Genomic DNA, 144,179 nt, shown 5'->3' on the forward strand with positions numbered 1-144,179 from the left:
TGTCCCGAAACGTGAAGCTTAGTACAGTTGGTTATGGAAGAGGGATTTTGGTCTGAAAGTGAAGCTGTGGAATAACCTGAAATCAGAGGTGATCATTTTTAGTTGCAAGGTTGAAGTCATTCTTTCGGACTGATTTATGTCTGAAGGTAGAAATTCCATGGCGTTATAGATATACAGAAGATATTTAGTAGAAGACTTTCATTGTACTGTGTACCCAATATTTTTTACCTGTGACAATAAAATTTGAAATCATGACAATGGGCCCTATATTTAAAGCACTATAAAAAAACGTGTGTAATGTCAGGGCAAGCATGGTGTAGATAAAGTGGCCACTTGTAATAGTTATCTGTATCTTAAAGAGGAGAAAATGCAAACCTGCTTTCTTTCGATATTATTTTTGTCAGCCAGAACACAAACCTTAATTATATATATATTTTTAATCTTGAAAATGGGAGGATGAAAATGGGAGGAGTTTTTTAGTGATAATTGACAGGTCTGGATTATGTAAACTCCCATAAATGCATTACACAAAGAAGCACAGACATCTTGCTTCAGTCCCAAAGCATCCCAGAATGTATCAGAGCAACCGAACACTGACTGTATACCAAATAGCATTAGTCCTGGAGATGGAGGTTTCATGCTGTTGGGAGCCTTTTCAAATGTGGGTGCTGGTGAGCTGCTTTGCTGCTAAAAGCCAATGAATGCTTTTATCAGACATGAAAAGACATGCTTGCTTCTCACAATTGAAAAGTTTTCTAAAGTGGACCAATCAGAAGTTATTTTTGTAGGATTCTGGTGACGCTGAAAATACACCAGAATTGGCATGAGTTCAAGTCCATTAGAGAACTTGGTGTTGGCTTGAAAGGTTTTTCAACTTTTTTGCAAGATCCACATAATCCACTTGAATAATTTAAGGTAATCAAATGTAACATTTAACTAGTTTTATCTATTTTTTTCATTTCATTCAACTGTCAGTGAGCGTCTTGATGCATATGCATAATTTCAGCTTGAATGACAGAAGAGTTACGTCTGTAGTTACATTTGTACTTCATTTCCTAGTTTGCGGGTTCTATCGGAAATAGAGGTATACTTCATTTTCTCGACACCCTTGTCCATTTTTGACCAGCTAGTTTAACAGTATGTGTCTACACCACAGGGTTAAAGTAATGCTGAAATCTTTCAGCTCATTTGGTGAATACTGCCCCCTGTTCTCTGCTGACTCTGTAGGCACCTGGTATTGACCCCTGGATCCTCAGTTTTTTTTGTCTACATCCAATCTGTTTTTGTGGCTCTGATACGAATGTTCTAATGATTGAAACCCAAGTTACTCTAGCAAATCTAACATGAATAGCAACGCCGTGTATTTTAGTTCTCTGAACCAGTCCAATAAAGTGGCTTTTTTGTCGTGCAGGACACTAGCGTGAGCTCTTCAGAAGGGACTGGGACACACGCACTAGTTTTTGGCTCATAAACTTGTCAACCTGGCCGCTTTTCCAGCTCCAGCTCACGTTTTGTATGCACAAGTTCTCTCTCCCGCCTGTGGGATGCCGCAGAGACCGGGGAGGGAAGGGGCTGCAGCGAGATGAAAGGTCTCCCAGGCTGTCACTCTGAACAAATCGCTTCCCTCAGCGTGATGGCTTTGGCCTGAGGTCAGAATGGAGGGACGGGCGGCGTAAGGAAACAGGGCGTGGATTCTGAGAGCGTGGGTGTGCGTGAGCGTTTTGACCGGCTTAGTCCTGGTCAGCTGACTGGGTAGGCGGGAGGGGATTGGAGGGCCCGACTGCACAGCTGCAGCGTAGGCAGGTCTGTGTGAGAAAGGACCGACAGTGTTGGGAGACGCAGCAGCCGGGACACCACATCTGTCTCCGGGAAATTCCTGAGGGCGACAGTTGTTCCAGGCGCTGGGAGAAGAGTTTTGCATGCGAGGAGCCCGGGGACGGAGGTGCAGATCTCCAGGCTCCCGGCCCGGGCATGGGCTGCAGCGGCAGCGTGCTGCTCCTGCAGGCGCTGCGCTCCGTGCTGAGGGGGAACTGCGGCCACATCTGCTCGCGTCAGCAGGAGCAGCGCTCCACGGAGGTCCTGCAGCTGGAAGAGGGGGACACGGACAGCCGACCTGGCACCATAGTCGTCATGGTAACCGTTGCTCCCCTCCTAAGTTAAACACTAGATTTTTTTACTTTTTTACGCTGTCTGTGGCTCGTTTTTAATTTATCGCTCCTTAATTTATATTCCGGTCTCCTTATATACGTCCAGGTTTCTTTTATCTCCTTTGTAAGCTTGAATCTGAGAGAGGGCCATACGTCTTTTAGGAGCTCACGTACGTCATCCAGCCAGCTGACAGAAGGAGCGAGGGAAAATAGGAAGACGTGGGGAGGGGGACGAGGAAGAGGGGAGGGGGAGACCAGGGGAATTTGGCCTTTGTGGGAAAAAACTCGGCTTTCGGGCCTCTCGGGCTCTGTTTCGAATCAGCCAGTTGACATTTTCATGAATGAACACTTGAGATCGCGATGCCATCTTAACAAAGTGAGCCACCTATCATCCCGCTTTCATGCCCTGGATCATGGAAAAATGATCCATCTGCACCCCATCTCCAGCTGGTGCATCCTTGTAGGTCCATGGGGTTTGAAAAGTGAAAAACAGTGAAAAACAGAAAAAAGTGACATGTCATTAAGACTGTGTGCGAGAATCTGACAATCTGACTCTGACTCAAATAGCAGGGGTTATAATATATACAAACGTATTATGATGTGTATTTTATTTATTTATTTTTGTTATACTTTATTTATCTCAAAGAAAATCGCTTCTCTGCTTTTAACCATCACCCTTTAATCACTCACCTTTGTAAGTGAGATTTGAACGTGGGACTTAATGGTCTTGTGGTCTTTATAAGCAAGTTTGTCAGGCTATAACTGCTCCCTTAGAGGTTCTAACTAAGCCAGTAAACTATTTAGTTAACTTGATATTTTTGTCATGATCCGGTCCGACAGGGGTTACTCCGGGTCCAGGGTTCGGACCGGAGTTTCATGTTGGTCATGTGTAATGTTTCCTAATCGTGTTCACCTGTATATGAGTGTATAAAGCCATCCTGTTTGTGTCTGTTTGCATTCGGGACATTGTTTGCTGATGTTCCCCTCGTCCTGTCCTCCATGAATTAAACCCATGTCTCGTGATGTGCGTATGCGTCCTTCTTCCTCGGCAATTTTCTTAAAAATTGATATTTTAAATTGATGTATTATATCTACAATGTTTTTGCCAAAGCTCTAGTTGTTAATAATGTAATAACAGATCTTCCTCTTGCCTTACAAAGAAAAAAAAACGGTCTTGGCAATGTACAGATGAGTCTGATGGGCCATCCGTTCTCTCTGCTACCCTCTGGAGGGATGGATTTGTGGTCATACTTTGCCTGCAGCGATGGCATTGCTGCCTTACCACTGGATGTTGAAAACTGCGTTGGACACGTGTCAACAGCGCTGTGTCCTGTTTACTTCCACCGGACGAGCCCCATGTCCACGGCTGTGTTATGTCTTATGCCTGTGTTATGTCTTTGAGCCTTTGTTTTTCGTACCACCTCTGTGTGTGTGTGTGTGTGTGTGTGTTTATGTGTGTGCACAAGCGTCCCGGATGTGTTAAGAGTGAACAGATTCCCGTGTTCAGCTATTTTCCGAGACACAACCGACGACGGCAGTGGAGGAGCCAAGCGGGAAAATGGAAGCCACAGTTTTTTGGCAGGATGCTCCGCTGTTGTGTGCGTTCTCTCTTTCCCCTGCGTTCCCGCCACCTCTTCCGTGTTCCCTCTTCTCTGGGCAGGAATTCTGAGTCTCACTTCAGCCTCCAGAAAGAAAACGGAATACATTTGAAGTGTTTTGATTATGTTGAAATCGGCCAGCATTTCTGTTCAGTGTACTGATGATGGCCGACCAACGTTGAAACGTGCTGCATGTTGATTGAATCCAGCAGTGGAGGGGTGTTCACAGGGGTTTGCTGCGACTCTTGTTGCTCTGGCATTTTTTTACTTGTGTCTGTCTTGTGCCCAAAAACAACATTTGTAAAAAGGGATGTGATTTATTCCATTCTGGCGCATGAATAAGGAGGTGGACAAAAGGCTCTCTGTTAGGATCAGAGCAGGCAAGTTTCTCACATCATTACTGAACCGAGGAGCAATCACATTAATTCACCTGTTACCTGCTATCAAAAGTTATTCATTTGGCAGTCAGGTCGCTGTTGGTACAGTAGGTACAGTGCATCTGGAAAGCAGGGATGAGCGGTGCCACTGATTCCCTTTTCGATGCGATACCAAGTAAGATTCAGGTTGGTGTCAACGATACTGATCCAAAAATTATACTTCATACAAGAACTAAATGCAGGATTTATGTGGGGGGAGAGTTGTCTTGGGTACTGACCGGCTGGGTGTGGTCTCGCCCAGGGCACCACCAGACTGGGACCGGCCCTTTCTGTGATGCCACCAAGTCATGTCGATGTGTGAGGAGCAGTATTTCTACCAGCATGTTTTCTATCCGTTGGAATGTGGCACTGAAAGTGGAAGAGCAAAAATATTGATACCATTGTGCAAGTATCCATCCGATAATGATACCAACTTTGTATTGATAGTATCAATATTTTGAATCGATCCGCATATCTCTACTGGAAAGTTTTCATGGCCGCATCACTTTTTCCACAGTTTGTTATGTTATAGCTTTATTCCAAAATGGATTAAATAATTGTGTTTCCCTCAGAATTCTACACACAGCACCCCATAATGACAATGTGAACAAAGTTTACTTTGTTAAAAATATTTGTTTAAAAAAAAAAAAAGAAAAATCACATACATAACTATTCAAAGCTTTTGCCATGAAGCTCAGGTATCTCCTGTTTGCCCTAATCACCCTTGAGAAGTTTCTGCAGCTTAATTGGAAAAACAGTTGTTTGGATGTGATTTGGAAAGACACACACCTGTCTATATAAGGTCCCACAGTTGACAGTTCATGTCAGAGCACAAACCAAGCAGGAAGTCAAAGGAATTGTCTGTAGATGTCCGAGACAAGATTGTCTCGAGGCACAAATCTAGGGAAGGTTAAAGGAGGTGTAGAAGTGAACGAATATTTAATTAAATCTAAAAACCCAGACGGACATGTTGAAGTGTTATTGTCATTGTGATAGACAGCACAGCACGCGATGACACAACAAAATGTGTCCTCTGCTTTTAACCATCACCCTTGGTGAGCAGTGGGCAGCCATGACAGGCGCCCGGGGAGCAGCGTGTGGGGACGGTGGGGACTTTGCTCAGTGGCACCTCAGAGGCACCTTGGCAGATCGGGATTCGAACTGGCAACCTTCTGATTATGGGGCCGCTTCCTTAACCGCTAAGCCACCACGGGGAAAAGTGGTGATCTGGTCACCCTAAATTTTCTGCGCTATGCTAGCTCTACTCCACGTATTTAAGTTCAAGTTCAAGTTCAAATTGTACTTGTCACATACACAGTCATGCTTGGTATGATATGCAGTGAAATGCTTTTAGCGACTGCTACAGTCCAGAAACAATGAACTAATATGCAAATATTGCAAACATAACCAAAAATTACACTTTTATGTCTTTAACCTAAAACATAAAATATGTGTAACAGGTAGGGTGAAGGTGAGCAAATAGGTGGTGGGCAGAAAGGTGCGCAAATAGGTGGATTCAAAGTCAAAGTATAAAGTGACAAAGTATAACAAGGTAAACGTGCAAGGATAAAAAGAGTTAAAAATTAAATTAAAAGTTTTTGCAAGGATTTCTAGGGGAATTCAGTCCAGAAGTGATTGAGAGTGAGAGTGAAAGTGAAAGTGCTGGAGTGTATTAGAGTTCTATTAAGTGTTGTGGTTGTTGAGAGCTCGTATGGCCTGCGGGAAGAAGTTCCTCCTCATTCTCTCTGTTCGCAGCAGAGAGAAGAGTCCATTGCTGGACTCTTATCACTTTAAAGTCAACACATGCAAATCATTAAACACTAACTATTGTAAATAACTATTTACTCACCTCAAGAGGCATCAGAATATCAAAGTACAATAAAAGCCATCCACCAATCGGGCCTATATCGTAGAGTGGCCAGACAGAGGCAACTTTTTAGTAAAAGGCACATGGCAGCCTGCCTGAAGTTTGCCAAAAGTCAATCTGGTCTAATGAGACAAAGATTTACAGAGAGTCTGAAAGCATCATGTTTGGAGGAAACCAGGCACCGCTCATCACCAGGCCAATACCATCCCTACAGTAAAGCATGGTGGTGGCAGCATCAGGCTGTGGGGAGGTTTTTCAATTGCAGGAACTGGGAGACTAGGTAGAAAACCGGCTCCAGAGCGCTCTTGAATTCAGACTGGGGAGCCGGTTCATCCTTCAGCAAGACAAAAACCCTAAACAAACAGTCGATATATCAAAGGAGTGTCTTAAGGACAACTGTGAATGACCTTGAGTGGCCCAGCCAGACTCCAGACTTGAGGCTGTGAATCCTTATGTAAATTTGATTTTATCAGTTTTTTTGTTTTTAATAAATTTGCTAAAACCTCAAGTAAACTTTTTTCATGTTGTCATTATGGGGTGTTGTGTGAGAAACTGAGAAAATAAAAGCATTTAATCCTTTTCGGAATAAGGCTGAAACATAACAAAATGTGGAAAAGGGACACTCTCTGGATGCACTGTGGACACTCTCTGGATGCACTGTATGTGGGGAAATTATTTATCAGGTTTTTAGTTTGTTCAAAGGTCTGAAAAAAGAAAACTGTAATAAAACAGTAATAACTGAGTAACTTGCCCAACACTGGACATTACCTGTAACACCTTGAGGGACGGTTACAGATGAGATTGAACTCGGAGATGAGATGATTAGAACTTAGGTCCAAAGCCACATTTTTTTTTTGTGAAAACAATATGGTCGTCACACCTCCAGGGTAACAACATTTTGTCATAATTGGAAGATATAAAACCTTTATGTTTTATGATCTCTCTCCTTTGCTTGCTGTGTCTATTTGTGGTGAGACATTGCATTCGTCTCGCTATCCCCATATCAGCGCTCTTCTCCCCATTTCCTCTTTTCTCCCCTTCTTTGTACTCCCACTTCTCTCTTTATCTCCTTGTTTGATAAGTGAAGCCGCTAATTATCCCCCCTTTTGTTCTATTTTGATCCAGCACAGCTGGAGTTTACACACACAGCCAGAGCGGATGCTCCCCTACTGAGTAGAAACGGGTAGGATGGAGAGAGGAGAACAGAAAGAAATGGAAGGAGCCAGTGGAAGTTACAAATGAGTGGCTGGTGATCTGCCAAGATGTAAAGGACAATGTTAAATATGAAGTACTTGAAATAATATTCCATTACTCCATAAGTAGTTGAAGTTCATGTGTCTTGGTTGGTCAGAAAACCGCTTTAGACTCATATCCATTGGGGCAGTGGTGGCCTAGCGGTTAAGGAAGCGTCCCTGTAATCAGAAGGTTGCCGGTTCGAATCCCGATCCGCCAAGGTGCCACTGAGGTGCCACTGAGCAAAGCACCGTCCCAACACACTGCTCCCCGGGCGCCTGTCATGGCTGCCCACTGGTCACTCAGCGTGATGGGTTAAATGCAGAGGGCAAATTTCACTGTGTGCATCGTGTGCTGTGCTGCTGTGTATCACATGTGACAATCACTTCACTAAAAAAATAAATAAAAAGGAACTGGCTGGTTAGTTTGAGTAAGCTCTCCATCTGTAGTGATTGCTGCCACCAGTCGGGTTTGCATATTGACGTGCACTCCCATTCCTTGGTGACACTCAATGAGTGACAAGGTAAATGTGAAGTATTGTTTGAGTAAATCCCAGTTTTGTGTTTTGTGGTATTGAGACCGTAGCCCATTAGAAGCAGGACTGGCAGAAAAAATTGCTGTGACCACAGCAGATCCATTCAGAGGATCATGTACCCTTAGAGCAACCCTTCGAATATGAAATCTGACAGTATATCCATATGCATACATGCATTTGTATGTCTTTGTAGGGAAATGGAATCCTTTGAAATTGAAATTTAATGTTTCCTGTGGTGGTGAGGAAATTTGGTTGTGCATAAGAAATAAATCCAAAGGCACACCCATGCAGGCGCACACATACTACAATACTGTAATTTGGTGAGGTCATGTCACTTATTTGACATCTCAGTTTGACAGTGGTTTCATTTATGCCTAGCTGGTAAGGAAATTGTTGCCGATTGCCAGTTCGGGTGCCACTGAGGTGCCACTGAGCAAAGTTTCATGGCTGCCCACTCCCCACCAAGGGTGATGGGTTAAATGCAGTGCTTCACCTTCAAAGATTTTAAGAAAATATCTAATTGTGATTTATCTGGCAGATTTGTGATTCTTGCAAAGTCTGTTCCGTATTCACTATACTTGAAATAGGATCTGCACTATACCAGACACATGCAAGGAGTTTAGTTGCGGTAGATGGTGTCTCTCGCGCACAACAGTATGAAAACAACAACAACAAAATACACACAATATAGTTAAAATCTTATATACAGAAAAATACAAAGATTGCAGATTACAGAAATACAACAAGTGTACACAATGTGCAGTTGCATTGCTGTAGGTGAATAGCAGGGTGACAATGTGACAGTTCAGGTGTTAAGGAGCGACAACAATCACTGACTCTCTCTAGCCAACCCAGCACGTCTGCGCATGCGTCTTCCTGCAGCAACCCCAATATTAATCAACGGGGTTTGCCAACATTATAACAGTTGTTGTTTTTTTTTTCAAATGGCATTTATTCAAATTCGGTTAAAATTCAATGAATCAATCAGCCCTAGTCATAAACACTATATTACATGAAAGGGACACTGTATGGAATATACGGCCCAGTGTTTTGGAACCAATAACTAAGAAAGCTGTAACATAATTCATCTTGCTTGATATTCACCTTAAAAGCTGTATTAGATGCAACAAAACCGCCGGTAAAAGTCCATGCAGCATATTTTGTGGTCTGGTGACCCTGAGCTCATCATGGCTCAGATTATTTTTATGTTAGGGTTTCCGCTGCGATGAAAATAGCGATGGGCAGATGTGTGCGGATCATAAACGTAACAAACTTCTTGTACTGTGAGCAAATGTCAGGGAAAGCAATTTTTCAGCTGAGGCTTTTACATGGTGTCTCATGAATTGGTTAATTGACACAAACAGGTACGTCCAGCTTATGTAGTCACTCTGTTCGTGTGTGTGTGTGTGTGTGTGTGTTGATGTTCCAGAAAGAGGAAGTGTACAGGTAAAGCCCTGCTAGATAAAGAGTTAACACCTCCCTGGATTTTTCTTTAGTAGGACAGTGCCTCTTTTACACTTTTCTGTCTCTGCTTCATATACAGACATAAAAAAAAAAAAAATGTCACGAAGGGCCCAAAATAAGTTTCGTTTGCTCACACGCCTCCCCCCGCCTCACAACCCCGCCCCCCCCCCCCATTGGTTTTGCGTCTACTTCCTCTCGGGCACACAACGTGACGGGTTTCACATGTTCTTTCCACTGTACGGAGCCTGTGCCGGGCTTTCTGCGTGAACGTCCACTCCGGAGGCCGCCGTAACTCCATGGTTGTTGGGCTTTGGTGGAATGAGCGATAGGATGAATCGCATCACGTTTCGCAAGAAAAAATTGAGGAGGGAGCGGGCGGATTTCAACCGGCTCAGCTGCGTATGTATGCCACGCCTGCCTTCGGGTATCTGTCCTCTCTGCGTCTTTGACCTCACCTTTGACTTCTCGCTTCCCCACCAATTCTTGTGACTTGCCTGAGTAGATGAGCGGCTAAGACCATTTTGTTTATTGCTGTTACAATGAAGGTATCCATCATGGTTTGAATATTTTTGCTCCTGGGGGATTGAACCTGTAATCGATGGATGTGGATCTCTCTGGAGTCACATAAGGGCATCGCTTTTATCAATGTCCTCTCACCTTGATGGTATCGGACCACAGATGCTATTTTTTCCTTTGTGTCGAGCTGCAAAACACGTTGCTTTGGTCTTCCTGGTGGGGGTTTGCCACCTGCACTGCATCACGTTTTGTGAGAAGTGCTCTTAATATTGAAGCAGATACTGAGCAATGCAAAGTTTCATTGTCACAAAGCACGAGGGTGTGTTGCCATAGTGACAATGTCGTACCTTGCCACGGAAGTGAAAGTCCAATACCGTCATGGCACGTAAGTGCTAGTACAAGTCTCTCTTTTGTTACCTGAGGAACTTCCAAATTACATAGAGGTCTCTGGAGGTTCCAGTGAGGCTGTAGGTGTGAAAAACCCGAGATGATATTTTCAGTGGTCTCTGTGCAGCTGGAATGATATAAGTTCATCATCATCATCATCTCGGAGGGGATTGTTGGGGGTCTTTCCCTGCTAAAGGCCCCTTTTTCCTCTGCTGACGTATACCAAACCTGGACAGCACCAGGCAGCCACTTATTCCAGCATAACAATGTTTAATTCTCGGCTGTTGAGCAGCTGTTTTTTGTTACAGTGTTACGTAAGTAATGATGGAAAATGGACTCGAAACAAAGCCCAGCCAGGACTTTTGAGCTGGATTTGCGAAAAGGCATGTTGCTGTTTGCAACAAAGACAATAAAGAAATACAAACCCAAACTGTGTTATCTGCTGAAGGCTAATTTAAATAACACTTTCATGCAGTTGGAAGATTTTCTAACCCATGAACTGCCATCACTGCCATCCTAGCTTGGCAGGGGTAGTTTAGGCTGTGTAGCAACATAATGGGAAGTACCATGGCAACAGCACAGTTTACCCTCTTATGGACTGCCTGCTATTGGTTCAGAGGCATCAACGTCTGGAAAGACAATAGATCATAGATGCAATATTTTAATATTTGTAACATTTTAGTCTTTAAAAATGTTGAATTAAGTATTCTGCTTTGATTTTAAACATAATTTACATTTACAACGCTTTTGCAAATACCAAAAAAAAAGCTCTTCATTTCACCCAGAGAATTTGACACCCCTCCCGTAAAAAAGCAACTCCATCAACCGTTATGGCTTGAAAATGTGCATTGCGTTGCAGATGCTTGGTGACTGGATTTAAAAATGAGCACAAATGTATTTTTTATTTCTGTGACGGAAAAACGCGGACACGACTTCTTTCTGCACCAAACATTGTGGTTGGTGAATGGTGTTCATTTCCACAAATGCCCCCTCACTTCTATAGGCCGCTCTCCTCCTCCTCCCGCCTCTCTCGTCCTCATTAGCATTTAAAGCTACAAACACCAAACAACGCACGTCCTGGGGAAATCTCATTGTGTGACTGTAATTCTGCACAATGGCTGAATCTCAGAACGAGACTTCAGATACATTATTAGGGGACAACTAAGACAGATATAAAAGCGGGAAAATAAACCTCCCTTTAACCTCCCATCTCTGTAATGCCCAGTTATGTGTCTGTACTGGTGTGTGGGTGTCTGAATAGCCGTTTCCTTTTATGAATTAGATTTTTTTTTTTTGTTACTAAGCTGTTGCTTTCTTGAATAAATTCTGTATTATAAAATATCTAAAGTGATTGGCCTGAAAGTTTGGGTGTGTGTTTCACTTAGTGCTCTTTTCCATCTTCCTGGTAAGATGGGGAGTTAGTAATGTGCATGGTCTTGTGGTTTGTGAGGGGGGAAAATCCCCCCCAATCCGGAAAAGCGGCTAAACGGTTTCATTCTCCCTTGCTCTCTGTACTGTTGTGGTCTCCATTTGAGTTGCCGTACAGTATCCGTGCAGCCAAAACTCTGCTGACAGATCTGTTACCTTTGCCTTGTTTGAGCTGCAAATGTATTATTGAATCTCTGATGGTCTTTAAAAATTCTTCATCAGCTGAAACATTTAACATTGTAGACATATTGAATGTCCATTGATAGCATGATAGGATTTTTGCAGTAGAGACTCTTTCCAGCTGCGCTAATTTTTTCTCTTTTGTTACTCGGACTAAGAAAAAAAAAAAAAAAAAAAAACACAGTAACCTCAGATTACGTCAAACTTTTTAAATAGCCTCTGATTCATGCTCTGGTAGTACGACGCTGCCTGGCACGTTACTTAGGAACAGACTGGATGTTTTGAAAATCACCATAAACGCTGATTCTGTGCCAGTCGCCCGAAACGCAAACATATGAATTGCATTGACAGATCATATTTCCTGCACCTTCAGCATTGTCCAGGGCCGCGAATGTAATACATTAAGAAAGCGAGGACGTGTGAGCGGGCATTGCTGCGGCCGTGTGTCTTATGCCAGTGTGTGTTTCTGTGTTTTGTAGCAGGAGAAGCCGAAGCTGATCGACCCGCTAGACTACGAAGCTGTGATCTCTGACGTGGAAGCTGAGCTGAGGGAAGACCCCTTGAAAGACCTGCTGCTCTTCCCGGACAACGATGTCACGGTGTGTGCACAGCTCTTGGTCTCCACCGGAGTTACGCAGTCTTGTCATGTCTCTCAGAGATGACTGTACTGATTTGCATCTTTCAGTTAGAGGCATGACTCAGGCTATGCCAGGCACCGGGATTTTCCTTTGGTTTCTATCCTGCCTGCATCTGTTTGAACTCCCCCAGCCTCCCCCGAGAGACCCCCTTGGTCTCTGAATCTTTTTTTCAGTCACTCACTCTTTTACTTTTCCAATTCTAACTTTACACAGCTTTAGACTGCATGTGTCAAATTACTGGCAGGCTTTGTGCTTTATGGCTTTAAGTGTTAGTGGATAACCTGGTTCAATGTGACACAGAGCACCACACATGATCAATATAATACAAAAACTCATAATTACAGTGGGGGAAATATATTTTTTTTGATTTTGTGAGTTTTGCCACTAACAAAGAAATGATCCGTCTTTAATTTCAATTAGCTTCATTTGGACAGGGAGAGACAGAACAAAAAAAGTAATACATTAATTTGCATTTTCATGAACATTGGGAGCTTTTGCCAAACATGCTTTACAACTTGGTGTTGTTCACATCACAGATGTCAGACATTTCTTGTATTTGGTCACAAGGTTTGCACATATCTCAGGGGGGATTTGGTAAAGGGCCCCATCCATCTTCCCTTTCTTTGAGGTGTTGTCATAATATATTATAATGTTTCAACCTTGATGTTTGACAATGGGGATGGTGTTCTTGGAGTCATAGGCAACATTCCTCCTCCAAACATGGCGAGTTGAGTTGATGCCAAACGGTTTGATTTTGGTCTCATCTGACCATAACACTTTCACTCAGTCCTCCCCGGAATCATTTAGGTGTTCAGTGGCAAACCTGTGTAGGTTCACAGTCTTCTCCATGACATCCTTGGAAAGCTGTGGTCCATGGTCCAGGGTTTGGAATTTGGATAGACTAATTGCTTCTATGGAATCAAAATGTCAGCCTGTATAAAATACAACTGGGAGACAGAAATCTTCCTAATTGATAGGGAATCAAATATTTATTTATATATATATTTTTAAATGCATCTTTTTTTTATTGGCCTGTCTCTCACTGTTCAAATAAACCTACCATTATTAAATAAGCAAACTAATGAATAGAAATTAGTGTCAGCTACAGACAATTAGACAGTTTCAGAAACTGCCATGCATCCTGGAACTAGAATAAATGGACACTGGGGACAATGCAACAGAAATCTAGTGGGGTCAACTGTAGGGCCTGTCAAAGCCCATTGAGACATACTGTATGTGATTTTGGGCTATATAAGAAATAAATGTTGTTGTTGTTGGAGCTTTGGGTGTTTGTGGCATATGGGACTGCTGAGGACCCCGGTGCCACAACCATGCCTCTGTCAGTACAGAGCTCTTGAATTTATTTGAGCGTGTCTGTACCTTGTTCCCGGATATGAGACTCCATTTGAAAGAGGATGTGGTTTCACAGGCCATCACTATTCGTCTGAGAGAGGAAACACGGTGCCTTTACTCAGTGCACACATGCATGGAGGCGCAGTTGCTAAAATGGACACATAGTAGGATCATTTTTCTACAATTTAATAAGACTTGAACTGCATGAGGAGTTTGAATGCTTAAATTAAAGTACAGGCACTGTATCAGCATGGTTGTCTGGATAGAAGGTCTGCACAATTAATCTAATTTTAATTACGATCACGATTTAATTAAGACAATCGTCTGCGATAATTATTTTTAAATAACCAACCACGTGGACCTGCAAGAAAGTGTCCCTCATTTGGGTATGAAAAAATTGGCACCCCTAATAGATATATACACCATAGATATATACACCTCTCAGCTTTCGTCAATACCAAGTTACGGGGTTTCAAACTCATTCATCATGCTTCTCTGACAGTACGAGCGAAAGATGTACAAGTGACCTCAGCTATAATACGGCTATAATATATAATGAACGAATAATCAATGCAGAACATAATTCTATAGTTTATTTTTTTCAATTGAGCAGGTAAATTGATGTTCATCTTTTATATTAAATATAAAAAATATTTTAATTATTTTCCTAATGATCTGCCTTCGGTCATCTCTTAAGCCAGAAAATGTTCTGGCTTATGTTCACATCTATAGCAGATCATGTCAGCACATTCAGACAAAATGGGCTGGGTGGGTAGTTAGTTCCTCCACTCCAAGATACAGATGTCTAGCAAGAAGACAAATTTGTGGATATGGCCCATTAGCTCCATGTTATATATCATTATGAAAATCTTGCAGATAAATGCAAAAGGACTTATAAAATGAAATGTCAGGGTAGCCAACTTTAAACAATTGGCCAGAGTGGGAAATCATAGTTTTGCACAATCAGAGAAAACCATGCTGATAACGTTGTGACGAACTAGGCAGATATTACCCGAGTCGGTGTAACCAACTGTAAGCCAGTACCTTTTCTTTAGGAATAATATCCTCTGGACTAATCTGGTGACTAACATCATATGTCAGTGGATGGATTGTAGCTGAAAAGGAATATCACAATGTTTAACAGCAGCACAAACACACTCACAAAATGACATTACATAAGATGCATTGCTGTTTTTGTTATACAGTAAATATTACTGTGCTAAAGCTTCCCAGTGCACAGTTCTGGTATCTCCTTGAGAGGCATTTATCTTTGTCAGAGCTCTGTAAGACAGTAGCTTTCGTACAGCAACAAAAAATGGACAGGTCGTAACTGGTGAAGAGGTGAGTTGTGCCATCATGCTGATCATCAGATTTGGCCTGAAGGTTCAATATATGTGCTCACCATTTGGCTGCTCACCATGGATGTCATTAGGTCTGTTTTGGGTGATCACAAGCCTTCCTAAAAAGATAGTAATTATCATACAATCATTAAATTATTTATTCATTCATTTTAATGAATTGCTGTACATGAGATAATAAAAATTACACACGGTACTTTAGGTTTGGTGAACATTTGTCAGCCTTCTACAGTATATGCGCTAATTCCTTCCTACAACCCGGGGGGCTAAGACCCCCTTGTCTTTCAATACTAGCGACGTCCCTGAAGGAGACAAATCTAATCTGCAAATCAGTACTGAGCCACTATATGAGATGATATGTTCTATTTTTAATAAATGCTTAATACGTATTATATAAAACCTGTAGATGTGCATTCTGACACTGACAAAATAGCGTATTGTTTTAGCATATTGTTAATTTTTTTCTAATCGTTATTTGTTTCTGCATAATATTTGTATCTCTCTTCCTCAGGTATCCACTCTTCCTCTGGAGACTCGGACAACGCAGTCAACGGTACCCCCAGAAGCCGAGGAACAGGCAGAATGTCTGCTGGTCAGACGGGTAGGGTTTCGTTGAACTTATCAAAAAGCAAAATGCAATTATAGGGGTGGTAGTAGCCTAGTAGGTAACACACTCGCCTATGAACCAGAAGACCCAAGTTCAAATCCCACTTACTGCCATTGTGTCAATGAGCAAGACCCTTAAACCTGAGAATCTCCAGGGGTACTCTGTCACTCTGGATAAGGGCGTCTGATTAAATGCTGTAAATGTATATTGTAATAACCAAAGATGAACTAAAAACATGCGGCAGAAGGACTCACCTCAGTCATTTTTACATTGACTGTGCAGTGGCATTTGGCGCTCAGTACTCTTTGTGGAGTGGCATTAGTGTGGACAGCTGTGCTTGATCTGTGGATATCCTTTGGGCTTTTGTGTCTGGCCAGAAGTCTTTTTTTCAGGGTTAGAATCTATCCACTTTGACTACCAGCTTTTGTTCATCATTTGGTTTGTTGTGTGGAGCATAAATCCCACCAAACTGTTTCCAATTAACTTTGGTGACAGATGGATGATTGTTATTGAATGTGACCAATCAGCATATGCCAAGAAAACTGTAAGCAAAAGATTAAAAATCCTGTTGCTGTGATGTAATGGTCAGTATGTAAGGGACAATGCCAGGCTGTATTGGTTTGTAGAAACCACAGAAACCCCAGCTTTCTCTGAGCCACTTGAGGCCAGCAGTGTCCCCATGTCCCGTCTACCTGCATTAGCCTGATGTTCTTGCGTGCATAAATGACTACAAGGCAGACACGTGCCTGGCAGAGATCAGCTAAAATCGTGATTGAGATCATTTAAAGGATCTGAGCCATTACAGATTAAAGAGACTATCTAGAAGGCCCTGTTAGCTAGTTTCCTGTTGTTCCTGTGTTGGTCCTGTGCATGATCAGAGTTGAATATGATATCCTTTCAGCTCCTTACAAAATGTCTCCAAATGACAGAATTATCATATGTTTCCTGTTTTATCTTTACATGTTTCACTTCGTGCCAAACTTGTTTGAACCAGAAATCAAAACCACATACCTACCTATATTTTGTAGAACATTGTTACACTTGAAGTGTGGGAGGAGCGGATGGAGGATGGAGAAACAATGAACAGTTTATTGTAGGGTTTACACAAAAAAGAGAAAAAGAGTAGAAATGAGCCACCACGCCTTGTGCTGAATATAGTCCTCACTGGTGCCGCACCGGGAGTTCTGCAGGGCTGCCAACATAGCTGCCTGCCAGTCTGCCTTCACAAGTCTTACGCCTTACGCCAAATGGCCCAGTTCACTGGTGAACACAAAGGATCCTCCCGTGGATAGTCACGATCGTGTGGCTGTATGATGAAAGACACACTCAGCAGTCAAAGCACAAACCAATCTGGGGAAACACAGGACGCGGGAAACACCTCAGGTTTTGTGTTGGAGATCAGCTCTGTAAACTCCAGGTCACTCTGGGCTTTTGCAGGGGAGCGAATGACACACAGCAAGCTGCACCTGACGCCTGTTACACCAGTGCTGATCCCTATGGGATTGGGACATTCTACGGCACACGTGGCTACAGGCAAAACAACACACAGACACAGACCCTAATACTCGGGAGAGGGAAAGCGTGACTTGCATTGCTACATCTCCGTTTGCTTTATAGTGTGTGTGTTGTGAGTATTTTTTGTGTGATGACTCCTATTTTGACGAAGGGTAGATCTCCAATTTTTGAGTGGTGTTTCATAATTGGACAGATTTTTTTATTTTAGTGAGTTTTTAGTGAAAGTTAAGTGATTGTCATAATGATACACAGCACAGCATACGGTGACACAACGAAATGAGTGTGCAGTGTGTGGGGACGGTGCTTTGCTCAGTGCCACCTTAGTGGCACCTTGGCAGATTGTGATTCTGATTACGGGGCCTCTTCCTTAACCGCTAGGCCACCACTGCCCCCTAAAAAAGTGTTATGCGCATTGTGTGTTTTGTGTGTTATCTGAATAAATGAACTTGAACAAACAAGCGTATCATCATATGACATATAAATGCATAATAATATACGCATCTGTACCTGTTGAATCTGACTGGGTCAGGTCTCATGTTGCCATGTGAGAACGTCCTTTGCAGAGACAGCATAATCTGTAAGCACATGTGTGTGTGTTATGACACTAGACGTGCAATAAATGCGTGCGTTGCGATCGCAGGCCCAAGTGGAACAGTGGTCCCTGCAGAAGGAAGTCTTCAAATCATTTCCAGTCATTCAATCAGCTGCCTTGACAGAGGGATGCAGTGCAGACGGGAGGGTTTCACCTCGCTGCTCTGTTCAGAGCATGCCTGAGCGACAGGGCAGGAGAGAGGGGAGATGAAGGCAAATGAAGAAGATAGTTATGTACTGTAGAGAAAAAGATGTTTATATCTGTGCATGTTTTATGATTACACTGCACAGTCGATTTTAAGCAGACTCAAATGCCTTTGTCTTTAGGAGGAAAATATGTTTAGAGCCATTGCAATTATAAAAAGATTACCTTAAACTGATATCATTATTTGTGAAGGAACTATGTGTTATATTCTTTTATTGCACATTTAGAACATCTATACTCTCACCAAAACCGTGTACAGAACACAATGTTGTCTGCCGTCATTTAAATGTAGAATGTAACTGCAAATCTAATAACCCCTATAGAGTGTAGGCACAGTGAATATTACCGTAGAGTTTTTGTCCTGAGGATTAGGTCTAAATATCAAAGCAACGTCTAAATAAGTGTGAGGGTATAACATCAGCCCCACGGAGATAATATTGACTCAGTTTCTTGACTTGATGAGGAATTCTAATCATGAAATAAGCCGATGAGTGTCTGTGGGGAATAAACCAGCGTCAGTGCGAGAGAGACCTGAAAAAGTTGCTTTATCTCCTGCTCTTTTTTTCTCATGGTGAGAAATCTCATGTGCTCATCTCCACCGTGAAGCCCAGGAGCTCAGCTTTTTGTGGGTGTGATGAGGTGTACGAGGAAGCTGTGAGGATTATTCTGTTTTTGGAACAGAGCTGAATGTGTGATGAAAGCAGTGACAGTGCAGAACATACAGGGAAGTGCATTGCTCAGTAAATTGCTCTTCTTTTACAGATCAATGCTGTAAGTAAAGGTTCAAAAGTTTAGGGTCATTGTTGAAATCATGAAATTAATGTGAATGGGATATATGACTAATTAAATGAAAAAGTCATTGGCAAAGTTAGAAAACAATTGTTTTGTCTAAACTACATTTGTTAATGAATGACAATGTTAATCAAGATATAAAAGTGGTTTATAATTACTTTATAATAAGGATTCACTGTATTAAAAACACACTCATCTAATGTTACCTGGCAAGACAGAGACAATAGATACATACAATGTAAATATGTACCAATGTTACAGAAAATCCCAAAATTAAAGAAAGAAGAAAGGGATAGTGTCATGATCTGGTCTGGAAGGGGTTACTCCGGGTCCGGAGTATCCTGTGTAATGTTTCCTGATCGTGTTCACCTGTGTAAGAGTGTATAAAACTGCCCTGATCGTGTCTGTTCACCGTTGGGTCATTGTTAAGTGTTACTTGTTACTGGATGTCTTACCTGTCCTGTTCATCACGTATTAAACCGCCTGTTTCGTGACATTGTGCGTATGCATCCTTCTTCATCGTCATGTTCAGCAATCATTCCAGATCACCTGCCTCGCCATGTCAAACCAGCATAACAGAAAGAGGAAGAGAGAGAAAAGCCAGGAACCAGCAATTATTTTGGATTCTCTTCAGTATTACGACCGTATTATTTCATTTAGAAAGACTGAACTCAACCTGATTAGGTGCACAAACGGAATCAAACCTTTGTAAATTTAAGTTTGCTGGTAGCTCCAAAACTAGGCCACACACCTCCTCGGACCAGAGTACCACGAACAGTGCAGGTGGTTCGATATGTACACCTTTGATCTGAAAGCTGAGATTCTTCTCTTGCTGAAAGCAAGCAAGAAAAATGTAGCTGAGAAATGCTCTTACAGATGACTTTGCCGTCCTTTAAAGTGAATTGCTGGAGGTAAAATCAGAAATTATTAACAGCACCACATTGCGCTAGGTGGAGATTGACCATGTTAAAGCTAATGTATGAGAGGTTGGTTGGAGTGGTTACATTTGCAAATTACAGTGAGCATGCTGAAAACAGAGGTAATGGAACTGTTACTTGTTCATTGTTACTGGATGTCTCCCCGGTCCTGTTCATCATGTATTAAAACCCTGTTTCCTGTCTTGAAAGGCAGAAAATCTGAACATGGGGGAAGCCAGACGTTGCTCACACACCAGTTACATAAAAGATTTCTCAGATAATCCAAGTGATTAATGATGAGCAAGGTACTAAATAATCAGATAATATTAACACCCATTTTGGTCAATTTTATTAGTCATTTGTAAAAAAGGATTTGTAAAAAATCATTACTCCTTTTTTAATATCAACTGTTTAATAACCTGGAAGGGCATTTTGGAGATGACAAAGTTTGCTCAATGCTGAAAAAGCATTTGACCACGTGAAATGGGGCTACCTCTTTACAAGCTGAATTTGACTTCTCTCTCTCTATATATGTGTGTGTGTGTGTGTATATATAGAAACGCTGGATATATATATGGTTGCAACGGGGGACAAGGCAGGGATGTCCTCTTTCTCTACTCTTTTTGTTTTAGCTATTGAACTACTTGCAATTGCCATAAGACGGAGCTCTGCTATTAAGTGGGTCCATCAGGCAAGTTCGGAACATAAAGTTTAACTTTTTGCAGATGACATATTGTTGCCTCTCTAGTATTCCTGCATTATTAACCTTCAAAAAAGTGAGCTGATGCCTATTAAATCTATGAAGGGGTGGACATTGGGTCAATCCCGTTCAAGGTCAGCCCCATATGGGTATACAGGGAGTGCAGAATTATTAGGCAAGTTGTATTTTTGAGGAATTATTTTATTATTGAACAACAACCATGTTCTCAATGAACCCAATAAACTCATTAATATCAAAGCTGAATATTTTTGGAAGTAGTTTTTAGTTTGTTTTTATTTTTAGCTATTTTAGGGGGATATCTGTGTGTGCAGGTGACTATTACTGTGCATAATTATTAGGCAACTTAACAAAAAACAAATATATACCCATTTCAATTATTTATTTTTACCAGTGAAACCAATATAACATCTCCACATTCACAAATATACATTTCTGACATTCAAAAACAAAACAAAAACAAATCAGCGACCAATATGGCCACCTTTCTTTGCAAGGACACTCAAAAGCCTGCCATCCATGGATTCTGTCAGTGTTTTGATCTGTTCACCATCAACATTGCGTGCAGCAGCAACCACAGCCTCCCAGACACTGTTCAGAGAGGTGTACTGTTTTCCCTCCTTGTAAATCTCACATTTGATGATGGACCACAGGTTCTCAATGGGGTTCAGATCAGGTGAACAAGGAGGCCATGTCATTAGTTTTTCTTCTTTTATATCCTTTCTTGCCAGCCACGCTGTGGAGTACTTGGACGCGTGTGATGGAGCATTGTCCTGCATGAAAATCATGTTTTTCTTGAAGGATGCAGACCACTGCTTGAAGGTGTCTTCCAGAAACTGGCAGTAGGACTGGGAGTTGAGCTTGACTCCATCCTCAACCCAAAAAGGCCCCACAAGCTCATCTTTGATGATGCCTTGCTGGTGTCTGAGTCGGACTGGAGCTCTCTGCCCTTTACCAATCCAGCCACGGGCCCATCCATCTGGCCCATCAAGACTCACTCTCATTTCATCAGTCCATAAAACCTTAGAAAAATCAGTCTTGAGATATTTCTTGGCCCAGTCTTGACGTTTCAGCTTGTGTGTCTTGTTCAGTGGTGGTCGTCTTTCAGCATTTCTTACCTTGGCCATGTCTCTGAGTATTGCACACCTTGTGCTTTTGGGCACTCCAGTGATGTTGCAGCTCTGAAATATGGCCAAACTGGTGGCAAGTGGCATCTTGGCAGCTGCACGCTTGACTTTTCTCAGTTCATGGGCAGTTATTTTGCGCCTTGGTTTTTCCACACGCTTCTTGCGACCCTGTTGACTATTTTGAATGAAACGCTTGATTGTTCGATGATCACGCTTCAGAAGCTTTGCAATTTTAAGAGTGCTGCATGCCTCTGCAAGATATCTCACTATTTTTGACTTTTCTGAGCCTGTCAAGTCCTTCTTTTGACCCATTTTGCCAAAGGAATGGAAGTTGCCTAATAATTATGCACACCTGATATAGGGTGTTGATGTCATTAGACCACACCCCTTCTCATTACAGAGATGCACATCACCTAATATGCTTAATTGGTAGTAGGCTTTCGAGCCTGTACAGCTTGGAGTAAGAAAACATGCATGAAGAGGATTATGTGGACAAAATACTAATTTGCCTAATAATTCTGCACTCCCTGTATGGGTTACACAACGCCTTTAAGGATCTGTATAAGGCAAATTATATACCATTATTAACCAACCTTAAAAATTACTTAGACTGTTGGGATGCTCTACCCCTAACTTTGGGGCAAAGAATTAATTCAATTAAGATGAATGTGATAAATAGTCAGGCATCCACTTTTATCTGGAATAACAGGCCACCAAGGGTGGGTAGGAGTGGATTGCACCTTATGCTCTACATCCTTGAATGATCCATCTCAACCTACTCTTCTAATCTAATAGTTGCACAATCTGTTAAAATCTGCATTCAGTTTAGGCGATCATTGAATCTTGTCGCAACAGTGACAAAAAAAAATGATAAACTTAATCCATCAGTGCTTGATGAAGCATTTGACATGTGGGCACATCTGGGAATAAGGTCTCTTCATGATTTGGTAATAAATGGTAATCAGAGTTATCACAAACTATTCCTGAATTTATTTGGGTGAAAATCATTCGGAAGGACAGGCTATGTACGTTTCGGGCAGATATGGATCCATCGTGTGATCAATGTAAACAAGCCCCAGCCACATTGCTGCATATGTTTTCGACATGTTTGGACAGATTTCGGCCATCAATTTTTGATACCTTCTGTAAAATATGTGGGAAAACTGCACATCCATCTCCTTTAATTTCAGTATTTGCGGTGGTTCCAACTGACATATTTCTGAGCAGACACCACTCAAATGATTGCTTTTTGTTCTCTGTTGGCTAGAAGGCTTATTCTTTATAGACGGAAGGACCATCGTCCTCCAGCATTTGGGCACTGGATTAGAGAGGTTATGTGTCATGTCCATTTAGAGAAAATAAGATATACCGTTATACTGTTGGAGGATCTGTTGGGACGTTTTATGCTCTCTGGCAGCCATTTTTGTCTTTTGTTGAAAATCTGGCAGTAACAAACATAACCACATAATAATAATGGCTGTGGTTTGTAGGTAGGGAATTTTTTTCTTCTCCAGCATTGTAGGAGTAGGGGGGCGGGAACAGTTTTGTTTTTCTTATTGTTTTCTCTTCACATTGTTCTGTTAAAAATTGTGAAAAAATAGTAATTAAAAGACTTTGATAAAAAAAAAAAACTTGCATATTTCAATAGGACGACTCATTTTTGCTTTCAACATGCTGTAATTTTTAACAAAAGCAGGACATTTCTACTAAATTACCCTGAATGGTAGGGTGCATGTTAAAGGTGTTCTGTCAGCTCAACAGTCAAAAGATGATTCTTGTCAAATGTAATTTGCATAATGAGCCTACAAATAATAGTTAACTATTTTGGTTAGATATTCTGTGGTATATTTTACCATAAGTTCATACTTTTTCATTATATATTTTCTTCCACAGGCCTGTCGGTACTACAACTCCCAGCTGCATGTGGTGGAGTACAAATACGAGCAATATGCCGGAGACCACCGCATGCTTCCCAGGTATTGTCTACGCACTGTAATCTATGCACTGGACACGGTATTAACATTATTAACACAGTGTAGGGATGAAGGCAAATATTTATAATATCAGCTGCTGACCTGGTATCATTATCATAGCAATTGCCACAGCTCTTGTGTGATCTGAAGCTCTTTCAATGCTGGGATGTCTTTACAGTGATCCACTTACTTTTACCCAACCCAAATTCTCATACAGCCTCTGGTTGTAAACCAGTGATTTGTAATTGTAAGAACGGTTGGTACAGGTATTTTACCATTGCAAGGGTCCGACTCTTCAAAGGAACACTGCGGGGTGGTGCATCTGATCATTGTTGAGCAAGATGGCATTTCTGTGGGATCATTTCTCATGACCATTGCCAACATGCAATGGATCCTGGCATTGGGAATGTTTGACATGTTTGAAGGCGCATTGGACGTGCAAGGCTTATCGTGGCAAATTTCTGCCTTCTGTGAAGTGAAGTGATGTTATGCCATTAAATATTATGGACGTGTGGATGTAAATGTAAATGGACGGGATTGGGTGTCTCTAAGATCGGTGTTTCTTAGTTTGCTTATAAAGACCCATTCTTCTTGGACCAGAATATAAATGAGAGTTCATCAAGCACCAGGGGCTGTCCGGTCCCATGAGGTGATAATGATGAGGACAGATGAATCAAGAAGAGGTTAATGGCAAGCAACTGGGTTCATTTGTGAAATGGTTCTATGAAATCAGCCACATTATTACTGGGTAAACAGTGTTGTCGGTCCTTGAGGTTTTTTGTGACGTTGTTTTCTCCGCTGAAGCGAAACATAATCCCAGTCCTGAGCCGCTGTGACTCCTCACCTTCCCAAGCCCACAGCTAGGAAGCAGGAATGTGTCTTTTCTCTCTCGGGGGCTGCTGTATCGGAGGTGGTTCAGTTCACATGCCCCTGAAATCTACATGTCTAGATGTTGACCCGTCACCATTCCCACATATTTTTAGCCGACAAAAATCTCAGTTCACTTGTACCCTATGACCATGTACAACACGATTCTAGGAAACCTGACACTTTGTTTTACAAGTATTCAAAGTGCAAACTTGCCTGCAGTTGTCCAAATTAAATAACAAGCTCAGTTCCCTCGAAGACAGCGATGTCCCTAGGGACTGCCTGGTCTTTAAAACAGGATGTAAGAGAGGCTTTTAATGGCCAGTGTGTCGTCAGCTGGATTCCTTGAGCATGCTGGCTCTGAGAGTAGCCATAGCACATCCACGCCACAGAACACAGACAAAGACAATTCCCTGATGTGGGCACCCAAGCAGGCAGTGGCAAAGGACAACTTTTTTTGTGCAGTCTTGTCCGAATGAGAGGCATGCTGCTGAGTTAGGACCTGGGATCTTGGTCACTCGTAAATCAAACCTTTGTTCCTTTGGAGAAGAATCAAGGTGGCCTCTCTAATTCATGTGTATTCCAGTGTCTGAGAGTCCAGGCCAACAGAAGAGCTGCTGTAACAGACATTGGTGTGAACATTATTGCTTCAAAGTATTGAAAGTATCAAATCCCATAATGCATCACAACTTAGTGCATTGGGCCTTTTTATCTGCTGACCTTGCTGACCCCTGTCCACCACCAAAAGCTCATATAATGGATCTATAATGGACTATTAGACTACTGGAAGAAAGTGACCTGGTCTGGTGAATCACATTGTCTTTTAGGTAATGTTAATGACTGGGAAATAGATGGCAGCAGAATGCATTATGATACGATGGAAAGTTCATCTAGGCCAGGTCAACACCATAAGTATAAAACGAGATCACTTGGACTTAAGAACTGTTTTAAATGAATAGGAACCACCTTCAGAACACCCATAGAACACCTCCAGACATCTTAGGGAGTCCAAAATAGTTTATAGCTTTAAGTATAATTTTTTTTTGTATATTTTTGCCTCAAAAAAAACATTTAAAAGTGCTTTCAGGAAAATAATACTCATACAAAAAATAATACCAGCAAGGGAAAGTGTCACCTACTGTCATTTGCGGGAAATGCACTTGTTTCAAGTGTTTGTAGGCTTAATGAAAGCCTGTGGCATTCATTGTAACCCAACCTCGCTCTGACCAGATGAAGTCAAACCAGGCTGCATCTCATCTAGGAACCTTCCAACCGTTTTCAAAATTGGAGAGAAAAGGAATGAAAGAGGAGGGAAATTTAATCAGCGGAATAGACGGGTAATGTAGCCGCCGCGATGCTCCATTTGAGTGAGGAGACCTGGGAGCGGCGTGGAGGATGTTAGATGGTTGGGGGAAATGGCGCATGGCAGCTAATGCAATGAACATCTTACTCCTCCTCTTCCTTTTCATTCGGCCCGAGCAGGCTAATGATGATGGATGTCATTAAGGCCGATTCACTTTTGTTCTGCCCTTTCTCTCGGCCTCTCTTGTACCCTCTCTGTAATTGTTGTTCTCTGTCTCCCCCATTTTCCTTTCTCTCTCCCACAGGAAGCTGTATAAGGCAGAGAAGTTGCCCTCCCACTCGTTCGAGATTGACCATGAGGATGTGGATAAGGATGAGGTCGGTCATTCCTTCATCACTGCTTCTGATTCAGCATTTTTGTTTTGTTCATTGTATTTTTGCGGACCTTTTGATAGCTATTAACAGCACAATTTTCACTCTTGATGAATAGGATGCAGCTATGTGTACAACATCTGATGAACTAACCCTTCATGACCGCTTGGTTTTCATGTCAGTGTTCTGAAACCAGTGTTCTAATCAATAATCTTATAGAAGACTAGATACAATGTTCTGTCGAAAGGACATTACCTTCAAAAAAAGTTTTTTATTCCATGGGCTAAAATATGTAAGCAACAATTAATATGCATATTAAAAAAAGTGGAAATGTAACATTTAGGGTAGTACAGAATTCACACCATGTAACCCCTCATCTGGAAGCATTTCCTCTCCGCATCACAAACAAATGAGGAGGAGCTGGAAATTGAAAATGAGAATTTATGCATAGAAACTACTTGAGCATGCAAGTACTCCAGCCGTCACTAATCTGTGTTTTGATGTGTGGATACACCCTACCATTTCCCTATGGAGTACAACTTTATATTCAAATATACACACACACACACACACACACACATACACTTTTTTTTTTTTTACAAATGGTTAATTTTTTGAAGCATACTGGCAGAGATATTTCAACCTTTTTAAAGCTTGATAAACTATAATTTATTTGAACCATTCAAATATGTGTTCATACATTTCTTTATATATGTACTACTGGTGTGGTTCCACTCTAGAGGTCACCTCAGGACACGTACAATTGACGTCTTTCTGAATCGGCTCCCTCCATTTTGGCTCTGAATGACAAAGAATCTAGTTTCCTTTCCAGGGACTCAGATGGAGCGCAACCAAGCTTACTGAATTTTCAACACTCTTTATTTTCCAGGACACAACGTCGTTGTCCTCGTCCAAAGGGGGTGGTGGAGGTGGAGGTGGAGGCGGCGGGGGAGGAGGAGGGGGTGTTGGTGTGTTCAAGTCCGGCTGGCTCTACAAAGGGAACTTTAACAGCAATGTCAACAACAGCATCACTGTTCGGGTGAGGAAGTGCCCTTACCGTCCTGGCAAGCTCCTGGCTTTCTTTCGTTTTTTCATTTCCTCTTGCGGGACTGCAGTTCCTTTTGACCTGTGAGCACTTGCATGCGCTGGAGCATAATGATTCTAATTTGGTGTCAAGTGGATTGGGTGGAATCAAGTTTGTCCTGGTCCTTAAAGAAACGTCGTCTAATGGAAATCCGGCACATCTCAGAACTGCTCTAAACTGGACACTGTGAATCAGCAGTAGAATTTTTTATTCAAATTAGGGGTGTGTATTGGCAAGGATCTCACGATACGATACGTATCAGAATACACCGGTCACGATACAATTATATCAGGATATATTGTGATACTCTGCATATTGCAATATTCTACAGTTCACTGAAAATGTAACAACAGAGCTGAAATACAAGATGCTGTGTACAATTTGTGTGGATCGCATTACATTATTAATTCAGCCAAAACAACATAACTTTTCATTTTAACTTTTCATAATATGATATTTAGAGCCAAGCAGTAATTCAAAGTACCCAGCTGCACAGCGCCATTTACAGGAGTGGAGGTTGTAGTCGCATGCTGATTCTCATTTCTGCTGACCTCACTAAAGCAGCACCACCCAGTGGACTAAATTAGTATGCAAAAATATTTATATTCGATGTGCCTGTATCGATACGATATCACCATGTAAAATATCGGGAACATTTTATACAGTGCAGGCCAAAAGTTTGGACATACCATCTCATTCAGTGTGTTTTCTTTATTTTCATGACCATTTACATTGGTAGATTCTCACTGAAGGCATCAAAACTATGAATGAACACATGTGGAGTTAATACTTAATAAAGTGCACTCTTCTTTTTCATCTCTTTCTCAAACAAATTACAGGGACAGTCCCTCGAGGTACATAAGCAGATGTGTTAGTACAAAGCCCTGTTGTTTTACTGCTTTGTTAATGGGGGTCCTCATATGCCTTTCTGCAGCACTTTTTTTTTTGAAGAAAACAGAATGATGGACAAGCGTTGCTAATCTACATGTTACTCGCTTCATTTTCCTTGCAGTCCTTCAAACGTAGATTCTTCCAGTTGACACAGTTGACGGACAATTCCTACATCATGAATTTCTACAAAGATGAAAAGATCTCCAAGGAGCCCAAAGGCTGCATTTTTTTGGACTCCTGTACGGGGGTTGTTCAGGTCGGTAATGGGGAAGAACATCCACATTCATCCTATGTCTTGTAAGCTAACCAAATCTGTTGGGACGTGTAATGAAGTTCAGGATTAGAATTATGTATATTTGTGTTGCATAATTGCATATAGGAGAATGTCCTTGTGCAATATTTTAAGCAGACCTATAAATGTCTCATATTAATTGCAAGGGTGGGTAGTTCTAGTCCTAGAGGATAAATTATTTGCCTTTCGTAAACCGTCGACTAAGTAATGAAGATAAGCAGAGAACCGGCCACCTTTTGCTGGTAATGGTGATTTAGGAGTGAATTTGTGAATGCATTTGTTGATGGGGCATCAGGTGTTAATAAATGAGTTTTACTCCACAATTTCTGTAATCCCTACAGAACAATCGTCTGAAGAAGCATGCTTTTGAGTTGAAGATGAATGAGGTGACCTACTTCGTTCTGGCTGCGGAGAGTGAACAGGACATGGAGGACTGGATCAACACCCTGACCCGAATTCTCCAGATCAGTCCACCCGAGGCTCCGGCCATTGACCGCAAAAGTCAGGACCTCACTGACACACGGCAAGGTGAGTCTATGGCATCCACAACAACTTCTTTTCGTCTGCCTTTCTTCATCTTGAGTAGAACTAACTGGAACTAACCAGTTCTTGCTCTGTTTTATAATTTAACACATTGACCCTAACAATCATGAGCACATTCTTGCTTTACATTCTTTCTTGTAAATGTTAATTTGGAATGACAATTTAAATCACAAATAGTCAGACTACAACATTTTTGTGCAAAGGTTTGCATTATGAACATTGTATTGTATTTCATGAAACGCATTCATTCTGTGGAGTCCAACTTTGCACACCTATCTTGCCTTTTTTAATGATCACAATAAAATTAGCTTCATTAATGACACTGTTAGTTTGAGGTATTTGAAAAGTACTGTTCAGTGGCGCTTTTAAAGCTAGTGCTAGGGATCCTGATCATGTTAAATTGGTATAATGAAACAATCTAAAACATTAGCAACATTTCAGGAAAATGTGAGAAAATAACGGGATCCACCAGCTTCAGTTTCTGCACTCCTCCTTACAATTCGAGCAGACACTGAGCATCAGGCTGAGCTTTGACTGCCGTGGACTTTCCCAAGGAGCTTTACAAGGGCTTTGGTGATGTGACCAAAAGCATCACGCTGTGAAGCATGTCAGACAGCTGACGTTGCAACCACTGGCTTGATGCCATTAGGCTTGGTGGATTTTGTATTAGCGCTAATTTGTTACCCGAGCTTCTGAGGGATTACTGCACCAGCCTTGAAATGTAAGGATTATCGGCGAGGGGCCGTGTGTTTTTTTTTTTTTTAATGATGGCCCTCCACCTTAAGTCAGCCTTTAAAAGTCTGGCATCGGCGGGATCGGCAGCAGCTGGGGCCTCGGCACAGAAGACCGGTCAGGTTTCCTGAGCTCTGGAAGCTGGAAAGGATGGCGCTTCAAAGCCTTGACAGTACACCCTTTCATTCTTGTGTTGTCTTGCACTTGCCTCTAAGGAATCAGAAAGACATTATCTGAGACACAAATGACTCAGTTTGGCATGAAGTGAGCATTTTACAGTAAGATTGTTAGGACTTGCATTACACACACAAAATTTATTAAAACATCCATTCCAGCCCAGACATAGCTGGAATGGGTTATTTGGATCCTTGGTTATATTCCTGGTGGTTTGCTTCTTTTCTGGGTTGTCATGACTGGAAAACTGGCTAAGAAAACACAGCAGAAAGAGCCACTGTAATGGAAAAGTTCATCTTTATGCTTACCATATCTCCACGAACCAGACCTTTAAATATATCATATTTGTCATATATCTTGTCACCCTTAGAATAGAAACTACGGATGTGTGAATGGAAGCATTTTTTAACCACAGATGATGCAATCGCTCGTTTTTAAATGGATTCAAATAGATTTATTGGACATAAACCAACCTGGTGTGGACCTGGGTGCAGACAGTGCCCAGGGGTGGAAGATGCTCACTGTCCAAAACAGAAGCCAAATTGTCCAGAGTGGTTTTAAAACAGCTCAGTGATCTTGGGTGTAGTGTTTCCTTTCAGAAAAAAATTGAAATGAAATAGGGTATTGATTTGATCTGGTGTTGGTCTCTTGCAGATGTCTTCGATCTCTCTCTGAATAATATTTCTGTCCCTGAAAATGAAGAAACGTCAGAAAATGGAATTCACCCTGAGCTGGCGAGAGTGAGTGGAGAAATCCATGTACACCCATCATGCATCACGTTATCAGTCACTGTATGGATGGCGCAATGTCCATACAATCAGGTCCATGGATATTGGAACATCGACACAAGTGTAGAGAATGCGATCATGAATCGATTTCTGGTCTGTTTAGTACATCGCAGAGACGGAGGAGATGGTGAAAGCAGCACGGAGAGAGGAGAGGCTGAACCTTTTCTCCCTGGACCCAGACACACCTGTACGTATCTTTCCTGGGGGGTCTGTCTGCTCCGTACTGATGCTGAATGTAGTCTTAGAGAGGATTTTTGTCGACTAATACAAATACTGACGTCATTCATGCCGTATTTCATGACATGATATTCCGATAAACCAACGTTCTGCTGCGTCTAATATTGCAGGTGCTCAGGACCCCACGGGGGGACTACCCCTCTTCAGAGTCTTCTTCTGTGCGTCCGTTTGAGGAGAAGCTGGGAAGGAGGCTTATGATCACTTGTCGATCCCTCAACCTCACGCTGCAGGGCTGCATCAATGAGACCGACACGGAGCCTGTGACCAATGTGAGTTATTACTTATTACTAAATTATTACTTATTTAATCACACACACACACCACACACATGACAGCCTGTGCATGAACCTTCTGACAAACATTGTGGTCACAATAACAGCCTGTGAATGTACGTGTACAACCTGAACCAGAATGTGGTGTTGAAATTAATCATATAATCGATGCATTGTGATGCAGACATGGATGATATTGCATCAATGCAGTGCAGAACATAATTGATTAAATTATAATAACATTGCTTGGTGATTTTCTCGCACCGCGGTCATTTGTTGAACTTTGTACTTTGACTGCTGTGCGCCGTGATATACTGTACAGGCCAAAAGTTTGGACACACCTTCTCATTCAATGTGTTTTCTTTATTTTCATGACCATTTACATTGGTAGATTCTCACTGAAGGCATCAAAACTATGAATGAACACATGTGGAGTTATGTACTTAACAAAAAGCGGAGACCTGGCTGTCACCAGACCTAGCATAGACCCTCTTCATCCCTGTACACTAGGGCTGCAACAACGATTTGATTAAATAGATAAAAATCGATTACTAAAAGATTTGGCAACGAATTTCACAATCGATTGGTTGTGTTGTGTGATGCGGACACATTTGATTATTAAAAAAAACACTTTAGTTAAGCGCAGAGCATGCACAGATGCTAGCAATGTTCGCCACCTCAAAAACAGGGCAGAGCAAAAAACAAACAAAAAAAGGTAAAGAAATGATACAAGGCAATATGGGCCATAATTTGCCTGCATTTCAATGTGTGGTTTTACACTAAAAACACACGTTTTTTATGAAAAAAGCGTTGCTTTGAGCGTGTGGTCATGAGGAAATGCAAAATTCTTCTTTTTCTGACTGCATTTAAATGGAAATTAGGCTACTTATATTCTGTCAATACATCATGTAAAACATCCATTAATCTCGCATAAGAAAGTGATGAAGATGCTGCTTATTAAAGACAGTTACATAAGAACTGTTGTGGTGTTGACAACTTTACATGCTGATGTCTTATGGTGGCCAGACATGTTGTTTTACTTTGACGAGGTGTCATTTTGCTGTGAATTGACAGTTTTCATGTTGTGCTACCTTGATGTGTCTAGTGCCAACACTGAAAATGTGTACAGTGTTTACACTTAATTTTGGTGGTGGCCTTTAGTGTTGATTTGCATGGAGTTGAGCTTGGATTCATTGCTGAACTGTAACGCTCTGTGGCTGTTGCAGAGTTGAACTCTTCTGCTGATGCCTGTTTTCGCTTTCCCAGATTGAGCCGCTCTTTGTGACTGTTGCCCTGTTTGACGTTCGGGAGGGGAGGAAGTTGTCTGCCGACTTCCACGTAGACTTAAACCACGACGCAGTGCGACAGATGCTGAATACGTCATACGTGCAGGAGAACGGGATGGGCTCCCCGGCCGAGAAGAAGCCTGGCGACTGCCAGCTCAGCCTGGACCTGGAAAACTGGCTCCGCTTTCCTAAACAGGTATTGCACACCTGCAAGCACGTACATGCACATGCCCACATTTATGCAAATTCATGGTTTCATCTTCTCATGAAAATAACTTGTAGGACCCTCATTGGTTAAACCAATTCATTTTAGGAATGACATTAATTACTCTGCCACTTATAACTATTAGTATCATTATAGGGTTTGGTAGGGTACAGATCACTGTTTTCATCTGGCTGCGCAGACATACTTGGTTTCATCTCTAAAATACGACCATAGACCAGTTTGCAGACTTTTAAACGTAAAAAAGGAGCGACTGCCTTTTGAAAAAATAGTGGAGTAAAAAGGAAGATTTTTGGATCAGCAGGTGGTTTTGTGGATTTGTTGCATGACAGATTTGACTGAAGTAGCTGAACATTTTAGCCTCTTCTTTTGCATTTGGCTTAAAACTAAATTGTGCCAAAATATGTCTTTGCAACTAATTCTGTATCCATGTTTCTCCACCAGCACAGTTAAACGGAACAAAAATACATTGAATGAGCAGCAGTCAATTTACAATTAAATAGCAATACATATATTGCATTTCTCTATAGAGAAGGATACAAAGTCAGCTCACATTATTGAGTCAGGGTCATGATGTAATGATTACAATAAAGCCTTTTTGTATGATAAAATGCAACTTATAATTTATGTTATGAGTCTGCACATGCATATTCCTGCCAATGCTCATATTATAAACGTCATGTTATATACATGTGTGTGTGTCTATTTATACACTAAGGCCATCTTCTCTGTAACCAACCCCCACACTGACATTGTTCTGGTGGCCCGAGTGGAAAAAGTGCTCATGGGAAATATTGCCAGTGGGGTGGAGCCCTATATCAAAAACACAGATTCTACCAAGGTAATGTATCTCCTCGACATGCAGTGTGTGTGCATTTCAAGAAAACTATTTTAAAAGTCAGGAAACAGTACCTGCTTTGTACTTTGGGACCTAAATTTGGATTGTTGGCCACGTTACCTTTCCCACGAGAGAACTCGGCACTAGTATCAATGTTTTTCCACGTGCAAATCAAGTACGTTCTCATTTAATGCAGAACAGATCCACTGTATTCCTTTCATGTTCGCTCTACTGCTCCAGTTTTATGATACATTACACAGGAAAGGAGTTAACCTAGAGAAATAAAAAAACAGACAGTAATGTCTTTTCCAACCTCCCGTCACTGAAAAAGCCCACTGGTACAGTTATACTTCTTTTTGGCATTCCAAAAGTATTTAATAAAAAATGATTTTAAGGGGGACAGATTTTTTCCCCTTTAAAAAAAAAAAAAATCCCCTTTTTGACCACATTTAACATCTTATCCTGGCTTTTGTTCCCATGAATAGTTTGGCAGCCTACACCAGTAACTTGTAACTTGTCTGTATTCAGGAAATGCTCGCTTTATTTTCAGCAAGTTTTTTTTTCACCAGACTGTTCAGAAGATCTTGAAATCCAACAAGCAGTTTTGCAGCAAGCTGGGGAAATACCGGATGCCATTCGCCTGGTCTGTAAGGTAAGTGCTCTGGGGGTAGACCTTCATCACCGTGAGCTTCCACATAATCCAGCTGCTTGTCTGTGGGAGCACAGAATCCAGAGTCACATCTGCAGAGCAGCGAGGGGTACATCCTGCCCCCGCCCTCCCCTCTTTCTCTTCATGTTAAATCTGTTTTATTACTCACAAATATTGCAACGCAAAGCAGTTACTGCTCCAGCGGGTGACTCCTTGTGTTTCCCTTTTCAGATCTGTATTCAAGGACAATCAGGGCACAGTGGACAGGGAATCTCGATTCTCACCACTCTTCAAGCAGGAGAGCAACAAGGTTTCCACGGATGACCTGATGAAGCTCATTTCTGAGTACAGGAGGTACTGTTGAGGTTGATATTGTCTCGTCATTGTTGAACCATTTAAAGGTTAAATCATTAAAAAAAATCCTGCTGTGAAATGTGACTGAGCAAATCTAGATTTATTTGTTCGTTTTTCTTTTACTCGTGCGTTGCAGTTTATCTGTTTTGCATCTTAAACTCTGAGAAAATTACTGTTGTGCACAGCTATGCATTGGAGTATTAGAACTTACTGTCATATATTTATGACAATCATGTTTTCACTACATGTGCACATAGGGCAGAGAAGACAAGCAAACTCCAGACAATTCCTGGGAATCTGGACATCAGTGTGGACTGCGTCCCAATGGAGCATCCAAGTATGAGATTTGATTGCCCTTTCAAATAAACAGACATTACTGGACAGTAGTTTGTTCTTGTTGTTCCTCAGACTGCATGACATCGTCATATGTCCCGGTGAAGCCGTTTGAGGATTGCAGTTTGCACCCGCCCTCTTTGGAGGTGGACGAGTTCCTGCAGGAGTCTGCCAAATTTGCCCAGCCGTACCGCATCTACAGAAACCACATATACATCTACCCCAAACACCTCAAGTATGACAGCCAGAAGAGCTTTGCCAAGGTAAAGGTTCATATAGCCTACATGGACCATTCTTATTTGCATTTACGTTATACCATTAGTCCGGAAATTCTGTGGCATTTGTTCTATAACGTAACTCACACTCTTTTTATAGGCAAGGAACATTTCAGTCTATGTTGAGTTTCGCAGCTCTGATGAAGAACATGCCAAACCACTCAAGGTAAAGTTTCTTTTGTCTAAATGATTCTGTGGTTTAGATTCTCCCAGTAAACCAGTAAACTCCCAGTAGAGTGCAATTCTGATTAAAATACCGCTAAGTACCAAATTATCATGTCTACGGAGAATAGCTGATTTTCATGGTGGTCCAAAATCTTTCAGCATTTGGTCATAAGGAAACATCTGAGTGGGGATGACCATGTTCCCTTAAGCAGGAGTGGGAAACACTGATTTATGTGTCTTAAGTGTACTGCCTTCTGTGCTTAGTGTATCTACGGAAAGCCTGGAGGTCCAGTTTTCACCACAGCTGCCTGTTCAACAGTTTTGCACCACTCTCAGAACCCCGACTTCTACGATGAGGTTAGCGCAACTGACACCTCCAGACCGGGAGACATTGTTCATTCTGTTCTTTTCGTGGAAAGTTCACTCATTCGGCCCTGTCTGTGTTCCAGGTAAAAATTGAGCTGCCCACCCATCTCCATGAGAAACACCACATCCTTTTTTCTTTTTACCACGTGACCTGCGACATTAATGCCAAGACCAACTCTAAGAAGAAGGAGGCTTTAGAAACTCCAGGTACTGGCTTGTCTATATGCAGGTGGTGAAGGATGATTGTTGCATGGAATCCCTTTCATCCCAAATCCCAGTCATTATAAACTGCATTAATAATGTTCTTTGTGTTGTCAGTGGGCTACGCCTGGCTCCCCCTTCTGAAGGAGGGCCGTCTGTCATCTCAGGAGTTCAGTGTTCCCGTCTCCTGCACTCTGCCCAGTGGATACCTTCTCATCAAAGAGCCTGGATCTGCCAAGGTGAGGTGGAATGGCAGCTCAGGATGTTTGCCAAGAAACAAAATTGCATAAAGGATTTAGTTATTGACCACTTTAGAACCACAACACTTTATTAAAAGTTGTCATTTAAAATTCCATAGCAAACATGTGCAAAAATGCAATCATCTAAATAAACCAAAATTTCAGAATGAAATAACATACACTGATGATTCATAAAGAGATGAAGAAAAGATAAAGATAAATTATTTTCATTGTCACTTTTTAAGAATGAAATTTAAGGTGCAGTTGACTCAAATAGGCATACAGCTTAGGACCGAAATATAATAATAGACAAATAATATATACAAATTACATTGGTATAAGTATGAAAAAAATACAAAAATACAAATGGCACTGGATTTAAAGTTATGAATATTACTGATTATCTTGTAGCATATTAGACAGCGAATGAACCTTCTGATGTGCTGGAAGCAGAAAAATATGGGTAAGGATCTGAGTTGTGTTGACATGTGGGATGTTCTTGGTCTGCATTGGACAGGACCTACCAAAAATGTTTCAAGGAAGGAAAACTGATGGCAGGATCATCACTGATAGATTTGGGGAGTGCAGGTCCAATAGATGAGAGCTAATTCTAAATGTATATCTTACAGAATGGGTCTGATGTGAAGTGGGTGGATGGAGGGAAGGCCATATTCAAGGTGTCCACACTGGTGCTCTCCACAGTCTATGCTCAGGTAAATGTGCAGAGCTTTTTTTGCATTCTCACATCTTGAGGCAGATGCTGAGGAAGTTTAATTTCCTTCTGACAGGACTTGCACCTGAACCGCTTCTTCCAGCAGTGCCAAAAACGAGAGGCAGAGCTCTCTCAGCCACCTACCTCAAACTTCCTCAACTGCCTGAAGGTGAGGAGACATTTGTGGCCATAGTAGTTAAGTCCATGCAACAATATATTTTTCTCTTTATGCTTTCATCCACCATTTGGGGTAGTGGTGGCCTTGTGGTTAAGGAAGCGACCCCATAATCAGAAGGTTGCTGGTTCGAATCCTGATCTGCCGAGGTGCCTCTGAGGTGCCACTGAGCAAAGCACCGTCCCCACACACTGCTCCCCGGGTGCCTGTCATGGCTGCCCACTGCTCACCAAGGGTGATGGTTAAAAGCAGTGGACACATTTTGTTTTGTGCTCTGATGCAGTGTATCACAATTTTAATCACTTCACTTTCTTTCATCCATCGTTTCGTGGAACTTGTCTGGGTGCCTAGTCACATTACAAAGCATTGTAAACAAAATCTATATTTTACAACATAGAGAGAAGTGTTAAAAGCAAAGAGGGAAATTATATGTTAAAGTCTCTTAGATTCTCTTAGATTAATTGCTGGCTATGACTCTTTTGCAGGGCCTTCTAAGTATGGAGAAGATCCATGTGATCATTCGGTTCCTACCAGTGCTTTTTAATCAGCTATTGACTGTTCTCACTCAGAATGACAATGATGAAGTTGCAGCCACCACCACCAGGTATCAACTCTTCAGTCATAAAATGATGTTTTATGGCTTCATTTCAGATCACACTGTTGACATGAATCTAATAAAGTAGGCTACAGTGATGACACCTATTAAATTGTAGGCTACAGCACAGGTTGGAAGCACTGCCATTTTTTTAGGGGAAATATTATTCCACTGACCCGACACCGTCTCCAAACATTTTTTACAGGGTTCTTGTTCACATCATTACTAAGTGCCATGAAGACAGCTTGGATCACTATCTGAACTCTTATGTGAAGGTGGGCAGACATTTCTCAGACATCTCTATGGATCATTACCTGTAACCCTGGATTAAGGTGTTTTGAATGGAGAACTTCACTGGAGTTCTCTTTTAGTCTACGACCAGTCTTAAATCCATAAATGAGAAAACTGACCCTATATGTAACCCTTATTTGTGCATTGTACTGTCACGGTGGACATTGGCTGCACCAAAATTACTAACCTTTGGCTGTGAGCGTCCATTTATAAATCAATGCTGCATTTTACATAACATGCCTCTCTCTCACTGTCTGTGTGTGTGTGTGTGTGTGAAACAGAGAAATATTTTATGCTGATAACAATAGATACTCCAGCTTGCCAAATCAGTGTCCACAGCACAATTTGGAATGTGTGTGTGTTTGTGTGTGTAATAGGATGGTGCCTGTTCCACGATAGTTTATCCCCAAATCTAAACTGCTAAATACATTCACATATATGTCTGTGCACACACATTTGTCTTTATGTCTTTGTGAAGACCCCAGGTGATAACTGTGATAACTAACATTACATATTATAAATGTGTAAATGTCTCTTAAACGTGACTAAAGCAGTTTATAAAATAAGATTTATTTATTGAGAGGACCAGCAAAAAATCACTTGGTCTTCAGATAAATACAACACACATGAACACACACGAAGGCACACAGATATTTGGATGGGACTATGCTGGAGAAGTGGGTGTGGCCTGTGCGTGTATGGAGCCCAACTGAGCTACTGATGTCTGAAAGGAAGGGTGATGGTGGGGAAACAAAAAAAAGGCAGGCGCTTCGAGGACAAATTTGTAGAGCTAGTGGTTGCCGTAGCAACTGATTAACCTCATGCTCATGGCTGTTGTCTGTGTGTGCGTGCGGCGAGCATGCACGCTTATATTTTGGTAGAGCAGCAGCAGATCATGAAAACCATAAAACCACAGACAGGAATAGTAACACCCTGCATCAGTTCATACTGGTGTCCGGATCTCTGCCTCTTTCCAGTTTGCCCATTCGTGAATATGAATATAAAAGAACACATGCGACACCTGTAGGCAAGCTTTACACGAAATTGGTGTCTTAAGTCTGGATTAACCCCAGTAATGTTCCAGCAGATAGCTTCAGTAGTATTATCATAATTTCCAGGATTGGAAAAGAAGAATAAGGAAATATACTGTACACTCCAGACAGTTGAGCCCACCTTCAGAATTAATGAAGTAAAAAAAAAACTATATGCTGTGCATCAAAACTGACAGTCTGTTTTACATTTGTATTTCTCATGTTTTCTTGTAACACATTAGCACCTTTCGTGCATTTTTTCGATTCTGCAGTAGTAAACTGTGAAGAGAAGCGTTTGAGTGCTGCTCCTTTCTTTCTTCGGCCTTCCAGTTTGTGTTCCGGACCGAGGCCCATGGATTCAGGACAGTCCATGAAGAGCTTGCCAAGGGAATGACCTCTGAACTAAAAAGCAATGAGCCGGTGATAAAGAATATTTTGAAGGTAAGTTGTGAAGTCGGTTTGTCATATTTAGGCATGTTAACTATGACTTGACAGATGTGTTCCCTGTCTTGTTTTAGTTCTCCTGGTTCTTCTTTGAGCTCATAGCCAAGTCCATGGCCCAGCATCTGGTTGACACAGAAAATCTCCAGGTAAACCAGAGAGGAAGATGGAGTTTTTTTTTTATTCTCAGCCATTTCTTAATGTACCGTGAAAGCAAATACATTCAATTTACTGAATCAGGTTATAGTTAACCTGAAGGCATACAAACACACACACACTTCACTGTTATGAGTGTAATAATTTTGGTTCCATTCAGGTCCCCCGACCTCAGCGCTTCCCAGCATCTTACCTGGGACATTTGGAAGCTCTTATCATGACTGTGTCTGACCATGTCTTCTGGAAGCACAAAGATCTGCCTGAGGAGACACGCAGTGCTAACCATGCCCTTGCTACCTTCATTAAGGTGCATTCAGAATGAAATGAGAGCCCTGCAAGATCATTTTATGTATTGTATTAATGTAATGTGTTAATTGTCCTGGATGAGACATTCCTGATCTGAAATTAATTGCATCATTGATGAAATGTGTTAATCTTTTTTTAAATCCAGCTTTAATGTTTCTCCATTTCCACAGCGCTGTTTCACCCTCATGGATCGCGGTTTCACCTTCAAACTCATTAGCAATTACATCTACATGATTACTACTGGGGATAATAAGGTAACTAGCACCAATTTAAAACAATCTAAACCCTTCCCCAGCTCTAGTGGAAGTAATAGTTTGTGTCAACGCGATACACTGCATAGCACAGCTCACATTGAAATATGATCTCTGCATTTAACCATCACCCTTAGTGAACCCGAAACACTTCGGTTACGATTCTGCCTCCTTACCTGCTAAGCCATCACTGCCCCTTTGTTTGTCCAGTTACTATTAAACAAATATTATTTCAGTGTGTATAAAGATATTATGGACCTCCTCCCTCAAGTCATTATTTTGTGACATTGTTCTGCAGACCTTGTCTGAGTTCAAGTTTGAGTTCCTGCGGGAAGTGTGCAACCACGAGCACTACATCCCCCTCAGCCTGCCAATACCATCCGCCCGCATCACAGGTCACGAGATTCTCCACCACTGTCCTGATTGGGACTCTGAGTGTCTTTCATTAATGTAGACACACCTGTCTACATTAGACAGGTGTGTTACCTGCAGTAACACCCTTTCTCTTTTCTGTTCCTCAGATAAGGCGTCTCCATTGGAAACACAAAGTACCCAGGGTAACTAATTGAACTTAAGGCATATGAAACAGTTTAAATTAGTCTGACTAAGACAAAAAAAATCCTTTATAACACATGAAAATAACCTTTATGAAACAAATATATACATTTTAAACTTTAGTGCTTTGCAACAATAACACAGCACTTGACAAAAATGTAATGCTTTGTCCCCTAGTGGACATTCCTGAGTACAGCTTGACGGGAGAATTCTGCAGGAAGCACTTCCTGACGGGCTTGCTGCTGCGGGAACTGGGCCTGGCGCTGCAGGATGAGCAGGACCTCCGCCACCTGGCTCTGGCTACCCTCAAGGGTCTGATGGCCAAACACTCACTGGACTCCCGCTATGCAAACCGGGTATGCAAACATCTTCCCTGAATGTGACAAATGTTTTTTTTTTTTTTTTTTGATTGCATTTAGTAATTGTCTGATATCACATATCAAATTCAACATTTATATAATAACTTTTATTTACGGCATTTTCCTCTCATGTTATAGGTAATTAATTTTTTGGAAGCCCCATTAAACAGTCACCTTCTCTCTTTTTCTAAAATTCTCTTTCGCCCATGCTGTGTGTAGGAAAAGCAGGCAAGAATAGCTTCTCTGTACCTCCCTCTCTATGGCCTGATCCTGGACAACATGCCTCGCTTCTTTCTCCGAGATCTCTTCCCCATCTATTTCAACCCCAGCAACCAAGTTAGTGTCCTGCTGCAGTGATTTATTTCATCTGAACATATGGACAACTGAACTAACCATAGAATTATTTCATCTGATAGTATTTAAACAGTCAATATCACAGGATACTCACTTCAAAAAGATGTAATTTGGGTTTTGATGTCAAAAACAAAAAAAAACATCTTCAGGGCTCACGGGACGACCTGAGTGTAGGTGGCGGCATGACAGTGCAGGCAGCTCAGACCAGCCGGCAGGGAAACTCCATCGACGCCTCCTTCTCCAAAGAGGTGCTCAATTCCATCACAGGTGGGCCACTTCCTGTCTTTCACCCCTTATAAGAATTTAGGGACGGCTATGATGAAATGTTGGGGGCCATAGCTGAGATTAAACGTTCTGAAAGAGTTTGACATTTCGCCCACGTCTTTTCAGCATTTTCGTCTCTCGCCATTGCCACAGCCAACCACACTGATTCCCGCGGCTCCCTGATAAGCATCGAGTCCAGCCCCAGCAACAGTGACCGCAACAGCGAGAAGCTGGATGGGTGTGAGAAGGTACAAGAGGGAAACGGCATGACCTAATGTTCAGCACTAATCATCTGTAATCTGTTCCTCAGAGCTGAAAATATTCCGAACTCCGCGTAGATTAACAGCCGCTTTTACTTTTTAATCCTGCGGCCATGTAGCTTTAAACATCTGTCTTCATTTCCTACACTTACTGTAAAAGCTAGTCGTAGCTCCAGAATTAGTACAGTAGATTAGGACAGTAACAGTGACCACGGAGTGTTATAGGTTGCGCTGCTGGGCTCTACAATGGCGTTAACCGCAACATGAAGTGTTGTGGGGTTGTGATCTTGACTTCATTGGTCCCTTTGTTCTCTGAACAGTTTGCCAGGCCGCAGTCTTTGATCGGCTTTGGCTCACGATTTGACAAGCTGGACCAGGCAGAGACCCGGAGCCTGCTCATGAGTTTCCTCCACATCATGAAGACCATATCAGAGGGTGGGTTTCCAAGGCTCGAAAAGCTGACAGTCCCCCACTCCACCCCATAGCAGTAAACGGTTTATAATACAAGAGATGAATTTAAGAGTTAAGACTGGGTCTTAACTTTTAAAAGAGACTTTTCCGCACAATCAGCTTTTTTTTAATTGTGTGTGTGTTTTGCAGAGGTCCTGGTTTCCTACTGGCACCGGGCAGTTCATCAGGAGATCTCAGACTTCTTTAACATTTTGGAGTGAGTTTGGCTTTTTTCAGTTAGCATTTATTTCATTGGTATAGGAAAACAAGACATGGTAGAGGACTGGCTATGGGAAATTGGATGAAAAGTGTAAAAACCTTCCATCATGTTTTACAGTGAATGGAAAATTGTAATGTAGCCACTACCCCTACTTCACCTGGCTTCACCAATAAACATCTAGCTCCCAATAAACATCTACATTTGGGGTAATTAGTCTCTTCTAACCAAGAGTGTTGAAATAGATTTTACTGGTATATCATATTCCACAGACTTGAGTCATAAACCTTATAGATTGAATAACCTAGACCTCCATGTTCTTGTTCACTCTCTTCTGCTTCAATGTTCCAACTGTGAGCTGGAATATTCTGTCAAAATGACTTTGGGTTTGGAAGATCTACATTGCATCTGGAAAGTATTCACAGAGCATCACTTTTTCCACATTTTGTTATGTTACAGCCTTATTAAAAAATTTTTTGATTCTTGAATTCTACACGCAACACCCCATTATTGGTGTAGCCATTATAAAATCATTCCAGAGATGTTCAATCAGATTCAATTGCCACAGTTGTCCTGACAACAACAAAATGTGGAAAAAGTGATGCGCTGTGAATACTTTCCGCACTGTATCTAACAATACTTCCAGCATCTTAACCAGCTCTGCAGTAGATGTTAATCTGGTCATTTTATCCCATCGATGGCCAATCTTGTACATCTATGGTGGACACCCTAAAACCATCCCTCTTTTAGTTTGGATTAGAAAAGCATCTCTGAGTCAGATGCACATCCACATGTGTTCCAACTGCAAGGCTTACAGTCACTGGCATTGTTAGAAGCAGGAACCACCACCCTAACACACCAGAAAATGGCAATTTTTTTGAGCAATCAGGTGCCTGTAACTTCTTCTTAATAGTATATTGCACCCAAACCGTAAAACATGTTATGCTGAGCGGTTATCAGCATCAATTTGCAGGCAGGGAGATTTGAGAACAATTGTTTTTTTCCTGCACCATAGTCATAGCTCTACTCTTATCACTACGGTAAATCACCGGAGATCTATCAAATTCATGTGACTAATTGCAAAACTTCTTCTTCTTCATGTAGTCTGTGTCTGCAGCACTTCAGGTTTCTGGGGAAACGACACATAGCCAGGTACGTTGCATGGCTGTTGCTCTGTGAGACTGTGGAGCAGGTTAGATGCCAAATGAGCAAGTTGGGTATTATTGACTCAAAATATGTACAATGGACATGTGTACATGGAACACACACATTAATGATATCTGTTACATTTTTATTTCTTTACACATCTTTTTATTAATTTCACACGTTTTCTATGTTTGTATTAGGAAAACCCCTAATGCCATTTTTTTTACTTGAATATGCATGCAATTCTTAATTCTTTGAGGCAAAATAAATTATCCCTTTTATCCTTGTGTGATTAAGAACCAACAAAATTATGTGATTTAGGAGTATGTTATACATAACTGAATAAAAACAGCTGGCTCTCAATGTTGAGCTGGATGTGACTGCTTAACATGCAACCCTTATAACAGCCTGAATGAGATTTGCATACTTGTAGCCTCGCTCCCTATGCTCTGTCTTTCCCTCTCTGAGGCAAAGAGTCTCAGCCTTTGATCCCAGAATGAACCCATGCGGGCTTTTGAAGTGAAGGCATGAGGTGCATTCATAGCGATACAGGCCGAGCATGTTCATTTTCTCAAATAGAGCATTTCAGCATGATTCACATTTACCATGCTTTCGAAAACAAAGTGAATTAAGGCAGCATTACTGTGCGTCCAGCCATTTGGTTAGGTTTGTGCATGCTCTGCGGCCAGTCTGCTTGGATGGGTGTATGTGTGCCTCCTATGTGCGCCATCACCAATGCATGTTCCACGTATTGATGTTTTAATGGCCCTTTCTCCCCAATGTGACATATTGACATTTAAACTGGCCTGTTTTGTGTGTGTGTGTGCGTGTGTGTGTGTGTGTGTGTGCCATCTAGGCTTTCCCTGACCCATATGATGTTAAAGTGTTGTGTGATGTATGTTTTGCATGTGTATATTTCTTCTAGATCTGTTTTTGTTAATCCTGTGTATCCTCATTTCATTTTTCCTTGTGTTAATATTTAGAAACTGCCATTTGTTTGCTGATAGGTTACACTTAAAAAAATAAGATGAGTTGCTAATTGCAGTATGCATATCAGAGCAATGGAAGGCACTGCTTCTGTATGCAGTTTTATTCTATTTACAGTATGCATTTCTGCATGTACCTACAGATGATAAACAGATATGAGCAGTATTTATGTCTATGTTCATGTAGGGACTTTGCATTCAGCGCAATAACTTTTTAACCCACTTTCATCACTAAGATTATAGAAGACAATAACAGCTTATTCTGCTTCTTTGCTGCTCCTGGACTTAACTCCTTAATGCCCTGAAGCTTTTTGTGCTTGTAAAATGTTATGATGGCAATAGTGGTCACCTTACAGTAACAGTAACGCCTGCTGTCATTGGCTCATTGAACAGGAAGCTAGCAGCTGCAGTTAAACTGGCCCAAGCCACACAGAGCAATGGGACCCTGAAGGGCTCTAACACTTCCAACCAGTCCTCAGGGCTCCTCCCTCAATGGTAAAGACCCCACCCCTAACTCAAGATTGGCTCATACAGGGATTATACAAAATCTCTGTGAGATCAATAGATAAGAATGCACTTTTTTAAAGAACGTAAGCATGATGTTATTGTGTAAATATTACAGAAATTACAGTGGAACAATATTTGAATAATCAAACACTCATTATGTATTGTAGTAATTTTCTGTGACACACTGTCATCAGTCATTTAAATGGTAGTCAGGTTTTATAGTCCGTAGTTTGTCTTAAACTGTATCGTGTAATTGTTTGGTGACTATGTTGTGTCCCAGCATGTTCCTCATCCTTACCTGGAATACACATATGTGTTCATAATTTGTCCCTGTGTGTATGAAACCCTACTCTAATAAGTGTAACTACCACCTCCCTTAATGCTGACTTGGGATAATTACAATGCATACTGAGATAATATATATATTTTTTTATTTACAGCTGAAAATAATGCACTTGTAAAAACAAGTTTTAGAATAGTAACAGAATTGAATAACCTAATGTCAGCATTTAATGTGATCAATACTCTCTACCAATTACCCAGGATGCAATCAAGTCAAGATGGGCACAGGCATGCCCGCTCTCAGACCATGCCCATCATCCGGGGCAAAAGTGCACTTACGCATCCTAAACTGCTACAGATGATGGAGACAGGTAATGGCCTCTGCAGGTCTGACCAGGGCTCAGTTGGTAGACGATTGTGGTTATATTAGAGTTCTTAAAGTTCTTGAAGATGGTTTCTTAACTATTCACTATTTTTGGTTTAGATAACGATATGCTGAGAATTCAGTGTGTAATATCATGCAATGTGATTTTGTGCTGTGTGTGTGTGTATAAGTGTGTATAAGTGTGTATATGTTCATATGCATGTGTCTTTGATGGACAGATGGCACCATTCCTGAAGGTGACACACTGAGCCCTACAGACATTGAGGCCAACCTGTCCACTGAAGTCGGCCTGACAGTATTGGATGTTTTAGGCCTGTTTGTCCAGCATCACAAGGTCAGCCCACATACAGATTTACTTTAATTTACAATGTTTAATTGTGCATTGAATGTCTGTGCCCTTCCCCTGATCTGAGTACATGTTACCGTTACATTCTCTATGAGTGTTGGGAATGCAGCAGGATCATGCCATTGTTGGCTTTAACCACAGTTGCAGGATACATGGAGTTCTGTTTCCCTCTAGTGGAAATCCTGTGAAATTACAGGCGACAAAACCTAACATTACCGTTACTATAGCTACTGATAAGAAGCATTCCATTAGAAAATAAGTTAGACAATTATTATGTCATATATTCACATTTAAACAGGTTTGTGATTATAAAATTAACAAATGAAAATAACTTCAAATAGAACTGAAGTAGAAAAATAAACATGTTTATTATTAATTGAAAACTTCAAATGAGCTATTGTCTATAATAGCTGTTGAATCCTGTTGCTAGTGAAGTGCACTTCACAACACAAGTGTTGGGATGTATATATGCATGTATATTGATAATTGTTGCATGAAAGTGACTTCTGTGTCCCTCCACAGAAACAGCTGCAGCAGGATGAAGGACAAAACCTGTTGATGAAGAAAGTGTTCGACACCTACCTCCTCTTCTTCCAGGTCAACCAGTCCACCACCACTCTCAGGCATGTGTTTGCTGCCCTACGGATCTTCATTCAGAAGGTAATTGTGCTTGAAACTGATTCAATTTGCAGTGTTCTTACAGTGATGAAAAACCTGGAAAAGTTATGGGATTTGAAAAGATCAATTTTCAGGTCTTGAAAAGTTTTGGAATAGGAAATAAATATATAAAGTTATGGAAAAGTCACATGGTAAACCACCTCACGTGCTGTGTGCATTGCTTCCATATTCCAGCACCTCCACAGTCGTGTGTCTCCTTTTAAAAGTCATGTCAATTTCAGCTGATGATCTACGCCCTGATAGAGCACATTTTACTAGGGCTTACACAAACTTGGAGGGAGAAACACTGTCATTTAATTTACGCTTTTCAGGGTTGTCACAAGATAAATTTAGTTTATGAATTCTCTGGTAAATTTGACTTTTTGTGAATTTTTTTTCACATTTCAGAGAACATATGGTCATGAAAATTTGTCTTAGAGTAATTGAAAAGTCATGAAAAAGTCACAGAAATTCTTTTGTAAAAATGTGTGAGAACCCCGAATATGCGATATATCTAATTTATTCATCTAAGTTATTTTCTTTTCTTTTCCCCAGTTCCCCTCTGCATTTTTCCAGGGAAAAGCAGACATGTGTGGAAGCTTGTGCCATGAAATTCTGAAATGCTGCAACCATCGCTCCAGCTGCACGCAGAATCAGGCATCTGCCCTGCTCTACTTTTTCATGAGGAAGAACTTTGAGTTCACCAAGGGCAAGTCCATTGTCCGCTCACATCTACAGGTGTGCCTATGTGCGGGTGTGGCATGAGTTTTAGCCAGTTTGTGTCTGCAGGGCAGCAGTAAGCCTCTTGTGTCTCGTCCTGTCTGTCAGGTCATTAAAGCAGTGAGTCAGCTGATCGCTGATGCAGGAATTGGAGGGTCTCGTTTCCAGCAGTCTCTTGCCATCATCAACAACTTTGCCAATGGAGATGCGCCTCTCAGAGTGAGCATCTTTCATTCAATTCTCATATATATGTACACAGTATAAACATTTTATACAATCAGAAATCAGTCTGCATGTGCTAATCGGATCTTCTCCCAATACAAATGTAAGGAAATCCTCGAGATTGTATGATGCATGAAAACAACTGAATGAGGCATTCAAATATTTTCCAAGAACACACCATTCCCTGCGGAGGTGAAGGACCTGACCAAGCGGATTCGCACAGTTCTGATGGCCACGTCACAGATGAAGGAGCACGAAAAGGACCCGGAGATGCTGGTGGACCTGCAGTACAGCCTGGCCAACTCGTACGCCAGCACTCCCGAACTGCGCCGCACCTGGCTGGAGAGCATGGCCAAAATCCACGTCCGCAATGGGGACCTGTCTGAGGTAAACCAGCCCACCCCGGGGCCTCGGCTCTCGCTGCCACTCCTCTAATAAGTCATCTATAACCCTTTTGCTGCGTGCAGAAACCGTTTTGAAGCATAATGCAAACGTGTTTTAATGTTCATAACATTACAGTTACAGTGTAACATCATAAGTTACAGTGTGCATTACAGAAGGCATTTTTATCACATAAATACAAATGGTGTGGAAAAGAGGCACATTAAAATAATTCAAATATAACATCACAAATGCATAGTTATATAGCTTTCAGGTGTCTGCATCCTATGACAGAATATTATTCTAGTCCATTAGTGCCCTTTGATCTTAAACATACGGTTTTAACTTTTCTGAATCGTTCGAGTCCTATAGTCCTAAATTGAAAGTCTGAATAGTTTGTTTTCAAGTAAAATGGTGAGCTGCAGATCCCGTCCTGGCTGGCGTCTCCTTTTCAGTGTCTGCATCCTTTTCCACTCAGGCTGCCATGTGTTACATCCACATCTCCGCCCTGATTGCAGAGTCTTTGAAGAGGAGAGGTGAGCACTCCGGTTTTCTCATTCTGCATTTGTTATTTTTGCTGTGTGTGTGTGAGAGAAAGAGAGAGAGAGAGAGAGAGAGAGAGTATGTGTGTGTGAACATACATTTGCATCACTATCCTTGAGGCATGCCACAATAATGTAGATATCATTACACCTTATTAAAATCGCAATAGATATTGGTACCAGTGACCTTGTAACTCAAGACATCAGTACAGCATTGTCACGATCATGGTATCCCACTCCCCATGTAAATATGTTACTACTGTAAAGGTCAAACTACATGGAAGTAAGGATAGTGATGCACTGTACAGTATGTGTTTGCGCCGTTCATGCTCATTTCATGCTCGGAGCTGTAGGCTTGCAGGGTGGCTCCAGTGTCAGGATGCTGTGATTGAGAAGAGTTATTTAGAGCCACGTTTGTTTTGTGTAGGAAGCACTACTGAAACCAACTGTCTAAAACAGATGAACTCTTTTAACCATTTACCCTAACACACACACACACATTTTTTTCTTTTCCAACCCTGTGCCATAGTTCGTTTAGATGAAGTGATCTCACACTACTGACCCTTACTGCTTCCTGTTATTACTGGCTTATTAATGATATTAAAGCCACTGCACTGCACAGCACACCCTTGTTATTTTTTTGTTTCTTTGTTTTGATTATTCATCACATTTCATCAGTAACAGACAAGTAGTAAGTGGGTCTTCTGGTTCATAGGCGAGTGTGTTACCCACTAGTCATAAAACTACCAGGTATTGCTGCTTGCTGCGTGCACATACTAACACTGCACATACCTGCTCCAGCATGGTCTGCTCAGCCTTGTGTTTGTGCTGCCCGCGCATGTGCGCATGTGTCGACCAATAGCCTCCAGGCGAAACATGCTGATGTTAAACCTGTTAAAACTCCTTTGCAACGCAGGATACTGGAAACCTGACAAGGCCAGGATGTCAAGTGTGGTTACAGAGGAGGCCAATGTAATTAACTGTAGCCCCTTACTAACCCCCCAAGATGGAGAAAGTGAGTGTTCCCCTGCCTCCCCTACCCATGCACCTCAAAATGGCTGTTTGGGTGAATGTTAGAATCCTTGGCATTATAAGGCTGCATTCATGTGGACATAAGGATCTTTTTCTGTCAAATGTCAAATATGTTTTTTGAAACTATAGAGAAGTTTGCAAAGTTACCTCAGCACAATGCTCAGATTGAACCAGACACTTGACGTATGTCTCAAATTGCACACTTGGCCACTGAGTTTTGAGAATTTTACAAATACTGGTTTTCACAAAGTTTTGATGCTTCCATTTCCACATGAGCAGTCATCATTGCGTTGCATAAAAAGAGCTTCACAGGCGATGATATTGCTGCTACTAAGATTGCACCTAAATCAACCATTTATTGGATCATCAAAAACATCCAGGAGAGAAGTTCAAGTGTTGTGAAGTCCCCAAGAAAGTCCAGCAAGTCCAGCAAGATGATTCAGCTGCAGGATCGGGGGGCCACCAGTGCAGAGCTTGCTCAGGAATGGCAGCAGGCAGGTGTGAGTCCATCTGCACCCACAGTGAGGTGAAGACTTTTGGAGGATGGCCTGGTGTCAAGAAGGGCAGCAAAGAAGCCACTTCTCTCCAAGAAAAACATGACGGACAGACTGATGTTCTGCTAAAAGTACAGGGATTGGACTGCTGGGGACTGGGGTAACATCATTGTTTGGGGCATTATTGGGGAAAAATTATTGTCCAGAGAGGGCAAAATGAGCGCCACCATCAGTCCTGTCTTGTGCCAACAGTAAAACATCCTGAGACCATTCATGTGTGGGGCTGCTTCTCATCCAAGGGAGTGGGCTCACTCACAATAACACAGCCATGAAAAAAGAATGGTACCAAAACATCCTCCAACAGCAACTTCTCCCAACCATCCAAGAAAAGTTTGGTGAAGAACAATGGCCTTTCCAGCATGATGGCCAACACTGCAAATATTGACTCTTTGCCTTTGAAATGTCTTTGAAATTGCCTTTGAAATGTCTAAAATTGCTTGTTTTACTTCAATAAACCACACAAACAACTGAAGCAGCAAACTTTGTGAAAGCCAGTATTTGTGTCATTCTCAAAACCTTTGGCCACGACTGTATGAAAAGTAAAAAAGCTTGTATTCTAATGTTAAGCCATCATAGATCAATCACTTATATGCAAGTGAATTTCACTCATAGTTAGTCGAATTGTGTAAAAAAAAAAATGGCAATGGGGCGTGCGATATTTGCTTGGTAAAACAACTAGCACATTAGTCTAGTATACGCAAGGGGTGGGTATGGTGAGTTGACTGCTGGGTGAATTTTATTTATTAATTTTTTTATCCCTTCCAGTTTTTCAATGAGTCTGTTCTTGGGTGGGACGAAGGGTAAAAGAAAAGGCAAATCATGTTCAAAATGACAGACCAATGTTCTTCGGATAAATTATCAGAGAAGTAATACCTTGGACATGAAGGGACAGGAATGGTCTGATAACTTATAACTAATAAAAAAAAAATACATAACATGCCTTTTTAATAAGTGCTGTGACTCTCTAATATTTTTGTGACTTTTCATTATTCAAATGTGTCTTTTAAATGTTGTGTTTTATTGTATCTTATTTGTAGACTGTACATTTAGGTTTTTGCAAGGATTCCTTGTAAGGTGGCTTTAACTTTTTCACTGTAAACAAATTATTTTTTATGCTTGCCCCACTTTCACTTTATTATGTCACTTTGGGACACAGTTTATGTCAAAGTGGAACACAGTGCATCCATGGAACACAAACATGCAGTGTATCAATTGTACAGTTCCTTTGAGATCACCAGCACTTGGTTTGATTTTAATGGGCCAATAATTATTTTAGTTTCTGATGGTTAAATTCATACCAAAATAATCAAAAAATGATTATTCTTAATATGTCCGCAAATTTAGATTTTATACATACCTCCAGCCATTAAACTTATAAATTCTGTCATGTTTGTCCATTGAAAGCAAACTTTATGACTGCATGCCAGTAACAATGTGATGTTTGGTGACACAGTGCAGGATATGCATTGTTCTGTATGTAAATGGAAAAAAGTGACACGTTGCACAAACTGTATATCCTCTGTACTTGTGGTGATCCTAAAGTGATGTTTTACTCTGACAACGATAGCCTCGTTTTCAATGGGCTGGGCAGCATTCATGTGCATCTCACCCAATGTGAAGGAGGAAGGAGCCATGAAGGAGGACGCTGGCACCCAGGACACACCATACACAGAGGTACAGAAACAAACCATTGCATGCATTTATTTTTATATGGATACAGCGCTGAACATGTTGGATTGTTTGGGAAGGACACTCTGGTGGAACAGTTGGAGCTCTGTGTGGACTACCTGTGGAAATCTGAGAGGCATGAACTCATCGCTGACATCAACAAGCCCGTCATCGCTGTGTTCGAGAAGAGGAGAGATTTTAAGGTGCGATTTAGGCTATTGCTTTTGAACGAAAATGCACAAAAAAAAAAAAAGTTTTCTTCACGGCCACATGTGCGTTTGCGTCCTGCAGCGCCTGTCTGAGTTATACTATGACATCCATCGCTCCTACCTGAAAGTGACTGAGGTGGTGAACTCTGAGAAGCGCTTGTTCGGCCGATACTACCGTGTGGCTTTCTATGGACAGGTCAGTAGCACAATTCGGGTCTCTCTCCAACAAACACACACAGCCTTGCACAGTTGTGCAAAAGCATATACTTCTTCTTTATGTAGGGGTGCTAGGCATTACTTTGACTAACCATAAATAGAAAAATATTACTCATTTCTTCAGGCTCTGTGCAGAAAGAGTAGAAAGAAAATTTTGTAAACATTTAAATAAATTTAACGTTTAAATAAATAAACATAGTTAATAAATCGAACCCCACAATGACAACATGACAAAAAGTTTACTTGAGGTTTTGAGAAAACTGAGAAATCACATGAACATTAGTTTTCACAGCCTTTGCTGATGCACCTTTGGCAGCAATTACAGCCTCAAGTCTTTTTAATATGATGCTACAAGCTCTTTGCAGCGCCTCTCAAGCTCCATCAGGTTGGATGGGAAGCGTCGGTTCTCAGCCATTTTAAGATCTCTCCGGAGATGTTCAATCAGATTCAAGTCTGGGCTCGGGCTGGGCCACTCAAGGACTTTCACAGAGTTGTCCTGAAGCCACTCTTTTTATATGTTGGCTGTGTGCTAGGGTTGTTGTCCTGCTGAGTGCTCTGGATCAGGTTTTCATTCAGGATGCCTCTGTACATTTTGCTGCAGTCGTCATTCCCGCATGAAAAACATCCCCTTAGCATGATGCTGCCACCACCATGCTTCACTGTAGAGATGGTATTGGCCTGGTGATGAGCGGGGCCTGGTTTCCTTCAAACGTAATGGCTGGCATGCACACAAAAGCGTTCAACGTTTGCCTTGGGTTCTTGGTCACCTCCCTGACTAAGGCCCTCATCCCCTGATCGCTCAGTTTAGGTGGCCGACTCTAGGAAGAATCCTGATGGTTTTGAAATTCTTCCGCTTACGGATGATGGGGACTATTGTGTTCATTGGGACCTTCATGGAAGAGAAGAAGGTTTTCTGTAGAACAATTCTGCAGATTTGAGCCCAGAGACAGTCCTGCACTGTAACTTTATTAAACATAAATATAAATGCAAACATGAATGGTCATAAGGGCCACATTTCAAATCTCAACTTGTAGTTCTTAACCTGCATGTCTCCTTATTGACAACACAGATGAGGAAGGAGACAGGGAGACAGACTATGATTTGGCTACATCTAGTGGTCAATAGGCGCCAGGACATGATACCCATTGGGATATTAACAGAAATTTGTGAATGCCATACGAGACATTCTTGAAGTTAAGCCTGAAGTGTGAAGCTGGGACTTACCCTCTACATTATGTTCACCCTCAACAAAAAAAATGTATTATTATATTACACAGTAAAGCTAATTTGTAACAACTTTGTTTCGATATCTTGCACAGAAGTTGGATAGGTCAGGCATGTCATTTTTCTATTCATTCTTTTTTACAGTAAAGTTTGTGGTGTTTCCTAATGGCCATGCTTGCCACTATATGTTTAGTGTGTTGTGTAAATGGCGCATCGTAGTGTTCTTTTCTTAAAAAGTTTGAGAACTGGGACATAAATTCCTGTGCCTCGAACCTCTGGTGGAGGAACCTGTACTCCATTGAACATGATTGGTTTCAAATTCAACAGAGTGTGTAGTGATTTTCACTGGCACTTTCACCTCAGCTTAATTCAGTTTCTTCTATTCCTCTGCCTGCTTTTTTTTTTTTTTTATCTGACAAGGCTGCGGTAAGTTTATTTTTTTGTTCTCGTTTCCCGGTTCCACTTTCCTTGCCTGTGCCTTCACAGCACTAACAAGCTTTCTCCTCGCCTTCTCTGTGCATATTGTTTAATATGTACGTTTGCCCTGATTTACCCTTTAGGATCCTAAAACCTATTCACTGGGGGTTTTAATTCGTTAATTTATTCACTGTTAGATAGAACCGTTTATTGACATATAGCTTTAATAGACTATAAAAACTTGTCTTTATTGCAGGACTAGTTAATACAGTGTTTAAAGGCATGATTAATATTTACCTGGCACACCTACATCCTAAAGTTGTGGATTGGCTTGGACATCCTGCTCGGTGTTCTGGCTTTTTGGTCCATGGTGTTTTGAGAATGATAGCCATAATAACCATATTCAGTTTTATCATTAAAAAAAACACTAATATTGTGGCTTCAATACTTCATTGTATTTGTATTGCTTTAAATAAAAAAATAAAAAACTATCTAACCCAATGCAGTAAAACGTCACATGGCATGAAGATGTTGGGAACTGCATCCAAAACCCTGTTTAAATTGGCTCATGGTCATCCATTACAGGGCTTCTTTGAGGAAGAAGAAAGCAAAGAGTTTATCTACAAGGAGCCCAAGCTGACCAGTCTGCCAGAGATCTCACAGAGGCTCCTCAAGCTCTACTCTGACAAGTTTGGAGCTGACAATGTCAAGATGATCCAGGACTCCAACAAGGTAGAGAGAGGCTCCTCACTCCTGCCCATTTATTTCATCTCATCTGCTCTACCTATGTTTCATGTTTGAATATGTTTTTCCTGTTAATATCAGGTGAACCCTAAAGACCTCGACCCGAAGTACGCCTACATCCAGGTGACATATGTGTTGCCCTACTTTGACGAGAAAGAGCAGCAGGAGAAGAAGACTGATTTTGAGCGAAATCACAACATGAGCCGCTTTGTTTTTGAGACCCCATTTACACTGTCCGGCAAAAAACATGGCGACGTGTCCGAACAGTGCAAGAGGAGAACCATAGTGACCAGTGAGTCGCAAAAACCCTCAACTCAAACGTCTCACAAATTGTGAGACTGTTTCATAAATTTGTCAAGTTAAATCTGACTGGACGGTTCCCAAACAATGATGTAGAATTACTAAATCAAGAATCATAGAATGGTAATGGCCACTGACAAATTCTCTAATTACTGAAACAATAGGTAAAGTAAAAGGATATGAATTAATTCCATTCAGTTTTCCAGCAGACTTCACAAATTGGAGAACCAATTTGACGAAATACCAACAAGGAGTCTACAATATATCAGCTCAACTCAGCATCTCTCTCTGCTTCTGTCCGTTTATTTCGTATCCCACAGCGATGTCAACATTTCCCTACTTGAAGAAGCGCATTGAGGTGGTTGAGCATCAGTGCACGGAAATGAATCCCATTGAGGTGGCCATAGACGAGATGTCCCGTAAAGTGTCTGAACTGAAGCAGCTCTGCAGTGTGGACGAGGTGGACATGATCCGCCTCCAGCTCAAACTGCAGGGCAGCGTCAGCACACAGGCAAGCACGCACCCGTTCAAACGCACGGCCACCAGGTCCACTCCTTAAAACACTATAACCTCACGTGTGGGACTACACATGCCTGGAATTTATTTATATGCCACAAGGCACAACTGTAGTGTCTTGGCGCCTGGGAAAGGCTAACGTCTGTCTGTCTGCCTCAGGTGAATGTTGGACCCATGGCATACGGCCGGGCCTTCATAGAGGAGAAAAATGCCAAGAAATACCCAGACAACCAAGTGAAGCTTCTGAAGGAAATTTTCAGGTACTCGATCCTAATAAGCCTTTTTTTGGGCTTTTTTCTATATTAAAATGTAATTAATTCATATACATTTTGATTGAGAAAACAATGGCAGTATCAGAATGTGGCTTTGAAGGGTCAGCTGGTTGTCACTGTTAGCATGAATCTAGGTTTAAAATTCTTCTTATTATTATTCTTCCATTTTTTTTTTTGCACTTTGGGATCATCTTCGTGCCCTGACTCCGCAGGCAATTTGCTGAAGCATGCGGGCAGGCCCTGGATGTGAACGAGAGGCTGATAAAGCAGGACCAGCTGGAATATCAGGTGGAGATGAGATCGCACTATAAAAATATGGTGGCTGAGCTCTCCAGCATCATGAACGAACAGGTCTGTATGCTCCTGAACATCCTGGTTTTCCCGCATACACATCATAAACATCTTGTGTGCATAGAGACTGTTCTTGACCTGCATGCATTGACTGTATAGAAGGATACCTGTTTATGTTCTGTTTTTTTTTTTCTATTCTGTTTTTCCTTTCTGATCCCAGCTCTGTGGTGCTCTCCCCTCTTCCTCCTCCTCTTCTCACACTCCCATCCTCACCTCCTCTAAAGGTGAAGATAAAACATCTTGCACGTGATACATTTGTTATTCCTGTCCTTCATAAACGCTTACTGGCCATTTGAGGATATTCATTTATTTGCATCCTGCCAGAATGTTTTTGCTTAAACCAAACTCAGGTTCTGCTTATGGCCCAAATAATGTATGGTGGTTGGATGAAGTTAAACTGCAAACAGCAACCATTAAAATTTAGTTACTGAATAATGAAAATGTGCCAAGGGGTTCAGAGTACATGAGACAGGATGCCATACCATGAGATACTGGCACTGGTGTTATAGGCATGAATCAAAAAGCCAGAAGATCATGACACCAGGGCTCATGACCACGAGTTTAGCATTTAATATTTACTCCTGACAATATTACTAATTACTAATATTTACTCTTGACAATAAAATCTTGTTATATAAAATAATTGATTCAGTGGTTTCTTAAGCAGCCTTAAGCAGCCTGACTGGCTAGAACTGTATAATCGAATTTATTTAACCCTAACCCATTATTAACATTCTCATTAGTTTAAGTGCATTTTTATGTTTAAACTATAAAACTAACATCTCTTAAACCAATAAATCAGTGAATTTAAAACTTATATACAGTACCGACCAAAAGTTTGGACACATCTTCTCATTCGATGTGTTTTCTTTATTTTCATGACAATTTACGTTGGTAGATTCTCACTGAAGGCATCAAAACTATGAATGAACACATGTGGAGTTAATTACTGCACCAAAAAAGGTGAAATAACTGAAAACATGTTTTATATTTTTACATCTGGATTGGGTTCAGGTCCGGTGACTGTGGAGGCCAGGTCTCCACTTTTTGTTAAGTCTTTGGAGACACTCAGAGTTAAGGGGCTTGCTCAGGGACACAATGGTAGTAAGCAGGGTTTAAACCTGTGACTTTGTGGTCTTCTGGTTCGTAGGAGGCTGTGTTACCCTCTGGCTACTACTTATTAGATCTGTATTCAGCAGTTAGGCTTGAGGAGGGGTTTTCTGTGTGAAGCCTACTCACCTACTCACTCATGTCAAAAAGAACAAAGAGAACTTCCATCTTTTATAACATGAGCTACAATTTCTTTCCTCTCTGTCACAGATACCATACACAAGACAGCCAGGAACAGAGCGACACAGCGCCTTCTGAACAGCCAATAGGCTTCAGCTAATGGGAACAGTTTGGACCAGAAGGGTTCGTCCCACGGATCCTGTTGCCGGGTGCTCAGTTCATTATGACCATAAAGAAGAGGGGACTACTGTCTTCTGAGAACTGGAAAAGGGGATGTGAGTGGATGGAATCAAGACGTCTGTGAAGAACAGCCATTGTGAAATGAACGCACAGCTTTGTGATGACTGCTGTCATTTTTAGCTAATTTAAGCATCTGGAAGGCAACATCCCCATCTGCACCATGATTCTTTATACATTACACACACTCACTGAAGCACAAATTCACATGCAGTATGCCTTCTCTCCTAGACCCCTATCCTTAGACAAATAAAACAGTGACCTTATTTAGCTAGAGGTGTGTTCAACTGGGAGCGTCCTCGTTTTCATCTTTTTTTCCATTCTAATGCAGCCTCCAGCTGAGACTCCAGAAAGCATCCGGGCATTATTACAACAATTTCACTCGCGTTACAGTACAGACCTGTTGAGTACACCTCCAGTCTCAGTATGAATGTAGAGAAATTGTGCATTTCTATGTCCTATCCTAACCTTCTGGATTTCATTTTTTGAACAAAAAGTTACTGTTTTATAACATTTCTATGATTTTTAATGTTATTATTTTTATTGTTTCAAGTACTGTTGAATTGTAAATAAGAATAATTAATATTTAAAATGTGTCTTTTATATATCAATATATGGTTTTGTTTGGATAAATTAAGAAGATAATAAACAAATGAAGAAACAAAATTTTATCTATAACATCTAAATAAATTGTTAATACCCACGCGTGGTCATTATCATGATATCAATTTATCTAGAGGCATCTTTTTTATAAAAGCTTCTAAAAAGGTGCTTATTAAACCTACCTATATTAATATAGTATGGAAGATGTCGGGATAGCCTCTGGCCCTTCATACTGTCATCAGATACAACCAGGTGAACTGTTGTGACATTTTTTGTGGTTTGCAAGTAACCATCCTGGAACCTTGGTGTAAAACTTTTATTTTTCTGTGTAGTTCTCATAAGTACAGGTATTGCATGAATTGTTTTCAATTGTATTTTTGTGACCATGGTATCATACAAAGAAAGTCCTATACATTGTTATTGTCACCTTTCATTTCCTGTTCTGCAGCTATTCCAGTTGTTACTGTGAGGTGTGCTCGTTCACAGCTGCGACATTTGGGGTCCCATTCAGCCTCCAGCACCTTGACGCCACCATCTGGAGACCATGACAGCAACAGCTTCCACTTGAGAATTTCCTATCAAAGCAAAACACGCTTACTAAAAACCTTGAGAAGTCATGGGTTTTGAAAAGAGAATTTTCCAGGCCTTGAAAAGTTTTGCAATACGAAATGAATATACTAAGTCATGGAAAAGTCATAAAATTTAATTGGCACATGAATGTATAACGAAGTACATAGTTCCCATAAGACTGTGCGAGAAACATTTTTCTACGTTAAAAACTAGAGCAGGTCTATAGTAGCTTTGCTGGCTTTACATAGTGAACCACGCAACGTGGTGATGCGTGTGTTGCTCCTGCCCAAAACTCTGCTCTACGCCCGAACATGATTGTGTTAAATTTTACTCAGGAAGAAACACTGTCGATTAAGTTAATCATTTCAGAAGAAATGACTTCACAGAAATCTCAGAGAACATTTGGTCATGAAAATTTGAAAAACCATGAAAATTCTTTTGTAAAAATGTGTAAGAATCCTGAAAACAGATGGGTGTTCAGTGGACACAGTTTCGCGGGTTCAGTTATGGTGATCGATCTGCAACCCCATTTTCTAGCCCTTTATCTGCTGCAGCTGGATTCTAAACCCACTGGCCTACAATCCCAGAGACGTATTGACCGGGGCAAATTTAAATCCAGAATGTGCATGTAGGGTATGTGCACACAGAGAAATGGAAGTACCACTGTGTACCTATATGGGTACAGATGCTTGTTGCTGGGGCAGAACCCTTCTGAAGAACAATGTCGTCGTCCTCGCGGGTACTTTTTTTTTTTTACCTTAGTCATCTGTACCATTTAAGGCACAATTGTGTACCTGTCATGGCTGGAATTTAAAATTATATTTACATATATGTATGATGTAGTGGTCTGCAAAGGGCAGCACAATGGTTGTGTTGCCCAGGGGGTTAAAGAGCCACAGACGTGGGGAGACTGGGCTCGAACCGGCAACCTTCAACTCACATGCACAGAGTCTTAGTCCACTGAGCTATACACTGCTATGTCTGCCCGTCTGTGATGTACATTCATGTACATTCATTTTGTCCTTTGTTGTGTTATTCTGCTGTGGGAAAAAAATACTTTTACAAACATGATCAGCCACTTTTGGAAAAATTGGTCAAATTTATGAGCCATTCTATCACTATTAAGCAGCTGAAATCTAGCAATTTACAAGCATTTTTGTTGGTACATTGGGGTTAGTTGGGATCATTTCCATGTGGTGCAGGTCCATGGGTACAACTATGTACTTTCTCAAATCATGTACCTTTAAAGGTACAACATGGAATCAAAAAGGACCTGCCCTGTACTTTTTGAGGTACAATCACCTGAAGGGAACTGTTTTGTACCTACAGCATATGTGGCTTTAAGGTGTATGTACAAAAAGTGCATTTGATGGCTCCAGGAAAAACCTGGAAGCAGAATTAGTTACCTGGGACACCATGTCATGAAGCAGGATATCATACTGGAACATGAGTTGAGCATCCTTGGTCTCCTGAAAAACACAGTAGACAAAGACTCACAAAAGAAAAGATCTTCTAGGAATTATTTTCTGTCCAAACTGAGACAAACTTGCCATCTGGGTGAAGTTGTCTATGTGGGCCATGTTCAACAACGTGCTCTCGTTAGATTCTCTCAGCATTATGAAGCTGGACGCAACCCCCCCAAGATGCCAGAATGGAGCCATCTCCGGATCAATGTGACCAACGCTGTCTGCAAATCATAGAAAAACACACACGTGTGTGTGTGTGTGTGTGTGTGTGTGTGTGTGTGTGTGTGTGTGGGGGGGGGGGGGGGGGGGGGGGGGGGGTATACATACTTGGTATGTCGCTCCCTGACAGCAGACTCGTTGCGTTTCTGAGCCTCTGGTACAAATCTTCCTCTTCAGCTGAGGTGTTGACCTGGAAAGCCCCACTGCAGGTGCACTGGACCTGGGGAGGCTTCCGCTCGTCGGCTCGGTGGAAGAGCACCTCGGCAGAGCACAGCCCCATGTCCTGCTGCATTATCGAAGGAGACGAATGATGAGGCTTTATTCACATGAACTACATATAATATTACACTGCTTTCTCACAATTCTACTACAAGAAAACATATTTTAGCTGCCAGTGGTGGTTTTAGGTATTCTTTAGTAAACACGACCTTACATGCTTGATAAGATCCAGGGAGGGTTTGGGCTCCAGAAACTGAATCTGTGCTGATGTGATAACGGAATGAAACCGAAAATCTTTCATATTCAATAAATGTCCCTTACAAAGTATGCTGTAACTATACTTCCAAACCGGTCGGTAATATTTCCAATGTTTTCTTGTAATAAAATGTTTTAATGAGAGGCATATAACACACACAGGTCTGTCGCATGAACGAAGAACACAACATAACACTACTACTGTTTTGTAAAGAGGAATAGAAATACTTACATTTCTAGTCATTTCTTTCAACGTGAACTCAATATGATATTTCGTTCCCAACACCCCCATGTCCTTGAAGGAAAAAAAAGGCAATTTGACAATGAATGATGAAAGAATAAAGATCAGGTCAGTAACAGTAACGTGGAGTTTGGCTCTCACCTCCAGTCCAGCCTTCTTCACACCACTGCTGCCAAACCATGCAAACGGTGAGCCGTAGCGGGTGTTGATGAAGTGCTCGGCCACTTTTGCGGCCCGTGTGGCTGGGTAATGTGATGGATCCAGCTCTTCTACGGGCATGGCCGCCTGAATGTCTTCCTGACCAGGGACGGAAGGAGACGCAGCAGGAGTGTGTGGTGTCAGTCTGCGTTCCACGGGACTTTGGCCCTGCTTGAGCAAACACAAAACCAGATTAGAAGGAGCAGCTTCGGTCTGATTGCCTGGAGTGGAGGGGAATTGGGTGGAAATTCCTGGTTCCCACTCGCACATGCACTTCAACTTCCTTCTTCGGGCCCCCAGTGACAAGGCCAGCCCTCTCTTAAAGGGACAAGCCAGCATTTCAAATGCACAACACTAAAACAATTACCTTTTCACGTAAATGCATGTATATCTCATTCTAATTACAAAGATTACGTGTTTTTTTGTACTTGGTTATATTTATGCACTGTATGACTACAGATGTTCTTTTTTTTCTTTATCTACTTTTTATTTGTTGTGTTTGGTTTGGTTTTCTCTTTGAGGGGTCTAGATGGGGGGATTGTTTGAGCTGTTTTTTTTTTACTTTTTGAGAATATTGTTATTGTTCATGCTCTAATCCCAGTGGGAACTAAATGTATAATAAAGAAATAAACAGAAAGATAGATTATTTACTTTAACATTGTGAGTCAGGGAAAATGGTGTTAAATCTAAGCATCAGCATTTCTTAAAGAAAGGTCTGCTATTATGAAATTACATTATTTCTTTTTACTTTATATGATCTTAGTGGTCCCCTAATACTGTATCTGAAGTCTCTTTCCAAGGAGACAGGCTCAACAGGCTGCAGTACCTGTATTGCGCCTGTAGTTCACAAGTCTTGCTAGACCGGGTGTTCCAAACCCAGGACAGCAAACAGGTCTGAGCTGCCACTCTCTGAACGGCGAAGCCGAATGTCCCAAGCACTCTTTATACGTATTGCCATTTCTAGCCACTGCTGCACCATAGACAGGCAAGGGGAACTAATGTTAAATAATCTCACAAAGTGACATTTTCATAATTTCAACTTTAAGACAAATTGAAGGCCAGTGATGTAAAGAACTGTGTGAGCTGTAATAGAATTATTTATAAAACCACATAAAAAAAATGTTTATCACATAATATGAAATCATCGTTAAATAAAACTAATTCTGTTGAGTTTGCCAATAAAAATGTTTATAAAATGAACAATAATTTCTGACACCTGTATGAACAGAAGGATTTGAAAAAAAGAAACTGCAAGCGAAAAAATGCTTCATATTGGTCCCGTATGAAGAAGAGATTGATGCTCACCAGCAGATTTCTGATCAGGTAAAATATGGGAGACGAGTGAGGGTTGATATAGTGTGAAAGCAATGCACTGAGATTTACATTTACAGCATTTATCAGACACCCTTATCCAGAGCGACTTACAATCAGTAGTTACAGGGACAGTCTCCCCCTGGAGCAACTTAGGGTTAAGTGTCTTGCTCAGGGACACAATGGTAGTAAGTGGGGTTTGAACCCGGGTCTTCTGGTTCATAGGCGAGTGTGTTACCCGCTAGGCTACTAGCACCCTAATTATTTACTGGATGGTGCAGTGCTTTCTGCATACTTACTCTGTATGGCTGTACAGACAATAACACAAAAATAGCATTCATATGTCAAGAGTTGTGCAAACAAAAAAACCTCTGTAGGATTACTGCTTCAACATTTTTTGCAGATGCGCCAAATAATAACATTGTTATGAGTTTGCTTTCTGGGATGTCATTTCTCACAGTACTGCTATGAAAAATGCAGAACGTAACTCACCTCAGATGCCACGTTAGGCTGGATTCCTTTTCTGGGCGGTGCTGTTGTGTGCAGTGGTGCCCGTGCACAGGCAGGACATGCTGGACTCAGGGCCAGGAGAACCAGGAGAGGTAAAATGGACAAATTCATATTCCAGGGAGTGCAGACGAGCAGGACTGTGGCGCATTCTGAGAAGGAATGGGGCTATAAGCAGCGAGGCTGGGTTACGTAACAGGAGGTCACAGATAAAAACCAGGATGATGTGTTCCAGATGAGCTACGAATTGTTTCTGAGCTCGTCTCAACCTTCACAAACTGTCCTTCTCCAGTCTTCAAAAACTCCAACAGGCATTAGTCCTTGAAAACGGTTTTTAATACGGCTAAAAGGATTGTCAGAAAATCACACACAAAGAGCCAGTAAACAGAATGAATCAATCTTCAACATGTAGTAAAAATATTGCAGAGCAGAGGACCATGTAGGAGCTAAATAATCGTGCCAGTGGAATGTTGTTCAGGTCCGAAAAGCACAGAGGGCGAACGGAATGGTGAGCGTGGTTACACACGAGGCTCAGACAAGACTGCAGGCGATGAAGGTTTACTGGAGAACGTGTTGAGGGTCACACGTGTTGAGGGGGTCGCATCAGGGAATAAGTGAGCGTTTGCAAACGCGTTTACATGCTTGCGTGTCACATCATGATAGCATCAGAGATGTCAAAGTGGAACACGTAAAGGTCAAGGAGACTTACAGGTCACATACGCACTTTTTATGATACAACAGGTGTTGTGCAGGCAAGGTTCCAGGAAGGATGAACGCCGGCATAGCGTTCTATCACTGCACAACTGCACGTGCGTGGCTCACGCCACGGATTTAGGCGGCCAACGAGGGAGCCACGCCCGCCGTTTTCTGAGATTTTTAACTGGGGGGTTGTGCAAATAAGTATATATACAGACAGTGTTTTCTACAATAAGTCATTTTTCTATTTACAGCATATTTGTAATACTTGAATATTTGCAATATTTGTAATATTGAGGTCAACAGCAGTCGCACAAGCATGTAGAGACAAATACAATTTGAATTTGAATTTAAATTTGAATTTGGAGACACTCAGGCTTAAGCGAGTGTCTCCAGAGGGACAAAATGGTAGTTTATTGCTGCTGTATTGTAGGGACCATTTTCTCACTTTGCTGCAAAGTGATTACACTTATTGCCTTGGGAAAATATTGTAGTTATGTACTGTTTCATTATTACCAATTAGAATAAATTAGAATAAAAGGTAAAGCCCTCACGCTTTGACCCTTTCTGCACACAAGGAAAAAATAACTCATGGAGAAAGAAAAGGGAGAAACCTCCGGACGGAGAGAAGGAGTGAGTATGCAATAGATGCAGAATTGGTACTGATTTGTCCAATAGGTGGAATGGCAAGGTTGGTAGTAATATAATACATCATTACAATATCAAGTATATAGAACGTTAAAAACGTATGTACTTACTGGATTTTCACAACGTGAAACAATGGGAACGTATAAAAGGGTGAAACAGTGTTGCCAGTGTAGTAACCTTATAAAATCAGAAGATGGAGACAAAGTAGACAATATGTGTGAAAAATGTATTACTTAAAGTCAGGAAGTTTAAACAACTCTACACACACTGCATTATTACACACACACATACACACACACTCCAGATATTGTTCTTTGATTGATTTTCATACTCATACCCACAGCTAGATTCTTCCTGGCTGGACGTCTGCCATCCAGTCCTGCAGTGAGAGTTAATAAAAATAATTTCATTAATCATTTCATGGTTACATCATAGTATAGATCTTATGATTAATTATTAGTCAAATTAAGTAGGTGTAAAAAAATTTATGTATTTGCTTTGGAAATGTTTTCTTGTTTTTTTTTTTTTAAAGCCAACAGAGCACAGGACATGAAAAGATCATCCGTATTGTTGAAACTCATTTCGTAGATCCTCTGCAGCACCTCATGCTTTTTTGGCAAGCCGGAGAGCGGCCGACTACTTTTTCACCCCCTTTCGATTACAACAGGACGTGCCATCACCATCACTTCATCAGCATGACACATAGCTTCACACACTACAGACGTGCACAAAGAAAATGTTAGTGGATCGGTGAATCAACAGTGAATTCAAACAGCCTTACAACCACAAGCATGTAAATGTGATATAACTTATAAGAAGTCAGATTTCTGCCAATGAACTGATATTTAAATTTTAAAGTTGTTTTTCGCCATGCAGTGCACACACTCATTAGCCGTTGGTAGAAAATGTTCCAGCTCTTTCTTGGTTTTGTACATATGTTAATAAGAAATGTTTTACGATGTCTTTGAGTACTACTAAAAACATCAAATGGGCTTCACTACTCTGCCGCCACTTTTTGGTTCGATCCGAAGAGGTTGAAATTACAGGTTAGTACATGTGGGTCTTGAACAGAACACACACTGCAGTACAACACTGATGACCACAAAGAATCACAGTCACGCAGTCAAACACACACCTCTGCTGGCGTGCACATGACTGACCGTCACTGCTGTCGGAAATTTCGCACCACATTGAAGCAATGGATGCTGTGTTCTTTATGCATGCTGCAAATGGACTGTGGGAATTTACTTACCATGTTCCCAATGCCATTCTATTAACTGTCAGAAATATGTTATAATAGGAAATATCCTCTACTGGTTAAGTGAGCACTATGGACAAGAATAGGTGGATGCCTGACCATTACAGCAACAGACAATGTAAATGACATAGCATTCAAATACATAGACTACATAGACATAGGCAGCAAATGGACCCGTAATCGGAAGGTACCGTACCACACACTGCTCCCCGGGTGCTCGTCATGGCTGCCTACTGCTCACCAAGGGTGATGGTTAAATACAGAGGACACATTTCGTTGTGTCACCTTGTGCTGTGCTGCAGTGTTTCACAATGACAATCACTTCACTTTCACTTATTTCTCTGGAGTCTGTTCCCACCTCAGCAGCTATAACAGCTTCCACTTCTCTTTACAACGTTGTTGCACAATCTCCATTCCAGGTCATCCCGAAGGTGTTCAGTGTGGTTGATGTGTCCGTCAAGTTCTTCCACACCAAACTCCAACAAAGTCTTTATAGGTAATGCAGGAACAGAAAGGGGCCTTACCTACACTGTCCACAACATCGGATGTGTCCAAAATGTCTTTCTCTGCTGAAGCGTTAAGTTTGTCCTGCTCATAGCGGTTAGAGACCAAGCCCCAAATCCCCAAAACAGCCCCACACCACTATCCCTCCTCGAACAAACTTCACTGTTGGCACAAGAGAAGCGTTTCCAGGGCTCTACAGTCTGGAGGTGCAATGTTGAACCCCACTCCAAATGTTGAGACTTGGCCATGAAGCTTTATGCCACTGGAGGTTTAGAATGTCCTCACAAATATAGGAATGGGTGAAATTGAATCATTTTTATTATTTTTTTCTAATTAGCTGAAACTTACGAAGATCTAAGGTTTAGTGGATTTTTCTGTGAATTGAGGAATGTGGTACACTGAAAAACGTAAACACTTGTTAAGCTTTAAAATGTACTAATCTGTCACACCTAGTATTTTAGCATTGCCGTAATGTAATTAAACCCATCAAACCTGCTATTGGCTATAAGGGGTTCACCGGGTGTGAAGGAGGAGCAAACGCTTGACGTATGAAAATGAATGTGAAGTTAGTGAAAGGAACAGAAAGCAGCGCAATGGCCAAAACACACAGAGCCGAAAATCAAGAAACAGAAAGGCAGCAGAATATCATCAACTAAACAGAACAATGCAGGACACGAGAGGGAGGGAGAAAAGCAACATATAAAGGGTTCTAATCACCCATGCCAAATGAGCATCAACTGGGGCTGATGCTCCTAAAATGCTATACAAAATGAAAGTAATATCCCTGGAATGTCCAGCAGGGATAAAATCATCTGATTTCAAAGGTGGCGTCCTATGGAACAACAGCACTGTGCTTGAAATCCTTGAGCTCCACAGAGTTTTTACAGAGATTTTTGTAAATGGAGCATATCTGGCTTGATTTTATGCATCTGTTGTAATGGGTCTGGTTGAAACCCCAGCATTGAAATGAAGAGGCGTGTCCCGATACAGTATAGCGTAGCTGCGGGCTAATGATTTGATGTGGATCTGAATGCGCTGTGCATGAAATGCTTGTACGTGAGTGAGTGCATTAATGTGCGCATGGGCGAGTGTGTGTCGGTATGCCGGTGTGTGCCCAGAGTCTAAAGCCTGGGGTGCTATCACTCAGATGAAAGGCGCTGAAGAGGTGTGGGTCCTCCAGCCCATGACAGCTGTAAATTAAACTGAAAGAACTACTGACAATTCAAACACATTTTCTTTTGTGCACTTTTCAGTCTCTCTCTCTTTCCCCTTCGCCCCATCAGCCTGCTCACCCATTCAGCTCTATGGGACATTAAACCAAAAAAAAAGGAAAGAGAATCTTTAAAAGTCTAGCAGCAGGATTTCTATCACTCCCTCTTATCAGAACTTTTAAAGGTTTATTTTTCCCCCACCAATGTTTAATACTTTAACAAACTTATAACATATTGTCATCTGAACATAAACACTTCGAAGCTTGAAAGAAAGTGAAGTGATTGTGAAACACTGCAGCATAGCACATGGTGACACAACAAAATGTGTCCTCTGCTTTTAACCATCACCCTCCCCAGGCGCCCGGGGAGCAGTGTGTGGGGACGGTGCTTTGCTCAGTGGCAACTTGGCAGCTCAGGAATCGAACCGGCAACCTTACGAGGCCACTTCCTTAACCACTAGGCCACCTCTGCCCCAACTTATTTGGCTGCTGAGATATGAACAGGCATATATTGAGGATTCTGAAAAGCGCTTTTTTTCGAGTTAGGAACATCAAACCGGCCTGAGTGGCTAGCAGTGTGTTCAAGATGGTGCTTTCTTGTGCTTGGAATGTGGAGTAAGGAATAAATGATGCGCCTGAGGGGTGGACTCAGTTTTAGGGGACATGCATCCACTGTACGTTGAATCGATCGGACAGTGTGACCCTCACAGAAGTAGCTGCAGAGGTCATGAAGCCTGACATTCAATTTAAAAGTTTTCTGAAAAATGAAAAAAAAAGCCAAAAAACAATGACAGAGGTCACAGCAGTCCTATCTTTCTTTTACACAAACATTTTAATTTATATATATATATATATATACACACACACACACACACACACACATAAAATAAATCTCTATGCTGGTAGAATCGTTAGAAGTGTTACTACAAGCATAAGCCAGAGCGTTTATTATGTCATCACTGCTTAAATCTGCTGCGACTGGGTTTGGTGCAGAATCAATCGTGGTGAGGAACAATTCACCTGTTTAGCGAACTAACATTCTCAAAATGGCGCCAACGGCTTGGTGACGTCAGATTTCATTCCATATATTCAGACTTTCATTCCATGTATTCAGACTTTCATTCCATGTATTCAGACTTTCATTCCATATATTCAGACTTCATTCCATATATTCAGACTTCATTCCATATATTCAGACTTTCATTCCATATATTCAGAATTCCATTCCATATATTCAGACTTTCATTCCATATATTCAGAATTTCATTCCATATATTCGGGTTTCATTCCATATATTCAGACTTTCATTCCATATATTCGGGTTTCATTCCATATATTCAGAATTCCATTCCATATATTCAGACTTTCATTCCATATATTCAGACTTTCATTCCATATATTCAAGTTTCATTCCATATATTCGGGTTCTTTCCATATATTCAGACTTTCATTCCATATATTCAAGTTTCATTCCATATATTCAGAATTCCATTCCATATATTCAGACTTTCATTCCATATATTCAGAATTTCATTCCATATATTCGGGTTTCATTCCATATATTCAGACTTCATTCCATATATTCAGACTTTCATTCCATATATTCAGAATTCCATTCCATATATTCAGACTTTCATTCCATATATTCAGACTTTCATTCCATATATTCAAGTTTCATTCCATATATTCGGGTTCTTTCCATATATTCAGACTTTCATTCCATATATTCAAGTTTCATTCCATATATTTGGGTTTCATTCCATATATTCAGACTTCATTCCATATATTCGGGTTTCATTCCATATATTCAGACTTCATTCCATATATTCAGACTTTCATTCCATATATTCGGGTTTCATTCCATATATTCAGACTTCATTCCATATATTCAAGTTTCATTCCATATATTCGGGTTTCATTCCATATATTCAGACTTCATTCCATATATTCGGGTTTCATTCCATATATTCAGACTTCATTCCATATATTCAGACTTTCATTCCATATATTCGGGTTTCATTCCATATATTCAGACTTCATTCCATATATTCAGACTTTCATTCCATATATTCAGTTCCCTGTCAATATATATATTATTTATTTCCTGTTTGGCTTGCCATTATATATATATATATATATATATGTATGAATATGTATGAAATATCTATATGAATCCCTGTTCTCTGAAAATACATGAAATTGTTTCAAAAGTCTCCACAATCAAAAAAATCCCAACAAAGCCTTCATTTGCCTGGTTATTTTGTTATAACAGATGTAACTCATTTGGAATATTCACTTGTATTTGAAATAAGACTTCAGAATGTACAGAAATAAGCAGATACTAACAAGAAAATGGCTTCTTACTAGTTGTTTATTTATAAATAAGGGATAGAGGAAACTAACTAATCACTTGCCATTTTGTTTTCGTAATTATCTAATACTAAAAAGACAACATTTTAAATAGAAAGTGATTGACAGGTGTCATACACCATACTTGACAATTGTCTACACCTCACACATGCTAAGCAGTGTGATCCCATGGCAGTGGTGGCCTAGCAGATAAGGAAGTGGACTCATAATCAAAAGGTCCAAAACTGCCAAGGCTCCCCTGAGGTTCCCTTTATCAAGGTACTGTCGCCACATATGGCTGCCCTCTAAATACAGAGGACACATTTCCTTGTGTCACCGTGTGCTGTGCTTCAGTGTTTCACAATGACAAAAAAAAAAACAATCACTTTCACTTTTGCCAAACTAGACATGCAGTTCTATTAATCAGTGCATTCATTTAAGAATACTGATTGGTGAACTAGTGTCTTACAGGATGCCTCGGAAATTTCAGCCCTTAAATGTCACTTTATTGGCTGGAGATTCACGTGACATCACTTTACAGTAACAGAACTAAAACCGACATTTTTCAGACAGGGTCACGGAATCGCAGTGGCGAGAGAGCAGGTGAGGGCGAGCGGGGCTGTGAGAGGAAGCGTGCCGGGGGGTGTGGGGCAGGGCAGAGTTTGGCTCCTCGGTGGGATGCCGAGCACGCGGTGGAAGGGGAGGGGCTTGGTTTAGCATGGCGTGGTCGTATCTGACGATGGCAGGCTGTAGAATAGCGGGGCAGCGCAGGACGTCCACAGATGTGGAGGCATTAGAAGAGTCAGGGACGGGGTACTGGGTCGGCAACATTCGGGGTGAGAGATCAGGCAGGGAGAATCCGAAAGAGGTGCCGAGGTACAGGCGGTCGTAAATCAAGGTCTACCAGGGAGTAGTTTGGAAAGCTAGCAACGAGGAGCAGGCCACGTCCTAAATGTCCACAAGCATTGTATACGGGACGCTGACCTTGAACTTGACCCCATCTCCTTCTGGGTGGCCGGCCCGTTGGGTGTCTGCGCGTCCCCTGGGGTGCTGGTGGCGAGACGACGGTCGTGACACACAGAAGTAATTAACAGCAACCTGCGTGAGAAACATGGAGGGTCCTTGCAGTTTTCATGTTTTTCAGTACATTAATTAAAACTAAAAATGAAGGGTTGAAATTCTGAATTTGTTACTTCTAGAGCAAATGCTTTTTGCATTTTGTATCTGATTTGCGCTTGGATAACATTTCCATTTTGCTGGCCTTTCCTTTCCTACATATGTGTCGTAGTAGCCTAGTGGGTAACACACCTAGTGGGTAACACATCATTCAGGTGTTGATAGGTGGTAGTAGCCTAGTGGGTAAAACACTCGCCTATTAACCAGAAGACCCAGGTTCAAACCCCACTTACTACCATTGTGTCCCTGAGCAAGACACTTAACCCTAAGTTGCTCCAGGGGGGGGACTGTCCCTGTAACTACTGATTGTAAGTCGTTCTGGATAAGGGTGTCTGATAAATGTCGTAAATGTAAATGTGTGTTATAACAATCCTGTTCTGAACTCCACTGAAATTAGAGGTGAGCAATTGTTTGCCCCAATGGAGGTGAAAATAAGTGTGTACTTGGAAACACCAGTAAATACTGAAATTTGTGAGTGTATCCGATATAATTAGTCAAAGCAATGAAGTTATTCTGATGCATAATCAGTGTTATAATGCAGTTGCAATTCGGTTCTCTTCCAGCAACTTCATTTACATCCGTCATAGTCATAACATTTCAGGATTTTTTTCTCCCGTCCAAAAGTGCAACTGTCTCTACCTCTCTCTCTGTTGCACACTCACACCGCCACCCACACACCAACACTTGTCTTTCTGAGCTTCTTGTGTTACTCAGACTCCTTCTCCCTTTCATGTCTTGTGTAACTATGTCTCATTTCCTCATTTCCTGGCCTCTCTCCGTGCTTCCTCCTCCTCTCTTCAACAGCTCGCTTTTATGCAGCCTTTCCACTCACGTCCACACCCATCCATCACTTCCACCCAGGACAGACAGTCAGCAGCTGCCTAAACAGCCCTGTGTCCCCTCCCGTGTCCTCTATGTGTTTATGTGCGAGTGTGCATGTGGGTGTGCGAGCGAGTTTTCTGCTCCACTCAGGGCCAGCGTGTGCCAAGAAAAGCATTCTAATCAGCCACTTTCCTCTCATTAAAAGTTAATTAGTTTGACACAAGTTTCCTGCAGAAGAAAGTATCGGCCACTTACAGCTCATTAGAACAAAAGGAGAAATCACACTGGGGGTAATGGAGGAGAAAAAGATGTACACACACACACACACACACACACACACACACACACATGCAAAATGAACAGGATAAACACCATAAATGCCCAGTGCACAATTTAACAATTTTATAAACACAATCAATTACAGTATTACAAATTACTTCTTGACTGAAATACTATTCATAATTGTAATAAATACTAGATATGTCAAACAATAGACATTTCCATGGATGTTCATCCAATGTAAAACATTTTTGGTCCATGATGTATTCAAGTCTGACAATATTAGACAAAAAAGTATTATGTGTGATTATATTTCAAAAAATATTTTCTTGAGGTGAGAACATGCTGTGAATGTATAGGGCTGTGTCTTGTCAGTACTGGACATTTACTGTACGGGGTTTTCCCCTGCCAGTGTTTGTTTTGTGCTTCCAAAAACATGAAACCATACATTTCTGAAGGTTTCTGTAAATTTTGTAGTGTTAGAAACTATTTTTTCACAAATAATATTAAAATCATCAAAACATATACATTTAAAAGTGAATGTATTGGTAGTCTCAGTAGTAGTCTCAAATAGTATTATATTTCATTTAATTCCATTATAATGATAACTGTCATTTTAAACCTGAATCCATGTCTGAGAGACTGTAAATTACTGAATTTCAGAGATTACATGCCAGGTCTCTATTTATGAAGAATATTAATGTTACTCATGTCACGTGCTACTTTAAAGTACATGAAAGAGACACAGGCTTGAGACTTTATGCCTGATTACATTCCATTGATAAATAGTCTTTTGTCTTAACGCTGCATGCATTTAAGAAATTTTGAAAAAGGAAAATCTGAACACCTCATCTTGGTGCCAGAAATCTGGCAGTGTTATCTGTAAATCCGAGGAATTCTAACTGAACATCACTTTGACCCTTGACAGTGGAAACCAGTACTGGTTATGACAGCGTGCTATGGTGGCTCCAACCAATCCCAATCTTCACATCTTCCCAGATGCTGTTGGATTGTCGTACACCCGCGGTTAGCTGGCGCTGACTTCCTCAGCATACTCCCGAGGTTTGACGCGGGTTGTCGGCAAGTGCAGCTAGATGGGGGGGGAGGTTGGTTTGGCTTTCATTTGGTTTCAATTAGAGCACTGGGTTCAAAAAAAAAAAAAAAAAACGCCAAAGTCCATTTCGTGATGCACTCTGAGGAAGCATTTAGTTCCAATGTTCCAGTTAACAGGTGGACGCAAGATGAATGGGAGAGGGGCACGGAGAGAGAGAGAGACAGACAGGAAACATGACTGACAGAGCGAAGTGGAATACAATGCTAGGAAACAGGCAAGAGAAAAACAGGCACTTGGCAGAAAGTGTAAAAGTTGAGGGGCCATGGGCAAGACTGCAAGTCTTCAGTATTAATCCATTTCTGGAAAGCTTTGTTACACTGAAATAAGTGGATAAGTGTGGGTTAACCACTCAGCCCGTGGCAGTCGGCGTTTTACACACTGGAGGTTTTGAGACTGACACAAATACTGGTTTTCACTAAGTTTGCTTCTTCCATTTTTATTATGGCAATTTGCACCTACTCCAGAATGTTATGAAAGGTGATCAGGTGAATTGCAAAGTCTTTCTTTGCCATGAAAATGTACTTAACCCCCTACCAAAAAAAATATTTCCATGCACTTCAGACCTGCCACAAAAGGAGCTGCTGAGAACATTTCAGTGATCCTCTAATTAACACAAGTGAGAGTGTTGAGGAGCACAATGCTGGAGATCATTCTGTCATGCTGACTGAATTAGAATAGCAGACTGGATGCTTTAAAAGGAGGGTGATGCTTGAAATATTCGTTCTTCTTCTGTTAACCATGGTAACTTACCAGAAAACATGTGCAGTCATCATTGTGTTGAAAAAAAAAGAGCTTCACAGGCGAGGATATTGCTGCTACCACGGTTGCACCAAAATATATTATTTACCAAATTATCAAAAACTTCAAGTGTTGTGAAGAAGCTTCAGGATCCCCAAGATAGTCCAGAAAGCGCCAGACCGTTTCCTTAAGATGATTCAGCTGCAGGATCAGTGCAAAGCTTGCTCAGGAATGGCAGCAGGCAGGTGTGAGTCCATCTGCACCCACAGTGAGGAGATGAATTTTGGAGGATGTGCTGGTGTCAAGAAGGGCAGCAAAGAAGCCACTTCTCTCCAAGAAAAACATCAAGGACAGTCTGATATTCTGCAAAAAGTACAGGCATTAGACTGTGGGACTGGGGTAAAGTCATTTTCTCTGATGAAGGCCCTTTCTGATAGTTTGGGGCATCTGGAGAAGAAAAGATGAGCGCTACCATCAGTCCTCAGACAAAGTCTCAGGTTCAAGCTCCACTTACTACCATTGTGTCCCTGAGCAGGACGCTTAACCCTGAGTCTCCAGGGGTACTGTCCTGGTCACTACTGACCACTACTGACTGTAAGTCACTCTGGATGAGGGCGTCTGGTAAATGTAAAATTGCTAACAGTGCAGACTGGAAATAACTTGTTGGAAATTAGCTTCTTCTTTAGGAGCAAAACAATATATCCTGTAGTTTTATACAAGACTTGCACAATACTGAAATGAATTTTGGACCATTACTCCATAAGAATGGCCCAAAAGGTTGCCATTGCGTTTCTTTTGGGTGGAAACCCTGGGGAAGGCCCAGGGAACACTGGCAAGATTATATCTCCCAGCGGTGAGGGAAGGATATCTCTGCATCCCTCATCTGGATAAGTGGATAGAAAACTGAAACTGAAACTAGATACTACTAGATATTACTAGAGACTGCACATATACTCAAAATGTGTTTAAACATCCTGGTCACGAGGCAATAAAGGTGTCACAATGATGAAGCTCTGGTTTTGTGGGGTCCTTAAAATTCTGATAACTTCTGATAACTAACTTGTTGGAAGTCTAATAAGTCTAATAGTATCTTTAAATCGTATTCTTATTCCGTGTGCTGTGCTGTGTGTACACAATAACAATCACTTCATTTTCATTTACATTTACAGCATTTATTAGACGCCCTTATCCAGAGCGACTTTCAATCAGTACTTACAGAGACAGTCCCCCCCCTGGAGACACTCAGGGTTAAGTGTCTTGCTCAGGGAGTAAGTGGGATTTGAACCTGGGTGTTACCCGCTAGGCTACTACATACCACTTCACTTTCAAAAGTATTACAAAGTATTACAATAAGAGTGTACAGTCTACATCTTCACACAAACATGGATTGTGTACACCTTTCTAAACAATTTTAAAAGTTTGAATTTATCACCGATGTGCACGAACCAGTGTACTCTCAGTGTTAATTCAGTGCAGTGTTAATTCTTAACTAAGCATGAACTCATGGGGTAATTCTGTAATTGGCCGATAATGTGTGTGAACAAGCCTATGGGCTCTGTGAGTGTTATGGGGGCGCTTCCAGACATAATAGTCTCATCAGACTGCGCTTTGTGGGGTCGATATCAGAGCTGGTACCTGCAGTGGCTGACCTTTAGCTTGGGGTGCTCAGAGAGCCCAGCTGCTGCTCCGCGATCAATCTTTCCCCCCCGGCAACCCCACACCCACTCACAGACACATCACACAGACAAGAGTCAGACACGACAGGGAACCTCTGATGAAATGTCACTGGCCTGGCCAGGCACCCCACAACGTACTGCAGAGCTGTTTGTTCTGAGGTTACAGGAGGAAAAAGAGAATGTGTGTGTGCGTCTGTGTGTGTGTGTGTGTGCGTGCTCATTTTAGGACACATAATCCAAAAGAACAATACAACAAAAAAGTTAACAAGGGCCAAAGTTCAAGGGCATTTGTTCCAACCCACCTCATTAAGTCAGTTTTAAGCCTGTACTTAGTCCAGTCTTTATTCTTCCCATGATGCACTTCTCTATGCACAAAATGCAGCTACATGCCAGGAAACTGTGTTTGAAGCCGAGTCTGCTTTCTGGTGCCAGCCATACCTGTACACGTTGGGCAGGGCAACGCCCTTTTTGGCACAAGCGCCCATCTCCCAGCACGCGTGCCTGCCGCTATCAAAGCTCGCCCGCCTGCGGTCCACGCTGCAGCTCACAGACACGCTCAGAGATCTAACACAGACATGCGGCGCGTCACGCTCTACAAGGGCATTACAGTCAGCAGCACTACCCTGCGTGTGGTGCTGGTTCCAGGGCATCTTCGCTTCCGTTCCAGACATCCGCTTCCACTGCAGTTTCCCTCTTCGTTGTGAGCGAGGGTCAGAATGAAACATTTCACGTCAAAAGATGTTTAATGGAGCCAGAGAGTTCTTTTCTTGTTGTATAATATGCACAGCTATCTGTCATTTCCTATATGTTCCTATAAAGCAAGAGTGTGTGGTTTTAATCTGTAACAGAAATGGTAAAATGTTTTATTTGCATTAATTATGTACATTGTGTGTGTAATTTAATGTTACGCACGTTCACCACTTTCTTCTACAGATTATTAAAAAATAGAGCTATTTGCTATATCTAAATGTCCCAGGTTTGTGTGTGTGTGTGAGAGAGAGAAAGAGGGAGAGAGAGAGAGCAAGAGAAAGAGTGAAAGAACTTTACTTTATTAAATCAAGCTTCCTGTCCCCAATATGATCCACACCCTCTCGTACCCCTTGGGGGCCTTGAAGTCATTTAATTTTGAAAAAAGCATAAATGTCACAGTCTCTGGCTTCATAATTGACAGACCAGTCCAACATTGTAGACATTGTAACCTGTTTCAATTCCCTTAAGACCTGATCTGGAGGATGGGATTTAAGTGATATTCTCTATGTGAGATGTCGCATGTTGGGGACATTTCACAAAATGTTAGATTATCAGTGCGTTCACTCACTGTGCCCGTGAACTAAGGACCTTGCCTTATTGTTGTTACGTTCATTTAATTACAATTTCATATTTGTGGAAAACTCTGGTCAAGTAAAGATATTAAGGTACCCAGATCTTAAGTTATTAACTGCTGTGAGTCTTGACAGTCTTTTGCATTTTTGAACAATTGAGGCCAGAATAAATACGGTAACACAGTTTCCACTGTCACTCATTTCAACCACTTAAGGTCTCATTCTATGGTCTAAGGTCTCATATACAATATATTTCTTTACATCCTGAAGATATTGTTCACTACATCTGTTATAGAAGGTTAAAAATAGGGCTCTTTTACATTTACATGCTCACATTTATCTAAGTGAAAAGTGAAGTGCTGTGATTGTCATTGTGAAACACTGCAGCACGGTCACTAAGGTAACCCATCACCCTTGGTGAGCAGTGGGCAGCCATGACAGCTGCCCGGGGAGCAGTGTGTGGGGACGATGCTTTGCTCAGTGGCACCTTGGCGGCTCAGGATTTGACCCGCCAACCTTCAAATTACGGGTCCGATTCTTTACCTGCTAGGTCACCACTGCCCATGTTCATATTTAAGTTTCCTATTTAGAGAGAGCTGTGTTTACTAGTGAGGTTCATGCATTTTTAGATTGTAATATTGTTCTGTAGCACAACGTTTTTTTCAAAAATGAGTTAAAAAAAGAAAACTGCCTTCACATAGCTGCCTTCAGTGATGACATCATGTAACCTTGACTTCATCATAAAGATCTCTGTCTTGCTTGAATAAGAACAACAAACCTACACAAAAATTGCATAATAATTCAGCATTTGCTGGTTTATGGCTTTAGGTATTGAAAACCATTTATTTTCAGATTCTGGTGGTGGTGGTGGAATTAAGTAGATAAACTAGACTGTACTCTTTGAAAATGCCTCTCCTTAGTCACTGATATCTTTCGCAAATCCCATTTCCTCCACCCCCGGTGGGTCTGGACACAGCTACGTTTAAAGCACAGAGCTAATGTGTGCTAATGATGACTCACATGGCCTTATATAAACTCATACAGGAGGAGTGCACAATAATATGCATTATGTAAAAAGGCCAGCGGGGTCAGCCCATCCGCCAGGTTGCGAGGACGGGAGCGGGGCACGTCTGAAGCGTTTGCTCAGAGCGGAGCGGAAAATTGTCTCGTACAAGTGTAACCTCACTTTTCAGCTTTCATATGAGTGCTATTGATTTGTTTACTTTGAAGCGGCCCCTGAAAACAGCAGCAAAACAGCCCGTCTTCGGGGAGCGAGCGAGAGGGCCCTGGTCCAACAGTGAATGTCTCCAAGCTTGCTACAGGCGAGAGAGATCGAGAGAGAGCGGAGGGGTGGGGGGCTCGTTCTAAAATGGGCCTGTTTTGAGGGAGCAATATCCATGTGTTTGACAGAAGCCCAGGCATTTCACGATTATTGCATTATGTAAAAAAAAAAAAAAAAAGCGGGTTTTTAAAAAAAAATGGAAAAATAATCAAAAAAGCATCAGGAATAATGCACTTTTCAGAGTCTATCCATCACTGTTTCGTCACCCTCGGCCCTTTACGAGGAGGAGCGGGGGGAAGAGGCGGGGCGAAGACTCCCTCCATAGTCTGTTCTCAGAGACATTCGCTCCGAAACACACTCACGCACATCCAAAGAGGAGCTTGGGTAATGGACAACTTTTATTTCCCCTCATTATTTGGATTAATGGTACTTTGCAACTTTTATCATTATCATTACGATTATCATTATGGTAATAACTGTTATTACGGATTCTAATTAGTCAGAGGGGCAGATTTGAACAAGGTCAGAGATAAACAACCAAAGCGGATCAGATAATCTCGTTAAAACAAAACTGATTTAATTAGGAGATGTGGCGCTGATGCCGGTCAGAAAGCCGACACTGACAGCACAACACGAACACGCCATTCCCCTCTGCCCGTCTTCCACCATTCTGGCCTTTATATCTTAAAATGCCCCAGAGGACAGCTGTCCAAAGAGTCTCGTAGCTTTGTAGTCTGTTGACTGCGAAATTGTCCTGAACTCTGCAACACGAAGTAGCGTAAATAAAAGATCAAACTCCGAGGCGAGACGAGAAACTGCACAGGCAGGCCGTACTCAGCTCTGAAGTGAAGGAAGCGCCATTGCGCATTTGGTCTGAGGAGCATGGAGGCTTCTAGACACCGACAGGTGAAGCTCACATCTTAATTCATAGAAATTTCGCGCTAGTGTTTATATTATTATAAGAAACATTCAGAATACTTGCAAGAAATAGATTCAAGCTTATGATTCCACATTGATATTAACTCCTATGGACCCTAATGATTTGCTTTATCAAGTGTATTTACATGAAATAAAAATGACGTGGATGATAAAATATCTTGTCGGTGCAGCTGTTTATATCCATTTGCATATTAACATAAGTGAGTTCATCTCATTCTACTGACCTCATTGATCCGTAACGAACTGCATGTCCAGATTCTATCTCCATTCATCTTCTCGCCGTTGAATGGCTTGAGACGCAACTTCTCAGAAATGCCCAGCAGATGACGCCACTCAGCCACTGTTGTGCTGTGGTGAAGTGAAGTGACAAGGACTGGACAGGGATTCTGTCTATTATCCTTTGACATTTATACAATTTGTTTCGTAACAATATTTTAAAATGAAAGGTAATGTTCAACTAGAAGTGCTTAAAACAATAATTTACCGAAAGTACTTTGTGAAAAAGCGACAGCAGCAAGCATGGAGAAACAAAACCGGACCAAAGGGCACATAAAACCAGCGGGATGCTCTCACATCCTGCTGTGATGTGAACATCAATGGCTCTTAAAACAGTGCCTTTTGGTGGCCAAACTACCTGCTGGAATGGCACTGGATGCCTTCTCCATGCAGTGACTGTCAGGTAAGAGACAGGGCACAAGGCCCTGATGCTTGACCCCTGCCTGACCTCTGGAATCTGAGTTAGTCCAGATGCCCCTGTCTGACATCCCGGTGAACTCTCTACGGCCACATGCAAAACACACACAGAAACACAATACAGCAGCCGTTGACGGGAGCAGAGTTGTTGTCCTTCTTTTTTTGGGGGGGCCTTTTTCTAACAATGAGCATCGAGTGGCGGAGCTCATTTTTCGCTGGGGTGCTGGGATTTGGCCTGGGTCGGTTTTCCTGTTTGCATGCAAAATTCAACTTCCCATTTAATGTTGGAGAAAGGCGAGAGACAAAAGAAGCTCGTGCTGGAGGAAGGCACGCCGCAACAAAATCCCCTCAACCTGCATCTATATCTGGGCCTTGAGAGAGAAAAAAGGAGAACAAGAAAAGGCCTGTCGAGCTTCGTTCCCCAGCACCTCTCCAAGGTAGAGCGAGACGGCAGAACAAAGCTCTCGCGAAGTTTCTGGTACCGGGCTGTCCTGCGAGGAACGGCGTGCCTCTGGTTCCACCGTAATTACAGACAGGCGATAATCAGGTCAGCCCAGCGGGCTTCGCTGAGCCAGTCGAGGCGTTAATAAACATTCCTTCCCGCTCTTTTTTTTTTTTTTTTCTCCTTCTTCTTCTTTCCTGAAGAGAATAAAAAAAAACATGTGTGTGGATTGCCTGGATGCCCCTTGGCATGACACCCCTGAAAGGTTATTCTTCATCTATGGGGTAAGGATGAGAGAATGAGAGATGGAGGGCGGGAGGAAAGCATACAACGTATCCTCCTTTTCCCCTGGCGTTCATAAAAAAAAAAAAAAAAAAGCACAGCCTGGCGCCATACATTTAGATTCTTAATGCTAACAACAGGCGTATTAGCATAAAAATACCTCCCGGTCAAAAGTCTGTGATCTGACATTTGACATTAGGAAAATGAAGTATCTAACAGCACAATGCATAAAAAAAAAGAGAGAAAACAACTCAAAAGTCTCTTTAACCCAAGGTAGAAGCCTAGAGAACACTTCTCTCCTACAAATATACCTACAAGACCTACAAATATACATATTAAAAACCACAGAAAACCGTTGTCATTTTTTTTTTTCCCTCAACAGTTCTCCACTTTTCAAAGCGTTAACTTTCAGCCAAGCGAACCTTTTTTGGGGTTTTGGTGGAAGCCAAAATTGAACTTTGCAAGAGTCTCTGTGTTAATAGATTCTTTGCTATCGTCTGTGTGCCGCCACTGACTAATGGGGCTATGCTCCTTGTTCAGAAACTTCTGGAAAAAATATATATATATAAATCTGTCTACTGAATAGCAGAGTTTGAGATTCTGCACTCACCCGAACGATCACCTCTCAACCTCCTTACGCCTGGACTTTCACTCCTTCTCTCTAATCCTTTTACTTCTCCTCAGCCTCCACCTACGTGTCCTTACATCCACTGTGTATCTGTAAGTCCAAAAGGCCTGTTCCGAGTCTCACCCCAGAGCGTGTTAGGCCAGAGACCTTGCGTGGTCCTCACTGTACAGCTAGAACATCCAAAAGCCTCAGGAGAAGACAGATAAACAAACAGAGGGCCACAGCAGAGTGGAGACCAAGCAAGCCGAAATCCCTGGGAACGCTGTGGGATCATTTGGAAACACAAAATAAATCACACATGATGGAGCTGCAGCTTTTGCTGGTTCCGCTCTTGTTGTTTAAGCTCCAGAGTAATGAGGACTGAGTGACTGCTATGCAGTGACCTTCGTTTAGGTGGCTGCCACAAATGCAGCGAGTCAGAGTGACAGAAACTCACGAATGGACCTGTTCCAGCTCGGCCTGCGATTTTAAAATCATGTGGAATTTTTTTGGCGAACCAGCAAAAGCCCCTGGTCAGGTTTCATAGATAATGTCACGTCACCAGGGTGTATAGCTTGACTTCTGATGTCAGAGTATGGGTCTGAGTGAGCTGGGACATTACTGCTGGATTTTATGGGGTTGGGGTGGTTTGGAAGAAGAGGGCCTTCAGGCCTGTGGCCCATTCTTTCTCGAAATCACGCCACATTCGCCATAGCCTTGCCTGATTTGTGTATCCAAAGTTACAGTTTAAATAAGCATAGCAGGACCCTGCACAGCTTTTCCATCCATTTGATCAAAACTTCATATGTTTGTTTTGGCGACTTTGGAGAACTGACACCCACGGAAAAATCGATTAATACGTAAAACGAAAAAAGAAAAGCATAGAACGAGAGTGATGACTACAATGGTCGAATGTTAGACCATACACACCAACTCACACGTATGAAAAGGTGCTGAAACTTGGCAATTGTTGGTGCTCACACCTACAACCCTAAAACAACAGAATATACAGGGGTCTAAAATCATTAGACTGCTTATCAATCATCCAGGATACACCACATTTCTCAATGTTGTTGTGCCTAAAAGTATTTTAGAAACAGATTTTACTATTCAAAAAGCTCACGTTGGGGAGCGTATAGTGAAAGTGAAAGTAAAGTAAAGGCTTAAAGTAAAGATTTTGAAACACCCATCACCCTTGGTGAGCAGTGGGCAGCCATGACAGGCCGTGCGGGGACGGTACTTTGCTCAGTGGCACCTTGGCGGATCGGGATTCTGATTACGTGGCCGCTTCCTCAACCAATAGGCCACCACTGCATCACTTATTTCACATCATTATATGCATCTCAGCTCCCAACCCACTCCCTCCAATCTTATTTTGTGAAAATTCATTGTGGATGTGTCTGTCTATCATTTGTTCTTTAGACACAACATCTTGTCGAATCTTTTAGTGGCTGTCTAATTCAGTAGAGGTTGGGGCAGCACTAAAACAATGAGGGTGAAAGTGTCCCTGAAGTGACCACTGCCACTTTGTCTGGCTGAGATGCTTTAATTCCGAACTGTAGTATAAAGCAGAAACAGGATCTCGAACCCTGTTTCTGAACGACTCCCTGACAAACGTTTCATTTAATCCGTTTCTCAGGCAGATCCGACTGGCAACCCCTGTCCTCCATCCCATGACAAATGAAACAACCCCTTTGTGGACAAGTATAGTACATAATAAGGACATGAATACATGCAAAACACACACTATAGATATGTTTTGGTGAAACTTTGGTGGTTTCACACAGAACCATTTAAATGAGACAAAATTATGATACGTTGTGTTCTTCATAAACCTTTTTACAGACTACTACATAATTAAATGCTGGAGTGATCTTTGTTGGTCATCCCCTCCTTGGGAGGATAATGCTTTAAACAATTCCTGCATTTGATGAAGACCCGTCTGACTTAAAATGCTTAAGAGATAATTTTGTAACTCATTCTGAGGTCCTCAGAAATCCCAAACACAGATTTTGAACGTTCCCTGTGTTCCATCTATAAAAAAAATTCACCTTATCACACACGGCCACACCTGATTGTCCCCCCATTAGTGGAAAACACTTGCCTCAAAGTGACCTTCACATGCTTAAGACATTACTGTTAAATTGAGTTGTCTTTACATCACTTTACATATAGAAAAATTCTTTACATATAGAAAGACCTCAAAAATACTAGAGCACTTCCTGTCAGAATAGTTACTTTGTCTACATTTAAACTAGTTTTCATCTGAATCTCAGAGAAGTGCTCAAATTGTCAAGCTGTTTGAAGAATAACTATGGTAATTATTACTATTTTATTTTTTAACGTTATATAAATAAAGCATAGTATAAGGAAAGTCCTTCTGTACCTTGCTGCTCCTCTCACTTTAAATTCCCAACTTCTCCAGCCCACAATGAACTGGCAGCAGTAAAAGGAGAGAAACAGAGATTGATTAAATAAACATGTTCCCCTTTTGAAGGCCTTTGCAGGCTGACCAGCGTTATTACAACTTCAACATGACTATAAACATTTATGGAACGTGGATGTAACGTGAACCGCCTTGAATACCCCCCCCCCCGCTCTCCACTCCTCTTCACCTCTTTGGGTGAAACCACTTGTTGGCTGTTGTCGGCCTCACCACAACATCTGAGGTTTCCAGCTCCTCTTCATTTCCTCTGCGGAAAATCTGGTCCTCATAATGTACGAGCGGGTGTGTGGTGTGTACATGAGGGGGCGTGTGAGGGCGAGCGAGAGAGTGGGAGGGAGTTGTATTTCCGCAGCGAGCAGGGAAGGCAGGGAATGAGCAAAAAATGTGGGGAAAATGTGGAAAAAGCTTATTCATGCTGTATTTACATTCCTTCCGTCAGATGGAAAAGGACCAAGATTGAGGACAAGGCAGCACATTACTCTCTGGAAAACTCATTTAGGAGGCAAGTAGTGGGAAAAGGAAAGAATACATAGGAAGACAGTGAAAAGCAGACAGTTGTACTCTGTTTTAAAAGGGCTTTTGTGCTTTGAATTGAATGTGTTAGTGCTCTTTCTCCAGAAAAAAAACGCTGTGATTTTCAAACATGGGCTATAGATACGATAAAGTAAATACAGCTGATGCATTTTTCACTGTTTTTTGTTTCTTGGCCCAAGGTTAGGGTTTGCCCAGCCTCTTCAGATGGACTAGTTAGAAAGAGGAGAAAGTAAAGATCTCTGCTTTCCAGAGTCCCATTAACACCGACGAACACTGCCTGAAGCTACTTTTTTTTTTTTTTTTGGAAAGCCTCACAATTCTCGCCCCCACACCTCATATTGTCCTTCTCTAACATACTAATTAGTCCATATTATACAACCATTGTGTAGGTTCACTTAAATCGCTGCCATGTTTCCTTTGTTAACACACACAGACACTCAGGTTCTGGTCAATTAAGCAGAATCACCAATATAAAGTTGGGTTTGGTTTGTGTATGTGGAATGAGGCTCTGAATTGAAGAGAAAGTGCGTAGGAGGATTTATAGGACAACAAAAAAGACGGGAGGACTGAAAATGCTGTACAAAAAGCAAAAGTAGTTTTATTTATTATGTTCGCAAACATTCCAGAGAGGGTCAACTGTCACTGCAATTTGACTGAAGACTTATTGAAACTAAATTAACATTAAAAAAATGGGACAATAGACAACCCTTGCATGATAACATACTAGACAGGAGTGAATCAGAGTTCTAAATTGTCACAAGGTGAATGGACGGTTGAGAACAGGTGGAAACAACCAACAGAAGCAGCCACTCGCTTACAAGCCAATACCTATAGAGAGGGCATGACAGGACAAAATAAAAATGACTTGATGATTTCCATGTTGGGTAATACGTAAAGAACCAATGGGACTCCCACTGTTTGATCTTGCAGTCATGTTCTTAATACAGTTGATGATTCCAATGTTCCTTCTCAATCAGCATCTTGCCAGATTCGACTCATTTGCACAGATTTTTACATGCAGATGTAGAAAATACTTTTACTTCTAATGCTTCTATTTTACTGCATTGACTATGTCTGTACGTATTCCGTACATGTGCAGGTGCTTTCAACTTTTGACTTTTTAATGCCAGTCCCCCCTTGTCTCTGTTGAACTTGATAAGCGTGAAAGGCATGTTCTTTAACAGACAGCGATGGCAGCATGCATAACCTACAGAGAGTAGCTAATGATCAGAAGGCTAAGCACACACCAGTGGGCAGTAATTGAATCCTCTGTCACTCATTCATCTCTGACTGAATAAAACCCCCCTGTCTGTAGTGCTTGGATGAAAAGAGTGCTGATTCACACTCAAAAAACGTCAAATGTCAGAAGCTAAAAGTGCTTAGGTTGTGAGACGCAGATGCCGTACGCGTGGTGCACCTATTAGCCTGAAAGCGACATTTCTGTCTAGGTGGCATATTTCTATTCCTACCTATTCCCTCGTCCTATACCCAAAATCACTAATCTAAGAAGACAGGGAAAAAGGCCGAAAAACATTAACAATAAAAAGTAAAAAAAATAATAATATGTAATAATAAGAGGACTTGCACAACTGTCTGTAGCGGTACAAATGTACGCAATTTATGTACACAACTACTGGGCTGTCAGTGTTGACATCATTTGACATCTACATTCTTCATTCTGCTCTTGGCAATGCAACGCTCATTATTTAAACCCTGTCCAAAGAAGTAGTTCAATGCATGGCAGAGAGCGAGGGACTAAGACTAAAGACCCTATTATTAGGTTATTGCTCTATTAATTCATTATTTCACCTTTGCAGATGAAGGTAACAGGAGCATTTGCATACGAAATGTACACTTTGTGAAATATTGTAAACGGACACATCCAAGTTCCATTCAGGATGGCTAACAAACTCATTAGTGGAACGTTATTCCAACCAATGTCATAAATATTTACCAATGTCAATAAAAAGAGACAATAAAAACAAAATAATGAAGAATTTCAATTTAAAACATGCCAATGTCCATAAAAGTCTAGCCCAGCCCCTTGGGATGCATGCTGGTCCCAAGCCTGGGTAAAGGGGGGGTGTTGCATCAGGAACTTTTGCCTTGTCGATAGCGTGGACAGTAGAGAAGGGCGACCATGATCTGTGCAATACATGCAGTAGACATTTCAGGACATATGTTCCTATGTTAATTCAAGGAAGCCCAGTCTACAAAAACACACACCCGCCAATAATAGCCACACACACACACACACACACACAAACACTCCCACCTTATAGCCCCTCCAGACCCTCAGGCTTCAAACACACAGGATCTATGTGGAGTGAACAGCTGGAGATCTGGGACTACTTGCCAAGAGCCCATCCGTCCTTTCCCAGCCCCCTCCATCTCTCTCCTCCCTTCTCTTTGCACCTCACTCTGCCGGTCCACGCCCTCCAGCCTCTACCCTCCCTCCCCTTCTGTAACCCCACTTCCTTGCCCAGACTGAGGCAGTCTCCCCCTGGCCGTGTGTGTGCCAGATGGCCCTGAGGACCTCTGCTCGCCCGCCGGCCCACTTCCACTTCCACCCATCCCCCCCTCAGAGCCACCTAGCAGAATACTGCACACGGACAATTAATAATAGATCATTAAAACCAATTTATTGTGCTTTCATCAAAGGACGAGTCTGTGCCGCTGCATCCCACCAACAGCAAATTATACTGCCACTTTTGTGCAGATAAATACATCTGCAACACCAAATAATAATATTGCTTTGTAGATTCGTGCGAGTTTGTCTGTGAGGTAAACAGAACCGAGTGCACAGAATGAACCTCCTGCATGCTGACTTCATCGTCTCTACTCACTGTACAGAAATGTTCCCAGATCAGCCCGTTACGTTCACACACTGTGATTTTAATAGTAAAATGAACGCTGGCTTGGAGTGCTTGCGCACCGTCCACACGCCAGACAACTTTCGCCTCGTGGGACCACACCGGGTGCAGTGTGGGTAAAATTTGTTTGGCCGTCTCCAATTGAATTAGGATTGATTTTCCCGCCGTCGGGCCGCGCCACTATCGAGTCACTGGACTTCTTTAACTGCGCTTATCGGATAAACGTTTACGCGGAAGTCAGCGGGGCCTGCTGTTTGTTAGCCTGCCATTTACTATTAAATAAAAATCGATGGTGCTGAAAAGTAATTTTGCGTCTCTGTTATTGAGAAGAGCGATGATTTCCCACTGAGCAGGACACTAGCTGTCAGCCCTTCGCCCGCAGCGAAGGACAGGGGCGTGGAAAAGTGCTCCTGTTTCTCAAGTGCTCCTCGCTCGGGCCTCCTCAGCTACTATTCACATTCTGGCTGCTTCTTTAGTCTCGTGTCACAGAAACACATGACTTCAGAGCATTCTGACCCAAACGGGGGAAAAAGCGCAAACAGCTATTAGCGGCGACGAACTAAGTGCACTTCCCCTGTCATCTGCGCCTGTGTCCTGCCAGGCCGATAATCCTGGCGCTGCACACGCTTGCGCTCTGTCATTAGGGAAGGAGCAGCTACACCCCTGCTAAAAGACAGAGCGGCGGCCGGGTGGGCGGGTCGCGGTTAATGCAGTGGGGCTCTGACCTGACACCAGCCCAGCAATGACTGATGGCAGATAAGGAGACAATTACTGCTGACTGTTACTCTGTGCAGGCGTGTGCGTGTGTGCGTGTGTGTGTGTGTGTGTGAGTGCGCCATGGGCCAGTCATCGCAGAAGTGCATAACAAAGTGTATAAGAAACACAACCATAGGTCGAATTACACAGTAGTGGCTTTGGGGGGAGTCCCGTGTTTTCCGGTGCTGGAAACACAATCATTATCTTTTCAGACAAAAAGTCAATTTAGCTCTTCTGTGATAAACCATAACATCAGTAGTAGCCGCCAGGTATGTGCAACATCTGAGTGAATAAAATGGAAATTAAAAGATCAAATCTGTGGGGCTTGGTTACTGGTATGCTTGAACATATGTGTGTTTGGAAATGATGTCTTACTTAAACAACATCAACAACAAAATGTGGTTTGGGGGGGTTAAGATCACTATATATTTTATGTGTTGTATATTTGGAACCAGGTTGGCTCCCTGCTGAAATAATGCATGAATTTCTGTTGGGCCAAGCAGAGAACATAGATGCGTCAACATGCACACACCTATTCACACACCTATATCAGCCTCAGCTGAAACGATTTGTCTGTCTTAGAGTAAGTTAAATCAGAAAAATAAAAACAATCATAATCAAATAATTATAAATAAAAAAATGGCCAGGAATTATGGCAGCACAGCTACACATACACACTTTCATGCGTCATCTGTATTTACTGAAAGGCCAGAAAAAAATATTTCAAACAATTTAATTATTGAATGCAAAGCCTGTAATAATTGGATTTTTTTGTTCAAGTGAATGATTTAACTGTACTTCATAACTGCATTTAATAGTGTATGAATTCTTTACTATTTGACTAACCAAAGCTTGAGTCACTGTGAGTAAAGCTGTGTCCATCCTGGCCCTGCTTCATGTCACTGAGAGCAGTGAGGCCGCAGGGTGCAACTTAAGGGCTCTAATGGAGTCACACTGGTATCTTTGCTGAAAGGGGCACACGGGACAGGATTCAGGTCATGGAGTGGACAGTGGGACCAGACTGGCCCCAGTTCCAAAGATTACTGTACGTAAGTCACCAGTCAATCTGTTTTCAACAGATGAAAAGCTATTCCATGAACACTGGAAAGATAACTGAATTGTTAAGGGCTAAATTAAGACTGGCGTGTACGTCATGTTCACACTGCTGATACATGAAGCCCATACACAAACACACACACACACACACACACACATCTCATGAGCTCAACAAAAGGAACATACAGCTTTGGTTCATCTTGTCATGAAGTGTGGTAGGTGACATAATCACCATTTTCCTTCTGTTCTGACACACACAAAAGAGGCACTTTTAAAACATACACACACACACACACACACACACACACACACACACACATACAGATTTAGACACTGGAGCATGTCACAGTACCCTGCTATGGATGACAGCTCCGGGCTCCTGTCTCCGTGTCGAGGGTAGACGGGGCCAGGGAGGGGAAGAGTCACAGTGTCATCGCCATAGCAGCATACACCCTATGACAGGCCTCGCCAAAGCCATTTGGGCTAATAGGTGGTTGTCAAGGCAATGATAAGATAAATGCACCTTTTGATGGAAACATAAAGTGATGTGCTGGATGGGGGCCTGGGAGAGACACAGAAACAATTACGAGAGGACAGATACGACACGATAGGAGAGGAGACTGAGGATGTTTCTCAATTAATTATGTGACACAAATAAGAACAGCACTAGTGAAGTACTGCATTCAATGTGGAGATGCAGAAAAAACAGGGAACAAGAGACAGAGAGAGGATGAGTCTGACCAACCTTCATCACATCTCTTCATCCTTTCATGCCATTCTGGAATCTGAATCTGACCCCCCCCCCCCCCACCACCACCACCACCACCACCACCACCGACGGACACACAAACACATACACACTCACAAATACACAAGGGAGTTGGGGGTGGGGTAGGTGCTTATCTAATGTTCAGGATTAAATTCACTTACCCCTGGGGGATCAGGTTAGGACATGTCAAAAAGATAGATGAGCAAGAATACCAACATTTTATATATATATATATATATATATATATATATATATATACACACACACACACACACACACACACACACACACACACACACACACACACACACGCACACGCACACGCACACACACACACTTTTGTTTATGCTCCCATTTTTTTATGAGCTTAACTCAAAGATCTGAAACATTTTCTACAGACTACATTATAGTCAAATATTGTTCACAAATATGTGTTTTGTCGAGATAATCCATCCCACCTCCCAGGTGTGGCATGTCAAGGTGCTGGTTAGACAGCATGAATATTGCACAGGTTTGCCTCAGACTGCACAAAATAAAAGGCCACTCTGAAATGTGCATAGTTTTGCTTTGTTGGGGGGGGTCCACATTTTCAATGTACGAAGATGCTGAATATTGGCAAGAACTCGAACCCGATCCAAAGCTTCCCAAACATGCTCAGTGGGTGACATATCTGGAACTGGGATGTTTGGTGTATTGGCCCTGACTCGATCTACAGCTCTAGAAATAATTATTTTTTAAATACCACATGCATTATTTGAAAGCATTATAAAACACACGATATATTATATTTTATAATTTTCATATATTTATGAAAGATGAATTTACACTAAAAATGCAATAATCAAATTCAAATCAAATTCAAATTTTATTTGTCACATACACAGTCATACACGGTATGATGTGCAGTGAAATGCTTTCATGCAAACTAATTCCAAAGTGTGATTTGCGAAGAATAAAAGAGATTGAAATAAGGTGCCCTGGAGGTGCTTTCACAGGCTAATCATCATTACTATATATTTTTGCCGTTTTCTTTGGCTTTCTTTGTTTAGCTGATGCAACTGGGCCGTCCTGGAAGGCCAGGCCCTCTGGGTGATGTCTGTCAAGGGAGCGTCAGCCTCACAGTCCACATTTGCTTTTCTTTTTCATCTTCATCTCCAAGCTGCCTTCCTCTCCATCACATCCCTTCCAATTTATGTTTGTTCATTCTGCTTTCGATCTCATGCTGTGAAGGACCAACACTGACCACTCAAAGGTGGGATTGCAGCCTTTTGCCCAGTGTAGTTGCTGCACTCTAGACAGGCATCACTGTAATGTTGATTCTAAACATCCAGTCTCAGAAGAACTTATGGAACTTCTGATTGTTTCAAATGGGGTCTGGAACTGGATTGGTGCTTTATGTCCTGTTCCTTACTTTCTAGATCTGTAGAATCCTACTGGGCAACACACTCACCTGTACTCCAGGGGACTGTCCTTGTAACTATTTGGACACTCGTGGTTATTGATTTTGAACCCTTTCTCATTTTCTGAAGAGGACCACTATGTCAGGCCTCGGGGCTCAAGGGGAAAGGAGGCGCACTAGTGAGCCGTGACGGAGCCCACCCTCCATGTCTATGCCCAAGCATAAACCTAGGCGGAGGGTGGGGCAACTACGGTGGTCCTGCCCTACTGTCTCTGGGTGTCCTCTCTTGTCCAGGACGACCTGGAACCTCTGGTTGGACCCCAGACATCATCCAACATGGTTGCGACTCTGACCACCTGGCAACCTGTACACAAATGTCAGGGCAGTGCCTGGTCCTGCATGTCCCTGCTGAAGCTCTCAGCGTCCCTCCCTCCCACCCGGTGACCAATCACTATACCTCAGGGCCAGTGGGACGAGAGACATGCAGGCCCTCTCCCTGCATGTATCCCTGCAGCTCAGCCCCATCTGCGTCCGTTTGGGATGAAGACTTCCTGCTCATCCCGGCTGGGCCCACCTGCCACCCTGGGGAAATGTTGACATAGTCCCACCCTGAAGGTGGACCCAGGCTCGCACCTTTTACAGAACCCTAATCACGGACGCCTAATCAGCTTTACATGGTCAGGGCTCTGGTGTCAGGCTGACTGGCACTGACTGAGTGCCCAGCAGTGCCCTGCCATGATCCTCTTGAATGCTGTAATATAAAATATGATAGGAAAATATGATAGAATTTGTTCTTATACAAATTGAGGGAAACTATGCGATGTGGTTGTATGTTCTTTCTTACCTGTAAAACTATTCCAGTGGGTGTCCTGTGCAGACACACCCCTATACACACACACACACACACACACACACACACACTCAGCAATCTGTGTGCTCAGTGAATTCTCTGGAGAGTCTAGTGCCCTGAAGATATCACTGGCTGTACCTGCCCACAGTTGCTCTCCTGTAGCCCGAGGCCAGTGCTTAGCAATTCCTTTCGGAATACAATGCAGCACCCAGACCCTCGTTTGGCTCCCCGCTTCAAAGCCAGGGCACTCTAATGAATTTACAGACCTTGGGAGGCTCCTTCTGATACACCTCAGACGCAGCAGAAAAGAGAGAGAGAAGCACCGCATGCCTCAGACACGTCCCACATATTTCCCTCCCACCATGCCCATCCTTTGGCCCTTTTACAGCACAGCTCCCTCACTTTGAGAACTGAGACAAAGAGAAAACAAATCAAAGCTCCTCAGGAAGGAGTGTGCGTGAGACAGGTTTTCTCAGGTTCAAGTCCCATTTACCTCAGAACAGAAAACATGAATAAGCATCCGTCTCTTCAGTGGCTCTTTACCTTCCTTTTTCCCCAAAGCTATCAAATGCCCTCTTCCATAGGACCCCCTACCCACAGCATCCCCTCTTTCTCACCCGCTGTATATTCATCATTATTTATATATCTCATGTTTGACATGAGTAGGTTGTACAAAGGGGCGAGTCGGGGAGGAAACACAATACACATATGAAGACATGCCAATCACTGCGCCCGGGATGAGAGGAGAGCGGAGAAGCCACTGGCAGAGGCTGCAGGCTCTCAAACGGCCATTTGAAAAGAGAATACATTTCTGTCAGACCCACTTTCCGTCTCCGACAGCAGCTGCCCATGTGGCAGAGCCTGGTGTCTCCAGCCTTAGACAGAGGCTCCCACACACAATTGCACACATATTTTACATACACATACACACACACGCTCTATTTTACGTGACCGACCACAAACACACCATCACATATATACATACATTATTTCACATGACCAACCACACACACAATATTTCACATGATCAACCACACACACTATCATACATACACCCAACCACCCAGCCACACCCACAATGCCTGCAGAACCACACTCCCAAGTGGGACAGGAGCTGTCTGGTCGACGGGGAGATATCTGCCGACACAGTTTGTCCCTGAGTTTATGTATGTTTGTTGCCCCATCATCTTGTCCAGAAGGTGGTGCCCTTGCGGACTAGACTGGCCCTGGTCTGCTATCAGTGGTTGCCCCCTTGTCCAAGCTCAGCTCAGGTGATTTTTGGCGGGGGGCTGATGCAGTACAGGTTGGAGGCTCTGGCTCAGGTGGAGGTGGGCGGGGTTTTGACAGGGCTGTGACCCCACCTGGCAGTTGTGGAGGGCTGGACTGGCGAGTTGCCTCCATGGCAACTGAGTGCCATGGAGACCCCCCCCCCGAAAGGCTGGTTGGACCAGGCAGAAGAGGACCGGTGCAATGAGTGACGCCATCTGAGGGTCACTGCAATAATAGTTTAACTATTACTTTGTAATGATGACCCAGTCACATGCTGCCAGTGCTTTCAGATTCTAGCTTATTTAAGTTTGGTTATCAAACCTACTGGTAACTGGTGCCCTGGTAATCACTAAAAATACATCCAGACAATCACAATAACAGGCTGTCATTCAGTGCATGGTGGGAGGAGCCTGCGACTCCGACTTCCTGAACTGAGTGTTGTTCCTTTGACAAACACCTTTGTAAAAACTAAATTCGTTTATGAATGATGATGTTTTAAGTGTCCTGTCCTATAGTATGCTATTTAACTGTATAGTTCACACCAAACACAACTACTACTCTGGTTTAATCTCACCTAATGAATGTAATACAAAGTCACTATTGTTTGGTGGTCTGCAGGTGGTCTGTCTGAGCATGGTTGACTCCTCCCACTCCAGGTTGTGATTGGTGGCCTGAAACCTTTAAATTTTGTTGCGTCTCTATCCCTTGACCCTGGGACGTAACACGAGTTCTCCAAATCCAGAGTGTCTGTGAGAGCATTTCTGAACCACAGTGATGGTGAGCTGAACGTGTCCTCGGTCCCACACGGGTTGTGGAGGGTGAAGCGGACTGCCTCTCCCCCACCCGCCGGTCAGGGTGAAGCGCCTCCTCTGTCAGACCAGCAGCTCGCCACGCTCCGCGGTGCAGTAATGAGGCCGGAGCTCTCCAATTAGCCTTTAACTGCAAAACAAGAGCTCCGTTTCCCTCACACACAACCACAACCTGATGCACCCTCGCACCGTCCCGCCACCTGCAGTCCCTCAAACACCTTCATTCCGGATTCTTCTTCTTTCTTCGTTCCGTCTAGTTTTCATGTCTTGAGTGGGTGTTCTTCACTGTACATTCTAGTACACCCACACACACACACACACACACACTGTTGATGCTCAGCTAATGAAACAACCTCATTAACATGCACACACACACACACACCCAATGGTAGTAACTATAAATAATATTCATATCCTTAACATGTAACTCTACGGCTATGGGCACTATAGTCAGATTATGGCTTGTGGTTAATATAGTGCAATCAAATGCATCCTCAGGATTTACATAAATAGATCAAAGTTAGTTGGTAATTCTCTTTTTTCTCTGAAAAATGGAACTAACTGTGCTGACTGCTGCAATGATCTCTAATGAGGTTTTAAAATGGGAGGAGCTTGATGACTGACAGCTCTCACGCACGCTATTTTCTCATTCTGGTTGATTTAAATCCACGCCTGACAATATGTCACGTGTGAAAGCATCAGCAGAGACTGTGTCTCTACCTTCTTTCATGTTTTTTTATGTAAATCTGGAGGATGCCTTTGTTCAAAAATAGAACCATATTCATCAACAATTTTCTAAATCTTGTGATATTTCAGCACACGCAAATAAAAAAACTAAATCACACCAACTTCTCTGCAATCAGATGCCAAAACGCAGACACGTGCCATCAACAAGCGCCGCACTCATGCAACATGATGACAATCCCCAGCCTCTCTGTCCACATGCCAGTCAGACAGTGATGTAGAGGCCTGAAAGCATAAACCCCTCACTTCCTGCTGCAGCCTGCCGGTCCCATTATGACCCAGAGGAAACCGAATCCCTGTCGGCCGCTGGGTATGGCTTACGCTGCTATAGTCGCCTCAAACCTCAGGTCATCACTGTCTCTTTCTCTGTGTGTGTGTGTGTGTGTGTGTGTGTGTGCGTGCAAGTATATTTCCCAATGTGACTGAATGCGTGTTTCAAACAGACAGAAGGGACACACCCCAAAGCCACCAAAACAGAGTCACCTGACCGCAGCCCCATTTATTCCCTTCCGGCCAGCCCTCCTTCCCAAACCCACCGGCACTCACTGCATCTTTTATTTTTTATTTTTTTCCAGCCTTGACCTTGTGCGTGCCGAGAGCGTTTCCCAGTCAGCAGAACACTTTATCTCTGAAAGCAACAATCAATAAGGATAATTAATGATGCCCGGAGCAATGATGGCCTCAGCAGTCATTACCAGGCATTAATCCATGCAGGCAGAGAGGGGTCAAGGCCAGCCCGGCCACGCACCTGAAGGCGGGGTGCAAATTAAAATAATCTCCACGTCGAGCCGCGCTGTCAGGCCGGCTTCTGATGCATTCACCTCCGTCACACTTTAATTAAGCCCCGGCCATTCCTCTCGCTGCGAGAGCCACTCTCATTTAATATACAACGTTTAAAGGCAAGGGGGTGGGGCGGGGGGGGGGAGCTCTGACATGACTAGTAATCTGCGAAATTTCATCTCACCTGCACGGACTTTTTATTCTCGAATGCATAAATCAGCCACCAACAGGCGCCGCCCTGTTAAAGCTGCAATGAAAAATGCAGCTTCCATGCGAGGCAGTAAATTGCTCGCTGCTGCATAAAAAAAAAAAAAAAGTATAAAGTAAATGTTTTATGATCACCATTAAATAGTACAGCTACAAGGCATCTTGCTCAGCTAACTGATTACTGCAAAAATAAAGACCACCATAAAGAGGGGATTGTTTTTTTGTTGGCCCGCCAAGGTAGTGAGGAGGCGGGGTGTCATGGAACTGCGGCTTGCTTCCTGTTTTCAGACAAGCGCCATCTATAACAGCAGGGCAGTGCCCGAGTGGATGCTTAAGTAACCCTCTCATTTAGTAATGAACCAAAAAAGCAATGCCCTTCTAATGGTTAGTAATTAGGCAGGGCTTTTGTCATTGGATAACTATTTTCCTCTGTTTTACATTGCATTAATTAAAACATCGCTTTTAATGGTTATGAGTAGCCGAGTGATGCCTGGCGCTCAGACAATGAATGCACAGCAAAATGCAGCGTGGGATTAAATGCAGTGAGGAGCTAACTGCCACTCTGTGCATACGTGTCCCCAGCCCACGGTGACTAAAGCAGCTTTGTCTTCTGGCATGTGTTTCACCTGTAGCTTTATTGGCATCGGGTGGCAATGATAGGACATTAATTGAATGACTACTGGACCCGGAGACAAAGCTGGATCCGGTTGTTTCCTGTAGAGTCAGGGGTTGCTGTAATAACATTTTAATAACATAATTATATGATTTCATTTTTAGCTCACAAGGCAGAACAGGACCGTACTACCTTTTTTTTTAAATACATTAAAGTATTATCATCATTTTGAGCTTCTTTTCTAATTCTTTTTTACAAGGTTAAATGTATTAATTAAAAAAAATAAGCATGTTGTGTGACCCTGTTATGGGGATAGGGGGGTAAAGTAAATAATGTAATTGCGCATTTTAAAAAAACGAATGACTAAATACCAAATTATTTCTTTTCCTTTGCCCAATGCTGATAGCAACAAGGGAAATGTGAAAATATTAAATAACCTAAAAATACAAAGTGGTATTTCTGTGGCATGCCATAAGATCAGGTTGTTTTATGAATGTGCAGTGGACAGCGCTGTATAGTAATGAAAAATGACTATTTTGATGCAAAACAAAAAGGTAATAGTCATAAAAACGGCTTGTAAACTGTACCTGTTCCCTATCTGAGAGCGTGTGACAGAATGTAAAGCCTAATAGAAGCAAATATCATTGTACAAATTACTTTAATAATTTTTTTTATTTATTAATTTTTTTTCTTTACTTTATTTACACCCAGGTAAATCTTATGAAACTAGTACTAGTTAGTTATACTGTGTACTTTTATTTGTAATAAAATGCCATATAATATGTCATTCATTTACTGAATCTAAAGATCAGCATACTTACAATGGTACGCAAACAGATCATCAGACCCCCCCCAAAAAAAAAAAATCCACAATACATGAGCACAGGATATGAACGACCAAGAAACAAGGTCACCAGACTCCCAGGACACTCAGTCTGTCAGTTATTTGACAATGGCATTTATTACCTATAGACCGGGTGTAGGGTTTCGATTGGCCGATCATTGCCGACAAAACACCAGTGGCGGTTGCGTCTTCAAAAAAGAAAACGAGAAGAACAAGTCACGGCAACTCACAAAATCGCACAAATCAAACTTACATCAAACATCTTTTATGATAACCACATGTGGACTGTGTTGTAAATAAACCGTACAGTACCCATACTTGATTACGGTACTTAATGAGTATATAAACAATCATCTCTTTTTCATGACATCATTCATTTGTCAGATATTTGCTTGGTTTGCCAAAAGGCGAGAGAGCCGTTGCATAACATTTATACACGCCGTTTTCTGATTGGTGAAGAGCTCGTCTCTGCTTTCAATGCAAAATTGTTCCCCAGAACGAGGCCCACTGGTCAGCTCGTTGCACGGCCCCCACTGGTTTACTAGATTAATTCCAGTTCATGCCGGGCCTCACAATTAAATATTTTATTCCCGCACATAAAACAAATTGTGGAACGAGGGCAGGGACATATCCAGGACGTGTGATCGTTCCCAGCTCCGCCCGGCCCAGCGCTGGGAGAACATTACTACAACGTTGACATCACCCCGACCATTTATTTTTCGATCACTTTCACGTGACATCACCTGTGATTTAAAGGCGCCCAATTAAACAGGGAGCCATATAAATCTTTAAAGCTTGACTCTGTAGTGCAGCCCCTCCTTCTGCACACACAGACACACATGCACACACGCGGTAGTTTACCCGTTTACCCAATGCCATACACTGTACCTACATTCATAACGGGTTCCAGAGCAAGAAAGCTGATCCGGGGTGTGTTTTGACTTTTGGGCCTTAATGAACAGGAGTCTAGACATAAGCAGACTGACCCAAAACACCAGTCTGAGATGTTTTATCACAGACATTTTATTTGACATTTTTCTGCAGTCACAAGCTTCTGTACATGCAGCAGACAAGACTCCAGAACATTGTGGCACTCATATGTTGCATCATGCTTTGGGCTTGTAGAGGCCTGTAGAGATAGGACAATACGTTGATTTGGAAATACTCCTGGGGTGGAACATTGCTGATACCCAGTTTCAATGGTTTGTCTGAACACTAGAAATTGTAGAAATCCATGCAGCAGAAGCGTGGCCAACTTAAAAAAAAAAAAACTTCAAGCACAATGGTGCTATTCTTCAAAAACACAGATGTCTTCAATAGGTGGACTATTGCTGCATCAGCATGACCATTGTCTGTCCTCTAATTATGTAATGTTATCAAATGGGGTTAAGAACCACTGTCTCGAAGAAGTGTGCGGAGGTCAGCGTTGCTATAATGGCACCCGCCTTGTTCGGAAGCTCAACAATGACACACGTGGCACTCATATTTAACCCAAGCCCTGCTGTCGGTCCTGCCCCGTGCCTCTGGTCCCCTCCCCTAACTACATGAGACCTCATCATCCAACCACCCTCCCATGAGCTCGGCAGGGGCAAAACAGACAGCACACACAGACTGTCAGGGGAAATCACTTGTTCTCTAATTGATAGATCGGCCCACCCCTCTGATAGATAAGACGAGGGCAGCAGCTGTGCGACACGGCTGGATTTCAGCCCTCCCCCATCCCACGGCCCGTCTCTCTGGTCGTGGATGGGACAAGAGTGTCTCCTGCCAGCAGATCAGTCATAGCTTGTTGCAGCAAACATTCAAATTAGGGAGCCGATCACAAAATACGGTGGATGAAAAACTGTGCACGTTGGTAGCAGTGTCAGCTGACAATGATTTTTTATTTAAAACATAAAAAAAAAAAGATTTTGCAACAAATTGACATCTGCAAATGGAAGGGTCATTTAACCAAGAATCAATTAAGAACTATTATGAAACAATTATAGTACGGCACTGTAATCTGTGTAGGATAACAAGAATATTCATTTATGAATTGAATTCGGAACTAAATAGTGAGTACGCTGGCTGCAGCAGGTGGTTTCTGTGTGAACTGTTTCAGAACAGAACAAACATTACACCAATATATGTTTCTAATTAATTTTATGTGTACATATTTGATTTGATTTTTAGTATTTGCAATGACAATGATTATTAGTTTAAAAAGACATGTGACTTCCAAATAAAAGCAATTAAAACAATTTTTTAATGCAGGGGTCAGCAGGGATGTGAATTGCTCATCAGATTGTAGCCCTGACAGAATTAAGTGTGGTAATTTTCCATAAAATCTTTGACAAAGGTTTTTAAACACATGCCTAAACTACACTCTTTCCTTTAGGACAATGGGATGTTTGGTTTATTTTTCTGTAAGTGTTTAATTCTGAGGAAAATGATCAGACCGTCTCTCCATCAAGGGAGTTGTATTTATTATTATGACTATTTTCCACGTGCAATGGTGGGTCCTTGGAAAAATATGCTGTGAGGCAGAGGCTGTAGAATCCCCACCAGGTTAAATACCAATTTGCTGATCTGTATAATGCACCTACTTCCTAAATAATGCAGCCACATAACTGATATGTCATTCGAGCCTCGCCAGAAGCGTATTGAGCCTGTGTGGCAGCTTGGCACCATTGGTTGCAAACTTACTACGAACAATCTGCAGATAAATCACAGAAAACTGAGCAAATTAAACGCCATTAAGAGAGAAAAGGGGCTGCCATTAAGAGAGAAAAGCTAACCTGCTCACTGCTGTCTTCAGACTTCAACCATTTAATCTTTCTGACAAACCAGTCTTTGTTGTCTCTGCTTCCACTTTCTTTCAGCAAAAAAAAAAAAAAAAAAAATTACGGAAGATTAGCGACATGCATATAAAATACTGTCAATCATTTGAAATTAACTTCATAACGTGGCTGATGATTTGATTGGAAGATTACAGCGACATGTGGCATCATTAGAGCCGGCAAAGCATTTGGTATCCAGAGAGAATGGCTGTCACAAAACAATAATGAATTAGTACGAGGGGAATGGCGTGATTAAAAACGGAGGTTGCAGCAGCTTTACTTTCATCCCTTCGTTTCATCCTCCCTTTCTCCTCTCCCTCTCAAGTCGGAAAGGGTCTGTAATTAGGGGATGTTTGACTCATTAGTGGCTATGAGACAAACACGCTTCAGCTTCTTTGCATGAGTGTGTGCACATTCATCCTCGGTGTGAAAGGATGGAGGTTAGCCAGCCGTCTAGCTTCTCGTCTGCTGGAACTCACCTTTTGACCCATTGAGACAGCAGCAAAGTCTGCCCACAGTCCACTGTGTGGCTGTTCACTCTGGAATCGCCTAAACACAACCATTGCTGAGCATACCAGTTCTGGTGTTCTGCCACAATTACCTGAAACAAGGGGATCGGATCATCATCGGTCTTCACACATTTGCAGTAATTGTAGCAAGAATTTCAATATTTAAAGTACATTAATTTACATTTACGGCAATTGTCAGACGCCCTTATCCAGAGCGAATTAAAATCAGTAGTTACAGGGACAGTCCCCCCCGGAGCAATTTAGGGTTAAGTGTCTTGCTCAGGGACACAATGGTAGTAAGTAGGATTTGAACCTGGGTCTTCTGGTTCACAGGCAAGTGCGTTCGATGGTAACGTTATAAGTTATAAGGATAAGTTACCCACTAGGCTACTACCACCCTATATGTAACATAAATGTAACATTCAACACAATGCTTGTTGTCATTCATTCATAATTATAGTGTGCTTATAATCAGTTTAATAAGTGAGACTATTATTAGAGGTAAAGAAATTAAAGTGAATACACCCATACAGTGTAATTTGTGACATTGTACTGCAAGCTGCTTGTACGTCTGTGTGCTGTGGTCACCCAGGTCAGTGCTGACAAACGATGGGGGTCAACCTCATACCAAAAACAAAGCCTTGTTCACAGAATGTGACTTAAATTCATTTCCCAATTTGGATCCTGCAGCTGGCGGTAAGCTGCCAACAGCGTGCTGTGCGTGATGGGAAGAGATATTCGTGATAAGCGCCGCTTTTGCTGCCTGCTGTTTAATTAGAATGTCTGTGATACAGTTCTCCCTTAATTTCAGTATCACCTAGAAAAGCACTTACTCTGTAATTTCCTGTCTCGCTTGGAGGGCCTTGCTATCGCTCAGCGAGAAAGGTCGGAAGCGTCCCTTTATCTCCGACACAAAAGAAAGGGAGCCGTGTCCAAATTAGGCAGAGCTGTCACTGGAATATACAAAATAAATCATGAAGCGAGGGCACTACAAGCACACGTCACCGTCCAGGACCTTTTAAAACAAAGTGGAGCTTCAAGTTTTTACCGCGCAGCACTCCTCCGTCACCCCACCCACACACACACACACACACCACCATCACCATTAATTGCAAACATGACGTGGTTCCCTCGCAGCTGATGGATATAAAAGTACAATTTAAAAAGCCATTAGCGGCGGCCGTATCACGGCCTGTCAAAAAGTCAATACGCAGTTCTTTATGTGTCTGCAAGCAAACACGGAGCAATTATCTGCTTTATTAGGGAGCTGCAGCTCGGCGCAATAACGATCGGCTAAAATCAGCCATTCATTACTGTCAGCTACACCTGACTCTCAGCTTATTAAAAACATTAATAATGGAAAATAAAACCTAATTAGTAAACAAATGCAATCAGTCACCGGCTCTTCAAAATTTAGATGTGAAAAAGGGCCGGGGCAGATGGGACGCGTGCGGCGGATAAACAGAGAAATTAAGCTGTTGCCGTCTTTTTCTTTTTTCCCCTTCCTCCTAATGAAAATCAAAAAGGCAGCGGAGGGAAATGAAGCAAAGGAGTGTTTACCTCAGGAAGACGCAGCAGAAAACAGGCGGCAGGGGATGGGAAGGGAGAAGAGGAGAGAGGCGCCGGCTTGATTTCCCTCTCTCATCATTAGTTATCGCACTTTCTCCTTCTCCAGTCGCCCCACGGCGACTCCACATTCAATTAGCCCCTAATGAGCCTTAATGCATGGTAAATACATGCGCCGACGAAGGGCAAACAAAAGATCCTGGAAGAAAAAAAAAAAAAAAAAGAAAGAGGGAGAGGCCATGAAAGAATCCAAAAAATAAAAAAAAAATAAAAACCGGTGAGCCATAAGCAGAGACATAAATAAATGAAGAGACTGCAGAGGCTGCAGTGGCTGAAGGGAAGAGTCAAACGCTCTTTAAAGCGGTACAGGAGCCGGGGTCAGGAACAGCTGACCCCCGCGGCTGGATTATTAATAGGGGTTGGTGGCCGACATGCTTCTCGGGGCCCACGAGCTGCCGTGTGATTGGCAGGGGAGGATCGATGGCGAAGGGAATGTCAGCTGTTGGGGGGGGGTCTGCACCCTGCTTTCTGTACTACAGTTTGATGCGAGGGAGATACACATGAGCTGTGTTCAGAAACGTCACGTACATGTGCTCGGAATGCTCAGCGCGTGGGAAATAGTTCTCACCTTTGGCCAGAGGTGGCGCTGTGTGTTACGAGGTTGAGTCTCTGGCTACATTTTCATTTCTGTATTTGCTTTTCATGCCGTTGTTTAGAACCCACTCAGCACGCAGGATCTTGACACCCTTTACCTTCCAACCTGGTCCACTGAGCCCTCTCCTACTGAATGGCCATTTCGGGTTTTTTTTTTAACTATTAAAGAGGCTTGCCCAGTGTTGATACAGCATGTACTTTTTCCAATTAATTAGTGCTGTACATGATTAATATTCCCATCACTGGTTCTGGAATTGAATTATACTTGGATTAAACATGAAGCACTCTGGATGTTTTACTTCACGTCTGAACCAAAAAAAGCTTTTGCCCATCAAATACATTCTGTCTCATCTTACGTCTTACTGTTATGATTAACGAGTGTCGGTTCAGCGCTTTGTGGCTCTGGCGTAACAAGAAGATCCCAGGCTGTGACAGGAAATGGCTCCAGTGTCGAGGGGTTGCGGGGTGGAGCCTCTCCTGTTGTCATAACCCCACTGAGTCGCAGCGCACAAGAAAGATAGCCCCCCCCACACCCCTCACTGTACTACGGCTGTATGAAATCCAGAGCACTTTACATAAGATTTATTACATCCCAGCAGAAACATTATCTTCTGAAGGTGCCATTCATCAAACTCACTTTTGAAATGCACTGAATGATATGATGGAATTATGCAGATCAGCGGTGGCTGAGGGAGGATTCCATTTGGTAACCCTGGCAACCTCAGGTACTCTTGCCTTGGACCTGAATACATTTGAGCACCTCAATTAATCGGCAACCATACTTCATATAAAGAGAGGGAAAGAGAGAGAGAGAGAGAGAGAGAGAGAGAGAGTGAAAGAGAGAGAGCCAATCACTAATTGGAGAGCTGGTCACTAACTGCCAATGAGTTATTGTTGCTCTCTTGTTAAATCTCTGTCTCATTTTTGATGAAGTGATAAGGTGAAAAGGGATGTGAGGGATGCTCACAGTACAGTACCAGTCTGAACTTTGGCTGCAGGTTGTCAGGGGTAACCGTGACAAATGCAAAACTTTGACAGCACAATGCCTACAACAGCCGGATTGTGCGGCCTTTATCGACATAACATCAATATGTATGCAATGTCTTCACTGTACTTGCACAGATATAAAATTAATCTCTTAATGGGCTGTGTCTATAGCCTTTGGCTCAGAGAAAGTGGCACTTAATGTTGCCCTTCTTAGTAAGTCATCTAACTGTCGGGTTGCCTGGCCATTTTCCTGAACATAAACTCTATTAAAATCTATTTATACATCTACATTAAATAATCTTACATCAAGTCAATCATTTAATGGGACTGGGGATTGTACCCGCTATGCTATGCCAGGACCACTCAGGCTGCTTAATGCAATGTAATTACTTGACATCAGTAAATTTTTTGCAGAAATTTTGCAAACCTTTTTGACTGCAAAACCTTTTGCGCACTCAGCAGCTCAGCTCACTTAGCATGCAGACGTGCATTTTTCAAAAGCATGGTTCGCTGTAATTAAGACACACGCACACCTATTTGTAGCGGCTGTCCTGATATTATGCAAATGAGATTCAAATTGACTCAAATTATCTTGTGTTAGCTGCACCAGAGGTGGTCTTCAGAGAGACCCTTTTAGTCATGGTTAACATACGCAAGGCCTTCCACCGGGCGAGACTGAAAGACCTGCCAGAGATGAAGATTACTGCTCCAAAATAAGCAATGACTCACTCTGATTAAATATTAATTAAAAAAAAAAATGTACAGTCAAGTTACTATATAGTAATACCCATGGGCAAATCTTCCATGGGATTGTCAGATATAGAAACAAGCTGAGCCTTTCCGGTGGAGGATCTAGACTCCCTGGTCACTTGTCCACCCAACCGAGACACGTATAAATCAGCTTCTGTCATGTTGAGTTGCTATAGAGAGAGCAGCTTTGCAATAATAGTTGCATTTATAAACATGTAATATGTTATTTATAAACATGTAATAATTAACACATTAATACAATTACCCCTTCTGCATTTTGTGTGGGCTCTGGCCTATCCTGAGACAATCCCTACATAAAGATGGAAATGAACCATGAAGGAGATGTGTGTCGATATGACCAGATGAAAATATCAAATGCACAATGCACCATGTGAAGCACGTGGTTCCCATGACCAGATAATCTCCCTGTCCTTCCCTGTTTGAGCATCTTTCCAAAACTGCTCACCATTTCAGTAAACGTGCCTAATATGTTTTAGTCTTGAGAAGCAATCATGATTCTTTGTAATTAATTCATTGCAAAACATACAATTAAAGTTCCATTCTGATAATCGTTTGACAGCCCTACACGTTAATAAAAAACATATTCGTGTTAATGTGAATCTCCTTCACCAGTGAAGCTCCTTTATAACAGCATAAAGTGGCACCATGTTGGACTGGCCTTCCCATGCCTTTCAAGGAATACAGAGGTAGCCTAAAGGCAGGCACTGATGGTGCAAATGACCGTGTCCAAACCAACCAGACACGTTATTTCATCTGCTTCTGAATCCCATCTCCACCGCTGCTCTTTTATTCTTTGCGCGAGCGGCAAATTAATTGTGCCCGAGCAGTGCCACATGCTTCAATGAAAAATAAATTGCTTTTAATTTGGGCTTCCCTTTCTGCTACGGCCGGCGTCACTTAATTTCATTAGCTCCGAACCTGTTGAGCGCGTTCAAAAGCGGCAACTCGCGGCCGCATTCGAAATGAAAAGGCGCGGGCTTCCTCCGCTCCCTGGTCCGCCGCCCCTCCCCCCTCCCCTCCTCAATTAACAGAATCGTTCCCTTTCAACTAAAATGAATGTCATTGAAACCAATTAGCATAGACTGGAAAATCTCTCATTAATGAGAGGAGTGTGGGTGAGTAAACAGGAATGAAAAGATGAAATTAGAGAAGAGCCTCTTCTTGTTGGCCCGGAATAATTACACGCTTAGTCGCCTAATTGTGTTGTGAAAGGCGCCGCCGCGGTAGTAACAGATTGCTGTGTTCATTAGGCAGCTATGGGCCACCTGCTGCTGCGGCCCAACCCCGTACACGTGTTCGTCCCAAGGGGGCGGGTTTTTTTTGGACACGACGCTCGCTGTGAAAGGCAAATGAGCCTGCCAATATGCCGCCATATTGTGTCCTCATTGCCAAGGTACAGAGGTGCATTATATATCAAATCAAAAGACTGAATGCCAGTCATGGGGAGTCTGAGGAGCCATTTTGCCGCTGTTGTCAGGAAAATGTAGATACAGTCTTGGTCTATCTCTGCAGCAGAATGGTTTTAATATGTGCTTTTATTTAAATATCCTCCTGTTTTATTTATTGTATAGAATTTTCGGAGCTGCTTTGCTGCTTCTTTGGCTGTTTTTTTGGCTGGTTCAGGTCCATTAGTAGCGCATAATAACCCTCTCTGTAATTGCACTTTTATCAGGTGGTGAGAGGGATGGCCTTCTCTCATTGTTCAGTCCTGTTCATTAAATATTTAACACTTTAGCCTGCAGTAGCACGACCCGCAGACAATTTCTAATTCACATCCCCAAGGTAAGCAGAGGTGGTTTCATTTAGCCTACAGCCACCTCCCTCTCTGTCTGGTACACAGGACAGCCAAAGCAGAGATAAACGAATTGATTGGCTTTTTATTAACATGGCATATATAAAATCATGTGCAATTTACCACACAGTGCACCATGGTGAATCTAAACATGAATTCAGTTTACATCCTTGCATAAAATATATACTATAGAATGTATAATTAGAATGTATAATAGAATGTATACAGATAATGTTGTTGTTGTCTCATTTTGATCAGCAGGTGCGGTGCGGCAATAGTTCTATGCCGAATGCTCTTCCACACTCAACTCTGCGCATTTACCCAGACTTGGGACAGGCAGCAAGAATCGCATGTGTCCCGAGTGGTTGTGTTGTATACTATGTATAGTGTATATGCGTTAATATGCAGCCAATATAATTTTGCCATTTCCACTTCCACAACATTATCTATATAATATTTTAGACCTTTTTATGGCATATTTCTGTTTTATTAACGGAGCGTTACACATGAACATAAAATGAATTTTATTTTGCTAATGACAGTATTGGGAAACTCACAGTGTGACATTGCCATGGGCACCTGGATGCCAACACACATACAAAGTACCTATAAAATGTCAAATTAATAGGCAAAATGTTGACTAAGGGCACGTGCACACGTTCTTTTCATCTCAATAGCCCCTTATTTATTTGCTTAACCAAGTAACCGAGCATCTGTTCCTGTCACCGCGGCAATCGCCAACTTCTTCATGACTCGCCTGCTAAGCACTCAATCAAGCAGCAAAAGGAATATTAATTGCACTCTTTGTTACGTCCTGCGCACATACAGCTGTTCCCTGTAATTATCTTGCATAATAGCTTCTCGCGCTCATTCTCCTTCAGTGTTTCGCATGTGACGCTCTGTCTGTTTAATTTCTAGATTTTTGCCATGACTCATTTGGCCCATGTACCGTGGTGTAGCACGACGGCCCGTCATTTTCATAAGAGTAAGATGTCCGTAGGATGTCATTAATTACTTACATTTTTATATTAAATTGCACTTAATAATGATCACTTCCGCACAGCCACAACTTTTTTCAACTTTTACTCTAGTACTGTATAGGTGAGATAGCCTCATTCATTTCTACAGGTTACAGCAGGAAATCACAGTCTCAGTCACTTTGTGCGTCTCCTCATGAAATTCTGAAAAGGGCCATGGCACATGTATGTGTGTGTGTGTGTGTGTGTGTGTGTGTGTACTGATTAACAGAAAACACCTGTAAGCAGGAGACTGGATTAAACTAAATCTACTCAGCTTGTTTGCCGAAGTGATTAATCTGATTTGAGGTAGCGCTCCCTCTCGCCTCTCTCTCTCCTCTTCAGACACAGTCCCCCATGGGAGCGGCAGGGCTGCTTAATTGATTTACTTTGTACGAAATTACACGTCCATCAAGGCCTGCCACACGCCTGGTCCCACCCGTCACTTCGAACCTGAATATATGGATGGCCTCGGAGGGGCTCTGGCTGGGTAAATGAATGCAGTGCTGTTGGAGAACGGCTCACCGGAAGATGTCAATATATTGTTCCAGGCTTTGAGGAAAGAGGTGTTCACTCGAACTGGGGACAGTGTTGTTGTGTCTTTATTGATACCTGGTTTGCCCCATTCTGTGCAGAATTGTAAGACTAAAGCGGAAGGTCAGTCTTTGTATTGATTTCCCATGCTGGAACATCTCCCTGTGTCAATATAATGGTGTCTCAAATTAATTTAAAACCTTGGCTAGTTCTTATCTCATACACTGATTGTCTGAAAGGAGTTCTAAGGAGTTGCTATTAACTGATGAAATATTAAATTAAACCAGTTCAAACTATCTGTTTCAGTCTACCATTTAAAGAGGATCCATGATATGATATAATATTTAAATGTTGTCCATGGTTATGATGACATCACTGTACTGTGGATTCTGCAATACTCAAAGTATTACAAAACATTTTCCATAAAGGAAATTCATTTTGGGAATTTGAAACAATCGCTAAGAAAAAGTACAATTCAAATATATTGTATTATAAATCACTACATTATTTCAAAAAAGCCTGTGAGTTTTTTGATGGATGTTAGGAGAACTGACGACTCTATATTATTCGTAGATATGAGAGTGTGTGTGTGTGTGTGTGTGTGTGTGTGTGTGTTCAGTTAAAGGGGAAATTCATCCGTAGGTCAATTAACACTGTCGCTGCAGAAAGGCTCCATTGTCTGAGAATGGCAAATTCCTTTGCAAGGAAAGCATTTCGCTAAGCAGATTCAGTCTTGAATGTTCTGCACTGTCACACTGTCACCATTAGGCTAAGTGGGTGGATGTTTGTTGTACTACATCCTGTTCTGTTCACCCCTCTCTCACTGAGGCTGAGAGGGTATAGTGGATTCAGTTTGGTTTAATAATGCAACTTTCTCCTCCGGGCTGGGCTGTATGTCCAGTCATGTGTTTAGAAGAGGAAGTGGACTGGCTATTGGAGTAAAATCAACCTTGTCTTTCATTTGTTCTTCTCATAGACTTGTTCAGTTGGAATATTTCTACAATTGTTTTATAATATATTATATATATCAAGAATTTTATATTCAATTTATATTTAGAGTTTAACTGTGTCATTATTCTTCAAGTAATTAGCCATTTTTAACAGACAGCTATGTGCATGGGACAAAACAAGCCTTATTGCTCAATGCATGTACTTCACTTGTGACTCTGCCATAATAAGCAGCCTGGAAGACTCGTGACCTTTATGTTTTGATGGAGCTTTTTGATGGTGGTTGGAAGCTCATTCCACGATGTGGGAATCCTGGATGAGAACAGCCTAAACCAGGATTGCCTCGTGTGGAGGAACACAGTGGTCTGGACAGAGTGCAAGCCTTTATCCCAGTAAGCGAGTTTAACACGGCAGCACTCTGGGGACAGGCCAGTGGGACACCTCATTTGCTGAAATTTATCTGGATGTTTGTGTTGAACATGTAATCCTTGTCCAGTTTACTGGGAAATGGCAGCATTTTCTGGTTTAGGTGATCATCAGTAGCTAGTGAATGTCTATGGAGATTTAGCATTTTAAAATGACTACAGTATTGCACTATGCACTATTCACCCCAAACATGCAGTTGGCCATTATTAACCATGTATCACCATTAACTAACAACACATAAAGATACTCACACACACACACACACACACACACACACACACACACACACACACACACACACACACACAGTGGGCATTGATGACCTGCACTGATGCTGTGCTGTTAGTGGGAGAAGTCTATATCCTGATACTCACACTGCGGAGGAGCCTTGATACTTCCCTTTGAACAGGGAAACTTTGCTGGAGGTTTCTCGAGTTTTTACAAGAAAAGCTTTGTGTACACGCATGGTCACAGATTTGCCCCCATTTGGAAGGCCATGGTGGGTGGGGGTGTAATTTCCCCTTCAGAACAGCACCACCTTTGGCTTTTTTGAACGTACGTATTTCAATACACATGCAGTGAGTACATCAGGCCGGGTAAATGAGCACGGCAGGTCACCTGAACATATTGCCGCACCTTCATCTGCTTTTAAGCTACCACACTGACACCAGGTCACCTGCCACCCTGGGGTACTTAACCATCTGTTTTTAAGAATTCTGAAGATGTACAGTAAACAAACAGAATATAGATAGTTATTGTTGCTGAAATAAGCATAGTGTACATAGAAATATTAGCATTTATTAGCTAATATTTTAAAGTTATAGAGGAGAAGTAAAGAGAGTGGAAGTATTTTACAAGTCAAGTCCTGCAGGGAAGTTATTGGCGTGTCTGACTCGCTCTGTCATTGAGACTTCCTGCCCGGTAAGCGTGCATGGCGTGCACAACTGATAACGCACACACACTCCGTCACACGCATTAACACTCAATTAAGACCCCCCAAAGCACTGGCTCGCACCCTGCGGTGTATCCTTTCTGCCAACTGTGCAGTCGGTGCACTGCGGCATGATGGGAAGTGGGCTGTCATCACTGCGATAGGGGACCACGGCCCTGCTAATCAGATCTTGCGGGTGAGAGGGAGGGCAGAGAGGTTTGCCAGGAGCCCATTTGGGGCCTTTCGGGGTCCTGCTTCCGGGGGACAATGCTGCTGTTTCGGTCAGCTGACTGAAAAAAGTAAATATTTACCCCCAGGAAGGGAAGCATGTATTTCCTCTCTCTGTGAGGACTGAACAATAATTATCCTTTTCTCTGCCCAATTTGTGCGTTCGTGTGTGTGAGTGCGCAAGTGTGTGTGGAAGGAGGGAAGGTTGTTTCTCAGAATAGCAGTAATTATCACACTTCCCACTATTATTCCTTGGAGCTTATTGTCCCGCCTGGACTGTCTGCAGCCCTGAGGTCTGGGTGAAGGGGGTAAAAGCCATCAGCCATCAGGTCTGATGTAATCTTCTCACAACACATGACTCCACATAACACCCCGACAGGCTGTGTGTGTGTTATTCTGCAAAAGGAGTTCTGAATGTATGTAATGTAATAAGAGTGTATATTACATACAACAGAGACTAAGCTTTACAGTGCAAGCATCAGTTTCTATGTAAATCCACGTATGTGAAAGTTAAATGAAACTAATTTGAAAGAACAATATGGTTCATTGAAAATCCATGAAGAACATGTGCACCTTCACCAGTCCCAGTTTTGTGCTGTGAGGTTCCGAGGAGAAGATTGATTGGCCGATGGGCCTTCCCCAATTAGAGATGCTAATGAACTGTCTTGTAACCGTTGACAAGGTGGACAGTTGTCCATGAGCCTTGAATAACACGTTCACACACACACACACACACACACACACACACACACACACACAGATAACTGTCAGCCGAGGGCTCAAGGGTATTGATCAGTCAACGAGGACCTGTCAGCTTGTTCTAAGTGGACATGTCCACCATCCCCCTTACACACCCCCAACCCCCTCCACCATGCTCTCTGTTTCTCCTCTTGCCTTGTCCTGCGTTCTCATAAAAAAAGTTGCTGAGCACCTCGCTGGTCATTTTATAGCAAAGCAATGTTTTTCCGTATGAATTGGGGATCTATTGTTGTTGAAGTCAAAGCAAAGACAAAGAATATCTTGCCAGTAAACCTTTGAATTTTCTCACATGAAGTGAGGAGTTGCATTTTCATGCTACTAAATGTGATTTAAATGTGCATTGTAATCTAGATAGATCACAACATGAGTAACATACAGTAGCAAAAAGTGTAGTTTCTATTAAGTGGTAAAATGTTCTGTGTACTGTGAACATTCTCTGGATGCTCTGCTAGTGTGCTGATATCTTTTTGTTTGGTTCTGTCATCATTATTTACACACTTGATTGTGCGAGAAGTGACTTAATAGCTATTTGTGCAGAATACAAAATCAATACCTCAGCCACATCATAACAGAAGGGGGTTAAGGACAGCGAAAGCATTCTCTTCTGAATAATAGCCCTTTCCATCGGAATCAGCGCATTGATTGGAAAGCCAATACTTCTCAGTGGCGGCGTGTCACAGGAATTAATGCAGCCTTGATGTGGCCTGGCTATAAATGATAGGAATTAATGTTGTTTTGATGTGACTAAACCAATAGCTGCCGAGATCCTGGGGCTGAAGTGGTTGTTATGGTCAAAGCACCACTCCTGATCTCACACACACACACACACACATACACACACTCAAAAAAAAACATGTTAATGGGAACAAATCTCTATTTCTAACATGCCGAAAAATGTATTTACCGTAAATAAAATTTCCTTAGAGTGGTCTGCCCCCTTCCTTCAACCTCACCACCACGGTCCAATCTAAAGACATTTTCATTATAAAGTAACTTGACAGGTCGCCAAAAAAGACATTATATGTCCAATGGTGTTTAAAAAGAAAAATGTGATGTAGGGGAAATTGGATGATTTCATTGCAGGAAAATGTGAAGGCAAGCCTTTTTAGCATGAATATTCAGTTTAGCACTTAGCAGTAAAAAATATGCTCTCTTGCTTTTTGCAAAGAAAAAAAAAAATATATATATATATATATATACATACACACACACACACACACATAAGTATAAACCGCTTTCCATACACTTTAGGACTGTGGTGAATTCATCATCTCAGTAAAGGCAGTTGGGCCACCAAGAATATATTGCCTCCAAAAGTCACGAGCGTAATAGCGCTGATGAAATTTCCATAAATTTTCGTCTCAAATTTGATATTTCGCTCATCGGCGAACAATGGAAAGTGTATGAGGGGAGACGTGGCAAACTTTTCCCCCATAATCTTTAAACGCTTCTGCCTAATTCGGCCCGTGATGGATAGGACAGCGCGCTTGCTGATGGAGGAAATATTATCAGCAACAGAGATGCTCTGTCAGGTGGTGTCACGTGTTGCCAAATGCAGAGTAATCTCTGTCATTCCTGACTGCCGACTTATTGCGTCTTTTTTTTTTTTCCTCCAGGTTTTTCATGGTTTATAATTGTCCATTCTAACGTCACCATATCCTTCTGTTTGTTTGCTAAGGGACGTATGAAATGAAGTGTGAGCCATCAGTAAATGAAAAACAAGGATAAAAATCTCCATGTCCATCTCTCGTGTTCTTGCTGCCTTGAGCTCAAGCACATCTATTGCTGTGCCTCTGAACTGTAGGGCTGTACTGTATGTATTGGCAGTAATTGTTCCATCATTAAGTGCTTAACCTTCCATTAGCTGCCTGGCCTATCTGCTGGGCAGCCCCTTGCCATTTGATTTATGCCACGGAGCACAGAGCAAAGGGGAGATTTAGCATCCGGCTGAGTGGGAGAGTTATACCCAGTGGCTCAACCTATCTCCGAGTCACCCTTTCAAACCGGCTTTATCAAGATACTCCTGTCTGCTCCTGCCAATACTTGGTTGTACTGTATCAGAACGGCAGCAATAAATCTACCAAAAAATAAACCCAATTTAAAGACAATAAATACCCATGAAATCAGTCAACATCTACAAGAAAACATTTTATACTGTAGTTCTCTACTTCTTACGTTCCTGGATGAAATGAATATGCACACTTAAAAAGTGACAGAGAATGGCTCGCCATCAAATGGCTGTGCTCCTCTTTCAGTATTTTCCTTCTCCAAGACAAACTCAAATTAGTGCTAATCAACAGACTAATGACTAATTACTCCCCTAATCTGTTAAATAGGCTCCGGATCAATGGGGTGGGTATTGTTTCCCCATTCAATGCGAAAACCTTGGTCAGTGTAATTGGTGAACAGCCATCTTTGTCGTCTCTGGGTTGTCTGCTGTCGGCTGTGAAGGTTAAGGACAGTGAAAGGTTAAGTGGTGTGTGCAGTTTCCTAGTGTCTCCTCTCATTCCTTATGGTGACCTTTATCCAGTTCTGATGGGAGTGTTGCAGCCACCCCCCTTGTGTCCATGAATGTCAGTTATGACACATTCATATATGTGTCTGTGTGCATTAAGGGATGATTGCACGGACTGGTGAGATTGTTGGTTGGGCTGATGGCAGAATAACAAGAATGGCCTCTAGTATCAGACACCCTTCGCCAAAACATAGCCAACATGCAGCTTACCAGTAAAAGTAAATATATACATAAATACCATATCTATACATAAATGCACAGCTTGTTGTATATTCATTTATTGAGAGTCACATTCTACATTTAGGACATAATAAACTGCTGAATCATGGCATGAGGGCGGAGCTGCAGACAGGATGATCTATCTCGGGAGCATTTTTAGATGCAGTAATTAAGCCCACTAGTGTGTTGTGAGAGCAAGAGAAAGATGAAGCAACAGAAGGGGGGGGGGGGGGGGGGGGGGGAGAGATAGCGAGAGAGAGAGACAATGATGCTAGTGTTTCTCACTTCAAAGCACACTGTTCTGCAGAATGTCACTTCTCCCTCTCAAATCAGCCAGTGGCCAGATGGCCCTCCAACCTGCTGTCCACACACAGGCTGACTGCAGGCCTCGGCCACAGCTCTGTGCATTTACAAGTGCCTCCACTGCACACTTTCATGTGTACTGTGTGTACTGTGTGTGTGTGTGTGTATGCGTGTGCGTGTCTTTGTCTTTGTGAGGGCGATTTGTATATAGGCCTGGTGGAGTGTATATGTGTGTTGTGGTGCTTGTTTACTTCAGCCTGCAGTTCAAGCAGATCATCTGTCCTCTGAAATCTGAAATGCTCGTCTCAAAAGCGCTCTTCAGAGCGGTTTGAGGTGAGCGCCGGCCTAGTTAAAACGCTCTGATCACATGAGTTGTTTCAGTGTTTACTCTTGCTGTCAAGTTGCATCAGGTTTCCCCAGTAAAAAACCCTTCCTTCCACCGTTAGCTACAGTACGCGATCGGATTAGATGAATGAAGGTTATGGTGTGCCCTTTTCCTTAAAGGGATGCTGCAGCTGAGCTTTTATAAACTGCCACTCTGTTCTGACAAGGGGGCATTATCACATTAAATAGTCAACTTTTTGAACTTTGACCTTTCCACGATGTGATGCATTGTCATGCAACCAATAGAAACAAAGCACCAAAGTGGGCTCTAAAACCACAATGGACCAGAGGTTGATTACATCAGTGATTATAAGTTGATTATAGCAATTAAATTAAACCGTATCATCCCCGTGATGAAGGTGGTATGCAAGAGAAAATGTTTTAAATTCACAGCCCTTATCCAGAGCGACTTAAAATCAGTAGTTACAGGGACATTCCCCCTGGAGACACTCAGGGTTAAGTGTCTTGAACAGGGACACAATGTTAGTAAGTAACTTTGCGGTCTTCTGGTTCATTGGCGATTGTCTAGCCCACTAGGCCACTACCACCCAATGTCGGATGCTACAGTTGTGTACAGAGTGACTTAAGTAAGTGCATTAAACAGTGAGTGCATCAATTGGTTCTGGTTTACCCGGACGGAGGTAAGGAAGTGTGTAGGACCCGTACAAACTAACCAACATTATTCAGTGCTCTTGAATATTAAATATTTGACCTGGACCTGTCCCTCTCAAGAGCCAGGAAAAGAGCAGTGAAGGTCATTACAGATCCCTCACACCCAGCCGACACATGAACAGTTTTTTTCTCCTCGCCACCACACACTTAAACAGCCAAACTGTCAAACTGCAAAACATCTACATTGCAACTTGTATTATTTCTGTAATTGTTGTATTTTTCTGTTCAATTATAGTGATATTAGTTCATGTACAGAAAGGCATTTGAAACTAGTCAATGTTTAGTACTGTTATAAGGTCACAACATTTTTAAATGGTTAACAGTTAAAAATGTTCATTCATAATTTACAAAAGTAATCACAGTTGTTACATTAGTTTCATAATGTAATTTAAATTACAATTACATTTTAAATATGGCAACTTTTCATTCTAATGAATGGCATTTCCAAAGTAACCGTCTCAAGACTGACTGTCACCCACTGTCAACGTTGCATTGGAGATATGAATAGCCACGCTTAATTTAAACACACCAGGGAATATACTGTGTTAATTGTCATACGTGTTTTCCCTTCCTTGTGAAAATTATTTTCTGTGACAGGCAATGACGTATGTGAACTTGATGGTCACTATTTGAAAAAGAAAAAACAGAGGTCAAGTTTTAATCTCTAATTTAAAACGGGGGGGTTTATTACATCAACAACAGGTACACTACACACATCAGGACAGGAGCCGGAGTGCCTCCTCCGCAGTCAGTCCATGACAGAGACAAAAAAATAGGGTTATAATTTGGTTGAGAGTTTAAAAAAGTCTTGTTACAAAGTGGTAGTTACTCATATAATACAAACTATGTGTGTGTGTGTGTGTGTGTGTGTGTGTGTGTGTGTGTGTGTGTGTGTGTGTGTGTGTGTGATTGGATCTGGATGAGATGATTTCAGAGAGAAGCCCTATAATGAGCACTGAATTACATCCCGTACACGTCTGTGTGTAGACTAATCATATTACAGCAGAGTAGCTAGAGGGAGAGCGAGAATATGCATGAACAGAGAGAGAGAGAGAGAGAGAGCGAGCATGAGAGGAGCCCATCCTACAATCTGATTTGCCCAGGAACTCAATGTAATCCAGCACTGACGCCCGACTCCATTTTATCTATCTGCCGATCTATCTAAACATGTTGCCGCGTGCCGCCCCGCTTCTCTCGCGCTCGCTTCCTCCACCCCTCCCTCAGTCCCTGCCTCCCTGCTGCATTGTGGATTCTGATGGGGTCGGGCCGGGGGGGAGGGTGTATAATGGTCGGCGTGGCACGTACCTCTGACCACCCTGCCCAGTCATTAACCTTGACTGCCATAATTGAATTCAAGGTTGATTGCTCGTGACCCTCCCCCTCGCCGAAGGTCCTCGGAATGTACATATTCATTACAGCGCCTCGCCACTAAATGGATTGCACAGGGAAAGCTGTAGCAATCTAGCGTCGGGGCGGCGGGCTGAATGAAGCCGGACGCGGGGTTGTGGGAGGGGGGGGGTAGAGGTTTGAGAGGGGTTGGGGGGCCACTAATTGCATGTTGGAGAGGCAGATTAGATTATGAAAAGGGGGAGAGAATGAAGATGGATCCCTGTGACACTGTCAAATTAAGGGCAGCCGTGTAACACAGTCAGACACAGACATGTACAGTAGCATTACCACAGGAGAGGGATGTGGGGGGGGGGGGGTGGCAAGGGGGCTTCAAAAATGATGAGATGGAAGGAGAGAAAAGATGGAAATGCTGGGAAATGGGCTCATGTACCCTCCCGCATCCCTGTCTCCCTTTACCCCCATCCCACCAATTACAATGCCATGAGTCGCCCATGGCTCCTTTCTCTCTCTCTCTCTCTTTCTCCAGGCCTCTCATCTTCCCATCTTCTCTTCTCTCACACCTCCTTTAAGTGGTCCACATTCACCCCCCACCCCCACCCCCTGAGTACTAATGAAAAAGGGAGGGGGGGTTCAGAGGCCCAGTCATAAGGAGGGGTATATTTCACACAGACATCTACCCTTCCCCTTCCTCAACCCCTGACTCACGGCATCTAATGGCTGTCAAATTACTATCACCCAAACAAGACAATTAATTTGTCTTTGGGCCGACGGCGGTCACCCTCCGAGCTAGTCACCTCTCCAGGAGTCAAAGGACAAAGATTAAATAAAGTTTGTATGAAAAATGAGAAGCCATACTGAGGACCTAATGAAGACTTGTGATGTGACCTATTCTTTACGCTTACATTTTCTGTTCTATTTACTTATCAGTAATATCATTTCTAAATGTTCAATCAAACTGAATTAACAATTTTATTATTATTGTTACTATTATTATTATTATTTTCATTATTATTATTATAAATAGTAGTTTAGTTCAATAGTTGGATATGGTAAGTTAGATTAAGGGTGGAGTTTGAGTAATTAAGTTAGTTTAAGTAATAATGCATGAAAGAATAAATGCATATATAATACAGAGTCCCTCAGAGATCAATTCAGAATCTAATCTTTCCTTGAATACACTTACACTTGACATATTCATCTGCGGCTGGTGTCTCCTTCCAGAGCATCCAGACAGCTATATATCACATGCAGCAGGCGTGACTCTAATGTGGCAAGGCCTTTTATCAGCTAGCATTACAAGCTAAATATAATGACAGTTCAAAACATGGTGCAATAAGGAGAGTAGTCATGAACACTTTGGATAACGTCTGTTGATATTGGCCTAAACCAAAATACTGTGTATCACTTTATAATGATAAAAAACACTGCAATTCAGCTGTTTTAAAAATGTATTATTAAATGCATAAATGCAAAAGCTGATTTGTGGTGTTGATAAGTACTTTGTGATAATAAATAAAACGATGCTTATATTTACCTACTTAATTAAAAAATAATATTTCCAAATTTTCACAAATTCACAAAATTAATAATTCTGATCTGTGACAAGATAGTAATTTAATGTAATGACACGATGTAAATACTTCTTACATATTTAACATATTTAAATTTAAAAACTATATATATATGGGATGAAATTTATTTCTTTTTTGGGCGGGGCATGACGTGTTTTCCAATTCTGAAGAATGTGTGATAGATATGTTTTATGTTGGCGAGACGAGTGTAATGTGTGTCGGATAGACACGGTTTGAAGCTTTAATTCTGCCCATGCTATGGGAACAGGAAGTGCCTCACTTGGTGATGAGTGTTTTATGCCCTCACGTTGCCCCCGTGCTCCTCTTTTTCCACAAGTGGAACCATTTCCAGCGGTCCATGGAGAGCCATCCAAATGTCACGTTTGGCTTTTCTTCTCCAGAAAAGTAAGCATTTGACTTTAATCCCCTGCATCATCAGCTAGTGGCTTTCCCAGGCTTTCGAGTGAGGTTAGACACGACCAAGTAGGAAGCAGCTGTAGGACAATGGAGGGCTTCCCCCACACTTAACCTCTTAATGCGCTCTCAATGTGTCCCCTGGCTCGAACCTAACCACTGGCCCACTGGATTCACTTACCTCCACCAGCTTGTGAGGATGTGTGGGGTCTGGACATTCAAAACTCTCTAGTGATTCAGCCTGTCTGCATGTGTCTCTTTGTGTGTTTGTGTGTGTGTGTGTGTGTGTGTGTGTGTCTTCAGGTATGTGTCCATGTATAAAGCTTACACTCAATCTGACTGTGAGCCTTGTGTGTGCATTTAGTGTCTTAGAGTGTTGTCCTAAATCATTTGTGTTGTAACCTTCCTGTAGTCAGCTTCTGATCACCAGATGAGAGTGGTGGACGTGTCTCTGCCCAGGAGTCACAGATGTGTGTAAAAAGTCTTCATGCACGCCTACCAGAACAACACCACCAAGTCGGTGGGACTGACTAAAACTAAAATAGTCATGAATAATTCTGACTAAAATAAGACTAAAACGCTCAGGTTTTAAGTGGACTTAAACTTGACCTGACTAAAATGAGCATGGACATAACTAAGACTAATAAAGACTAAAATGACAGCTCAATTTAAGACAGGCCACCAAAAACAAATTAGGAAATTAAGATATCATAAAATAGATCATTCAGGTTTATTTAATTTTTTGTTTCTTGTGAGAAAGTTTTTGCCTGTTTTATTTTGAATATTAATGATTCGGCTGAAATTGGTCTGTATCCTGGTCTAGGCCACACTCCTCCACGGTTATGCACGCTCTTCCCATGTTGCAGCAATCTTCCTACAGGCTTTTCATTCCGTAGGTGTTAGTGTGTGAGTGAATGGTGTGTGTGGGTGTGTGTGCGGTGAGTCCCAGGGTGGGTAGGACTAAACAGTTGTATAAAGTGGCCCTCAAGAAACCATCTCATGGTGAGAAAATGGTTGACAGTGCAAGGCAAAGTGGGAAAAAACATGCATTAGGTTTTCAAAATAAACCCCAAAAAGTGTAGCTACAAAACCCCCCCCAAAAAAAGTGTCCCTATTTGATATGGCATAATTGGAGAGTTTTTAAGTGATTAGGAGCTAATACTCGACCCCAGTAATAAAAAGCAACATGCGGCATACCCTCCCTGCACACCTCACGGGCCAAAATGCATGCAGACAAGTGGCCTCATTCATTACCGCGGAGGAAAATGATTTAGCCGAGGCGCGGAGCTAACAAGCCTGTGCCGTGGGAGCTCTAATTAGATTCACTGTGTTTGTGTCATTCTAATTACATTATGGTCCCCAGCACTGGAGACCAGAGTAATCCCACAGCTTCCCAGCAGCGCGGCGCCTTTTTTACCGCCTTCTCCCCATCAAAACCAGCAAAAGTTTGTGTTCGACGGAAGTCCCGGAGACCAGGCGTGCAGGGCCACCCCCAGCCAGAACACAAAGCCCAGCACACACACACACACACACACAGTGAGACGCATAGTGTGAACCCCCCACCCCCCACTGGTGAACTTTTAAAGTGATGAATTGACTTTATTTTTCTCCAGTGCGAGTGTAAAAGCAGGAGACATTAGGGCACATTTCAGAGGCTCTGATCTTGCGTAAACGCCACTGTTTACGCTCCATTTTTGAAGGGAAGCTTTTCTGTACCAAAGCACTTTGAGCCCTTTTTGAAGTATTCCCCTAAGACACATTTGTTAATTATTTGCCTTTTCATGATAAGATCTGCTCCCTTCATTAATTCCACTATGTGTTTTAACTGATGTTCCTCTCTCAGATGTACATCAGAGCATTTCTAAAAAGCACCAGTTCAAGCTACAGACCCAACAGTCTCCATAATAGAATAATTAATAAATTCATAATGATCACCACAAAGCTTATGTTGAGGCTTCGTTTCAAAGGAATCCAGCTCCAAATGGCTCATTACCTGCATATTAGCACTTGCAAGCAGAGAAACAAAAAAATAAGATTATCAGAACAGACAAGACGTCTTCTCCTATGCTCCTCATTTAAAACTGGTTCTCACATCATCTGGAGTTAACACTCCAGAGCTGCACATAATGTGCAGAATTTTGTAAAATACCTCATTGTTCCTCACACAGGGCAACTTTTTGGTCTCATATCAAAGTGAAGTAAACGTCACAAGCTCATAAAGACAATGATTCAGGTTTTTAGAAACCATTCCTCTGATCATTTTAAGAATATTTCTGCTTTCAGAATGGACCTGTGTTGATGAATCAACATATGTAGGACTATTAAATGACCACTGCTGACCATTTGAAGGGTGGCAAGGTGGCGCAGGGGTAGCGCTCAGTGCTCTCGAAGTGAATGTTGGGAAGGTGCCTTCGAAACTTGTCACTTTCTTGTTCCTAGGGACGACTCCGTCCTAACCACTCCTTCTGCAGGTCAACTCCACCCAGCCTGGAAGTCACTGGGTATATACAGTATGGGTGTAGGGTGAAAGGTCTTGAGAAGCTCTGGATGCCCCGTGATCAGACCAACCTCCCTGGTGGTTGACCTTGGTGGTTGAAAGGTGAGCAATAGGATCGCATTATGATTGAGGCCTAGTGATGTTGCTTGACCTTTAGAAAAATTTACTGTGGGGTTAAGAGGCCAAATGTTTGACTGGAAGCCTTTTTGTTGTATGTTTTTCTGTGGAATCTTGTGCAGTTGTTTTGGGTATTTAAATTTTTGCGCCATTTATCTTGTTTAATTCTTTGATTCTTGTTCACTAATTATTGTTTGTTTTGTATTTAATTTACAAGAAATACTAAATACCGGGAATAAAGAATATTCCATCTGTCATACATTTTGTGTCATTCATTCATATCCAATTTTGCTTCCCATCACCTCTAGAGTGTGAATGAATTTTTACTTACTAGCCTCCTAATATCCTATATACGCATGGCATTTTCTGACAAGGACATCCATAAAATAACAGAATGGCTATAATGTTCATGTATCCGTGGACTTTATCTCAAAGCAATCCCATGGCGAATTACTGAAATAAAAAAAAAAAAAAGCTAAACACTGCAGAACACGACAATGGCAAAAAAATCCTATGTTTATAACAGGTACATAAGTGTTATGATTACAAGTCCTGATGATTATTTCTGGATGGGTTACTGGCCCTCGGGAAGGACGGTGCGCCGCACCAGCACACCTGTGGTTGAGTGTCCCGACATGATAACCCCCAGCCTGACATTATCACAGCTGCGGGTTACGAAAACATTTTGTCTCATCCCATAAAGCTATTGTGTGGGAAATCAGGAGACAATGACCGAGCAAAAGGACATGCAGCCCTTGTGTATACAGCCGGAGTGGCCATTTGGCACAGTGTTTATCAGATATGGGTCTGTAGTCCAACTTTTCTGACCTTAATCCATCCGTGGTCCAAACAAGAAGTCCAATCGTAACCATATCAAATCCTGCAGACAATCAAAGGAGGTTAATTGGCATGTTTGATTTTGTCATGAAATGCCATGCCTGCCAATGGTCATCTCACGTTGTGTGAGAGCTGCTTCTGTAGTTCACAAGCACTTAAACATGAGCTTGGCTGGAAATTCCTCAAGGAAAATTTATGCTTCCACTGGATTTACCAGCCTCCTCAGCCATCATGGTTTTACAAATGCCCTGCATTTTATAGGTCAATTCCTCTCTCAAGCTCATTGCAGTTCTGGGGCTGGTAATGAAAAATGGTGCGACTAGGAGTTCTCCTAATCTTCTACTGAGCAGAGGGTGTGCGTGTGTATGTGTGTGCGCAAGACGGCATGGATCCTTTCATAAGATCAGTTGTGCCAATTCACAGAAATAAAATCAAAATAGGTCTGTTAGTACTTCATACATGATTTCATAAAATTATTATTATAGCCAGTAACTTAATATTAACATTACATTACAGAATGATATCGAAGTCAGCAAATTGCCAAATTACCTCATTGCTTGAGTTTAATTTGTTGTACACCTACTTGCCATACATTCAATGTATATATGTAATTTTTGTAGGATATAGTCAAAAATCTAAGGGGGAAGAATTATTGTTGTGCATATGTAAAGATGAAATTACATCTTCGATTTGGTGGACACACCTTGACAATATTAGATTTTAAAATACACTTAGAGTGCTGTGTAGAATAAATAGGGTTTAATGAAGAGAAGCAGTGAGAGTATATCAGGTTAGATTCTTAAAATTTCATATCCCATAAGAGCTATTATGGCTCTTGTTTAATGCAGTTAATGGTCAATCTAATGTTACAGCCATTCTTTTCCCCATCTGCATTATGAGCTACTTTTGTCCACTAAATGTGACCCACCTCCTCTCCAGGAATTAAAGCCTACGGCACACAAACACATGCACACACACACACTCACACACACAGATTCCCGGATACTCCAGTCTAGTGGCCAGAATTTTAGCTGTAGTTTCATTCAGATATATCTCACTTAATGCATTCTGTGGTTCTTGTAGGAAACTAATGCATTTGGGTCCCAGGACACCTACACACATGCACACAAAGACACACACACACATACAATAATAATAATAATAATAATAACAGCAAATTGGTGTTTCAAGAACCAAAATCACTGTGTACTCTCAGTTGGACTCCTCGCTGGCCTTTTTACACTGAAGGCTTTGTCCCATTCAGCCGCTGTGACTCCCCTCTCCTCATTAACCTCCACGCCCTGAGAGCCTGAACTCAGTGCCATCGCCTTGCTATACTTTATGAGGTACTAATTAAAAGGGAAACGGGCATCCACATCAGGGTCATCTTCTTCACTAAAGCAGGGCACGGTCAGGGAAGAGAGAGGGCCAGATGGGGTCACGAGTCTTTCCTTGTTATCAAATATCACCAAAAATGACCTATACTTATATTTAGTCAAAAAATTTATTTTATCTGCAATTACATAATTATGACATTTCTTCCATATCCACTATACTGCTTGGTCTAATCTTGTGATTTCCAAGATTTTGCATATTATTGTCCACTGGACTTTATTTATATTGTGTTGTCTTGCTCATAATCTGTATGTACAATTACATTCATATTGTAATGTAGCAGAGGTTCACTGTCCCACAATCAGGCAGGGATGTCATTCATGGCAGTAGTCATTTACATTTTACATTTACAGCATTTATCAGACTGTAAATGAGCGACTTACAATCAGTATTACAGGGACAGTCCCCCCCTGCAGCAACTTAGGGTTAAGTGTCTTGCTCAGGGACACAATGGTAGTAAGTGGGATTCGAACCCGGGTCTTCTGGTTCATAGGCAAATGTGTTACCCACTAGGCTACTACCACCAGTAGTTTGAATAAAACGCAGGGAAAATGTTTCACCAACAATTTATTGACAGGCTGGGCATCAGCTGGGACAGAAATGATTGATGGGTAAACCGTGAGTGTGTATGTGAAGGTACATATGTAAATCTCAGTGTGTGGGAGTTCTCGGCATAAATTGTCCAGATTTCTCTGCCACTCGGAGCACAGGTGTATGAAACCCCTGCTGAACTCCAGAGAGTGGCAGGTCAGCCGTTGCTCCTGCGTCTGTCCCTGCGTCTTCCATTCGTGCAGATGTGTGTGTGTGTGTGTGTGTGTGTGTGCGCGCACGGTACGTGAGCAACCTTGCAATCTTGCCTTGGATCCATCAGTGTGTGTGTGTTTTTTTCTGTGTTGCCACACCTGGCTACTTTCTGAAATAAAGCTGGGATTTTTCGTGCCTTTCTGCCCTGTCGCAATGTTTATTCATATGTTTATGTGAAGCCTGGAACACTGGCACCCTCGCCTGGGTCTCCTGATGCCCAAATTTATGCATGGCAGTGGAAATTAATTAGGCATCAATTAACACATGCTAATCTGCTTTTTTTTTTTTCTTTTTTTTTTTGCATGCGCATCTTAGCTGTTAAGTAATTTGTAAAAGTGTTGCAGTAGAATAGCAGGGAACGCTTCCACGCTCTGGTGGTTCGCTCGCGCTATCAAACGACTCAGAGAGCAGGGCTGAGGAGTAAACCTGAACAGATGTTTGGCCATGAGGAATGCTGGACTGGTGGAGAGGGTCATAACGTCAGAGGAGAGCTTTGTTAATGCCGGTTTAACTGTGATAAAGTCTGGAGGAAGCCCAGGGGTTTGGGAGAGCAAGAGAGGTGGAGAGAAATGGGAGCCAAATGGTTTTTATTGTTGCTGTTAAGAAAGCAAATCCCGACGGTACCTTTTGTGTGTGTGTGTGTGTGTGTGTGTGTGTGCTAGCTGTAATGCCAGGACAAACCCTTTGGTAAACTGCAGTCATCACAGCTGAATAAGGGTGGCTGCTGTGCCTTTAACAGGTAACACGCAATACTCCCTCTGACCCGCTGTTTCCTGTCAGCTCGAATCGCCAACGCTGACCACATAAAAGACCGGAATCTGTGAGATTTGTTCATGCATCACAGTGCGAGTCTCAGAATGGAAAAAAAAGTTACTGCATTGATAAAGGGTAGACACCAGTCTCAAACTGCATTACATTATATAAATTACTTTAAAAATGAAAAAGATCAACAACATAAATAAACAACATCTTTTTACAGCCTAAAATCACATCTAATTTCCTCTTAGCAAATGACTTTACAGACCCCCCCAAACTTAGACCTGATATTAACCCCACCACCTTCACAGAAAAAGAAGAATCTTTTTCTAAATAACAATTAATAACCTATAGTCTGCTTTGTGTTAATTTTTGTAATTTTAACAAAAGTTTGGACACACCTTCTCATTCAGTGTGTTTTCTTTATTTTCATGACCATTTACGTTGGTAGATTCTCACTGAAGGCATCAAAACTATGAATGAACACATGTGGAGTTATGTACTTAACAAAAAATGGTGAAATAACTGAAAACATGTTTTATATTCTAGTTTCTTTGCTCTGATTACTGCTTTGCACTCTTGGTATTCTCTCGATGAGCTTCAAGAGGTCGTCACCTGAAATGGTTTTCCAACAGTCTTGAAGGAGTTCCCAGAGGTGTTTAGCACTTGTTGTCCCCTTTGCCTTCACTCTGCGGTCCAGTTCACCCCAAACTATCTGGATTGGGTTCAGGTCCGGTGACTGTGGAGTCCAGGTCTCCACTTTTTGTTAAGTACATAACTCCACATGTGTTCATTCATAGTTTTGATGCCTTCAGTGACAATCTACTAACGTAAATGCTCATGAAAATAAAGAGAACACATTGATGAGAAGGTGGCCCTTTGGCCTGTACTGTATCTACAAAATACATTTTGATTATCAGTAGAGGATACGGTAATAATTTTGATTTTAGGTACTCAGTTAAATTTAAGTCCATCTTCATTAACGGCACTCATTCCCTCTCACTCAGTCTCCTTAAACATGTAGTCTTCGCAGCTGCTGTGTCCTGGGACATGGGGCAGGCAGACACACACACACATACACACACACCATTCATTAACACACCCATACATACAGACAATTCAGAGTTGCCACTTCACTTGGTGTACATTCCTTTGTATGGTGGGAGGAAACCGTAGAACCCGGAGGAACAACACAGGGAGAGTGTGCAAACAAGGTCTCAGCCAACTTTGAAGGTGAACATACCTAGATTATGTTTAACAGACCCCTTATGCATGAACCTTTTCTACACCTTTTCTGAAATAAATCTCCCCACATCCAAAAATAATGGAAGGACCTATCGGTTCCGTACCCGCTAGGCCACCACTGCACTTTGAAAATACAGCTGTAAACAATCTTTGTTTAAGTCCACTTTGCATTTCAGAATACTATTTTCACTTTAATATTTGAAAGAATTATTTAAATTTGAAATAAGTTGTTTGGATTGTTATGGAAAAGCAAATTCTCACGGTTTTAATACTGTGTGTTGCAGCTATAATGACATAATACTGGTTTTAGGCACACTGCTGAAATGTCATTATTAAAGTGCCTATAAGCACATTCTGGTAACTCTCTGGTTTGCTTATGCTTTAAGGCAGAATGTGTGTGTGTGTGTGTGTGTGTGTTCCTGTTTGTTGTCCATTCGCTCTCGATTACCAGAGTTGCACTTAGTGACGTGATTACTGCGCAATGACGAGTGACCTGGATTTATTTCCTGTGTCTGTGTCTTATTATACCAGACTGGCAGCCGGGCCACACTCAGGGCTGACACATGATAAAAGCTACGTCGGGCGCATTAAAGATGCTGGGAATGATAATTGATACCAACCCACAGCCACCAGTTCAACACACACACACACACACACACATTTACATGCAAACGGGGCTCCTGACAAAGCCCTAGCAACAGGCGCCCCTTAATCAGCCTCTGAGCCCCTGACCTGCCCTCGGCTCACCGCGGCAGCCCCCCGAAAAAAGGAGCTTTAAATTGGAAATTATTACACATTAAACCCTTGGCACTGAGGCAGGATCGAAAGGGATCGATATTTAGCTCGGGCCTATAAATCAGCCGCTTCCCAACCCCAACCTCCACCCCCCATCCCCTCAGTCATTGTGGCACTATGGCCACTGTTTGCTGAGCATATTTAAATTTTTCCTTGTAACAAATTAATTCCAACATTTCGCTCTTGATTGAATTACGGCAAGTGCTGGTGCTGTCACAAGTGTTTCGGCTGCTTCAGGGAGACAAATTGCCGGCCTGGACACGGGTAACAGGCGGCAAGTGTTGAGTCCCTGATAATCTTCCCACTAATTCTCCATTACAGAAAAATGAAGCCATAAATCTTCCTGACAGCTGATCGATGTAAACATTGTTTCCCCCATGATTGCCAGAGCTCCCAGCGGAGGCACTGTCCGTTCACAATTCACTGAAATTACTCCCTGCGCGAGACCTCCTCTGGAAAAAGGAAAGACGAGGGAGAGGGGGACTTTGGTGGCGGTGCAGCGTGCAGGAAGTGTGAACAGCCGCTCTTCTGAGCAAAATTCATCAGAGCGAGTAAAGTGTAAACACGTGTTAGTATGCATACATATCTATGGACGTCCGCGCCTAAACGAACTTTTCATTGCAATTAAACGTAGGGGGAAAGAGGGAGGGGAAATTAATAAAATAAAAGAAGAGACATAAATCAATGTCGACCTTGACTCCATGTTTTGTGCAGACCTGTGGTTAACTGGTTTCAACTTGTATAAAATTACTTTATCCTTTATCGAGTGTCGTTAATGTCCTGTAAACGAGAAATGGAAGTGCCCTGTGGCTTGGCCTGTGGCCGCCGTCCATGTGCACTTAATTCAAAAGTAGATACTTTAAGTAGTCCAGGCCAGGCCCGGCTACGTTTCAGCCATCGCCTAGACCATCCATCTCCCCCCCTGCTGCTGTTCAGGCTCGGTTTCCAGCCCCGTTCATCCCTGGGTACTGCCTAGATGTGTCTGCTGCTCACTGGTTTGTCCAAGAAGAAGTCATTGTACTATGACTAAATAGCAAATTGTACATTGATTTATTAGCTGTTGTGTCGTCATCTTATGTAACAGCTAGTGCTGTAAGTAAAGTTAAAGGCTCCATAAACTCTTTAACACCTCTAACATCCTACTTCTTGGTTCCATGTAGTTATGGTATTAATAAAGTTAGTAAAATTGAGAACTCAACTGTAAAGGCACTGGTGACCTAGCAAAGAAGGAAGTGGCCCCGTAGTCAGAAGGTTGCTGGTTTGAATCCCGAGCCACTGAGCAAGGCACCGTCCCCACACACTGCTCCCTGGGAGCCTGTCATGGCTGTCCACTGCTCACTAAGGGTGATGGTTAAACACAGAGGACACATTTCGTTGTGTCACCGTGTGCTGTGCTGCAGAGTTTCACAATCACTTCACTTTCACTTTTACTTAAAGGAACTGTCTGTGGATCCATATTTCAAATAAATCAATGGTTGTTGTCAATATTATAATCTCAAAACAATCATTTACCATGAATCATATGTTTTGGCATCTACTAAACCTGAAACCTACACATTTAGTTGTTGAAATCCTATTCTGAACGAGCAGTGGTGGCCTAGCGGTTAAGGAAGCGGCCCTGTAATCAGAAGTTGCTGGTTTGAATCCCGATCCGCCACCGTCCCCACACACTACTCCCTGGGCACCTGTCGTGGCTGTCCACTGCTCACTAAGGGTGATGGGTAAAAGCAGAGGACACATTTCGTTGTGTCACCGTGTGCTGTGCTGCAGTGTATCACAATGACAATCACTTCACTTTCACTTTTAGCAAAACTGGTTTAAATAAAACCGGTTCCCCCTGTGAACCACCTTGTACCACCTTCCACCTTGATCAATAAATGATCAAAAATAGCCCAAAATAATATAGCAGCCAAGATGACATCTGTATATGTGGAGTGATGATGCATAAAAATCGGATTGTCTAAAGTGATAGGCACTTCCCACATAATGCTTTGAGAGTAATGATTGTCATTCATGTGTGTTGCTAAGCCTCACTGACAAGTCCTTAAAAAAATAACTGGCATTGTGAGCCAAATTAAGCCAGTTTTGCGAGATGATTCATTGGCAGTTGCCAAATTCACTGGCAGTCTTCTGCTCATCGGCATGAATGCCAAATTGTTGGATTTCGCTGCAGACCTAAGATGACAGGGAATTACTACTGACTGCTTTCTGGCTGTTTTTCAGATGTAAATAGTAATTATGCCGTTCACAAATTTTAGTTCCGAATATCAGAAGCAATCAAAAACACAACCCCCCTCCCAGCTGTCACCAATTTGACATAATATAACTGATCTAAATATTATCTCTTCTGTACACACAAAGCTGCAAGACTTATTATACTCTACCTTGCTATTGGCCAGGATATCAGGTTCAGTGTGATTCATCCAGTCTTCTGTATTAATGTTATGACAGTTTGCATTGTACGGTAAATATTTTTTACATTTTTCAATTTTTTCAGTAAATGCAGACTCTTTAACCACCGTCTTCAAAGCTATGCAGCAGTGAGGCTACCTGTTGACACAGCTCGTGCTCTACAGGAGATGTCACCAGAACATCTGAATTCTTGTCTTTCAACGGAGAACAAGCAGCTAGAATAATGTCGCAAATGAACCAAGTAGCAACAATTTAAATCCTTAGTGGTATGCTTTATTTAGTGTTAATTCCAGATAACAACGAAGCAAATATTTAAGATCGTAGCTGGGCATTTTGGTTGATTTCTTGTTTTTGGCCCTGGACAGCTGCCCCCTTTCATTTGCTCTGGGTTGGAGTTTGCACTCATTGTTCATGCATGAGTTATACCGGGTGCTGAGTTGTATGAAGGGCATTGGTGAGGTAGCAAGTCGGCATGGTGTATGGCTTTGCTAGACTGGTAGATATGGCTTGTGGTTGAAAAGGGAATTTTATTTTCATGCAAATCTCACATCCATTATTGAATTCAATGTAGACTAACTTATCAGAACTGGTCTGTCCATTCTGTGCAAAGCAATGTGGGTCATTTTTAGTGAAATCAAATCTTCTACCTCTATTGTCATCTGGCTGACTTTTTCACCTGTGTGGTTTATTTGAACACTTACTCAGAGACCTTCAAATTACATATTTTAAATGATCTTATAAATAATATTCACTAACAATAACTACATCTATCTATCCACCTACCTATCTATACATCCGTCTGTCTGTCTATGTCAGCATAATTCTCTGAAAAAGGGAAAACAGTGATGTATATTCTACAATAACATCTAAAGTGGCAATTTGGCATCTGTTTAAAGGCACAGTTTACCAAACTGCATTGCTCGATAAATTCTCCTGAACAGCCCAGCTCACATCCGTCATGATTTACATCTCTGTAAATCTATATAAATATGACTTTAATAAACCCAGTGATTTCAGCAGGTCAAAAGACCAGAAGGGTATTGCTGGAGGTTTCCTTAGTGAGTCAGCAGACAGACAGCGCTGCCTTCCTCTGCCATTACTGCACGGGTGTATTTATGATGGCCATATAGCAAAATCGCCCAGGGGGCACCAGTAAAAGACAAGCGGAGAAGAGCCGAGAACAGACATTCTGTATTGCCTTTAAAGGTTACTGCCTTTCCAATTGGTCCCAGTCTGGCAGTGTCACTTGCATTATGACTTCATCACCCCAGAGAGGAAAGAGGTGGGGGAAAACAGTCCGGAGCCATCCATCAATGTCCATCTCAAATTACGGCTCGACCAATCACCGTGCGGGATCAATAGGGAGCAGGTTGGGGAGGACAGGAGGAGTGTGGGAGGTGGCCATCAAGAGATGGAAGAATAACTGATCAATACACAAGGATGGATTTTGTCATTTTGAAAACTGCTGTCAGTGGGAGGTTCGCTCCCTCACATTGCTCCAAGCCCTGTCCGGAGCCTTCAATAAAAGAGATGTCCACCATGAGGAATTTTGTCTGATTCACTACGTTCACTTGTAGTTCGGACCAATAAAAAAGAAAGACGTGGAAACCCAGACCTGTCTGTCATGACAAATATGAGCAGGCCATTTTTCCTTAGCTCAGCGCTGCAGGATCCAAAGAATGATTTTCTAAAAGATTAGCTGGGTGAAGGTTAAATAAAGTATTAAAAGGTGAACTGAAAGACCTCCAGATCTTTATTGAGGTCCTCCTTACACTAATGGCCATTTGATGGTGGGCAGTAGAAGTATTGACAGTCGAAGCTGCATGATTTATGGTGTTTGGAGTGGCTTGGAATAATTGTTGCTCACAAGGCTTATTTAACTGTGGAACAGTGACAGATGTTCCAGCTCAAACTTGTCCCAAAGAACACATTGTAGCAACTGATGACCCCTGTCCTGTCCTCCGCGGCCATTAGCTCAGCTGTAATCACTGTGGTACTCAACGTAAGGGTTCATGAAGACTATTAGACTTCCATTGACAGTCATCCATCTTCAAATGTGCTGCAGTCTGTACTTAAGCATGCAGCAAACTGGGCCACACATTATCAGGGTGTATATCTAAAGGAGATTAGGTTAGATTAAATTACAACATTATTGTCATTATGTGGTGTACAGGTACCAAGACAAATAAAATGCAGTTTGCATCTAACCAGCAGTGCAGGTAAAAGGAGGAAATACAGCAACATGGTGTCGTAAAATAAGATGAAAAGTACATTTTTATATACAACAGGGTTTGAGTCATAGGCGTAATTTGAATGTGAAAGTAATTCGCACGAAATTTTTACATGCAAATTAGTCCCCCGTGCATTTATATACACACACACACAAACGCACACACACCGACACTTACACACAACTAGGTAGCCAATTACTATAGGTAGCCAACTAGTTGTTCGTTCCAGGGACTTACTGCGTACGACCAATGTCAGTTTTCACTTCCGCCGCAAGTAACTGAAAGCTTTGATGTTAACCTAATAGGGTGACCAGATGTCCTTACTTCCCCAGTTTCCTGCCTGCTCATGGTAGTTGGAAGCAACAAGTAGAATCCTCGCTAGCAGCACCACCCCCAGCACCAGCACCATGTTAGACCCAAAGTTACACCCTTGGTTAGGGTAAATGGCAGTTACATTTTGTTACCACACTGCATAGATTCATGTGAAGAGAACTGTTCTACTGACACATAAACTGAACCAACCTTCAGGGAAGCTCTGGGAATTCTTTAGGCCTAGAACTGTATGCGGTGCTCCATTATGCATTTATAAGGTGTAATTTCATCAAATTTTTGAAATGTGGTAATTAAATGTATGAATAATAATCAACAATATGGATTGTTTTTTCTTGAGTCTTCTTTATATATTTATATATTTGCAAATACATATTATTATTATTTGGTTTTTTTTTACATTTGAGTCAATATCTGTAATAAACCAGAGAAAGAGCAGAGCTGCTGCCCGAAGCCATAAACTGTTGAGGCTTTTTAGAAATCCAGCAATGATCCAGATTCCCAGAGAAAGGGAAACGGCGCTCTGAACAATCCATCAGTCCGAGCGAAAGAGAATATGCTGAATGTGATATTAGACAAGAATCAATGAGATGCTGAGCGGCTCAGCCAAGAAGGATGATGGACTTTTCATAACGGAGTGCAAGAGTGAGGGGTTGCAGAGGGGTGAGTGAAGTTGGACCTCTGCGAGCATCGTAATTCATCTGAATCAGGGCGGCTGAAATTGAAGCAGGACCTGCATGGCCGTATGATTAGTTTTTTATTGTTGCTTTATTATCTCCTTTCATTTGTTTATTCATTCGGTTTATTTTGGAGGAGGAGAGGTGACATGTCCTGGGGCGGCTTATTATTTTTTAAAAATTCAGTGTTTTCCAGGGTCCAGACTCCAAGGTCACAACTGCGTTTTCTGCTTCCTCCTCTCTCTCTCTCTCTCTCTCTCTCTCTCTCTCTCTCTCTCTAGTTCTCTCTCTCTCTCTCTCTCTCTCCTTCTCGTTCTTAAATCGATCATTTCTAAAGAGCTCAAACGGAGCATGTGGACTCGGGGGTCCTCCGGCAGAACAGGAGGATGGAGAGCGCTTGAGAGGACGCAGGCAGCGCTGGAGAAAAAGAAGAGGAAAAAAAAAAAAAAAAAAACGAGTGAGAGAGAGAAAACAACGCTCCCGCTATTCCGGTTGGAACGCCGGCAGCCTGACCTCGGAGTCAGGGAGAGCGGGCGGATTGGCTCGGGAACAGGAACAGCAGGTCCACAGTTTAGCAGCAGAAGCGGTGCAGTGTACTTGCCCTTTCTCCACCTTCCCCACAACACAAACAGCCTGAAATAAAAGTTGTTTTCTCTCCCTCCCTCCTTCCCTCCCGCTATCTGCCTCTTTGTTTGAAGGCTGATGTAAATTCGCTGGGCTCTCTGCCTATTAGGTTTTGATTACAACATAATCTCTGCTCTGAATCAGCGGCTCTCATGTTTTAACCAGCGCAGGGGCTGTTTGAAGCATCAGGTCGTGCAACAGGTCAGAAGTGCGACTCCGTGACCTGCCTGAATATAAAGGGCACGCTCTGGGGTCATTATAAATAATCCAAGGCTTCGAGATAAAGAAAAAGAGGCTAAAATGACAAGTGCCACTGACTATTGGTAAAAGGCTTGGGTAATTTGGGTAATGATTGAGGGGGTCAGCTCCTCTTGCCCTCTCTTCATGACCTTAAAGGTGCAATGTGGAACCTCTAGCGGAAGCAAAATGCAACAGCTTGCAATCCCCTCACACTTTTAAAGTGAGGTATGTACGTTAGCTACTTGCAGGTAAAGCCACAAAACATGAAACATGGTCTCTAGAGCCAGGCCGGCCAGGTTGATGTGGCAGCATCTATTTATCTATGTAGATAATGAAATTGAAATACATGTGTGTGAGAGAGAGGGTGTATGCAAACAGATATGCACAAATAAAGACTTTGGCAAAAAAATACTTTGTGACTGCAGAGGCATTTCCATAAATGTTATGTGTTCTATTAGAGAAAATGAAAGGGTAATGTATTCAGAATACTTTTAGAATACATTTTTTAATGCACAGCTGTATAATTTATTTGGATTTTTTTTTCTTCTTGCAGTACAGGGTGGTGAATTTGACCTTTGCATACCAGAATGACCTTCTGCATAAAAGAAGCTACATGAATATCAAGTATCAAACATAAATGTGATACTAGCGTCACAGTCTAAATGAGGGACGAGGGAAGTCCTGCATGGGACCTAGCAACTAGCACATCAGAAGCAACACTGGTAAGATTCTTTTGGACTGAAACTGTGGACTGAATACAAATAATCATTACAATATCATTATAATATGTCCCAAACCTGAATTAAGATATATAAATACATATAAATACAGACATTAAAGCATAATTGAGCTCAAGTAAGTTCAATTAACCTGAAACATAAAGTTTATAGCTAACATTTATAACTGAATCACACTAATGAAACATGGATTTGGTTTCTGATAACGAATTTAATCATTGTGACGTGAAAGGTGTGTAAACAGATGAATTCTGGTGAATACAGTCAAGTTCCAACAGGGCAATGAGAAGCATATCACAGGGCTGCTTCTTTCCTTCATGACTCCTCGGTGCTTGTCGACGGTGGCAGCGGCGGTCCTTCGTGCTCCAGCCCCACAGGGGGTCAGTCGTGTAAGGAACATAAAAGGCCAATTTAATTTAGCACGTCTGCGGCTACCAAGTATTTTAATTCAGACAGCTGTGACTGAGGAGTTAATATTTTCTTGTCAGAAGCCGGGCCGAGGCCACTGAATCATTGTAATTCTCATTAAGAGGAGATCCCCTAGCAGCGGCCTAATTCAAAATAATGAAAGTAAAGACTGAGAGAGATTCTAATGCCAGTTGAGTCCTATCTTTTAATATTCACCCTTGATGGATTAGGGAAGGGGGAAATTCATCTTGGATCATAGGGCCTAATTCAATAAGGGATCATTTCAGGAGTATTGTATTTTATAATAATGTCATTTTAAGTGTCGTCTTCCATTCTGACTGTCCCATATGTATGCTTATATAATGGTACCAGAGGGATAACCTTTTACATTGGGAATCTCACTTCTATTTCCTCCATCTCTCCCATTCTCTCTCTCTCTTCTCTTTCTTCCCTTTCAACCTGACCACAGACCTCAGGTCTGCAGGCACTGTTTCAGTTTCATTTAACAGTTTGAAAAGAAAGTCTTTAAAATGGTAGCACAGTGTCACATTAAAATAAAATACCAGTTATGACAAACTGGCCGTGCAAAGGTAGATGGGTGCAGGGCTGCAATTTTACCTGATATAGTTATCCTTTAATCACTGAATACAAGTAGAAAGAAAAATTATGATCAAGTCTTCTTATTTTACATATACAGTACAGGCCAAAGGTTTGGACACACCTTCTCATTCAATGTGTTTTCTTTATTTTCACGACCATTTATGTTGGTAGATTCTCACTGAAGGCATCAAAACTATGAATGAACACATGTGGAGTTATGTACTTAACAAAAAAAGGTGTGTCCAAACTATACTGTACTGTAGTTGAGTTTCACCTGTAGGCTTTATAACCTTCTAATATATTTCTAAGGTGAAGCAAGTTAATTTGCTTGTCACATAACTGATTGGAAACGAACAAGGATGTGGCAGTTGTGTCATTAGGTGATTTGGCTAAATATGAATTTTGAAATCTAACGCTGAGCTATAATTTTGGTAAAGTGTGTTAGATGTCCAGGTGTCTTGATCTTGGGCTCATGCTGATCTAGATGTGCAGTAGTTTGGGGGTCACACCGTCAGACCCTAGAAGTGACAAGAAAAGGCATGGCTTTCATTAGGCCTTCTAAAAGGCCCTACTGTTCCTGTAAAGATAAGGTCTTGCATCTCCATGACTGTCTCCAGAATGACAAAGTGCTCCCTCTCTGCAGCTATCATGTCGGCGCCACCTTCCCTGCTCCCCAGCCCTCCCCGCCGCACCCATCCTGTCTTTATCCGCGCCGTTCTTATCGTCCAGCTCTTCCTTCGGCATTCGTCAGACAATGTTAACATTAATGACCTGCTATTTACGCATCGCTGTGCTTATTAAATTATACAACCGCCACAAAAAGGTTGTGGTGCTCACGCTGCTCGCAGACCAGCCAAGAAAGGACGTTTGTCTGCCTCCGAATCACAGGAAGGCTCTCACAAACAGACGATGTGGAAAATGTGCGTTTCGGCTCTCGGTCACAATTGTTGTTGTGCGCGGTGTTTGTGTCTTTTAGATTGTTGTTAGTTGTCTTATGATGATTGGAATGCGAGGTTCATCTGGGACTGACACGCGTCAGCCGCTGCTATTCTTGGACCAGGTCGGTCATTTCGAGTCTATCGTAAGACTTCCCCTGATTCTTTTACAGGATGAATATGCACAAAAGAAGGGCCATTGTGCGCATGCTGTCGATGTCTTGGTTTTGATTAAAAAAAAAAAAAAAATCACTTTTGTTAAGATTCGCGTACAACAGCGGTGCTGCGAGTAAATCGTTTTTTTTCAATCAAATCGAGCCTGTGTCGGCAGCATGAAAGTAATAACATTTACTCTGCGGTCTGGTTCCAAGCTCTCTAGCTCCAATTTCAACGCCCTTGCAGATAAAAACGCACAATAAACGGCGACGAAATCATCAAGTACATTCAGCATATGGAACAATGGGGCAAATGGAGTAAGAATGGTGGACTTTCTCTCCTCCTCTGTGGGCGCTCTGTGGCTATTTAACTCGACCGTGACCCGATAGCGTGACGGTGGCCTCCTCCCTGTCACCCATAGAAGCATTTCCAACCCCCCACCACCACCACCACCACCACCACCACCACATATCTTCCTTCCTTAATCCTTGCTGCCTCCGTCTGCATCGGGTTCATTCCATCAGGTGACACCCCCCTACCTCGTGACCCCGCGCCGCCTGTTGATGTGGCCGCCGTTAACCATTCCGCACCACGCGGCCCTCATAATCTCATAACCCGTGCCTTCGTGTCTCTCCTTTACGCATTAATCAGGGTGACGGGGGGGGGCCGGCACGCCGGATTACCATAGTAATGCACCTGTCGATAGCAAGCTGTGCGGGCAGAATGGAATCGATAAGTACAGACGAATAGAAACGGCTGCAATCAGAGCGAGCGTTCCGTGCATATACACGGAGCTGACAAAACGTCGCACGGAATTCCCGGCGGAAACGTCCGCACCAGATCTGCTCGTGTATTTCAAAGCATGAATGACCTTTCAGTGTCCCGACTTGTTTTCAAAAGAGATGCACGCTGAGATACGAGAAATACGTAGGTCCACCAATAAGTGGCTCTCGCAAAGACGCAAACGTTAAAAAAATCGTTTTTTTTTCAGTGCTGGGTTGTGGGGGTTCGGCGTCCTCCGAACAAGGCAGTGCTCACATCCGAGTCGTGCAACACAACACATGCGCTGAGTGAAGCCCGTGTAATTATTTACGTAACGTAAGACCCCGCGCACAAATACAAGATGAACAGAACGCATATACGGCCGGGGCCTTGACTCTCCGGCTCCGGCCGTTCTGTGAGTGAGTCTGTACCCGCATGTGAATAGCCTAGTGGGTAACACACTCGCCTGTGAACCAGAAGACCCAGGTTCAAACCCCACTTACTACCATTGTGTCCCTGAGCAAGACACTTAACCCTGAGTGTCTCCAGGGGGGGACTGTCCCTGTAAATACTGATTGTAAGTCACTCTGGTTAAGGGCGTCTGATAAATGCTGTAAATGTAAATGTGAAAGTGAAGCAATTGTCATTGTGAAACACTGCAGCACAGCACATGGTGACACAACAAAACGTGTCCATCACTTAGTGAGCAGTGGGCAGCCATGACAGGCGCCCGGTGAGCAGCGTGTGGGGACGGTGCTTTGCTCAGTGGCACCTTGGCGGCTCGGGATTCGAACCGGCAACCTTCTGATTACGGGGCCGCTTCCTTGAGTGCTAGGCCACCACTGCCATCCATGGCTGTCTCCTAAATTCTGGCCTGTTGAATCGGGGAAACGGCGTGGCCGGCTGCAGCAGGGCCATTACAACAACACCAGATAACTGCAACAAGTTCATATTCGAGATCAGCAGATCGCTTAAGCGATCTAAACAGGATGGCGCGTAACAATTCCACTTCTGGTTTCCGTTTTCATCGGCACGGGCAGCATTAAGCCGGGCTTATCTGTTCCGACGCCACTTCCTAAACCCGTACATACATGCAGAGTGAGATCACACACGCCGCCCAGAAGCACGTACAGGTGAAATGGCGCGAAAGCCCCAACGCCAGAAACCGTCCCAGCGGCTCCAACAGCCGTGGAGTTCAGCGACGGCGGACCCTAATTGGCCCCGCCCAATGCTATTTGAGCAAGTTTAAAGCGGCTCCCGTTTTTCGCTGCTCTTCGCACCTTTGAAGCGCCCCTTTCATCTCGCCACCCCTGACGTCTGCTGTCTTTCGCGGGCCGCTGTGTGCGCGTTTCTTTTCTCCCTCTTAATATAGAACACAGACCGGCCTTCGCCTCTCACCGTCTTCCTCCCCGCTCTGTTCCCGATGTACACATCAGCAAAGGGGTTCATGGGTATAATGTGTTTGTCGGTGTGTTTTTTTTGGTGGGGAGTAAAGGTCACAATTTTTATATTTGTGAAAGTGACGTAACACAGAGCCCAGCTACAGAATTATGCATTGTTGAAACTAGAGCATAAAAAAATATTCCTGCTCTATCGCTTAAAAAAATGTGACTTTTTTGTCTTTTTAGCGAGTGGACGTCCTACACTTATGATTCACACAACGGAGCTGAATAAAAAAAAAACTGTGGGAGTGGGAGGGAGGGCGAGTTAAAGGAAAATGGAATGAAATTTGTGAAGGATGTGGGTGAAGGAGGGTGCGGAGAAGATGGAGGGGCCGCGGTGGCCTGTCTGCGACAGGGGCCCGGCTTTCAGGGCTCCGCTCTTCTCTCCATCACTAATCTGAGAAGCACTTCACTGTGCCCGTCCGGTTGTCTCCTCGGGCTCTTATGGAGGCTCTCCACATCTTGACTGATAGGCCTGCCTAAAATGCCACAATGGCGAAGAGAAAATGAGAAAGGGGGACAGAGAGAGAGAAAAAAAAGTGGCCCCGTAATCAGAAGGTTGTCGGTTTGAATCCTAGTCCGCCAAGGTACCACTGAAATGCCACTGAGCAAGGCACCATCCCCACACACTGCTGGGTGGTAGTGGGGTAGAAGCAGCCAAGTGTGTAACGCACTTGCCTATGAACCAGAAGACCCAGGTTCAAATCCCACTTACTACCATTATGTCCCTGAGCAAGACACTTAACCCTCTCCAGGGGGGGACTGTCCCTCTAACTACTGATTGTAAGTTGCTCTGGATAAGGGCGTCTGATAAATCCTGTAAATGTAAATCATGCTCCCCGGGCGCCTGTCATGGCTGCCCACTGCTCACCAAGGGTGATGGGTTAAAAGCAGAGGACACATTTCGTTGTGTCACCGTGTGCTGTGCTGCAGTGTTTCACAATGACAATCACTTCAAATTAAAAAAAAAAAGAAAGCGTGTTCAGCAACTATTACAGAAGATGGAGAATGCGCGGTGACGTCATGACGGCGCTGTCCTGGAGGTCTCAATCGCTTGTGACTGGCCAACACTCAGGGAGCGGCCCGGGTTTTGGGCCAAGTGACGCGCCGCTCCCGTGATCCTCCCCTGCTGCTGGGCGCAGGTCCGCCTCCTCCTTTAATAGCCGCGCCGCTCGATAATTCAATACGGCTGGCGTCGGAGTGCAGCCGAGATCTCACAACCAAAAGCGTCGCTCTGTAGAGCGCTATTAATTAAAAAAAAAATCTTCAGGCGTCCTGTTCCACGCGGGAAGGGGGAATAAGCGTTTATAACGATGATTTAAAAAAAAAAAAACAAAAGGAGAGAAAAAAGTTCAAAGTTGTTCAGAAGCGTCGTGAAGGAGACGCTTTCACGAAAGCCCCGGCAATGTTCAAATCACCTGAGTGACGCGGCCGAGGTCCAATCAGCGCGCCGCGTTGCGGGACGCTGGCCAATCAGCGCGCAGTCGACGCCAAGTAACGGGGCTCGCTTGTCTGTCGGGCGCGTAATAAACAGTGATGATAAACCCTGTTTAGGTGTGCGCCATGTGCCACAACTGCTTCAACATTCTGTTTAACACCACATTTCATCACATAATTCGACCAAAGATTGTTGACCCGATTGGACCCGAAGTTTCGGGGGTCTTTGGAAGATTTTGGGGACATTAGCGCGCGTCCATGTGCAAAACACTGAAAACAGCCATAACCTGCTTAAAATGACACATGATCCTTCTTTTCAATTTCAGGAATGTTTTGTTTGTTTTACTTTTATTCGTCGTTTTAATCGGACTCAATATCAAGCGCGGTGCAAACAAATTGTACTTTTCGCAGATAATTCTCAAATATCTACAAAGAATATATACAAGGCAAGAGCAAGAGCGTGGATTTGAATTCCACACCATTTGGGAAATTCGTAGATTGGAGATCTGTCCTGAAATCTAAACGCTGTTCAAACTTTCCTTCACTGTTTTAAATGTAGTTGCAAATATTAAAATGGCGCGTTGGAATTTTTCAAATGTTAACAAAATTACAGCAACAACAGTAAAAAAAAAGCATATAAACCAGCGACAAGTCTGTTATAGAAAGATTTTGTTGGTTTATTGTATGAACTGAAACCTTTTTGTTTCGATGAGTCCACGTTCCACATTAAGCGATGCGATTAAAAAATATAAAAAAGGGAATCGAGTGCTGCTCCAGGAGTCCTGGTGCCCGCTGCAGAGGTACGTTTACTATCACCGTCAGAAATAAAAAAAATAAAATAAAAATAATAACTCGACATTACAGAGAAAATTCACATGGTTCCAAACACGCAGAGAAATAAAACAGCAAATGTTCCCACAACAAAACCCGAAATACGTGTGCGTGTGCGTGTACGTGTGCGTGTTGTGGTGTATTAACATATTTTACACGTGCCCGTACCGTATCGTGACTACATGTCGACACCGTTTCTTATTCGCTGTCGCGTTAGAGGGGACGCGACACTTTTGTCGTCAGTGTGCGTGGGCCTCCCCGTGTCACTGCCGGGGTGGAGGTGACCGTGGGGTGACAGTGGCTGAGCGGGGCTTTACAATACAGACAAATTCATGCAAAAAAAAAAAAATCTCGTCTTGTTCCCGTGAGTAGAAAAAAACTGTGATTATTTTACGTGTGTGTGTGTGTGTTTCGCGTTTTTTTTCACAAACATTCCAGTTTCCACAGCGAAATAAAACGAGGCCAGCCTCTATTTTCAAAGTCAACCAATAGTGGATTAAAGCAAAAAAAGAAGAAGAAGAAGAAGGTGCGCAGAATAGTTCGCTTTGTCTTACAGAAGCCGAACGTCCCAGCTGCGTTTTCGTAAAACTCGTCTTTGTGGACGTTTTCCTTTTTTTTTTTTGTTTTTTTTTATTCCTCTCAAAGTCTCTTCAGCTCCCACTGACAATACTGAAATAGAGTAAATAACACCAGCTTCATCTCCGCCGTTGTTGGAATCCAAAAAGAAAAGAAAAAAAGATATATATATTTATATATATATTTTTTTTTTGATGGAGTTCTCCCGTCCCGGCGCGTCCTCGTGAAAACATAAATAAGGTCCGTTTTAAAAAAAAAAAAAAAAAAAAAAGAAACGAAGGGAGGGAGGGAGGGAGGTCACAGGCCCAGCGCGGCCGCGTGCTTCTTGGCCTTCAGCCGCAGGTCCGCGATGCTCGAGTTCTTGTTGGTGGTCTTGGCCGCGGCGGCCGCCGCCACCACCGACGCGGCCGACGCCGACTCCGCCGCCAGCGTGGCCAGCGGCAGGCCGAACGGCGGCGCGGGGAACATCATGTAGGGCGCATGCGCCGCCAGGTGCGAGTGCAGGTGGTGGTGCGCATGCGCCACGGCGCTGTCCAGCTGCAGCTGCGCCTGCACCTGAAAGGAGAAGGGCGGCACGTTGCAATGACTATCCTACGAGACGCACGGACAGGGGGGGTGGGTGGGAGAGAGAGAGGGGGGGGGGGGAGAAACACGTTAAAGTTCAGGGGGTGAAAGGTCAGGCTCTGGCCCAGCAACTCTTCATACATGGCGGCTTTCCATCATCTGGAAGGAACTCGATTCAATTCCGATATATTAACAAACACCTCGTTAACTAACGATTATAATGATTAGAAAGTCGTTAGACTGAAGGTAACAACGAAAATATTGTAATTCTTTCCCCCGATAATTAGAATACACCAATTTTCATATGGAAGGTGCTGATGCTGGCCAGATCAGCTATACAGAGGGCCAAAATATCGACAATAAAACGACGACATTTGGGACAGGCCCGTGCCAAGGCCCTCTGGGCCCCTGGGTGTGTCACTTGCCTGTTGGAAAGGCATCCGCAGGGCTCCCACGTTGACGTACGGCGCGACGCGGCACGCTTCGAACTGGTTCGCCGCTCCGATTAAAACCCCTGCCAACAGAGCGCCATCAGTGTGTCAGTCGCGACCGTTTAGCTCTGCGTTACGACGATAAGCTACGAATATAAAATGTAAAAGATGGATGAACGACGAACGGAGGGGGTTGAGACACCGTACCTTTGTGCAGCTGATTCTCCTGCTTTCTGCATTTGGCCCTCCGGTTCTGGAACCAAACCTGTGTGTGGGATGGTGGGATGAGGAGGGGGACAGAAACGAATGAATTCCCCTGATCAAGGTCCGCAGAAAAGACCACAAAAAAACAGCAGCCATGCAGCAGAAACAGAATAAATACAGAATTAATAATATATATTATATTTAATATATAATGGGGGAGGCTCGTCTTGATAGAGCCGTAATAAATGACCTTCCCAGCGCCGGTGTCGCGTTTCGTCCCAAATGGACCCCGCGACACCCGACACCAGCGCGACATGACGGCTTCGGACACGTGATCTGCTTAAATTAATTACCTTTATCAGCCGCGTTTCGTTTAATTACCGCTACAACAAGTGCGATACAAAGCCCCGTTTGAAGATAGGCGCTTTTATTATTATTAGATATATATATATTTTTTTTACTTTTTAAACCCCCTCCCCTCGTTTTTTTTTTTGGATCTGGGTTGGGAGATTAGGCGACTCATTACTATGTTAATCTACTCCCAATCCCCAGCAGAGCCGCGGAAAAAACGAACCCGGTGCACAGTTTATCGGTTTCCCTCCGGTTCGCTTTCTACACGGAAACCTTGATCCGCGCTTTTAAAAAGGGGAAAAATAAACCAGCCGTAATAACGTCGGATTGCGATCTCGAGATCGGCGTCGGGCCGCCGCAGCGCCGCGGTTCAAGTGCGACGTGTATTCTTCTTTATTATCCTGCTTATTTCTTTCTTCTGCTGGAACATGAAAAGGGAGGCTCGTGGTTTTATTATTACAGGAGATGGAGAAACCAGCATCCGATTTCTGTTTGGGTAGGGAGCAAAAAAAATAAAATAATAATAATAATAAATTATGCATAATTTATGCAAATCCGCCGCGCTGCGTGCGACACAATAACACACTTTGATGAAATTTCAAACTTTCTTTTTCTTTAAAGCAGCGGAGGTCCGTTATAAAACGTCAGAAAGCGTCCATAAATTCGGAAGAAAGGGAATAATCCGTCTTTCCCTGATAAATCACGTCAGAATGCGGCTCCGGTTCCCTCCTTCTCCCGTTACACTTCATCGTACAATGTTTCTGTGCAGATGGCACCGACCCCCCCCCAGACAAAAAATATATATAAATCTGCTGCAGATGCTGCCTGTTGAGCTGTAATGGCGAGATCGATGCTCACCATGTTCCACTTATGGCGCAATTTGCTATTATTTTTATTATTATTATTATTACTATTTTTGATACACCGATAATACATGCACGTTTTATTGGGGGGTCGATAATTCATCCCGGATATTTGGTCTTCCTGTAACGTCCATCCGACTAAATAATAATTCAGTTAATAAATACGTAATGTTTTTTGGATTTTATCAAAAAATTGTGACCCAATTTCAACGCTGTCCGAGAAGTTTGCTCGTTCCAAACCGCGCACCGCTCGACGACGCTGACGTCACGGCCGCCGCGAAGTCTCGCGAGAGCTCCGGCGCTCACCTGCACTCGCGCCTCGGACAGGCCGAGCCGCTGGCTCAGCTCCTCCCGCATGAAGGCGTCCGGG

General features: G+C 42.4%; 3 protein-coding genes across 14 annotated transcripts in view; 1 reads left to right on the top strand and 2 right to left on the bottom strand.

The window, feature by feature from the left end:
- The first annotated feature begins 1,827 nt into the window (after positions 1-1,827).
- Positions 1,828-58,312, top strand: dock10 (dedicator of cytokinesis 10). Of its 7 annotated transcripts, XM_028963044.1 has the most exons (56): positions 1,828-2,133; positions 12,251-12,370; positions 15,632-15,721; positions 23,486-23,568; positions 26,040-26,112; positions 26,996-27,145; positions 28,203-28,337; positions 28,715-28,901; positions 30,477-30,562; positions 30,714-30,797; positions 30,958-31,116; positions 32,386-32,601; positions 33,347-33,469; positions 34,036-34,118; positions 34,347-34,469; positions 34,727-34,806; positions 34,878-35,065; positions 35,178-35,243; positions 35,507-35,599; positions 35,692-35,815; positions 35,927-36,048; positions 36,678-36,761; positions 36,837-36,929; positions 37,421-37,539; positions 37,736-37,805; positions 39,183-39,293; positions 39,371-39,442; positions 39,610-39,756; positions 39,926-40,009; positions 40,305-40,401; positions 40,528-40,563; positions 40,739-40,917; positions 41,140-41,256; positions 41,424-41,541; positions 41,665-41,786; positions 42,119-42,233; positions 42,399-42,465; positions 43,570-43,617; positions 44,991-45,092; positions 45,648-45,757; positions 45,990-46,105; positions 46,640-46,777; positions 47,330-47,512; positions 47,603-47,713; positions 47,888-48,103; positions 48,576-48,633; positions 49,556-49,654; positions 51,793-51,899; positions 51,974-52,096; positions 52,185-52,298; positions 54,545-54,691; positions 54,785-54,995; positions 55,324-55,514; positions 55,679-55,779; positions 56,004-56,142; positions 57,463-58,312. In XM_028963044.1, exons 1-56 carry the CDS (start codon positions 1,972-1,974, stop codon positions 57,508-57,510), a joined length of 6,540 nt encoding a protein of 2,179 aa, XP_028818877.1. In that variant the 5' UTR covers positions 1,828-1,971; the 3' UTR covers positions 57,511-58,312. The 7 variants fall into 7 exon arrangements, with proteins under 7 accessions (XP_028818877.1, XP_028818872.1, XP_028818873.1 ...); XM_028963039.1 differs by lacking the exons at positions 1,828-2,133; positions 12,251-12,370; positions 15,632-15,721; positions 23,486-23,568; positions 26,040-26,112 and adding exons at positions 53,963-53,968; positions 56,303-56,366 and having other exon boundaries at positions 27,072-27,145; positions 41,692-41,786; XM_028963040.1 differs by lacking the exons at positions 1,828-2,133; positions 12,251-12,370; positions 15,632-15,721; positions 23,486-23,568; positions 26,040-26,112 and adding an exon at positions 53,963-53,968 and having other exon boundaries at positions 27,072-27,145.
- On the bottom strand, positions 48,277-63,350 carry lxn (latexin). Of its 6 annotated transcripts, none has more exons than XM_028963045.1 (8): positions 63,184-63,350; positions 61,324-61,551; positions 61,174-61,236; positions 60,576-60,753; positions 60,333-60,469; positions 60,189-60,251; positions 58,640-58,787; positions 48,277-48,674 (listed from the first exon to the last, which is right to left on the bottom strand). In XM_028963045.1, exons 1-8 carry the CDS (start codon positions 63,310-63,312, stop codon positions 48,652-48,654), a joined length of 969 nt encoding a protein of 322 aa, XP_028818878.1. In that variant the 5' UTR covers positions 63,313-63,350; the 3' UTR covers positions 48,277-48,651. The 6 variants fall into 6 exon arrangements, with proteins under 6 accessions (XP_028818878.1, XP_028818884.1, XP_028818880.1 ...); XM_028963051.1 differs by lacking the exon at positions 63,184-63,350 and adding an exon at positions 61,649-61,665 and having other exon boundaries at positions 48,278-48,674; positions 61,324-61,548; XM_028963047.1 differs by having other exon boundaries at positions 48,280-48,674; positions 61,324-61,548.
- Positions 63,351-141,681: 78,331 nt separating this feature from the next.
- The window catches only part of shox2 (shox homeobox 2), a 3,960-nt gene continuing 1,462 nt past the window's right edge, over positions 141,682-144,179 (bottom strand). Inside the window, 4 exon segments of the mRNA XM_028962386.1 lie at positions 141,682-141,951; positions 142,386-142,474; positions 142,599-142,656; positions 144,116-144,179. The exon segment at positions 144,116-144,179 is cut by the window's right edge and continues 145 nt beyond it. Coding sequence (XP_028818219.1) covers positions 141,694-141,951; positions 142,386-142,474; positions 142,599-142,656; positions 144,116-144,179 — 469 coding nt within the window. The 3' untranslated portion in view covers positions 141,682-141,693.

This window comes from Denticeps clupeoides, chromosome 19 (assembly GCF_900700375.1).
Source record: "Denticeps clupeoides chromosome 19, fDenClu1.1, whole genome shotgun sequence".
Classification (NCBI taxonomy): domain Eukaryota; kingdom Metazoa; phylum Chordata; class Actinopteri; order Clupeiformes; family Denticipitidae; genus Denticeps; species Denticeps clupeoides.

Coding starts and splice junctions, on each gene's coding strand:
- dock10 (XM_028963044.1), top strand. CDS start 1,972: ATGGGCTGCAGCGGCAGCGTGCTGCTCCTGCAGGCGCTGCGCTCCGTG. Junction 30,563..30,713: donor TTCACCCTGAGCTGGCGAGA/GTGAGTGGAGAA, acceptor TGGTCTGTTTAG/TACATCGCAGAGACGGAGGA. Junction 36,762..36,836: donor TCTCCACAGTCTATGCTCAG/GTAAATGTGCAG, acceptor TCCTTCTGACAG/GACTTGCACCTGAACCGCTT.
- lxn (XM_028963045.1), bottom strand. CDS start 63,312: ATGAATTTGTCCATTTTACCTCTCCTGGTTCTCCTGGCCCTGAGTCCA. Junction 61,237..61,323: donor TGAAGAAGGCTGGACTGGAG/GTGAGAGCCAAA, acceptor TTTTCCTTCAAG/GACATGGGGGTGTTGGGAAC. Junction 60,754..61,173: donor TGAAAGAAATGACTAGAAAT/GTAAGTATTTCT, acceptor TCGATAATGCAG/CAGGACATGGGGCTGTGCTC.